A 125,929-nucleotide genomic window follows, 5' to 3' on the forward strand; every position below is an offset into this window, starting at 1 on the left:
TTTCTGGTTCCAACGACTGGTTTTTACACTTCGGTACTCTATATGGCAAATTTTTGAGGGTATCATGTACTTACAGGAAATTTGCATATTGACGTTTCATTCAGGTATTAAATGAATATTTATGAGCTATTCTTTCATATGCCACGTGTACAAATTGCATAACGAAGTTCAGAGAGTCAAGGCGCGGCGCGAGAGAGCAGTATTGAGATTCGCTTGCGCAAAGACCCATAGCATTGTGGGTTCTTTGTAAATGTGCATGTCAAACTTCAAACATACATGTACTAACACACGAAATAATTTTGATCAAGTGTAGTTTTGGATATCAAGTTTACAAACTGTTCCCAGTACTTCAAATGACCAGCAGATTGATTTCAATAATGACACGCCGTACTCGGCATCAAACTCCACACGCCTATCTCTGTTCTGTTGTTGGAGGCGCTATCAATGAGACGTTTTAACTCCATGTGCCGACTGACCGATTGACCGACCGACTGACCGCTGCATGACTGTCGTATAAGTGTGACTACTGCGTCATGCAAGATCGGCTCAATCGGTTTCTTGCGTAGACAAGATACAATAAAAGACATTCAAAGAAAAGCTATTTAAAATCAGTTTACGTTTCTACCCGCTCTCAGACCAGCATCTTACAGGGCCGTATCATAAGTCCGACGCCTCATAAGTCAAAAATTTGGACTCATGAGGCGTCGGACTTATGAGGCATAACATTTATTTATTCCGCCTCATAGGTCCGACGCCTCTTAAGTCCGACGCCTCATAAGTCCGACGCTGGGAAAACGAGGCGTTTAATTTGTCGGACCTACGAGGCGTCGGAGCTATGAGGCGTCGGAGCTATGAGGCGTCGGACTTATGAAGCGTTGGGCCTATGAGGCGTCGGACTTATGGGCCTTATTGGGATTGCGATTTTGTCGGACTAATGAGGCGTCGGACCTATGAGGCGTCGGACTTATGAGCGGACCCCCATCATACATGTACTACTAGGCGTGTAGTCTTGGCACATTGCCAAACGGCATGGTGATAAACGGTCCCTAACAGATTCCCAAGTGGGGCTAGCAAGAAAAATCCTCACTGAAAAGTTAGGGACAACGTGACAACCCATTTCATCTTTTTTTAAAACTATACCGCCCCTGCACGTAACAGGTCTTATTGTGTTTATAAGGGACTTCCCATGTACTGTGTACGTGTGATTTTGAGATCAGACAAATGTCGTGGGCGGTTGCTATGTAGCACATGCACGCAACAAAACGATTGCTCTCTCGGGTGACCCCTGCCAATAACGCAGAGCTCTTTTGTGTAGTTATTTTTTGTCAATTTTTAGGGCCTATTTACGGTTTCGAAATTCTGTTGAAAAAAAAAGTTCCGGAATCTGCGGCCTAACTGTAGATCTATTGTGGCCTATAAGGCATGTACATGATGTATTTGTTGAATGTCGGTTGGTGCATGGAGCGTTTTATAGCTGTATGCTAGGTACATGTGGAACACCAAATGTGTGTGCAAATTAGTGCCATCCCAATTAATGCAAAGTGTTTTAGTACAAATATGTGGTTGTTGACTCTTGTGACCCAATGATCCACAACTGCAATAAATTAATAGCTGGTTAGTGGAGACCTATACAACTGTCAAAATTCAGGGTCATGATACAGAGGCACGTGTTCATGCGAGGGCCTAAGGGACAAGGTGACTGATGGCCAAAAAAGTCATTTCGTGAAGTGTGTTACTAACAAACCAACCAGCCAACAAATACACCAACCAACAAACTGCAAGACATGAGTGCTTGTAGAGCTGCTCAGCAGCTGCTAAAAACTGGCTGTGATTTAGCTGGATTAATGGACTGCGGTGGACACGACTGAGTACATAAATTCATGCCACTGAGAGAAGAGCAAATAAGTTACTTTTACATTATGTAGGTATCAACTGAATATGTTTAGGGTTCAATACAATTCACTGCAATTGTAACCTAATCCACCAGCTCAAATGGTGAATTCTGTAAGTACATTTTTGAATCAAAGCCTTTATGAGAAATATTCCAATTGTGACTACGTTCCGATTGGAACAATTGCGGTGGTCCTAGACACAGACATGGATTTATTAAAAAATCTGAACCGGTTTTTGTTTGCACACTTGTTAACAATAATAATGTAGTCTGATGAATATTTACTCGAGTTGTAAGTACATGTATTGTAGATAAAATGTTGGTACTAATCCTGTCCAAAATGTCAATCCCATAACTTGCTATTGGCCTTGAATTGCTTTGGGGCAACACAGAAGAGCCGTGGCAAAATCAAAAAGCGGGGATGGGTCGAAGGGGGTGGGTTGGGGACGGGAACATCATTAGATGTTGACACATTAAAACTATTTATTTACGTGCTAATGTTCAATAAGTGATGTGTGTAATTTCTATGCACGTAGTGCATGTCTGTTTGTTGTTAAGTTGTTTGCTGGAGTGTTGGGGTTGTTTGTTAGTTTGTTGTGGGGGTTTTTTTGGGGGGGGGGTAGGGTCGTGTTGTGTAGGTGATCTAAATGGCTTGTGTTAACATTTTACCTATTTGTTATCTTTTAAAATCATATTTTTTCAAGAACTTTTTATGTGCATGAACTTTGAGCTTTTTTTTGTAAATATTGTAATTGTCACCATTTATGCTTTTTGTCTGCAATATATTTTGTTTGTAATAAACTAGTATAAGAATAAAGCCGCGTAAAATTAAGGTCATTTCCGAGCGTATCCAGTCCGATGTATACATGTATTTTATTTCCAGTCTCTATTTTTTTTCTTGTTTCCTCTTTCGTTCATCCAATTTTTGTTCTGTTTCGTTTAAGTTTCTTTGGGGAGAGGCAAACTAGAAGGGGGGAACAATGGAAGACTTTGGCAGGTTCTTTCAATTTAAACTAGTGTGCGCCATGCAAATATGGAAAAGGGACCGGTCTGTCTGCTGCCAACAACGTCTCAAAAGTATCCTAACTGTAGCTGGGATGTCTTGCCTAAACTAAATTCGCATGTATCATAGTCCATGACAACTATCGGATACAATAGGAGACTGAAGTAAGCTTCGGGAGTCCAAAGCTCTCTTTCTTCACATCCATATCGGAAATTAGGCACTCATTTAAGTTGCTTACTCTACATGATTAAACGATATCAATACATTTACTATATAAATGATACTTACCTTCATGATTATATGCATGATTTCAAACTCAAATACAAATAATAATAGGATAATACAATTCATACTTCCTAACACAATGCAACAATAATACCTATACACTGTATTCCATGTACATGAAGTACAGAACAGGTTCATTTTTAATTGTCATATTTCATTTTTGCTTATTTTGAGAAATTAAAGCTAAGTAATGGCAGTTTCAGCCAAAAAAATATGTTGCAAAATTGCTATATCAACCAAATTACTGCAAACTCGAGCAATCTTTTCATCATTTCAAATATTTTTTATTGATGCTCCATCCATCAAAATCACACATTGCATATAAGTTTTCAAACCTTAATACATGATATGCGTACCATTGATCCTATGAAACAAATAACAAATAAAAAAATTAAAAAGGAAGCTTCATATTACAAAAACCTGCTTGGTTGTGTGTTTTTCGGGTGACTTTAAGCAGCGTGTTTTTTTTTTTTACTTTCTAACCACTCGATTAATTCGTTACGTTGCTACAAAATCTCAAAATGTGAGGCTATATATTCATATTTTAAAATTTTAAAAAGAAGAGCATCAATATAGGATTTGCATGGCGTTCCATGTAAAAATCCTAAAACAACGCATAACATTATTACCTTCGATGAATTTTCTATAGTTGATGCTTACTTACAGATGTTTTTTTGCTTCCATTTCCCATTGCTCACTTTTGGAGCACTGATTACGACATTTGAGAAGATTAGTTCATATGGCACCATAAATGATGGATTTCTAAATATCACCGTTGTAAAATGTTCTATCCAAAACAGGTTGGTTGAGAAAGCTGAGGGATACAATGTTGTATTTATACAAATACTTGAATAATAATGCAGGAAAAAGATAATATTGATAATGATAATATTGCAGTTTCAGCCGGACCGAAATAAAGTACAGTTGTGTTGCGAATTGACCACGTTTCTATATAATCTCAATTTATGAATTATGCAATCAAATGAAATTCTCAATGTATGCAAACTTATTAAGGATATGATTTTCCGTCAAAATGTTACCGATTATATGTTTCAAAAACCTAACACTGAAGAATTTACAATCTTTAATCCAATGTGTTATGCATCTTTTTGTATTTTCTGGTGACAATGACTTGAAATTAAATTTTAATGCAACAATTTCAATTTGTTTTACCAACTTGAGGTGAGTTTTTCAGATAACTGGAAAAACATGCTCTGATTTTCAAAAATTATCGACATCTTTCAAAAAAGTACCCTAATATTCTATTTTTGTAAAGATTTTTTTTTATATTTTGAGAAATTATAGCTTAACAAAGTTCGTCAAAACGGCAATATTATAAGTAGTTATTTTCCACTTTGAGGTGATTTATGAAAAATGATAGTCAAAAATGAACCTGTTACAGATAATTAGATTTTTTGAGCATTACAATCTGATCTCGAAATGATGTCACTTAACACATACACAATGATCAAATTCACATTATAACTCAAACTTGTTTTTGCTTTAAACAAATACTAAAAAATACACGAAACTATTACTTCAACTCTTCTGAAAGAAGCCAATTGACAAGAATACAATGTAACCTAGGTACGGATGATGATAAAACAAATATCACAAAGTCCATCTGTCTACCACTTATCATTTACAGGTACGCATTGATGAAACCCTTTAAATACAATGAACTACATAATGTGTGGTTGCCTCCATGGTTGAACGGAAATTTGCAAAGGAAAAACAAACACAAATCGACCGACCGACCGACTGGCTGACTGACTGACTCCCCGACTGACCGACTGACTGACTGACCGACTCGCCGAATCCCTGACATACAGACTGGTATACAGACTGATACACGACTCCCTGACTGACAAGACTGACTGACCGACCGCTGCATGACTGTCGTATGTCAATATGACTTCGTATCCATCATGCAAAATTGGTTTAATGTTTGTGTAGACTTTAGCTTTTACCCGCTCTGAGACCAGCATCATACTAGACCCGTGAGTCTTGGCACATTGCCAAAGGTTATGTTGACAATAAACAGTCTCTAATTCCCAGGTGGGTCACTCAAGAAAAATCTTTATATTACTGAATAATTAGGAACAACGAGACAACATGTTTCTATTCGAACTACTGCACATGCATATACCAGTCTAATTTTTTTTTATTAGGGACTTTTACATGTGTACGTGCGATTTCGAAACCAGACAGGTTTCATGGGCGGTTGCTAAGGAGCGCCAAAGGTAACAATCCATACAAACAACAATTGCACTCTTGGTGACCCACGCACATAACCCAGAGCTGCTTTTGTGTAGCTATTTTGTCATGTTGGGCCCACTTGACGGTTTAGAATTTTTGTTGAAAAGAAAAAAACATTGGCTGTGAAGTAGGATTATTTCTCTTTGCGCTGTAAGAACTAAAAACCCTCGGGAAGGAGATCCAATTTTCTTTTACGTTATATAAGTACCAAATGAATATGCAATGCAATTCAACGCACTTGTAACCAAGGGGGAAAGGGTTAATTCTTCAATTATATTCTTCAATCATAGCCTTTTACGAGTCCAATTGTGACTATAGTTTAATTGGAATAGTGGTAGTCACAGACAAAGACATTGGATTTATTAACAAATCTGAAAGAAATTGTGTGGATTTGTTTTGTGTACACTTTAAAAATATTGAATGTAAGCTGATGAATATTTACTCGAGTTATAAGTACATGTACTGTGGATGTGATGTTGGTTTTAATCCTGTCCAAAATGTTCAATTGCATAACTTTGTTTTATCCTTTAAATTTGACGCATAAAGAAAAGTTGTCAAAAACAAACCGGTGTTACAATTTCTTAACACCTAAAACATGATTAGCAGAAAATGATAAAATACGGTTGTCCACTTTTGACGCTCCATATCTAATAATGCTTAGTCGGGACTTTCTGATGTGTGATTTCAAAATTAGACTATGTTGAGAAATAACAATGATCGATTGGTATGGACAGCTAATGCAAACAAAGAATGACTAAGCCTTTGTTGACCTTTGCAGCGAACCCAGCGCAAGGGCGGATCCAGAACACAATTTTGGGTGGGGCCAAAAAAAAATTTGGTCCCCCAAAAAGTGGGTCAAAAAAATTACGGCGTGGGGTACGGGGCCCGCTTAAGGGCCCCGAAAAAAAAAATTTGGATTCTAGATGCTCTGTGGTGCGATCTGAGGCAATTTCTGACCACTTTAACCAATGTTTTTTTAGGAAAAGATGGTGGTGTACTCATTGCCTGCCTTTATTGCTATGTCACATACAAACAAAAAATTGGTTTCGTTTTTTTTTGGGGGGGGGGGGGCATGGCCCCCTTTGGCCCCCCCTGGATCCGCCCTTGACCCAGCGTTACTTTTACGTAGGATTTCCAGTACAGCATGCCTATAGTTGGTGGTTTCATCAATCTTGATAATGTTTTTACTGAAATTTAAGTATTTAAGTTAAAAAAAAACACGTTCCATAGCATTACATGTCAGCTTATAATTAACATTTGAAAACATAAACAAATGAAATGATCAAATTATCACGAAATATCTCACTGAATTGTTGGGGAATGACAGCCTAAAGCATCCTTTAAGGTTCCGGCTTCTGGTGTGCTGACGACCAGCGTTGGAGAAAACTGGCTTTTTTCAAAAAGTGCTCCTATTTTTTTCATATTAAGTGCGTCTGTGTTTTCTCTGCAATTGTTTACACACCTGTGAAGACTGCAAGCCTGCTAGACTGATTCTCATGATCTAACAATTCCTCAAAGTCTATAAATTGCGCCGGTTCATCTTAAGTGGCGTCAGGGAGCCAGACTACAAGAATATGATTGGTTTTCTTGGTTTTTCCAGCATCTACGAGCCCAAAACATGAAACAAGTCAGTGTAACAATATTTGCTATACATACTCATCCTCCAAATCCATTTAATTCTGAAAATTGTAGCAAAAGCAAATGTTGTACATTCTCTTTAATATACCGCACTCAAACAAAGCTGGAAGTGGGTCACCAACAACTTTCTTAACTTTTCTGACGGAAATTCATCTCAAGAATTGATTAAGTTTTACCCAAATTAACCAACAATTAATGCATTTTTATATTAATGTTACATCACTGCCCAACAGTGTTTCACCCAACCACAGCGTGTAGGCCTATACTGCGTGCATGGCTACAATCACAGTCACCCGCATACATGACAACAATATAAAACAGAGTCAGTTTCTATGGGCCTTAAGAGGAAACCGTTTTGGTCGTGTTCCCTAAATGTATTATATTATTTGTGAACTGTTACATGGGGTGGTGCCCGACTCTTTATGCATTCTAGCCTCACCGTTGTTTTGTGTGTGTGTGTTAATGTGGCTTAAAAATAAGGACCTGATTAATCACAAATTGTAATTATTTATCAAAGCCATGGGTTTTGCGAGGGGGGGGGGAGGGGGTGCTACCCCCCCCCCAAAAAAAAAAATAGGTAAGGAAAAAATAGGAAAAAAAGAAAAGAAAAAGAGGTGCGAAGTCATAGTGGTGTAAATTTAATGGGTTGGCGGGGGCGGGGGGGGGGGCAAAATGTCCCCCCCCTCCTCTAAAACTGATACATCGAGAATATGTTACGAAATACAAAAATTGTTTGGAAAACAATATGTTTTGGCCCCTCTAGAATAATTCCTGGCGATGCCCATGATCAGAGCAGACTGGTATTTATTTTCAATTGTGGCATTGCTTTCATTTCTCTTCGCAAGTTCCAAACATGAAGATTTTAACTCGCTTTCAATTTAATATGGCTGACTCTTGGATAAAGCCCATAAACCGCAATAGATCAATTGTGCAATTGCACTTGGTAACTGTACATGATTTGATAATACAATTCGTGGTCGGTACTGAAATAAACCCCTAACTTTCCATGACTTCGTGATTGAAATACACAGGATCAAAGCTGATTAACACTGCCCATTAATTTCTACGAACTTACACACTGTCTAAATAGTACATGTAGGTCTACGCTCTCCTTTTATGAGTTTAAAATACTACATAGGATATAAGAACTCAAAAATAACATAAATTACCTTACATTCATTATTCTGTATTAGCATATGTAGGCCCTATCTACGCAAAATCAAAATTTCAAAGTGAATCGAAATATACAACAGCATTTTTAATCGTTATTTTCATTATCAATTTTAATCGAAAAATTACATTTCTAAAAGCAGCCAATTACAAACGAAATCACACAACGTAATCAATACCAGGAGGCATATCACGTTAGATTCACGGAGAAAACATATATGTATTTACTTTCAAAATGCTACAAAGTCGGAATTTGTTTCACACATTAAAGTGCATATATAAAAACAAATTGAAAATAACATAAACAAATAAAATGAAATAAAGAAAAAATGTGTTAGAAAAAATGTGTTGTCTCAAATGTTGTCAATTTGAATTTTTTCTTTTGTGCTGAAAAAAAAATCATCTGGTTCATATTTTGAACTCTCTGATTGACCTTTTTCCCCTTGAGACCCGATCACTTTTTGTTTATAATCTGATTATTTTAATTTCGTGTAAAATCCCTCCAAAAAAAAAAACCCGGATTGGTTTCTTAATCAGTTTCCCAATTTTGGGTGAAATGACAATTTGATTTCCTTGAGCCAGTCATAATCAACACGTGTTATGTTTTGCCACTATCAGGAAATAAAACGCATCATGACAATTCCAGTAGGCCTTCTTCAGTAAAAACCTACAGAGGCAACTATCTCAACACAAATGCATACTTGTTTGACGACCCTTGGCGAGCGTTTGGCTTTTTTGAAGGTTTGAAATGATAGAATGTAATGGCTATGAACAAAGTTATGTGTAAATTCAAACATTTTGCCCCCAAATTATTTAGTGCCACGACATACCACGCTGTTACATGACAATAATGTTTATGAATAAAACTTGACTTTTTTTATGTAAGTCAACTACATATCTTGCTGAAAGGCTGCCAAATAATCACTGCAGTATATTTGTCACAATTCAAACATTTCCACAACAACATTAAAAACAGATCTACCTTGCTCAGCAACACAAATAACAGCTTGATATTAGATTCATTTCTAAACAAAAATGTAATAACTTGGCAAAACAAAGGGGAACAAACATACCATCAGACAAAAGTGTTTTGACACCCAAGCCATCTTGTTACTTTCGTCTAATTTACCATGTGAGATTTCATATCATCAAGAATAGTGCGGAGCTCGCCTTCAGAGGGGGCTTTGATTGCTCCAGCGACGTTGCGAATTGCACCTACCACGTCTTGGAGCTTCTTACGCTGAAAGATGATGGCAGGGGAGATGACTTCCTCGAAATTTGGTGGGATCCCCACGACCGACAGCTCAACCCTAGGATCCCTCACGCGATGGCGAAGCTCGGGATCTGCTGCCACGTCAATTAAACGGTGTGACGTACGCTCGATTCTAAAGGCACTAGGACGGCTGACGTCACTTATGCCAAATGCCTTCATCTCCGACCAGGTGGAATTCAGTTCATCAAATGCACGTTGAAAGCTTTTGGTTGCAATGACATCTCTCTCTGAAATGATCTTGGCGTTTGTTTCTTCAAGCCACAGTTCTACAATCGGCATGATAAGATTGGATAAGCCCCAGACCCCAAAAGACACAAGACCAAGGGTTATACCAGCCTGAAGAAGACTCATTCCAAATGATGTCCCACCAGAAAAGGCAGCTATGCGATTCCAGCGACAATAGTACCACAGGCTATTAATCCTGCAGACACCTAAGAAATTGTAAAAATATTGCAAAATTAGCCAACGTTGTTGTTTGAGTTACACGATGAACGAATTTTCTGTCAACTAATAAATTTAGTTCAAGTTGGAATGAATTAAGCTTAAATAGGCTTACATGTTCAAATAAGCCTTAAATGTTTGGCTTCTTTTTATTTTTTAATTTAGTTATTTCTACTTATACTTGGTGTCCCATTCAGTAATTTTAAGTAGTCAGCTCCCATGTCAGGTTAGCTGCTGTATTTCCTCGTCCACACAACTGACAGCAACGCGAGGCCAGCGAACGAGGCCGTAAAAAGGGCTTCAGAAAATTCGCAAATTTCATGGCAAACCACGACCGATTCAAACAAAAGAAGAAAGTTGTTTTAGGTAGTGACAGACCTTATTCATACATCCATCAACGTATCTTTTTTTTTCTCAAAGAAAGGATTATGATGGATTTTGACAATATTGCTTTTGGCCTTTTTAGGAATGGAATTTTTCCCCTAAAAACTATAAACCCTCGATTTTGTTGATAAAAATATGATTTTGTTTGACAGGCCGTAACAACACTTTATATTTGTCAAAATCAGGTATTTTTGGTATCGAAATAAAGCACACGATTTCAACTTTTTACTTATTTAGTTATCTTTGCCAAACAGTGCAATGTATTAGGCACTTTTCATGTTTTCTGTAGTCTCAAATAAAACTCGTAAAATCTCGCGAACTTTTGGGCCATGCGTGCTTGACTTCGGTACAAGAAACGTCGGTCAAACAGGGCTGTGTGCATGACACAGCCACTGACTGTAAGTACAGTATGTATATTTTCATTCCACACTATGAAACAAACGTTATTTTAAAAATGGAGAGCATAAAAATTGCTTTAAATTTAGCTTTCGAAATTTAACATAACAATAAACATAAACATTAAAAGTCATTTCATCCAGCAAATAGTGCCCAACGATAGGCACATTATCCAATCCCTCAGAAATCATTATTGCATATATGATGATCAAAATTTAAGAAAATAAATCAGTTTAACAAAATCATCCATAGTCAAGAGTCAAAATGGTTGATAATGGTCTGCACAGTTGTTGGAAACGGGTCTTTTAACCCTGCTGGTAGGTTATTTCAGATATGAGAACTCCGATATTGGAAAGTTTTCCTACCAAATTCAGTTTTGGGTCGTGGCAGAATAACATTCCCCATAGTACTAGATCTTGTGCGATGTGAACGATGTTCATCGATTCTGGTTAATTTTTCAATAAGGTAACTAGGAACTAATCCGGCTAAACACTATTTCTTTAGAATCAGTGTCAAAAATATGTTACCTTTGCAGCATTTCCTCCTCTCTGAGCAGTTTCGACCTTGGTTTGCAATCTCTCCAGACACGATATCGTATCACTACGAGGACGAACATATTCCTCCGCTGCCTCTTCTAAAGCATCCCATTTCGGAGACAACTTTTCCAACAGTTTTGCTACATAAACTAATCAGGAAAATAATTCAAGTTAACCTCAGCCTGTAGATTATGTATCGTTATTTCTTTTTTTTTTTACTTTTCCAATGTTGATTCTCTCAATAGATTTCATCACGGTTGATGTCCAACTTTAATAATAAAAGGGTTACACTTTTAAGGCACTCCTTGTATGCACCCTTAAAAATACGGCGTCACGATGGTAATTTGTCACAGTTAGATTTCGTACCTTTTTGGCATTTTGCATCTTCAAGGACTCTATCCTTGACCTATTTTTCAGATAAAGCAATCTTTCAGGAAATTGGAACGTACAGGAGAAAGGCGTGTCAAATTTGCAGTTTCCCTGACGTGTGACTCTCTTATAATGAAACTTTAAGACATTATACATTTTTCAAATGAAAAAGCCGAAGGATAACCACTCATTTTTTTTCCCCACAGTAACTCGATTTGTGATAAAGTAACAGCATTAGGGGTGAATTTTTCTTACAAAAGTTTCCTTCAAGTGAGATGTGACTCAACTATACTTACTAAAGAGGCCGATAAAATAAACAAGGGGTCAAATTATTTACCTACAATCCATAATATGGATCCAAAACCATTAAAAAAAACATTATCCACCTTAAGGTGTCTTTCACTGGCACACCGTGATCAAGTGAAAGCTCCTGTAGTTCCCTTTAATTTAATACCACATTCAATTTGTGATGCTTACAGTTCTGAATATTTTGTATTTTTGCTATTTTCTGCTGTGTCCACTTTCTCATGGAATTACCCCTGTATTCAAATTCAAAAGCTATGTAAGCCTTGGCTTAAAATGAACATAAACACTGCAGTAAGTTGTTTTCTGTCGGGTGCGATACATGGCATTGCATGTAGTCCTACATGTTGTGCGGTATACTGTTTACACAATAGTGAAAGCACAAAGAACATGAAATGTTATGCTATCGGAGCGACAATTATCAGCATTCAATCATCAAAAAGAATAATCATTTAGTTCAAATACGTACCACTACCGCCAGAGGCCATTGTTGGCGACCTCGTAAGTCTTGAACTGTATAAGAAGATTTTAGCTAGCGGAAAGAATGATGCAAATTTGCGACGTATTTTGCAGTATGTGTACCAAGCATATGTGCCCAACTCTCAACTCTCCCTGGAGGCAGTACGACGTGCAATAATATATTTTTTTCAGCTCGATACCACGTGACATATAAGACTGTACCGAGAAAATTCATCAATAAAATTCTAACATTGCGCACTGATGCGGACACGTAAAAATGCGCCAGTTATTTGATTCTAACTGTGTTTGTTGTGTTCCAAGATCATGGAGATAACAAGAAAGTGCCTCGATTTGAACAGGTTAGCGGTTATTTGCAATACATTTCAAAGGGCCACTGATCGACTCCTGTCAAGTCTAATGACGCAGCAGCGCTATAAATAGTTCTGCAATATTATTAGTAGCACCGAAGGGGGATTTCAACACTAAACAATGACACTATATAGACTGACATCATGGCAATTCAAAAACATGTCCTTTCCAAAAAAAAATCTGATTTATCTATGTTTGAAACAGTGAACTAAAGCATTGCATTATTTATGATGGCACAGACTACAGGCAAATTATAAACAAAAATGGTGGGGGCAAACAACGCTTTTCATTAGTTAAGCTGAAACGTCTACTTGCATGGATACCTTTACGTTTGTATTCCGTTGAAAATGGACAATCTCGAAATTTTAAAACAGATACGCAATTAGATGATTGTCCATATAGGTGATGTTCTGAACCTCTTTGTTGTGATACTGAATTCCTTATGTAAAAATATCAACACAAAACGTAAGTAGTGTGTCGCAATCATTACTGGGGAATTACCTTTTTCATGCCCATTGTGTTGCAGGATGCCAGGGGGCGAATATTTTATTTACACAATAGTACAGGGTACCCATTTTTCAGGCGACTTGAATCACGGTTATAGGGGTTCCTTTTACCTACGCGCGCGTGCGTTTACTCTCTCCACATGTGTGAAAGAATATAATTTATGAATTGCAGAGTTTGATCGAGCACCACTGTTGCTTAGTGGTTAGGCATGCTAGCTAATGATCGGATGTCTCGAGTTCGATTCCTCGCTCTGCCCATTCAGAGTTTGCTTTTTTTTTCAATAATTTAAAGTTTTATCTTAACAAAGTTATTTTTTAGTTGGATACTACTTGTATAGCAGCAATTTCCTTTTTCTTTTCTGATCCGAGGTTCTGGAGGATTTTTTTAAAGGGAAATACAGTCCGAAATCCGTACCAAGTTGAAAAATAGTAGCCTCCACTCAAGGCTGGTTATAAATACCAAGCGCCATAGGAAAGCGCACAAAGTACCCCAGATAGTTGTGTGAAAAAATATCGCTGCCAGGGAATGGCACACGCTACAAATTGGTTGGGGACCGGTACTCGTACCATCGAATGCTCTTCAGATTTGCAACATAGAGGTCTTCCAAGGTTGGACATCTTGTCAAGTTCGGTTGGTACTGATCGTCCAGCAATTTGACCAGTTTGGCGTCCAGATTATAAACTGTTTCCTAAAGGCAAATATCAGGAAAATAACTGTCAACAGGAAAATAACTGTCCACAGAAAAAGCAGCACACTTTAATAAGAATCTTTTTCGACCATGGCCTATTGAATTCTATGGACTTCCATTTTAATTAAGTTGACACGATATAAAAAGCATGATGACATGGTGGAGGATAACACAACATAAAGTGTATGCTGTCTAAGTTACATGATCTGCAGAAATCTATACTTTTAACCACACGATGAGCGTTTACGTGCTTGACCCAGATCTTTTGCAGCCTAGTTGTACTATCCATATTTGAGTGTAATAATATTTCCCATTGTCATGTTGATGCACCGTACTTTATCCTACTTGTTTTGAATTTTGTCGGCTTCAAAAACGAGGAACAGATAAAGCTGGCTAGAAACATTTCTGCACATGAAATGAATATTGCTATGTAAATTACAACTTGGAATTTTCTAAATTACATTCAAGCTTTTGATGATGTCATTGTATTGGGTTGTACATAGTCCTGGCTATTTTTGCAATTTAATTTATTTTAAATTAAGCACAGAATACCTTTCTTATTAAAACAAATGGAAAAAGCAGGAAACATTAAATGACAAACTATAGCTATAGATTAACTGTTTACATTTGATAGTAACGGCTACTTCAAAAGTTCCTGGTTTTAGGGGGATTTAAGTTATAATTGTACATTTGTAAGATAACATAAACAATTTCAAAAAAATCTGTATGCCTCCCAATAATTTTGCTCCAAAATACAAAGAAAACTTGGTCGCCAATTTAGGGGCCAGAAGTATTTTTTCAATCTTTTTCCACAAGGATGGGTTTCGCACTGGCTTTTCGCCTTTTTAGGAGTAATAATAACTAATGTGTTTTGTTCATGTTGGTGATACTCACAATAGGAGGTTGATACGTTGGGAATAGTTTCCCTTACTGATTTAGCTAAGATGTACCCAAGGGCAAATTCTACAGCAATATTTCAAAGAGGCAGATTGTTTGGTTTAGGAAAAGTGCCAAAGACTTGTGGCAAGCATGCAGATGATGTTTACAACATTAATGATGTTTGCAACATTAACTTTTTATTTAAAAAAAAAAGAATAGTTCGCACTCTATCCTCAGTGGGTAATAGTTATTTATACACAACTCCAGTTAAACGCTGGCGCCAGTACTTGTTTCAATTCACTCCTCTTTTGGGGTTCTACTTTTCGGGGTAAAGGTGAGTAATGCCTGTCGTCCCATGGGGCGCGCGTTGTGCGTTTGGCGAAATCGGCTGGGAGCCACTGGCAGTGCCTCAATTCAAACTAAATAAACAAGTTGGGTAAATAGTTCTTAAGTAAGACTTTGAATTTGGACGTTAAACATTTAACAAGTTGTGTTTAATCTTTGTAAAAAAGTACGCCAAGTACCCATTTGTACTGATGGGGCATGCCAACCGTATCTATGAGCGGTGGACCAAATCGATGTGCTTTAACTACAAATAAATTCTTGAGTAATATAGGCATATAAATACCAAAGTCACGTGACAAATACTTAAGTCACGTGACAAAACACTTTGGCTAGCATCCACTTGTTCTGGTGGGGCTAGTGAATGGTTGGCAAGTGTGCCAAAGTTTTGGGCCCAGTGATGCCAAGCATGGCAAGGATTTGGGGCAAGCGTGCCCCGTTTTTAGCTTGTTTAAAACGTTTTCAAGGCAAATATCTTTTAGCAAATAAAAAGGTAATTATTGTTATGTTTTAGCTTGTTAACGTATTTACGGACATTTAATACAGTTAAACATTGACAGAGGAGAAATAAATTAGCGGCTCACAAAATCTATGCCAAAAAAGTCAAATCAACTCTCACTGTGTGGTTTTGTGTGTTGTATGAGAAAAAGTTAAATTATTGACTTAATAATAAGTCATAATTAGGAGATATAACTCATAATTTTGACTTAATAATAAGTCATAATTATGTCCCTTTAACGCTTCCATAACAGTGTATTACCCAAACTGGGTTTTTTTTCACAGCTATTAGGCCTATAGTGCCTGCATGGCTACAAGCACACTCGTATGCATGACAACAGTTTAAAACAGGAGTCAGTTTCTATACACAGAAACAAATCAATTCTGCAATTGCAGTGCCTAAAACTGTCCACGATTTCGTGCATTATTGAAATACACACGATCAAAGCTGATTAAAACTGCCCATTAATTTCTACTTCCTTTCACACCGTCTTAATATTACATGTAGGTCTACGCGGCTGTTCTGTAATGATATTTTGCTTTTACAATACACAGTATACATACATTGGATTCACGAACTTCACATTACAAAATACACATGATCGAAACCACAATTACCTTACTTCGTTATTCTGTACTAACATAATTATATATCTACGCGAAATCTAAATTTCAAATTGAATCGAAACATAAAACAACATTTGTAATCGTTATTCATAAAAACCTAAGACAGTTTATCCATTTCCATTGGTCGATAGCCCGTCAAGTGGCTCAAACGGATGATAAGGACACGGCTGGCTGGCCTTAAACAATTTTCCAGTGTCACATGAAATTTGGACTTCCATAAAATCCAGTGCCTTTTCCGTTTTATTGGTTGAAGGTTCACAATCCTCACGTAGGCGTGGCAATACTACCAGTGAATCAGTATTTCATAGTCCGAAATGCACTACACAGGCCCAGCTGTGTTTTGCGCGACATCACCAATTTCCATATAGGCCTAAAGTAAGGAGATGTAGAGGGACATCCATAATATAGCCAGAGGGGTGCTTCATAAAACATGAAGTAAAAATGTTGTACAATTTCGTTGGAAACTTACAGTTTTGATTTGTTTTGATTTTTGAACCGAAAAGATTTTTTTTTTTTACCAAAAAGGATGCTCATGCTGATGCAGATAATAACCCTCGGCTTCGCCTCGGGTAATTATTACCCATCCAGACTCCAACCAGTCTTTAACACCTACGAAGCACACATTTATTCCCTTATTATCGAAGCCAATTTTAATCGTGATTATCATTGAAAGATGACAGTTCTAAAAGCAGCCAATTTTCAAACGAAATCACACAAAGTAATCTATACCAGAAGGTATATCACATTAGATGAACTGAGAAAACATATATATTTATTTACTTTCCAAAATAAAAAACAACACCAGTATCTGTCATTTGTTTCACGCATTAAAAAGCATATCAATCAAAAGAAAATTAATAAAATAAAAACTAAAATTAAATATATTAAAACGTGTTTTACAAATATGTTGTGTCAAATTTTGTAAACTTTGATTGTTCTTCTTGCTGAAAAAAAAATCATCTCGTTTATGCTTTCAAATCTTTGTTTCCGGATTGAGTTTTTTCCCCTTGAGAACTGATAACTTTTTGTTTTCATTTATTATCTGATTGTTTTAATTTCGTGTAAAATCCCTTGTGGAATAAGCCGATTGGTTTCTTAACCAGTTTCCTAATTTGTCGTGAAATGATTATTTGATTTTCTTCAGCCATTCATAATCATGTATCTGTCAAAAAGAAATGCATCATGACAATTCCAGTGCTTAAGTAAAAACCTACAGAGGCAACTATATGAACACAACAGAATATCTGTCTGATGACACCGTGATTAGGCGATTATTTGGCTTTCTTATGTTTGAAAATGATAAAATGTAATGGCTATGAACAAACGTATGTGTAAATTTAAACATTTTTGCCCCCAAATTAATTTAAGTAGTTTTTATTTGCTGCCACAACACACCATGCTTTCACATGAAACTAATTTTATGAAATAAAACTTGACATATTTTTTTAAGTAGGGCAACTACATCTTGTTGAAAAGGCTGACAATGTTTCATCATTGCACTATATTGGTCAGAATTCCATCATTTCTTTCAACATTTCCATCAATAATTGTTGTACCCTTTACTTCAAAAGTTCACCTCTACCTTGCTTAACAACACAAAGAGCAGCCTGCAATTTGATTAATTCCTGAAACATTGAAAAACTTTGCAAAACAAAGGGGATCATCAGACAAAAGTGTTTTGACGCCCAAGCCATTTTGTCGCTACTTTCGTCTAATTTACCATGTGAGATTTCATATCATCAAGAATAGTGCGGAGCTCGCCTTCAGAGGGGGCTTTGATTGCTCCAGCGACGTTGCGAATTGCACCTACCACGTCTTGGAGCTCCTTACGCTGAAAGATGATGGCAGGTGTGATGACTTCCCCGAAATTTGGAGGGATCTCCGCGACCGACAACTCAGCCCTAGGATCCCTCACGCGATGGCGAAGCTCGGGATCTGCTGCCACGTCGAACAAACGGTGCGACGTACGCTCGATTATGAAGGCACTAGGACCGCTGCCTTCACTTGTGCCAAATGCCTTCAGCTCTGACCAGGCGGAATTCAGCTCATTAAATGCACGTTGAAAGCTTTGGGTTGCAATGACATCTCTCTCTGAAATGATCTTGGCGTTTGTTTCTGCAAGCCACAGTTCTACAATCGGCATGATAAGATTGGCTAAGCCCCAGACCCCAAAAGACACAAGACCAAGGGTTATACCAGCCTGAAAAAGACCCATTCCAAGTGATGTCCCACCAGAAAAGGGCGCTGATGCGATTCCAGCGGCAATAGCACCAAAGGCTATTAATCCTGCAGACACCTAAGAAATTGAAAAAAATTGCAAAATTAGCCAACGTTGTTGTTTGAGTTACACAATGAACGAATTTTCTGTCAACAAATAAATTGATTTTACTCACTGAAATGAACGAGTTATGTTAGTCTAAGTTGGAATGAATTAAGCTTAAATAGGCCTACATGTTCAAATAGGCCTTAAATGCTTGGCATCTTTTTATTTATTGATTTATTGATTTCTACTTTGTACTTGGTGGCCAATTCAGTCATTTTATCAAGACTGATCTCCCATGGGTCCCAGTAGGAGTAATAATACAATTAAACACGATTTGAACATGAAATTGATAACATCACATTTTAAGTACATGTTTTTATATTCTCATTGCACAGTATGAAACAAACGTTATATTAAAAATAGAGAGCATGAAAATTGCTTTAAATTTAGCGTTCAAACTAAACAATAAAATAAACAAATAATAACAATAAACATAAACATTAAAAGTCATTTCATCCAGCAGCTAGTGCCCAACGATAGGCACATTATCCAATCCCTCAGAAATCATTATTGCATTGGTTGATCAAAATTGAAGAAATATATCAATTTAACAAAATCATCAATAACCCAGCTAGTCAAGAGTCAAAATGGTTGATAATGGTTTGTACAGTTGTTGGAAATAATCCTTTTAACTTGCTGGTAGGTCATTCCAGGCTTGGGCACACTGATATTGGAAAGTTTTCCTGCAAGATTCGGTTTTGGGACGTGGCAGATTAGCATTCCCCATAGTACTAGATCTTGTGCGATGTGAATGATGGTCATTGATTCTGGAGCATTTTTCAAAGCGGTAACTAGGAACTAATCCGGCTAAACACTATTTCTTTGGAATCAGTGTCAAAAATATGTTACCTTTGCAGCATTTCCTCCTCTTTGAGCAGTTTCGACCTTGGTTTGCAATCTCTCCAGACACGATATCGTATCACTACGATCACGAACATATTCCTTCGCTGCCTTTTCAAAAGCATCCCATTTCTGAGACAACTTTTCCCGCAGTTGTGCTACATAAAATCATCAGAAAAAAATAATTCAAGTTAACCTTAGCCTGTAGATTATGAATCGTTATTTCTTTTCTTTTTTCATTTCCAATGTTGATTCTCTCAATAGATTTTATCACGGTTGATGTCTAACTTTAATAATAAAAGGGTTACACTTTTAAGGCACTCCTTGTATGCACCCTTAAACATACGGTGTCACGATGGTAATTTGTCAAAATAAGATTTCGTACCTTCTTCGCGTTTTGCATCTTCAAGGACTTTTAGAGCGCTGCGGTAATCCTCTTCTGAAATCTTAATGTCATCTATCTTCAATTCCCTGCCAAGACAACTTTGAAGTTCTCCGCTGGAGTATATGCCCCAGAACTTCTTCAGGCCTTCGACGCTTCTGAAAGCCAAGAGGAGCTTTATACATCCTTGCACCACACCAGAAATGTAGCAACCACAAGATCTGAGTAACTGCACTACTTTTTCAGGCAGGCTTTCCTCTGTCACCATTGTATCTATTTCTTCAAGAAGAAGTTCCCCCGAAGAATACCTTCTGCACTTAGCCGGTAAAACTGTTTAAGGAAGGGGGAGGGGGGAGGGATGAGAAATTTTTAATTGAAATTCTCAAGTTTGCAAAGATTGCACATAAAATGGTAATGATTTGTGATATCATTCATGTAAATCTGGAAATTTACTAAAAACTAAAATTGCTTTACAAACCAGTTTATGAAACAGGAAATCAACCAACTTACTTGCTATGTTTGTGTCTCTTGAGTCCTGAACGACGATGCAGTTTTTGTAATAATTTTCGGCCTGCACTTCCGCTTTTTTTCCTGCCGTTTTCTGCTCCTCTGTGAGACCTATTTTTTTCAGATTTATGAAATCGGAACGTATAAGAGAAACTTGTGTCAACCCTGCAGTGTCCCTAACGTGTGACTCTCTTATAATGAAACTTTAAACATACATTTTTCAAATGAAAAAGCGGTGAGATAATCATCCCCCCCCCCCCACAGTAAGTCGATTTGTGATCCTATCCTATAAAGTAAAACCATAATATGGGATTCAACAAGGGGTCAAATTATTTACCTACAATTCATAATTTGGACCCAAAATCATTTAAACAAATAACCAACTTGAGTTGTCTTTCAAATGAAAGCCCCTGTAGTTCCCTTTAACTTGATACTACATTTAATTTGTAATGCTGGTAGTTCGGAAGATTTGGTAAATTTTCCTATTTTCTGCTGTTTCCGATTTCACATGGAATGGCCCCTGTATTAAAATTAAAAAGCTATGTAGGCCTAGGCTGAAAAGGAACGTGAACACTGCAGTATTTTTTTTTCTCTGTCAGATGCGATTTCTGACATTGCACGTAGGCCTACATGTTATGCGGTATATTGTTTACATGTACACAATAGTGAAAGCACAAAGAACATAAAATGTTATGCTATCGAAACGACAATTATCAGTATTCAATCATCAAAAAAGATCATCATTCAGTTCATATACGTACCACTACCGCCAGAGGCCATTGTTGGCGACCTCGTAAGTCTTGAACTGTATGAGAGGACTTCAGCTAACGGAAAGAATGATGCAAAGTTGCGACGTATTTTGCTGTATGTGTACCAAGCCTGTCCCCAACTCTCAACTCTCCCTGGAGGTAGTGCGACGTGCAATTATGTATTTTTTTTCCAGCTGGATACCACAATTTTGGCCAAAGTCCATAGAGCAGACACGTAAAATGCGCGGGTTATTTGCAGTGACGTAGCCACGAATTTTTCAGGGGGGGGGGGGAGGCGCTGGGGGGGGGGGGTCTGGAACATTTCATGGGGGGGGGCGTCATGTTACTATCTAAGCGGAGCATAGGGGTTCTTGTACACACATGACCTGGGGTTCTTGTACACACATGACCTGTTAAGTCTTTAGGAGTTACCTGGTGGTGCTGTGAATTGCTGGGCTTGCGCTCTCAATGTTGGACAAGGTTGTTGGGACACTTAAGCTGGCGTTTTGCCAAACGACTGTAGACAACGATTTGCATGACCATACGACCAGGAAAATTTTGATCTACAGATACCCCCATACCCCCCCCCCCACCTGTCAATGTTGCATTCATGCTAATTTTCGGACTAGACACCAACATTGTGAGAGGGAGCTTTGTGCAATAATAATAACAATACCTTAAATACCTAATTATACGAAAAAAACAGCGCATGCACTCACTTGAATTAAAAGCAACTAGTTCTAACCAACCACAGAAGTCAATGTGGTGTCTACACAAGTTTGATCCTTCTGTTCTTATAGGATGCTGCAAACTTGTCAACGAACTCATCCATGTTCAGCTTTTCAGTGCGCCTCCTCTCAATGGACAACATGCCAAGGTCGCTCAGGCGTTCATTCTCCATGGAATTCCTAAGATATGTCTTGATATAGGCCCAAAAAAAATAAGTCGGTCTCTGGTCAGCGCGCGCGTCGATTTTAATCATGCGCGTCAATCTTTTTTTTTTCCAAAATTGAAAGAAAGTGCATGACAGGAGACTGGTGACGAGTCTATGATTGGTTGATGTGCTCTCCTTTAATTACTGATTGTTCTCACATTACAATGATGAAGATAGTAGCTGAGCTGATTAGGTTAATTCACTGATGAAGACTTTAAGCCGTGGAATGGGAGCCGTGAACTGCAATGGAGGTTGTGTAAGCCGTGTGGTAGGCCGTGGTTCTACAAGAAAACCAAATTAATACAATAATAAATATTGGAACCTACATTTATGAGGTGACATGAAAAACACATGAAAATGGACTAAGATTCATGTAATAATTTCCCCAAGTATCAACTAAATTATCTAACAAACCAAGGGATTAGATAAGCTATTATAAGCCCCAAATTACACTAAATTAACCAGCAATAATGATTAAATATGAGGGCATAATCCTGAGTCAAAAGATCAATAAAATGTACGTACATGTACCCATAAAACAACATGTGATGAAACCCACGTTATTTATCCATTACAAACCCCCCCCCCAAAAAAAATATATCCCTTAAAATCATCTATAAATCTACTCACTGTTAGCTTCTACGCACAGCCGCTGATGGACGGCATACAGATGATTAGGAACATTTTGGTTAACCTGGGATTTTACGTTTGATTGAAGGAATAATTGCGAGGTTTATCGGAATGATTTCAGGACAAATGTGACTAAAATTGGAATCACGTTGGAATTTTCTAGATTCAAAATCACGAGAGGGCGCTATACCAATTTAACGCTTAGACACTTTCGTACAGCCGCCCCTAAATTTGAGCATAAAATTTACTAGATCTGAAAGTGTCCCTAAGAATCACAAGAGTAATGATACAGGTTAACAGTTTAGGTGTTGTCGGGTTCACCATCGGGTAGGTTGTCGTCACTGACCTCCGGAAGCCTGATCAGTCGTGCCACTGGGCGAGTGTAGGTTTTACCTCGAACGCTCACGCTGGCAGTGCGGACACGACCGTCGGAACCCGGAAAGGTCTCTGCAACTCTTCCGATGGGCCACTGAGCTCTGCTGAGTGCTGGGTCGACAATCATAACGACATCATTGGTGGTCAGGTTCGGACGGTCTGTACGCCACTTCTGGCGCTCCTGGAGAGTCGGCAAGTAGGATTTGACGAACCCGGACCAAAAGTGATCAGCGAGGACCTGGCTGTGCTTCCAGCGTCGTCTGCCAAGTAGATCCCTTGCAGGATAGACAACCTGAGGGAGAGTCGCATCATGCCGCCCCATCAGCAGAAGGTTTGGAGTGACTGGATCGGGATCTGCAACATTAGATGAGACATACCCCAGAGGCTTGGAATTTAAGATTCCCTCGACTTCAATGAGCACGGTGCGAAGTACTGACTCAGGGACGGACTGCTCATTCAGGGCAACTCTCAGGCCATCTTTCACGGACTTGATCTTTCTCAAACTTGACCTGGTGCTTGGCAAGCTCCTGCTGTAAGATGGGATCCATGGCAGCAAAGGCGTCTCGTAGCTCATTATCCCCTCCTTTGAAATTAGTGCCACAGTCGCACAGGATCTCAAATGGTTTCCCTCTTCTGGAGATGAACCGTCTAAAGGCCATCAAGAACGCGTCAGTATCGAGGCTGTCTAGTAGGTCAAGGTGAATGGCCCTGGTGGTCATACATTTAAATATGATCCCCCAACGCTTCTCGCTCCTTCTCCCAATCTTGCACGTCATTGGACCGAAACAGTCTACCCCTGTTGAGTAGAAGGGAGGCTTGAAGAGGCGGAGGCGTGCTGGAGGCAAGTCTCCCATCGTCGGAACTTGAGGGCTAGCTCTCCACTTCTGGCATTCGAAGCACTGGCGTTGATGCTTTCGGATTGCTTCTCTTCCACGTAGTATCCAAAACTTACGTCGGATCTCTGCCAGGATGCGCTCGGGTCCGTAGTGGAGCAACTTCTCATCGTAGTCACGGATGATAAGCTTTGTTATGGGATGAGCTGGATTCATCACGATGGGATGCTTGGTGTCTTTGGGTAGATCTTGGGTACGACGAAGACGTCCTCCCACTCGGATGAGGCCGCAAGATTCGTCATACTCTGGAGCAAGCTGCAGGAGTCTGCTACCACGGGGGAGCTCTTTGCCTGCTTGGATGCAAGCAATCTCCTCTGGGAAGGAATCTTGTTGAGCACACTGATAAAGAAACATCTCGGCTTCTACCCGTTGTTCAACCAACTTGGTAGGATCAGCATCCTCGGCCGCCCCATGAAGATGCTGCATGGTAGCTGCAACAAGGTCACTCCAGGTGTCATGTTCGGATGGATCAGGTAAGTTGGGCTGAATGACGACCACAGCACCGCAGAAGGTTGACTTCTTGAACTCAGATGGGTCTTCTGTCTGTGTAGACGGGTGAGCTGGCCATGTGTCGGGAGACGACCGGAGAAAGGAAGGACCATCTCTCCATCTGTTGGCTTGGCTGAGGTCAACCAGGGTTTTGCCTCTCGTAAGGTCATCTGTGGGGTTGTTCTTGGTGTCGACATACCGCCACTTGTCAACATCGGTCAGGGTCTGTATTTCTGCGACACGGGTGCCAACGAACACTTTATACCGGCAGGATTCTGATTGCAGCCAGGTGAGCACAGTAGTCGAGTCACTCCACAGGATGACTTCATCAAGAGGAAGAGTCAACTCTTTCTGGACAAGATCAGCTAGTTGGGCACCGGCTAAGGCTGCAGAGAGCTCTAGACGAGGCATTGAGAGTTGCCGTTTGGGGGCAACACGGGACCTGGCTATGATGAAGCTAACATGGACGTTGTGATCTTCATCTTCTGTTCGGATGTAAGCCACAGCTCCGTAAACTCTCTACGATGCATCACAGAAAATGTGAAGTTGGCGATGGGCAGCCTCTGTCTTGACATTTGGTGGTGTGTAGCATCTGTTAAGCTTCACTCCAGTCAGGTGGGGAAGTTCACTCTCCCAGGCTTGCCACTGGTCTCTGATATCACCCGGCTCAAGTGGATCATCCCAGTTGCGCTTCGTCTTCCACAGGTCTTGGACAATGACTCTCGCTCGGGCTGTAAATGGGGTTAGGTACCCTATAGGGTCGTACTGGCTCGCAAGGATCTTATACATATTCCTCATGTTGAGGCAGTCATAGCTGATGGGTCTGTGGCGGTACAGCAGGGCATCTGAACTGCATTCCCACAACATTCCAAGAGGGGCTTCAGTGGAATTGGTCTCCCCGAAGGTTAACCACAGCTCACAGCCATCAGAACGGGCATCTGGTGGGAGATCTTCTACTACAGCAGGAACGTTGCTGGCCCACTGTCGTATTTCAAACCCACCGTCAGAAAGCAGGTTTCGCATCTTCTGGACAAGGGCTTTGGCATCTGTCTCGACTGGTAGACTCTGCAAGCAGTTGTCAACGTAGAAGGACTTGTCGACTGCCTTTGCAACTTCTGGATAGTCCTTCTCATGGTCAAAGGCGTGCTTTCTCAGAGCATAGGTAGCACAGCAGGGACTACAAGTCGAGCCAAAGGGAAGCACCTGCCATTCGTAGATGTCTGGCTCTTTGTCGACTTGTAGGTTGCGCCACAGGAATCGGAAGAGGCATCGGTCTTCTGGTAGGAGGCGTACTTGATGAAACATCGCTTTGATGTCTCCTGAGATCGCTACTGCGTGTTGTCTGAAGCGGAGTAGTACACCTATGAGTGATGCACCGAGTGTTGGCCCTGGCAGAAGGTGCTCATTAAGGATCTGGTTGTTGTACCGAAAGGAGCAGTTGAATACTAGTCGATACGGTATGGTGTGGGATGAACCAGGATTCTTCGGACTTGTCTGCCTCATCCTTTGGCAAGATCCTCACGTGACCCGCATCGTTGTGTTTCTCAGCAAGCTGTGGGTATTTGTCGAGTCTCTTCTCGGTCCCCTTCAGAGTCGGTAGCACTGCCTCTTTCGGGGCATGGAATTTCGTCTCGTCCCTTTGCCTCAGGAGCGGTGTGGCGTAGCGCCGTATCCCGTTGACTTCAACGCGTTGAGGTCTCAAGCATCTGGACTGCCTGCTGATCATGCTTAGAGCGGGTAGCTTGCTTGTCATTCAGGTACGGTAGCACATCAGCCTGCCACAACCTCTCCACGTGCTGCATGATGTCGGTAGTTTGTGGAAACAGAGAAGTTTTGAAAACCTTCTGTTCTTTCAGCTGCTTCTGGTTCCCAGCAGGTCCCTGGAGGGTCCAACCCAGCTTAGTGTTGATGGCAACTGGAGCTCCACGTGTGCCAGATTTGATTGGATGTCTTGCCACGATGAGATCCGCCTGATCAGATCCAATGAGGACCTGTGGAGAAGCATTATTGATTACGGGCAACTGAAGGTGACGGAGATGGGAGTAGCGGTGTTGCAGATCTTCAACAGGACATGTGTACTGGGATAGGCACAAGTTACTGGCCGAGAAGGCTCCAGTTACAGTGTACATCACTTCAGGTTGGTCTCTAGCTGTCATCTGGAAGGTACAAGACTGGCCTTGACATTCAACAATGTCTTCACGAACAGTCCTGAGCAACATAGTCTCTGGGTTGCCATGAAGCTTAAGTCTGGCAGCTGCTGACTGGAGTAGCATGGTTCTTTCAGAACCGTCATCCAGTATGGCATATGTGTCGATGGATCCCCCTGGACCATGGAGGGTAACTGGGAGAATCTTGAGCATGACGTTGTGGGGGCGAGTTGGTTTGTCCACGAAGACTGCTTGGTTGGAAGTCTGGAGCCTATACACATGACTGGTTGCCTTCTTGGCGGCATCATGTAGTACAGTGAGGTGGATTTCCTTGCAGGTATGACAAGGCTTTTTCAATGTGCAGTCCTCTGGCTTATGAGTTCGCCCACATTTCCAACAACGTCCCTTGTCTTTGATCCATTGGATGATCTGGTCGGTGCTCAACTTCTTGATCTCTGGGCAGCCACCGAGGAAGTGCTCCTTGTTGTCGCAGTAGGGACAGTATGGTTTAGGCTTGAACTTGGGTTTGTCCTTTGTGTTCGGTGAGGCCATGAACACAGTTGGGGAAACCTCCTTCTTTGGGGCTCGGTGCTGGCTTTGTTGGTGGGTTGGTTTAGAGCCTGCTGAGATGTGTTTTGATACAGCTCTACTTGCGAAGCTCTGGGACTGTGACTTTGTGCGAAGCCACTCTGCAAACTGGGGCAAGGTGTATGTCTTGCTGCAGTTCGGTTCCAGTATGCCCTTCTTCAGGCAATGCTCCATGAAACTGTTTCGGTGAGACGGGGCCAGTTTTCCCAGCAGACGATCGACATGTGATCCACATCGAAGTTCAACTCCCTCCGCGCCCTCCAAGGCTTGAAGCATTCCAACGAGTGACAGAACATCAAGAGAAAAGTCATCAAATGCATCTGTATCTCCATACTTGATTGAAGGAGTGGACATGATGGCTCCAATTTCACTCTGCACAAGTTGTCTGGGTTGTCCATACTTGCCAGTGAGGGCTTGGAGGGCCTGGGTGTATGGTTGACTGGCGTACAGGAATGACTTGGCAAGCTTTAATGCTCGGCCACCAAGTCTGTCGATCAGTATTTGGAACTTATACTGTTCGGAAAGATGGGGATGCACATCAATGAGGTTCACCAAAGCCAGCTTGAGGAGGGCGAATTCTTTCTCTTTCCCATCAGAAAACTTTGGCAGGGTAGGTTTGGGGATCCCGTGTGATGATGCAACAAGGAGATCCATAACGGTTGGTGTTGATGACCCCGTTAAGGAGGGTACAGAAGCCATTGGGTATGGCAAGTGCGGAGGACAAGTCCCTGGAGTAGGTATGCCTTGTCTTGGAGTGACATCACTGGTTACCACTGATGCGGGTAAGGTCGCACTCACTGGGGCACCATGACAAACAGAGGTCGAAACACAGGGTAGTGTTTGCTGAATGTCCGGTGGTGAGGTCGAGGATGGGGCACCAGATGGAGTCGGATGACAGACAGAGGAGGAAACACATGGGGGTGCTTGCTGAATGTCTGGGTGAGATGTCACAAGTGGAGCACTTGGATTACCATGACAAACAGCGGATGAAACACTTGTGGATGTTTGCTGCATGTCTGGTTGTGGAGTTGAGGATGCACTCTGTGGGGGTGACTGATCGTCTGTACCCATTAAAGGATGTGATGGTGATGATTCGTTATTCAACATGGCGCTGATGGCTTCAGCCTCGCAGAGTTCCTGACGAGCAATCCGCACTCTGCGTTGACGGGATAATTTGGAGGTGAGGGCCTCACGCTCTCGCAATGCCTGTCGCTCCACTTCTTCAGCTTTAAGTCGGGCAGAGCGGGCCTGCTCGTCAAGTTTACGAAGTTGCTCATCAGCGGTCTGATCTTCCTGGAGTTGGCACTCCAGCTCGTTAAGACGAATTCTTCTTCTGAGTGTTCGCATCTTAGCTGCATCCTTATCACTAAGACCGGATAGGTGTGAGTTACGGGAACTTGATGAGCTATTAGTACGTTGGCTGCCGGAGTGCTTTGAGGCAACAGACTCATCACGGTTCTCCTTGGCCAGAACATCATCGGCATGGTGTTCAGACATTGTGGTAAAATCCGCAGGTCGCTGGTTCGAATCCGGCTCGAAGGACCATGAAAGAAAGGGCAGGACAGGAGACTGGTGACGAGTCTATGATTGGTTGATGTGCTCTCCTTTAATTACTGATTGTTCTCACATTACAATGACGAAGTAGCTGAGCTGATTAGGTTAATTCACTGATGTAAACTTTAAGCCGTGGAATGGGAGCCGTGAACTGCAATGGAGGTTGTGTAAGCCGTGTGGTAGGCCGTGGTTCTACAGGAAAACCAAATTAATACAATAATAAATATTGGAACCTACATTTATGAGGTGACATGAAAAACACATGAAAATGGACTAAGATTCATGTAATAATTTCCCCAAGTATCAACTAAATTATCTAACAAACCAAGGGATTAGATAAGCTTTTATAAGCCCCAAATTACACTAAATTAACCAGCAATAATGATTAAATATGAGGGCATAATCCTGAGTCAAAAGATCAATAAAATGTACGTACATGTACCCATAAAACAACATGTGATGAAACCCACGTTATTTATCCATTACAAACCCCCCCCCCCCAAAAAAATATCCCTTAAAATCATCTATAAATCTACTCACTGTTAGCTTCTACGCACAGCCGCCGATGGACGGCATACAGATGATTAGGAACATTTGGGTTAACCTGGGATTTTACGTTTGATTGAAGGAATAATTGCGAGGTTTATCGGAATGATTTCAGGACAAATGTGACTAAAATTGGAATCACGTTGGAATTTTCTAGATTCATAATCACGAGAGGGCGCTATACCAATTTAACGCTTAGACACTTTCGTACAAAAATGTTCCGCGGTAGCTCAAACCGCGCCCTCTATTGCCGCAACTCCTCAAATTTTTTTTACCAAAGAGCACCAAGGAATGGCAAATTGCACCAAGGCAAATGATCGAGAGCACCCAGGCAAATTATGGAGGACACCAATGTACATGAGGACACCAAAAAAGCAAAATAGTACCCCACCTTGTCTGTACAATCGAAGCTTTAAGGAAAAAAAAAAAAAAAAAAAAGCCGCGTCCCCGTGTCAATTCCGGAACTTTGGTCTGACCAGAGACCGAATATTTTTTTTTTTGCCTTAGCTTCATTGCGGAGAAGCTTCTCTCACATGAGGCTAAGCCACTAGGCCATACGTTTAGTCGATCATGCGTCATTGTAATGTTGCGTGTCTCATTACTTATAAAGAACTGACTTACTCACCTTGAATTTCAGTAAGACTGGTGGTTCTTTCTCTGGGAATTATCAAAAAATAGGAATGGAATGCTGAAACTGAAAGCACCCCGAAGCTGCTCAACGCTGAAATCCATATCTCGCGGACCCGATGATGACCATGGCATGCACGTCGTACTCATCAGACAACAGTCAGTTTTCCACTTTGTTTATCGGCAACATTTGGCTGTAGGCCTAAGGGCTCCTTTCAATATAAAATTTCAAATGGTCTAGTAGACCTACACTTTGGTGGTTTATTGATCGTAATCTCCTCGTAAAAGTACAATAAAAGCATTTACATTATTTTGTATTTTTTCTAAACAAGAAGTAAAAAACCTCGCAAAGACAGCCTAAAATTCAGCGAAATTTCTGTAATCAGGAGAAAAAAAATCTGCCAGTTGACAACCCTTTGAAAGGTCAGACCAGCTTGCCGTATTTTTATTCCAATATTGAAAGGCCATCTTAGATTTTTCAAGAATGTTAAAACTCATTTATCAAAATCATAATAATTAGAGTTTAGGAAATTAAGGAAAATTAGTAATAGTTCGTCCATCGTCCTTCGGGAGTTTTGGTCATGTCTTGTAAACCCCTTTCATTACCCGGCATCAGAATTAGCCAAAAAAAGAACTTTTGTTGAGGCGTGGTCTATTAATTTCAAGGAATTTTAATTGGTCGATTATTATTATTTAGCTTATATGAATGGAGGAAAAGTTTGTGCGTGGACGATTCGCGTGATATCGCTGACTGAAACTGTGTGATCCACGGACCACCTGTCTATAATACGTGTTCCATGGTGTGAGCGAGCAGTGCAGTGGGTGTTAATACGCATTTTAGATTATCATTATGCGCTATGTCACGCCGGTTGTCAGCTTACTGGTCCGCGGTCGCCGGTAGAAGGGTCGTTTCTAAGTGGTCATCATGTGGATCATTTGCGACTATTTAGATTTAGATCAATGATAATTTTTTTAGAAACTCAAAATCTCAGTGAGGGGGGTGGGGGGGGATGGGGACGACGGGGGGGGGGGGGGGCGACAAGGTTTCATAGGGGGGGGGCGGTCGCCCCCCCCCACGCACCCCCGGTGGCTACGCCACTGGTTATTTGATTCTAACTGTGTTTGTAGTGTTCCAAGATCATGGAGATCACAACAAAGTTCATCTAGTTCAATAGGTCAGCGGTTTATTTGCCATACTTTTTTCCGTGCATTTATTCGAATATAAATCATGTCTAATATAGTCAAGTCTAATGGCGTAGTTGCGCTACTAATTTTGCACTATATTAGTACCTACAAAGGGGAATTCCGAGACCAAACAATGACATTAATATAATTGTAAAACATGTCCCTCCGTATACACTCTGATATATCTGTGTTTGAAACAGTGAATTAAAGCGTTTGCATTATTATACTAACTACTAGCGGCGCCATGGTGGCACAACCTCAGAAGCAGATCCAGTGGGGATGGGGGTGATTCTGCTCTGACACCAAAAAATAAAAAAAAATAGATGTGGCAATTTTAATAATAATAATTACCTATATGGCCGCCTGTCCGCAACACTCGGTCACAGAGGCGTAGCCAGCAAGGGTAAGGGTGGTATTTGCATACAATTGTGTGATAGTGTGCATGACCATCGGATATCCGACCCCTCCCCCCCCCCCCTTCCCACCCCCACCTCCCCGCTTTTCGATTTTACGGAGGCTTGCTTTCCACTTTTCAGCGTTGATTTGCTGATAAGGAAAATCTAACGGGCCTGACCCCCTGCAAAAAGTACCTGATCCTCTCGAGCCTTAATATGACTACACGTAACCTAACACAAATGGTGGGAGGCAAACAACGCTTTTCATACATTTCACTGAAACTTCATCTTGTATGCACGTCTTTAAGTTTGCATTCCACTGAACTTGAATCTCGAAATTTTAAAACAGCAACCAAATGATTGTCCCGATAATTGCTGGATTGAACCTGTTTGTCATACTAAATCTCCCATGTAGGAATATCAACACGGAACGTAAGTGTTGTGTCGCAATCATCACTGCACAGGGAATTTACCTGTGTCATGCCTAATTGTCTATTGTATATGTAGCATATATCGATCACAATATTAAAGGGGTTATTCACTCTGAGTAATAGAATTACAAGTAGCATGTTGCCTGACAGTCGCAGTACAATGGTGCACAAATAACGAATGTTTGTGAGACTAACTGCATGATGTGATGGATGAAAATGTTCCATTCCACAAGACGAAGCCGAGTGGCATGGAACATTTCATTTATCATCGAATATTTTTTTCATTGCATGAACGTGAAGCATTCGTCATATATTGTATAAACCGTTTAAAACATCAATCCTCGTCATCTGATTGGTCAGAGCCGTCAAAAGTGTGACCGTGCGACATTCTCAATAAACATGTATGTCATAGATGGAGGGCAGGGTTTCAAATTTTGAGGGAAATTTGGGGGTAAAATGACGATGACACAGCGCGGTCACAACACACGACCCGAAAATATAAAGATGGCGATCATCGCGCGGTGTGCCGTGAGCACGCACGGCGCGCTAAATCGCAAGGCACAAACCGCGCAGAAAAAACGTGGTTTTTTTTCTACCCCAAGAATCTGTTCAAAATTGCATAACGGGTATCATTAGAATTGAGAAAAGTCTCCTTTTGATTGTAAAGGTGATTTTTGAACAATAAAAATTATTTTTGACTCTAATTTGATCAAAACAAAACAGGGGCCCTACACGTCACGATCGCGTACGGCCGCACCGTGCGTTGGGACGAGTCACTACCAACGTCCCACCAATCAGATGCTGGGGATATATTGAGGTGTTGTACTGTATATCAGGCCAGGATTCACATATCCGAACACAGGGTCAGCACACATCATATCTCCCTTATGTGTTACAGGTATCTCAGAGAGCATTTAGTGTTAATTTGGTTTGGTTGTAATGCATGAACGAACATCAGGTTTACTCGGGTCTATCCCAGCAATGCAAAACCATTTCCCTCTGACTCGCCTGATTTGATGTTGAAGTCAAATGGACCTTATGCGTAGCGGCCATCTTTAAAGACATACTCTGTCACTGTCAGTCATTACCAACCGCATACATACAAAGATTCGCTAATGCATTTCGCAGCAAAACAAAGGCATTGCCGTCTAAGATGGCTGATACGCATAAGGTCTAATGTCGAGAATCTTGTAAATTAAGCAATGTTCAGAGCTAACAAATATATGGCACATTAAAGTGTGTGGGGAAACGGTGCACTGCAAAAAAAGTAAAGTCTAAGATCACAGCAGTGATATGACCACTGGTATCAAATATGCACACCAATGGTCTTATAGTGATTTAAGCGCAAAAAATACAATCCCAATCAATTTTCATGGAACCCAAGTAACACATTCTGAAAAAAAATATACCTGTTTTACTGAATAGAAAGTTCGTTCGTTTCAAGGGCATAACTACAAACAAAATCACCTGCACACTTTAATCAACTAAAAATGTATGTTAAACATGGACAGAGGGCGCTCCACATAACTAGTGGTTACCACCACTGACAAAGCTTCAACCGGATGTTTCCTCACTACGGAACAAAAGGCACAACCTCGTTTTTCGAGAAATAACCGAAGAAATACAACATGTATTAAATTAAGATTTCTCCCTTTTATTTGTGATGATGTGTAATATTTATAGGAAATAACTTCATGCGAAACCGTCATTGATAAATAGACCAATACAAGTATATACCGCTGGTGTTATATTTAACCTATAGTTTTTGTAGTGTTGAACCACCCTTACTCTAACCCAGGGAGTTAATGTTGTGATACGAATAGAAATTAAGACAGTACACTTTGATTGAAATGGCATCCGATAGCTTTATTCAAGTCTAACGATGGGAATTGTAAGCGAAAATAATATCCCATTTCTGTCCACCTTTTTTACACCATCTTTTACAATCTAAGAAAGTATTTAAAACTTTAATTTTACACCTTTTTTTACAATCCAAGAAAGTATTTTGAAAAAATATAATTTTACACCTTTTTTTACAATCCAAGAAAGTATTGTATAATTGTCGCATCATTCTGTGTAAGTAGCACTTTCGCATTCTATCAGCTAACGTTTTATTTGATTTCAAAGGTAAGCTTTCTCATTGATGTCCCCGTTTTTGGCAGACGATTGAGCTACACATCTAAAATAAGCTTATTAGTTGCGTTTTATTCAAGTTCTATTGAGTTGTTGTTTCAAAAGACTTAAATGCCTGTGATTGGTATTTCTGAAATTTCTCATTGCTAACTAAGCGTTTACAATAGTGCAGTGTCAGGTATATTATACAGTATCCTAAAACCCCAAAAATAAGTAAATATCATGCGAACCAGTCAAGGTAATCCCCGTATAGCCGGTGCTAGCAAGCCAGCCAGCTCGCCAGCTAGCCAGCCAGCCATCCATTCTCAAGCCGGCCACCTGAGGAGCCTGCCTGCCAGCCAGCAAATCTGCCTAAAGCCGGTCAGCCAGCCAACCAGTCAGCCAGCCAACCCAACTCCAGCCGGCCAGGTTATGCTTGGCCTGGTTATTTTCCAGGGTCTAAATGACACTTCTGCCAAGGCTGCAGGGTCAACATATCTTGGACAAGTATCCACAAAAGTGTCGTTTTGACCCATCAAAGTGTCATTATTTGACCATGTAGTGTTAGTACAAATAGAACCCGGATAATTCCGACTCAAACTGACCAGGTATTTTTCAAGTGTGGGACCAGTTCGATTTATAACAATCAGGTGATTTGAACTTTCGATGCATATAGGACCTGGGATTTGTGGTTTCTCAGAGTTTTGTTGAGCAATCTGAGGTGGTTCCTGACCACTTCCTACTGAATTATTGGATTTTTTTTTTTTAATTATAAAGATTTTGATTTCATTTGTTAAAAATATTATTTCCTAATTACAAGTTTATATTATACTTCAAAGTGAGAACCATGTGTTTCGTCTGCATAGAGAGCCAGCTAGCAAACCAACCAGCCAACCAGCCAACCAGTCAAACCGCCAGACAGCCAGCCGTTCAGACAGCAAGCCAGTCCGGATAAATCCGGTATCTATTTAGCCTAATATTTTTTTCGGGGTCAATATTACACTTTGGCCAAGAAAGGGGGTCAGAAAGAGCCGGAAAATGATCCACAGAAGTGTCGTTTTGACCCGGAAAGTGTCAGATTTTTACCATGTAGATCCATTAGTTAAAAAGAACCCGGATGCATTCACTACGTACACTACACATTGCTACAATATCCTGACATAGATACGTCGTGTCCGATTAGTGAGTTCATACTCTGCCGGTTCAAATACAGAACCTGTACTCGGCTGTCAGTCCCCGCCCACTGCAGAGGCCCATTCCCACTTGTTTCCCCGCCAGCAATTTTCTCCAGGTTAGCCATCATTTGACTTTTGACGCAAAACACCCTGCCTCGCACGAAATGCTCCGAGGGGCATGTAAGTCTCTCGGCTCTGGCAAGAATATTTTGGGCGACTGCTGAAATATTTTCATTTATTTTTATGCATGACATTGTCACCATGTACATATTACAAAAAAACGTTAAATTACACAGTAAAAAAATACCCCACAATTTACGAAACAGAAATGCATTAACAATTGCGAATAACTTCCCCCAAAATGTGCCATACTTTGCTTGCACCGCCCCTTCTTTTACGGCATATTTGTAGTAAAAGTGAACATCGGAAGGTCCTTCCCCAAAGAGATCATTGACAGAGTCCACCTCCGTGTATATGTTCGTGCCTGAGGGAGCCATCACTTCGAAGACTCCCATTGCCCTGGTGATGTCTCTCCAAGCGTCAATCACTCGTCTGGTTGCATATCTGAGCTCTTTGCGTGATTGTCTTTCTTCAGAGATTATTATGTTGGCGCGCTCTGTTATTTTCTTGCAATGACACGAAAAGATGCGAAAAGCTATTATGACAGCCAGGTCACCAATAGTAGCGAGGATAGCACTCACACCTGCTGAAAGGTGAGAGTTGACGAACTGTCGAGTTGTGATGTGTTCCAGGTAGACGATGAAGATAATGAGCCATGCTAGCAATCCAACGATACTTCCAAAAACCTGTTCGATAAATCAACACATTATGAAATGGAGCTAACGCGTTGAACTCAATTGCATGATATCCACCAACCTGAAAGGTACGTGGTACCTGTATGATCTGACCTGCACAACCACACAGAACATAATGACATTCACTAAATGTAGGCATCTGACCTAAAGGTTGTTTGCTAGTAAATATGCCACGAATTGTCAACGCGGTACAACTCAAGGTTTGCATGCCCTAACATTTTCTGCTATTAGAATATTTTGTGGGTCATCAACTTGAGAGTTTTTGAAAAAGGCTGGAAGCCGTGCACAGGACTACGAGCTCGTATTTGTGTGAACTATGGATGAAATTGGGCGTTAAAATTGCTCTATTTTGTAATAGAGCTGAGGATTATTTTTTTATGAAGATGGGCTTCAGGAATACCATTCGGCAACAGCTTACACGAATTTGTCGTGTAATGACGAATATTCTGTACCCGGTGATTAAGAGGGTGACCAAACTCTTAATTTTAACGGTAAATGACTACATTGATTTGTTAAAAGCATATGATATTTTACTTAGACGAAATTGAATGATAAAGTTGGTGAATTTGAATACAAAATATTTTAAGATAGTCGGGAAAACCTATAGTGTAACAAGTCCCATATTCATTCATTATTCCTATTGAAATTTAACTTTTGACAAAAAAAAAAAAAAAAAATGGTCCGAAAATGTAACAACTCGTAAGAAAAGAAAACTCTGAATCGTGTGGAGAGATGGGGGAGAGGGATGATGAAGATCAAGGGGGATAAGGGTATAAATGAGTTTGAGTGTAAAAGGGAAAGAATGGGTAGGGAGGAAAGAATGATGCAGGGGGAACAAAGGAGAGTACAAATGAATAACGCAAAAAATAAATCGACCAGAAAATGAAAGATGAAAAAAGCTTTAATTGATGTTCCCAAACAGACAGAGAATGATGATTAACTCTTCTGATTTTTGAAAGTGATGGTAATTATCACTAGGGTCTATGGCAATTTATGTACCGATCTGCAAGCATAAACTGGACTGCCTGTTACACGCCGATTGGCCAATACGCCTTGAGGCAACCGACTCACCATCTTTGATCTTTAAATCATATTCTGTATTGTTTTTAGTAGTGTAACATTTCCCCTATTCATTCATTATTCCTTTGGAAGTTTGATGTTTGACGATTTTTTTTTTAAACGGTCAGAATATGTAACCGTCGGTTCAACCACCTCAACTCTGAAGAAAAAAAATCTAATACCAACTTTCCTTAAAAATAATCTTGCTTCCTGCGCGTGAATGAAGGGTTACCAAAAATGGAAGACTCACAAATCGCCAAAAGTTAAAATTCCAAAAATTATAGCGGCCTGGTATTTCAGCCTTAAATGACAGAGAAACAATAAAACCATTATGCAGGGGAAACACAGGGTTGGGTGGAGAAACACAAAGGATAGGGAGGGCAGAGAGTGTTGACGAAGATCAAAGGGGTATTAGGGCAACAAATGAGTTGAGTGTAAAAGGAAAAGGATGGGTATAGGAAGGCAGGAATGATGCAAGGGGAACAAAAAGTGTAGAAATGCGGTATAATTAGTGTGAATGGGGAAGAGAGGGTTATAATAGGGAAGGGGGCACAAGTAGATAGGAAACCGGGTAAGACAGACGGGGGAGGGTAATTAATATGGTATAAGTGTGAAGGGAGGGGGGAGGGGTAAAAAGACCAAAAAAGGAGGAGTGAAACTTAAGACGGTTGGACTGGATGGGAATCAAATGACACAAGGAGAACACATAGATTAATCGTTGCCTTGTTGGATGGTGAGACCATGTGGTTTAACAAAAGGATAACATTCAAAACAAAACAAAATAATTACAAACTAGAAACAACGTATCACATTTTAGATCACCTTAAGCTTATGTGACAGTCGATACTTAACAGAAATACCCGACGCCAGTGCTCTCAGCGTAGTTGCAGTTGACTGTCTCTGGTGGATCATGTTTAGAGCAGCTTCCTCCAATTTTCCCAGATCTCCTTCTAGCTGCTGCAGCCACCATTCTGAGGTATAAAGTGTAATGAAAAATCTCAAAGTAAAGTTTCCCCGTCCTTCTAACTAATGTAATATACAACTAGTGATTTTACAGTAATTTTCAGACATGGATTGACTTTGAGATTGGTATTTTGTAGCTGATATTAATACACTGACCTGTTTAAAGTTTTGTGTTCATGGATGCTGGGCAACAGGGAAAATACTGTTCCTGTAGTCTGGTTCCCCTGACCTACTTTAGACGAAACCGAACAAATTATAGACGTCAGGGAATTTCGGGTAATGGAACCAGACTAGCTGCATGCTTGCACCTGTTCACAGAACGTGAACTAATTACATTTGGTGAATCAGGGGCAGTGGTTTGGGAAAACAAGTAATTTTTGCCCAACGATGGTTGGCCAACCATCGTTTTCTTAAAAATAACAGCATGTCAGGTGACATAATTTTACAGTTAAGTAGTTTGTTGATGTTGGCAAATGTTGTACATTAACTTCAAGAATGACGTTAAGTGATAATATTCAAGGTAAATCGAAGAAGGGACGTATTAGAAAAAGCCGTATAACTGGAACGTATCAGATTATTTTAAAGTCAGTGTGACGCATTTGAGGAACTTAAAACACCTCATCGTTGTTTTTTTTATTAATTCAAGTAACAAATGCATTACAATGAGCAATTAAGCAAAGATTTCTGTTTAACTTACCATTCAAATAAACAGTGGTCATTGTGGTCATCTCATTGAGTTACTTGTTTCTCTCATCAAAAAGCTCGTAAGTCTACTCGTTCAGTCAATCGATGCCAGAATACAGTCTTGGGACTAAGAGATCGTACTGATGAGTCGTTCGAGTATCAAACGAAACTCTGCTCTAAAAAATCTGCTCCAGCATTCGGATTGCAACCATAATACGCTGACGAAGTTGCAACGTTACTTGGAGGATTAAACTCAATGTAACCATAGTTTTGTTTACGCGCACTACAACGGGCCAAACGTCGTGAACACACGTTTTGGTTTGCCAATTGTAAACCAACGGTTTCTCTTTGTTTGGAATGTAGTCTACGAAAGCCCAACTGATTTTAACTGGTGCGGTGACAAGCACATTGCAATTTCACCAAGAAATGATTTGTGAACTGTTCTATTGAGTATGATGAAACATTTCTTTCTACTGTGGCCATGGGTGTGAAATGCCTGAAATGAAGTGAGCTGATGGAGCAGCGTCTGCACAGTGCAACAGCATCAGAGATGATGTCATGCATCCAAAAATAGCCCGCCTAAACTTGAAGCAGTTCTTCGTTACTCACTGGGGCAGATAGAGCAACGAATAACGCAGGCCCTGTAGTTAGGATTGCCCGGATGACTTCACTGGTAGATCTTTGACGAGTCTAAACGTGTTGCTCACTTGCCATGGGGAAAACCTGGATTTATTGCGAAACACGGAAGCATTGTGAACCCGCAGTAAACGTCAACACAAAGGGTTTATTGTCAATCAGAGCTACACGGTATAGCTGAATGCGTTCATCATTATGACCAAAACTACATAATACAAAAACAGTGTTTGGAGCTAGAAAGCATCCCGTCATGTTCTAAAATTACCCTATACGCAAATCTCTGACGTCACCTCACTTTTGGTTCCCCTGCGAATTTGGAAAGATTCAAAACACGCTTCATCAACTCCTGCGAATTCTGCAGCAAGTTTCCTGACGTCAGATCGGATATTCGCATTTATCTTCGCGTCGCGAAACATTCGATGCGAAATTTTCCGGAGTTAAAATACACTTATGCAACCACCATGCCAAGTCAGAAGTCACGGGGAGTCTGTCATTCAGTCTGTCAGACAGTCAGTCTTGGAGTTAGTCTTGGAGTAAGCAGTCGGTTTGTCGGTCGGTCGTTCGGTCGTAGGGTCGGTGGGTGGGTCTGTCGGTGGGTTGGTGGGTGATGGGTGGGTTGGTCGGTCGGTCGGTCAAAAAGTCAGTGAACTGTTGTACATAACTGTACTGCCTCGTGACGCATTATATATACAGTAGCTAGCACAATAATTTAAGGGGGCCTTCGTCATAGAATTGCTAGCTGTGCCCGGATGCATCTGAAATGGACACTTTTTGGAGCCTTTTATAATCATCCAGTCATGATCTAGTCTATGTAATAGACCGTGGCGAAAGCTAAGACCTGTTATTTTTAAGCATAATCCTTGAATAAATATGCAAGACAACCACATATTGACTTCTAGGTTTTGACCAATCAGTGGGCGCTCTCTATGTTGGGTTTTGGTCATTCGCCAGTTGTTGCTTCATAGACTAGTCCGAGTATCACCCGTTATCCAGGGAGCCAAGTCCTGTATAACGTCAGATATGTCTAAACATGCAGATATATGCAAGCCACGCGCCAGCCAATCAGAGTCGACTTTACTAAATCGTGACGTCATTTCATTCCTAAATTAGGACAAAATGGTTTGATCAGTCAAATCGAATGCAGTTTTTTGTAATACAACAACAACCAGGCGCGATATCGCGTAACAATATACAGAGCGCGTGACACGTTTTTTTTTATACATTGTCCATGACGTGAAACGGGTGAATGACAGAAACCCGATATAGAAAGCGGCCCTGATTGGTCAAAATCTAGGAGGTCAAGAGGCAGGGTCTTGATTAATTAATCAGCGAATCTGTTGACGCATAATCGACAAAAGGATTAAAAAAGAGCCTAGATAAAGCGAAAAAAGGCTGCGTCACGTGCTTTGTATTAAGTTCCGCGATTCGTGCTCAGCTGTTGTTGTATTACAAAATTACTGCATTCGAATTAATCAATCAAATAACTGTTAGTCCTGATTTGGGAATGAAATGACTTCACGATTTAGTAAAGTCGACTCCGATTGTCCGAGTCCAAAGATCACATAATTTTGAATGCTTTCATATATTGGACATGAAACGGAGACTGTCTCAGTGGATAAGGGGTGATACTCAGACTATTCATACTCAGACTATTTGTTTCCAGGGAACGCGAACATATAGCTCTTTGTGTCAGACTAATAGCGTGCGATCCGGATATAGGCTCTATATAAACATACTGCTTATTTAGTTCAGTTTTTATTCAGTTAGCGGGAAGGTTCGACCATGTTATACATTGTATAAATTGTTACATGCGCTGTATTAACGATTACAGCCCTATAGTCCGAAGGTTCGATAGTCCGAAGGTTCTTGAGTCCAAATGGTCATTAGTCCGAAGGTTCGATAGTCCAAAGGGCCCATTAGTCCGAAAATAGAACAAGGTTAATTAATCCGAAAGTCCGATAGTCCGAATAGACGATAGGGTTCGAAAGTCCGAATCGACAATAAGGTTCGATAGTCCGAAAAGAAGGTTCGATAGTCCGAAAATACGGTAGGGCTCGATAGTCCGAATTGACAATAGGAAAAATAAACCTTCGGACTATTGAACCTTATTTTCGTTTCGGACTATTGAACCTTCGGACTGATTAATCTTCTTCTAAATTTGGACTATCGAACCTTCGGGCAAATGAACATTTGGACTGATGAACCTTCGGATTAATGAACCTTCGGACTATTGCATCAAATGTTCGGATTAATGAACCTTCGGACCATTGCATCAAATGTTCGGATTAACAAACCTTATTTCATTTTCGGACTAACGAACCCCCTCTTATGGAAATTCTGTGCATTCGGACTATGGAACCTTCGGACTAAAGAAACTATCGGACCTATAGACTATCGGGCGGCCCCCGTATAAACGTTGTTGACACTATTTTAAGTTGTCTAGACAGTGACAGAGGAAAGACTGAAGTCTGCGAGTGAGCATCAAAAAGTTTAATTCTGATGTTGAAGCTAAATAAATCAGTGTGTTTCATATTGCATGAAAATGGGTTCTTTGCGAATAATGTTTGGAGCAAACAAGGACCGACATAGGCGTGCGGACAACCCAGCCAGACGGAATAGTGGGGTGATAGCATTCTGTTCCCATTATCCCATTTTCTAAAGATTCTTTTCTGGGATGATGTTTTTTTTATTGTAGCTATAGTGGGATGATATGTTCTGAAAGGAACATCACCCCACAAGTAGGGTATGGTTAGAACGTTAATACTGGTCTGCAAACTGCCCCCTGTGAAACTAAAAAACAAACATCAACAACAATATATAGTTTTTGTGGCAGTATGCGTTTCTCTGGGTCCACCTGTATGTGGTGGCACTACCAAAATATCAAACGAACAAAATAAAATACATTTCAATTAGTCGGTACAAACATTATTGCATGTATAATAAGACACATAAAATCAATATTTGGATACAATGTTTGGATACGAACAAGTCACGATAAACCTTTTGTATTTTGTATTGTTTTAAATGATTGCCAGTGCAAATTTGACAATTTCAGCTAATATAATTCCTGTTCAATTTCCTGTATCTGCGCTGTACCGTGTGTATATAGAGCTCAAGCATTATATGATGAATTTTAGTGGATGTATCTCATTCGTTTGTTTTTTTAAGAATGTACATCTGATTAAAATCAAGTGTTACAAAGTGAAACATGAAATACTATTGTTCTACGAAGTTATTCAATATACAAGACATCATCAGTTGAAACTTAAAATGCACTTTCCAGTATAATTATTTGCTTTACAATAACTTTTTTAAAACTTAAAAAAGTACTTTCCGATAGATTTATTTTCTTTGAAATAACTGTTAAATGTTAACCGTTAAATGACTACTTCTAATTGTGTTCATAGACTATTCACTGTTTGCTCGATTTAACGTTTTTAATGTGACTTTGCGTTAAATGTGATTGCGTTTTACAGCGAAAAACAGGGCGAGTGCAAAACATGTACTTCTCTAAAAAAAAGAAAATTTAATTTCCATTTTTTGAATAAGCAAACTACAGGATCAGTCACAAAAAGCGGAACCCAAACCCCCAAAATTATATTTCATATTTAAAAAAAAATGTAGCACCAAACATAACAATGACTGGAAAACCAAATTCATAAACTACTTTTAGATTTAAAAAAAAAGCTGAAATTGCCCCTTCCGTTCAAAGAATATCACCATTAAACACAATGAGTTTCTTCTGTCCAAATATGCGATTTCAAGAATTCTCGTCACAACAAACATCACCAACTTTAAAATCTCGATTTAAAAGTAAAAAATATTGAATACTTTTTAAGGGTTTGGGTTTAGCTTTTGTTTATACCCTGTCGCTTTATTTATTAATTATATTGCATTCCCACCTCAGTGATTGCACGCAATCCCACTGGAATTCATTACTGAATCATTTGGGGTCACAAACAAATTCCGTTTTATACCTTTTTGCTCAGAGCCATTTCATGTAACAGTCTTAGTTATCAAGACCATCAATCGTGGCTGGAATTGAGTCTATCACCATCTTCCATCACGCTTACTCTGTCGCTTATACCACGCGGTTCTTAGCAAGCTGCTTCCTGTATATCCTAACGATGGAGTGATCGAACAACGCTAGTCTCTCTCCAGACGCGAACATGCACATCCCCTGAATACCCAGCCAGGGTTTGACAAACGGCCGCAAGAAATTGCCCTTGTTGTCATACTGCAGGATCTCCATCTGCCCGTTGACTTTAGTATCACTGACGATGAACACATGCGAATTGTCTACAAGAACATTGACTGGATTTACAGGCGAGTTTTTTACGTCTAGAAAAACCGTTTCTACGTTTTTATCATTGACCTTTATGCGTTTGATCGGGCTTCCATGGTCACCGTTATGCGCAAATATCTCTCCCTCCGAGCCCCCAGCTAGTATTTTAGGGGGAAAATCTAACTCGAAGGATCGCTTTGAGCAACCCTTTTGGCCTGGGGTGAAAATGGTGACAGTGTGGTTGCTGTTGTCTCCTGCATACACGTCGCCGTTTGCATCTACAGCGAGGTCAGTGAGCTCGTGCGATACCATGGTTAAAGCAGCACTCTCACTACTAGTACCTTTTGGTTCTTTGATGGAATCAGAGTCTTCGTTTTTCTCGTCTGGGTCAGTTTTTTCTTCCGACAGCGAACAGAACAGCTTTTCACTGAAAGGTTTGAAACTCACGCTGGTGACGTCTCCGTTTTTGGCGCCCAAAAGCAGAAGAAGACCGTCAGTGTGGGTAACCATGGTGACGTAGTTTTCAGGCGAAGCTTTCAGCTTGGTCACGTGATCCAGGCGAGTGAGGTCAGGTGAGAATGTATGCAAACCGTTGTCATCAAGAACCGCGAGGAACGACTTGTTAAAACTGGCGACACTCTTCAGGGACGAAAATTTACCTCCAAAGTTGTTTCCCTTTGGGCCCAAGTAGGTTTCGAGCGTCCATTCGTCTTGGTTTCCTGCGTTGTATAAAACAGAAACGAATAAAATAAAACAATATCCTAATAACTTAAAGGGAAGTTACAACATTTGCAAACATCAAAAACGAAATGATTAAATATCACAAAATACCTCACTGGATTGTAAGGAATGACAGACTAAAGCATCCTGTAACATCGTGACTCCTGGTGTGCTGACATTTACAAGAACAGTTGAAATTTTCCAACGCTGGTCGGCTGACCAGCGTTGGAAAAAACTGGCCTTTTAGAAAAACTGAGCCAAATTATCCATATTTACACACCTGTGGCGGGAAACAAGCTAGCCAGAATGATTCTCTGACCTCTCTATTCTCAAAAGTCTATAAATTGCTGTGTTTCATCTTAAATGGGGTCAGGGAACCGGACTACAGGAACATGATTTGTTTTCTTGGTTTTTCCAGCATCTCAGAGCCCAAAACGTGAAACAAGTCAGTTTAACAATATGTGCTAAAACCTCCCAGTTCATTTATTACCAAACAAATTGCAGCGAGCAATGTTGTTTATTCCCTTTAACAGAAATTTGTTGGGGATTTCGGGTTGGAAGAGCGGCTCCTCGCCTTCCACCGCTGTGACTGTGGTTTGGTTCCGGTCCTGGTATATATGTGGATTGGGTTTTCAGTCTCTGTCCTCGAAATATTGTTCTGCTTTACTTCCATTCCAAATTCGCCAACTGTAACTTTTTCACGTTGCCATCTCTTTATTAGGCCCCACCGGAGACTCCTGGGCTTCCCAATTAAGTGGGTTAACCAGTAATGAATTAAAAAAAAGTAAAACTACCCAAGCAAAACCAACCATTTTGAAGGGTTGGGATTCCTACTCACCGGATGAAATCGATGGTCCCTGAAGGTGAACATCTTCTTTAAAGAATGTTCTTTTTACTCTATCACGCTTCCAGCACACCAGGAAAACGAGAATTATCAAGACCACGGTGACGGCCACTAAAACACCGACGATTAGCCCCACGTAACTCTCATCTGTAAAGGTAAATTAAACATTTCAATACAAAAGGCAGGAACGTTTACAAGATATAACATTTTAAGCTGATAAAACCTGCGTGAGCTGTTCCAAAAGGAGCCATCCTGTATTGTTCTTTGCTCCCAACTGGCCGACTGACTGACTGACTGACTGACTGACTGACTAGACAGACCGACCTACGGACCGACCGACCGACCGACCGACCGACCGACCGACCGACCGACCGACCGACCGACCGACCGACCGACCGACCGACCGACCGACCGACCGACTGACCGACTGACTGACTGACCGACTGACCGATTGACTGACTGACCGACTGACTGACCGACTCCCCGACTCCCCCCCGACTGACTGACTCCCCGACTGACTGACTGACTGACTGACTGACTGACTCCCCGACTGACTGTCAACATTAAGACTCTCAAAAATCGAGCTGTTGGGTGCTAGTCGTGAATCCTGCCGCTCGAGTTCCACGAGTGCATTGCATTCTGTGGACGTTTGAGAAACATCATTTGTATATTGGTGCTGCGTATACTATGTATCACACACACAATGCAACATTCGGTTAAGGAATCGTACTTCTGTGTAGTCTTGTTTAAAGACGGCATTTTGATTTAAATGTCCCTACCCTGCAGCCAGACCCGTGACAAACACGGTTCGGTTGCCGCGGCGGTGGAGGACTCTATCAACAAGACGAATCAAATCCAGCCTTGGCAATAGTGGCAGCGCATCCCAGAAAATTCCTGGCACATCTTGCGCGCGTGCGCGCACACACTTGAATACAGCGCGTGTGCGATATCTTGCCAAGAATGGATAAAAGTCACTTACTGACAGAGACCCACCTAGCTGTCACGGACCGGATGTAAAGGGTAAGAAAAATCAAAAATCCAGTTTTGGAACAAGACTAACTTCTGTGCAACCACTCACCTTGGATGTTCACAGAAACCCTCGCACTCTGAAGGAACAAATGATCCAGAGATGACGACACGTGGCACCAGAGTCCCACAGAATTTTCCGAATTTACCGCCGGCAGGATCAAGTTATTACTGGAAGCAAACCTGTAGTCATTGGTAGTGTAGGTCTCTTCGTCAGAAAACATCTGTGCGACAATCTCCGTTGGTTCATCCAGCCCACTCGTTTCCGTCGACCAGTACACAGTTGGCTGGCGAAGGTTCGATACTTCTTCGATAGGGCACGATATTTCGAATTCTTGTTGGTTTCGTTTTATCGTGATGTTTCTTCCCTCCCTGACTACACCCCTTGCAGCTGGAAATTCTTCATCTGTGGGCGAACAAAGAACAAATCCTGTTTTGGATCAAGACTATTTCTTGACAGCCTTAATACGTCAAAGTATCAACTATTGCAGGTTAAATAATTATTTACACCTTTTGCTAGCACCATTGGCGAATGGCAATTACAAAACCGCATGACGTACAAGTATGTACATATTAAAATAGGGTTAAGCAGAAAGCAAATCAATAAAACAAAAAGCCCAACAATATCTTTATCATTACACCCGACAACGACACGCGAAGCTGGCCACATCAATATCAATGACAGTAGGTTGCGGTAGGACTATGTGGCAGTCTCCTAATGACGAGCAGAGCATTGTAACGTAGAGTTTCCCGGTTCTTTTCAAAACCTAAGACACAAAGTCCCAAAATAATTTGCCATATGACTTAACCGTAAACCAACTGTTATTGTTCACTGCACCATGCAAGCATTCATATCTTTTCCAACCTTCAAGCAGCAGAAAATGCAACATCAGCAGCAGCAGCAGCAGCAGCAACAACAACAACAACAACAACAACAACAACAACAACAACAACAACAACAACAGCAACAGCAGCAACAACAGCAGCAGCAACAATAAGAACAACAGCAACAGCAGCAACAGCAGCAACAGCAGCAGCAGCAGCAGCAACAACAACAAAAACAGCAACAGCAGCAGCAACACCACACCATGCAAACCTTCAAATCTTATCTGATGTTCAAACAACAGCAGCAGCAGCAACAACAACAACAACAACAAAAACAGCAGCAACAACAACAACCTCACGGCCAAGGACTTCTGCCAAAACCCTCAATAATTTAAACAAACAAAAGGAAACAAAAAACACCACCAGTAAAAAGTTTATGTCAGTTGTTTAGAGGGTGAGAACTGTCCAGCTTTCTTACCTAACACGACAACTTCAACTTCGTTCTCCCTGTTATCAGCTTGTGTCGACGACACCTTCTGACACTGGTACCTCCCTGCGTCCTCACCAACCACCGATTTGATAATGAGGCTCATGTCCGGCGCCAGCTGATACCGAGGCCCCGCGCTATAGTTCCCGCCGTGGAGATCCAGGGTGAATCGAACCAGCAGGTCAGGCTCGAAGTCTCCATCGGGAACTTGGGGGAGCTTGTACCAAAAGACTACCACAACATCGCTGGTATCATTGAGGCTGGTGCATGAAATGCGTTGAGATCTCCCCTGCTGAAGGTAGAACCTCGAATCGGTGACCAAAACGCCATCTTTGAATCTATCAGCACCTGCAAAGTAAATACACATTGTCCCCGTATAACAACTATTGCCACTATTCTCATTGCAAAGAGCGCCCTCACCGGTAAAATGCACAAGGTATGTTGCAATTAAATAAGGGAATAAATGTGTGCTTAGCCGGATTTAAACGCTATTTTAGGACCGGTTGGAGTCTTGATGCTAATTATTACCCGAGCCGAAGGCGAGGGTCATCATCAGCATCAAGACTTTAACAGGTCATAAACATAGTGTTTAATACCGGCCAACCACATATTCATTCCCATTCATAACTTCGTTCAACAAACCCAAACATTTCGGTTCAAAAGTCAAAACGAGTCAAACAAATTCAAAATGCTAACAATTTGTTCAGCAGTTTTACTTCATTTTTTTCGAAACACCCTTTTATAGCTATGTCACGGTTTGATATTTTCGCAAGTACAAGTCGTAAATACGCAGTACGCAAGTCACTTGAACTACATGATGAGGCGCAGATCGCAGCTGTACCAGTGTAGTATGAATTTAGGACTATGAAATACTGACTCATTCGTAGTATTGCGCATGTGCACGTGACGATTGTGAACATTCAACAAATAACACGGTACTTGAAGCGGATTTCACAGAAGTTCAAATATCATGTGAAACTGAAAAAGTGTTTATAAGACCATGACAGCCAGCCGGTCTTTATCAACAGTTTGAAACGGGTCACGTGAATAAACCTGCACGCAAGAAACTCGGTATGATTCCCAGCACAAGAACCTACTGATTTATTGTGATTCGTTTGGAATCTTCCTCAAAATGAAGAAAAAAACTGTTATCAGATACCTTGGGAACGTACCTATTCCAGACTGCAAACACACATTTATCGTTTGTTGAAATTAAACGACTGTGGTACGTACACATTTTTAATTAAATTTAATACCAATATTCGATCAATTCAACGAAAAAGTACACATCCAGTTTGACATCGACGTCAAATTACGTCCCAAGTACTAATTTAGGGATTGGAAACGGAAAAGGACTGTTTGGAATCGGAGGCACTATACACGGTAACGGAAATCACTGCAGCATCGAACTGAACTTGAACTGACTTTTGCAGTTGTATGAACCATATGTGAAAGACATTGAACAATGCCACTGCTTCCAAAAACAATGATCATACTTTAAACAACAAAACATTTCCGGGTGAAGACCTTTAAGCAAAGGCTCTATATTCCCGCCTGATATGTGTGTCTATTGAACTGGTTTTCCCCATCTGTGTTCTTTATCTGTATTATATCAGTGGTGCAGCGGAGGTGAACACACTTTATAGGTCAGGACTAAAATACGTGCCCTGCAGCCTGCTCTGAAATAGAATAGGAGAAAATACTCTATTTTTTCTATGGCTCGATTTTGGGTTCTGCCCATAACCAACGTATTGTTTGAACCCTGGGTACTGAGTACCCCCTCCTCAAAATAAGGCTGTGAGTCATCATTCTCAAAATAAGGCTCCCTACGTATTATCCTGCGAACTGCACCCAGTGATCGACAAAAACAATGAATTACAAGTATAAAATTTCAGTTTGTAAGCAGCACGAATTCCATATGCTACACCCTGACATTTCATGGGCAATATTGACACCATGGCAACTCATTATAATTTACCCAAAATTCAATTTAACCCTTCATGGAACAATTTGGAAAGTGCCTTAAATTGAATATTTTCTACAGGGCATTTTTTTCTCTCGAGTCAGTGACTGCGGAGAATTAGTTCACTTCCATGTGTTGTACATGCAGTGCATGCCATCTGAGCAACTCATCATTACAATTAGCATATCAACATCGGAGCGATCGCTTTGTATCACCTGTTGATGAGTCATACATATTGTTTAATGCAAAAATGCCAACGGCAGAAATATTTACATCTAACATTGAGCATAGGTATATTTACGCGTATAGATCTATGGACCGTATATTCTGCTGTGGGACCATAGAATCTATACGCTTGCCAAAGGTTTAAAGTTCACGCCTATTGTATTCAAGGCAAAAATCCCTCATTATGCACAGACGCCATGGTTGAGTAAATATTATACGTGACGAAGTTCAATTCCAAATACATGTACATGCTGGTGGTTTGAACGTGTGTGTGGAGTAGCATGGATAAGTGACACACTATAGTCCTGTACACGTTCGTGTCAGCCACTCCCTGTTTGCACGTTTGATTATCGATCAACCATATTGATACGGCGAATGCAATGCAGTATACATACCGTTGATGATGCGTGGACTACAAACCAGAAGAGTCACGATTAGGCAGTGGGAAATAATGGAGGATACAGAAACCGGCAAATTTCTGAGGGAAAAAATGCACAAACATTCCATTTTCCATGAGTTCATTCTAGCTGGATGTTGTACGCTATTTAAGCTACTGATCTTCTACTACACTAACATTCAACATGTCATGAGAAATGATTGCAACTCGGGAATTTCTTTTCGAGCGTTGATATCTTTTTCAAGAAGAGATTGCCTATTCAACGGGTTTTCCTGTTTTTGTAATTCTATCCAGTAATGCATTGCAGCAGTGTAGGCGCATATATCATGCACAAGGAAATAACAACATCATGTGATACAAGCGGAAATATGAAACAGCAATATAAACTCAGTGGTTTAATAATAGATGTTCAACCCTACAAACATATTGGGGGCATAGCTCGTATTCTTGCCAGCAATGACTGCAATCTCAACAACCCAAAGCAACACTGCCATTCCATGACTTGATATAAGATTTGTTAAACAGATTTCCACAACATACGGTATATGATGTTGCTTTGCTTTCAAAACTATTGAAATAAATATAGCGCAGAGCTGTAAACCCGAAACAAGCATAACTCGTTCGATTCTGAAATTGCATGCTAGCCTGACAAGGTAAACAACCAGTACTTTATTGTATTCTCTAGTGGATAAAAAGCACAGTACCGGCAAATTAATCTTATACACTACAAGTATGGGCGTCAATCCTGGGGGACAGGGGGACATGTCCCCCCCCCCCCCCACACACACACACTTTTTGAAGGAAGGGGGACACAATATCAAATCCCCCTCCCCCCCCCAGAATTTTGAACTCGTGTTCATTTACAGGGCCATATATGTACTACAATGTATCTTTTGCTTAGAAAATATTGGTTAAAGTGGTCAGAAATTGCCTCAGATCGCACATAGAGCATCTAGGATCACATTTTTTCCCCACATTTGAACCCCACGCCTATAGCTCAGAAAGCTGATTCAATGACTCCAACCTCGATAAATGATGTTCAAATGATTATCTTTTGCTAAAAAAGGGTTAAAGTGCGGGGCTTTTTGCGGGGCCCTTAAGCGGGCCCCAAACCCCACCGCGCCGAAAGGGCTTCGCGTTTTGCACTCGCATTAGTTCTGATTAAGGTATATGTCCCGCTCGCCCCTTTTGAGAAGCGATTGACGCCCCTGACTACAATGCAAGCTCCGGTAGTGTTCAACACAGAACGATGGGTGGTGAGGTTAACAGACAACGACGCAACCTTCAGATCCAATCTATTTCGCAACATAGCCAGTTCCCATGATTGATTGTGAAACATCGGTTTGGTTGGCCATTCTTGTGAAGCTACCAAACTGAAGAAAAATTCATATTTTATCTAGATAGAAAATACAGAGTGACTGACCTTTTGTCCTCGGTGCGTTGTTGTTGTTTATGCTCCATTGCTGATTTTTACTAGTACTTTTTTGAAGTGATATGGTACAAACCTACAGTACGGCTCACGCAATTGTACTCGCGAACTATGGCACTAGACTTGATGACAAGTCGTTAGACAGTCGTGTTTTGTCCGCCTGCGCTGCAGAGAAATAGCATGGAGCCATTTCCCGCCTTCAACGTTCCAACGTTGGAATCGAAAAACACGTACCTATCATGGGCATCGCATGGAGTCCCCCCCCCCCCCTGCAAAAGCCAAAAGAGAGAGAGAGAGAGAACAAAAAGGAAAAAAGGAAAGAAAGAGAGGCGCGGAGTCACATTGTCATTAATTTAATGGGTGTTGGGGACAAATGTCCCTGCCCTCCTTGAAAAATGAAAAATCGAGAATACGCTAGTACAGATCAAAATGTACAGAGATTTGGAGGAGGGATGTGCTTTGCCCCCTCTAGAAACAAATCCTGGCGACGCCCATGGCACCTAATAGAATCGAAAACCCACGTATCGTTCCTGCTCAAAGGAACGATATAACCCTATGTCCGTTTCGTCGGCGTGGCCGCACCTGGCGGGCGACTAAATCTGGCCAATTGCCGACTTGATTCAAGTCTTACTAACGAGGGCGTTGAAGAACTTTGAACTACGCCGGCAGTGCAATTACCGTAGGTGTATAAAGATAAAAATATGGATTGACCATTTTCTTGAACAATATAGTATTTTCAAGCAAATCACAGGAAGGCATTCAGATTTTCCAACTCTAACCGTTTGATTAAAGCTATCCTAACTATAATTTGGTGAATGGCATCAAATTTGCCCTGGTGTCAAAAATCCAAAACCTGGGAAACAAGTGGTTAACACCATCTGAGAATAGGGGCAGGGTTGGGAGGGGAGGGGCTATTCAAAAGAAACCGGACTGGACACTATCAGACTATAGGTGGCACTTTCTCCAACAATTCCGATCTTGCCAACAGGAGTTAATACGAACATAGATACACGAGTATCTATCTACCAACATAGAAACAAATAGGGCGTGTCATCCCACTAGCAACCGCTTTAAGCTCCAATTTTTAATCGATGATTATCTCAATCTGTTAAATGAACACTGTAAAAAATAATGGGTAAAACACTGTTGGGCAATATAATTTTACCTAACACCGGTTTGAAATTGCCCAATTTGGGTAAAAACATTCCAACAGTTGGGAAGAATTTGCCCAAGAGTTTAACCTGTTGACATGTTGACCAACGTTGGTCTTCATATCAACCCATTTTACCCAACGTGTACACAGTGAAGTCATTAATGTAAAGTATAGACATTAATGTATAGTTATCCCACTTCTGTGCAGTGTTATCACTGTGTGTTGGATCATACACTTTAGGTGCATCCTACACTTAAGTTGGATTATGCACTTGGACAAAACGCTTATTATTAGATTACTGACATAAATCAGTACATGGGATCTCAGATGAATTACTCAACATGTAATTAATTACAAACCACAGCTTAGAAAGCAAAGCGTACAAAATGTCGTTTTAAGGTACATTTAAAGAAGTGGGGTAAAATCCCAAGAGTGGTTCTAAGATATTCTTCGTATATGTCTTTCAATCATTTCTTTGACTATGTAGTGAACTACGTTTTTTATTTCTAATTTACACAATTATTTCCCTTTAAACAACTCTACAATTGTTTCCCCAAGCGTTCAGAAATCAGTGCATGGGATCTCAGATGAATTACTCAAAATTTAATTAATTACAAACCACAGCTTAGAAAGCAAAGCGTATAAAATGACGTGAAACCAAACCGTGACACAAAGCGAGAACACAACTTAAAATAACAATGTGAAATGCTCACAAAGACCCACCAATAGCATCTACGTAATATGGTTATATAGTCGAGGGTTAGCAAATGATTCACCGTCATCTCAAAAGCGTAGCGATAGGTCGGTGGTAAATTGTTTCTACAATCAATATCCGCATAAAATTATGGGTGTACGCCCTGGCATTTTGGACTTTACTTCTCTAAAAACATGAGAGGAAAAAAAAGGAGAAAATCTGAAGGAAAAAAATGAATTTGAACGTAATGAAATTTGGACTTTATTTCCCTTTAAAAAAAATCCTCTGAAGCCTCAGATAAGAAAAAAAAATCGAACCCTCAACCTCGCGGTGCAAAATCACGACCCTATCGACTGCGCTATAGCACTAAAAGCAATTTGTTTTGGGGGGAGGGGAATAATTATATACGCGCGTACGTATCATAAAAGTATTATAGAGAGTGCTAAACAACCATGCATGTGGATGTATTTTGGGAAAGGAAAATTCGCAGGCCGGCGAGAGGCCAGTCATATCGAAGCTTTATGGCGACCCACCGCATGAGATCGACCAAAGTATGTTCACGTAGAGCGGAAACACATAGCGACAAGATCCAAAGCCTTCGGAAATGGGTCTTAATGTAACCACGCCCAGTTCGATAACTTCGAACTTCGATAAGTTCGATAAGTTCGATGATTAAGTTCATTATACCCTATTAAACTATATATATTCTTTGATCCATTTTCAGAAGCGATCAAAAAGCAATTGCTATGTGAATATAATAATAGAATGTTAAGATTATTTGGGCACTAAGTCACCAGCGGATAAATAAACTCAGCACTCTGTTGGGGTCACATGCAAATAAGGGCATAATTATGCTAAGTACCCCTAATAGGGACAACCTCTCCCCCTACATTACTAAATTAATAAAGCAAGAATATTTTAACTGTATAATAATAATATTTGTTTTTTATAATATCTTAACACTAAATCTACAATTTATTTTATAACAGTATAATTTAGTTTTTACAAAAAATTACACTTTTTGACGGTTGTAGAAACGAGGGAGGGGATACGCTCTGTTGTACACTCCGATTCAATATTGATCTAAAAGTATAATGGTTCTATACATTTCATTCATAACTAAGCTTATATAATGTATATCAAGCATAACATGCAATAACCAGAGATGTCACCAATAATCCTGCATCACTACTAAAAACATAACCCTGAAACTACCCTTACCCCTCTCAAAAATGTGTTTTCTGCATGTTTCAGACTAGATCCAGGCTTATTTATTTAGTTTGGTGGGGAAAAAATGAATTTAGGTTAAAAGCCGAAAAGTGGCATCTCTAAATAATACCACGATAGTTATTTTTACTATGCATAAATGTGATTCGAATTGCGTGTGAAGCCCGGTTCATACTCGGCGCTTAAGCGAACACGAACGCGAATTTGTGTCGCCAAGGCGATTTTTCGCGCTGCGAATTCGCAAAAGTTGAACACATTTCAACTCTGGCGAATTTCGCAGCGAATGCTTCGTGACGTCAAATTCGCATCGCATTTGCATTAGTATGAAGTATGAAGCCCGGTTCATACTTGGCGCGAAAGCGAATGCGAAGCGAATTTGACGTTATGAAACATTTGCTGCGAAATTCGCCCGAGTTGAAATATGTTCAACATTTACGAATTCCCAGCGCAAATACTTGCCATGACGTCACGAACTCGCGTTCGCTTTTGCTTTCGCGCCGAGTATGAGCCGGGCTTATATAGGACATGCTGCGAAAAACGACACCATTACATTTAGGCGAACATTGCCTGTTTTGCACAATACATAAAACCCCAAGAGTGTATACGGGATGCCATGACTGTATTCGTATCATACATTACTCACAACAAATTAATTAATAAGCTGTTCTGTAGGAACCCTTTCCGCTTTACAACTATCACTTCACTTTAGATAAGTTTAAAGGATAATTTACAACACCTGTCAGATATGGATGAAACGAGGTTGTGGGAAGCGCCATAATTATATTGGATAATGGATGGTGTAGTAATTAACCCACAACCACACACACGTTGAGTGCGTTCGATTACTTCCCCCGCGCTTACTCGTGCACATGTGACAGCGTTCGATTTACCTCTCACGTCACTTCTCGCGCTTACTCGAGCCTGGCCCAAGTAACCGACTCGCCGAGCCGGTTACTTAGGTAAGTATCCCATAAGGCCATGCAATAAACATGGCTGCCAACGTGACGTCCGGCGGGCGCCTCATCAGTGTCAAGTCAAAGTTAAACTTTCCTGTTCTTGCAAACGAACCGTTACCCGAAACCGTTCGTTGACTTAGCTCCACTGCGCATGTCTGTCATCACGCGAGGAGCCAGGCGCGAGTAAGTTGCGGGAAGTAATCGAACGGACTCCCAATGTATGAGCCAATATAACTAAAGGACGCCCTCTATACATGGGTTTAAATATCTGTAGCTCGTTACAACGACCGTATCCAAGTAGCTGTTGACTACTTTATTTAGATGAGAAAACAAAGAAATCAGCTGTCTCCAGCGCCGTTGGATCGTATTGTTGATACCAGCACATCCAGTCGCACATGACTAGTAAACACGTGGGAGGCTAAGGCGTGGTCGCCTTGAAATATCCCGCGATTCCTTGGGTTGACTTGGACGTTCAACCTATTAAATAAATAACAATAACGTGTATCACACCAATATCCCTCATACAAAATGGCCATGAAAAGACTAATCCGCTAAAAAGCCCCACCCAATGACGTTTTGACCAATCACGTCCGTGATTAATGTCCGACATGCGTGTATTTGCATATGATGCGTGCGTCTAGCTCTTGACACTCGAGAAGTTCACGTGTAGCCCACATGTACAGCGAGCGGGCCTTGATTAATCGTTCTGCTGCCTTCGTAGCATGGTAGTCCACTTTAATTTCTTCCATTTTTTTTTATTTGTATTTGACTTTGCAGCTTCTTAAGGCCTATCAAAATACATGTATAATAATTTGTCTCCTCGTTCTTTCACCCTTTCAATAATTACTTCACTTTAAAACTATTCACTGATTAAATTGGAATTGTGAGCCAAAGAAAACTTAAAGGAAATAAAGTCTTAAATTGACATAACGAACCTTTATATTCGGCTACAACCAACTCAACACAAGTGTTCCATGATCATGTAACAATAAAATGCTTTAAACAGTGAAGTATTTCGAACTTGAAGTAAAAGCGAACCTTGGAGGTTCTTGATGACACAGAAGAAAGCCATCTGGTGAGACCATGTGATCCTTCCGGGTTGGTGGTGGAATAGGTAGGGTCCTCTCCATCTTCTGCTAACCAAACGAAATAAACGCACAGCCCATTCAACCCAAGTAGCTAATACGAAGACAGCGTTTCTCGGCACATTACTTACGGCAAAATGTCAGTTGAAAAATGGTCCGTCTTGTAAATTGAGTCATTTGCAGTTTTGTTTACACGACAAATTGGTTGATAACCAATTTTCATTAGTTTAGAGACAAAATAAGATTTGATTTGCACACAATGGCCGACCTTGAAAACTTCGTTGACGGGCAGTCATGCGCATGTGCTGTGTGCTGTGCTCTTTGACCCCTGTATGTTTGCTGCCACCATTTGTTTTAAAAGTGTAACAAAAAAATATTGCTTGCTTACCTTCCTTTTCCCCCTTGCTTTGCTTTTTGCGTGTGTAACAGATGGCCGCTATGGTTAGCCATGTGCAACCAATACTGACAATTAACAGCGGTATGCCGATCATGAAGAACAATTCTGGGAAAACAAAAAAAAAATGTATTATTGAACTTGGGTAATATGTTGTGTTTAAGATGAGCTCTGGAGTGAATAAAAGTTTGAAAATGTTTTGAAATAACTCATCTACATCAAAGGCGCTTGACCACTTTTACATGGACTATAGTGTCAACAATCTCGATAATCCTGACGGACTCGATGGTGTCGTATAAGCTACAGTTGACTTTTCACAGCGCTTTGGCACTGACGCAGGGTCGTTCGTTTAAGCCTCTATATACTAATCGAACAGAAACACCTGTTGAAGTTAACTACTGCAAAGTAAGTTCGTCCGGCTCAATCAGCCCGTATCGACCACGTGGTGGCTTGGCGATCGGGCAGGGAAACGTCGACAGTCAGAGGGGAGCCGCAACGACTGGTGCTGGAGTCTACGGCTCTGATCTTCTGCAGAAAGGAGCTGGTCTTCCCCCACCTAGTACGCAGACGTTCAGCCTGACCAAAGCTTGGATCGGGAGCAGGGGCCATATTCATGAAACCTTACTAACTTAGCAGCCAACTTAGCCTTAGTAGTCTACTTAAATGCCTAGTGGTCTACTATGGAGTTGACAGCTAAATTGTTATTCATGAAACCTTACCAAGAACCTTGCTAACTAGTTACATACTAGGAGAATTTAGTTGTAAACGTGAGTACCTAGAATTGGGTACTTTTTGGTTGAGTAGGCATGTATATGAAATGTGATGTGATAAGGATGCAAACACAAACAAGGAAAAAGAAAGATGCATGGGCAGCTATACTCATATCCAACAACGTTCAAGATTTTCACAGGATGAAAGATCATTGGATATTTAAAAAATTAGATTATCCAAATTAAAAATTGAGTCAAGAGAAGGCCTGTCAAGAATAAGAATTAAGTCCAAGAAGGCAACCGGAGAGGGAAAACCACCTAACGAGCCAAGTCTGACAACTATAGTAAGAAACTTAAAATTTAACTATCGCCAGTAATGTTTCATGAATATTAGTTACCAACTAGGCTAAGTAAACAACTACATGCCCTTTTAGTAAACAACTAGGCTTAGTAAGGTTTCATGAATATTGCCCCTGGTATCCAGGCGGGTCGTTTTCGACGCAAAACTAATCAGCGATTGAATGAAAACCTCAGCTAAGCCTCCTGCTCTATAAAACAAGTGTGTTTCTCCCCTTAGATTTGAATACTTACGTTTTCCATTCGACTCAAACAATTCGATCGAAGCCTCCACCATGCCGAACTCGTTCAACGCTTTGCACTTATAAGCACCCCCGTTGCTTGCATTGGTCTTGTCCAGTGTCAGTTCGCTCCGTGTTACGTTGCCATACCCTTGGGTGATCCCATCCTTCTGAAAGGTAACTGTGTGGATGCGATCGCCTGTAGGTATTTGGGTGCCCTGTGGGTCGAACCAAATGACTTTGGAAGGCGGGTTGGAGTCGGCTTCGCACCAAAGTGTTGTGTTCTGCTGGTTCGTAGATTTTCCGGAGACTAGGGTTGGTGGATCTTTAAAAACAAATGTGGACAGAAAAAGAGAGTTTCCGAATGAGGTCAGTGTCACCGTTGCTTGTTATTAATTGGACCACACTTCATTATGACATGATCCGGACAGGGTATAGTTCTCCACAAATTCAAGTCAAGGCCAGCTGAGTAAGTGTAAACATTTTGTCGCATTACTAAAGTATTTTAGTGCATAGCATTTTCATCCGTGACATTAATTAATACGAACGCAGAACTTGCACTCGCAATTGTGTTTTGTCAAAAAAAATCAACACAATCAAAACAAACAATTTCATTAAAAACAAAAACAAAAACAATTGACTTGTTTGCAGACAGTGGTTATTTGTTTAGAGTGTAGACGAAAGAAATATAGCTGATCAATATAAAATACAAATTTGAATTTGTAATCGCACTGGTATTTGTGCTCAAGCCGCCACATCATTATTACCCTAATCATTGAGCAAATCAAATATTTTGAAGACGATATTAGCTCATTGGGAGCATATAGCTTGATGCTGCCATTTCGGCGCCAAACAGCTTAAATCAATAACAATAACCATAATCTTCCCTCACAGGTAACCATTCACTCCTGGGTTGAGAGAAACAATGAGTAACAAAGTGCCTTATCCAGGAGAACACCCAAAGTATTCCCATAGGCTGGACTTGAACCCACAACCTGCATGCAGAATGACCTGCAGACCACGAATCAATGTTCTAGACCACGAGGCCAAATGATGCATGAAAATTCAGGTTTTGTCGTCACCGAAAGATGTCGTCACCGAAAGTTGCGACATTTGTGGTCTACTGTGTAGCATGTTTACTTACATAAAACATTCAGTATTATCTGCTGTTGTGGAGTCTCTGTGAGATCAGGATATATTGACTTGCATCTCACAATGCGACGGTGATGCCATCTACTCGTTATAAAATACAAAACACTGGTTGCTCCGCTTGTAGATGATGTCGAAGTGACGCCATCTTGTTGTCTTTTGTCATCGATGTACCATGCCAAGTCGGTGTTGTCGTTTACTCTGCATGTCAAAGTGCAATTTCTGCCCTCAATGACCGGCTGACTACATTCAGATTCGTTGATAGAGGGCGATCTTGCTTCTAAGGGTTGAGGAGAAAACAACACGATTCGCGTAGAAGACATGCAGTAAGTGACTCATTCATTAGTTTTAAATGGCAAACATGCATACTTTGCAAATCTTCTCTTACTTTACTTTTCAGGACCTGTATAGATGCTTCCTACAGTTTGGACTTATTCTTCACATATTTGTGAGATTATACACGAAATCTTCTAAGGACTCAGGTCATCGGGGTTATTGTTATCTCAGGTAAACCTCTGTTTCAAGTCCTCGGTCCTAAATTTCAGAATAACCTGGGTCATGATAAGACTACATACGCTAAAAAATAATCCGGATTAGAAGTTAACCCGGAGTCCGGATTGAAATTGAACTGACCCTTTCCGGGTCAAAACGACACTTTTTCAAATTGACTCTCACGTGCACAAAAAAAACTTGTTATTTGCCGGGTCATTTGAGACTTTTTTCATAATCAAAATAACACTTTTCCAGGTTGTCTCTCACGTGCAAACGATGGTATCCAGGTCAAATGACAATTTTCCGGGTCAAAATGACACCTTTTTGAGTTGACTCTCGAGTACACAAACGATAATTTCCCGATCAAAATGAACATTTTAGGGCCAAAATTGCACAATTCCAGGCCAAAATCTCACTTTTCGGATCAAAATGACAATTTTTTTCTGGTACTTAAATTTAGAAAAAAATGGCTTTATGTCCCAGAAAAAGGATCAGGCCAACACAATCCGGATTCCAGTGAAATGTTACCCGTGATTTTTAGTGTCAGGGTCTAAAGGTTTTTTTTTTTTTTTTTTTTTGGTCCTGACATAGTTGATTGTTTGGCAAAGTTTGACAGACTCACCAATGACTGTAAGCATCCACTCTTCGTCTCTGTGCTTCCCATTGACAATAATTCTACAGGCAAGCAAAGAGCCATTGAAGCTTTTTTGAGGGCTGATCTGGACTACACTGGACTTGACTCTTGACCCAGTTGGACCAATAGCCACTGGTGGGTACGGCATATACCACGACTGGTGGACACGAATAGCTTCGCGGTCCAGATACCACACAAATGTAGGGTGGTCACTCTCGGATTGCTGACAGGTAAAGTTGACAGGAACACCAACAAAAACAGTTTTCTGTACTGGCTGTGCTGAGGCTGAAATAAGAGAGGCCCTTTTGAAGTGAGTTCACTGACAAAGCAGAATGCGGAGTTGGAGGAGTAATGTTGATCAACGAAAAACAAAAATTCAGAAAGAACATTCAGAGGCAGACATTAAGAGCTTGCGTGCATAGACCACAATCACAGGTTTTTGATCATTAAATGATGAAAAAGAAATAGTAATTATAAAACGTTGCACCTGCGCCTATATATATACCGGACCCATTGAACCCAGCCTATATTCCTCTTCGTACCACAATGACTGACTGAGTGAGTCACTGACGGAATGACCGACTGACCTACGTATGACTTAATGTCTAAGTGTCCGAGTGACCGAATGACCGACCGACCAACCAACAGACTCACTGACTGACTGACTGACTGTCACTTGTGAATGAGACTGGCTATCTATTTTACTGCTTTGCTGCTGCTTGTTTTATTTCATTATGCATCTTTCTTTTTTTCTTCAGGGGATCAGGGGACTTAATGGAATAAAGTAACCTAACTGCGTAATAATTATTTTGTCTTGTTAATGACTTTTGTTTGTTTTTTGAGAGAATATTTTAAGGGGGAATTAGTTTAATTATGTGTTAGTTTAATGTTTGTAATATAAAGTTTTAATGTATTTTAATGTTTTTGTGCACGAAAACCACTACACTTTCTATTATATACATTTGTATATAACTAGCAATAAACCAAATCTATCTATGATGCATGTCAGTGTTGTAGGAATCGAGCCCAGGACTCGGACTCGAGTCAGACTCGAGTCAAATGTTTCGTGACTCGGATTCCACTCAAGTCATATTGGTTGTTGGTGACTACAACACTGATCCATGTATCAACACGCTGTGCGAAAGACGAAAGCGGATTTTTTTTTTCATTTTCCATAACGTTACCACCACAGATTATTCCACAATTTTTCCACATCGTAAATCAATTGACTGGAATGTTTTTATGCTCATAAACAGCACACTTTTAAAACATTTTGTTAGAAAACATCAATAGTCAGTATGCACCATTAAACAATTAACATTTCCTGATCTATAGCTGTTATTATTATTATCATTATTCTACTTAATTAAAAATCCAATGTCTTGCAGCCTTGCGGCTGAAATACATGGTTACAAAATAAAATATCAACAAGCAAAGGACAGTAATACATTTAAAAATGGGCACAATCTGACATATTAACTTCAACATTAAAGTTAAAATGTAAACAACACTTTATAAAAATTGGCAACAGAAAATCTAGCGACAATGAATTACTCGGTGAAATCACTCTGAAACATACTACACAGGTTAAATTGGCCAGTATTACTGAGAATTTAAAACGTTGATGTAGGAAGGGATGGGGCTATTATTAAAACAATGAGTTTTTGTCCAAAGAGTAGTAATGCTCTTAGAATTCCGTAGATTCCTACCATGGCTTTCAAATCTGGAAGGACGGAATAAAGACTCGGTGCAAGGTTTGCACTGAAAGTTTTTGCAAAGTTAACACAATGATCTTCTCACCTACGAACTAAAGTTTCTAGCTAATGGACAGAACTAATGTATCAAATCTGTCTTTAGATAAAACAAAAGTCAGGATGAGCGTTGGTTATGTAAATTAGGCCTACACACATGTCAGCTCCCATTACAATATAAAAAAAATGTATTAGCTGTAGCTTGCTACACAGAAGTATTTTCATTTCTCGAATCCTGCTGGGTGAAACTGAAATAGTATCATGTGATTGCATTGATTGACCCTTGACCAACTGCATTGATTGACCCTTGACCAACTAAGATGTTCCGTTTCATACTGCAGATCCCTTCATAGGTAAATCAAAAGTTTGTTTTGATGGGAAACACTGCTGTTTACTGTTTGACACTTTTCGATACCGAATAAACCCACAACCCTTTTCATTTATTGTTTATTTATGTATGCATTTTATGCATATAAAAGAAAATTGCGTAGTTCTAAAAGGAAATCTTTCTGATCGATTGTTATCAACGCATATCTATAATCATTATTATACCAATGTTCACTACGGCACCTATGGCCCAATGTGAATTATATCACTTTTCACTTTCACAAAATTGAATTTTCACAAATTTGTATTTGTTGTTTTAAGATGTTTCTGGTAACATCAGTATTGTGTTTCAAGGCTTGCTTTCGGAAACAAGTCACTTAATTTTTGTTTATATCTTGTATTAATCATTATATTAACTTATTGACAGTGTGTTCCAGAAAAATTGTGGGCCTTGACACATCAGCGGTCATAGCTAAACAAATTTTCGTGTGAAACTATTTTGTGTGTGTGTTCTTATGCAGTTTTGTTTGTTTATTGCCTGAGAAAAAAAATATCTTGAATTGTTTAAAACTTAAAAAAACATGACTAGAAACGTAAGAGCTCCATAAAATCAAAATTTACACTGTTTGCAGCATTAGCTGGTTCTAGTAAATTATTGGAGAGAGAGAACACGAACCTATATCTCACACGAACACTTTTCACATGCAGTTTTTATTTACGTCATCTTTAGTGAGGGTAGCTCCGATCAGTGCAGGGCACTGCTTTCCATGGAGGCCCTCAATATGAGAAATATAAGACCCATTAAGTAGCACCTTTAAGGATTGACAAGGTGCTTGCAAACAAGAAGTAACTATGCAACTTGCAAACAAGAAGAAACTATGTGTTTATTTCACAACACATATATTTGTCATGTTCATAAATTAAATCTGTTTCTGGTAAATTAAACATTACCCCTTGAATATATGAAGTATGTTCTTGTTCGCATCTGAAATGTGTTCGTGGTTACAGGTTCGTGGTCTTCCTCTCTCCACTAATGCCACAAAGAGTATAAATTTTGATTTTATGGAGCTCTTAATTTTCTAGTCATAACTGTCATAGTCATCTTCAATGTTTTTTCGACAGCGTGAAGAAAAAAACTTTTAGTCTCACATGAATATTTGCTTAGATATGGCCGCTGATTTGTCTGGGCCTGCTTTTTCAGGAACACACTGAACAAACAAACAAACTTCAAACATTTAATGAAATTATTTAAAAATAAAATTCAACAGACTTATGAACAGAAATGGGCAGAGTACTCCTAAAATAACCGTACAAAAACCTCACCTTGTATTATCCAGTTCAATTTAACTTAAGATTTATGTGTGGAACAGCAACACGTAACTTCATGATTATTGGGCATTCTGGTGATGTAGTAATTACAATATGAAAGTCATTCACACAACAAATAATTTGGGTCGATTGTCTTTGACAACCTGGCAGTTAAAATATTATTTAAAATCACGCTGATTAATCGACTTACCAATGCTGCTCATCCAGAAGCACAGACAGAGCAAAATTACCACAAATAACTTCATCATGGAGATGTCAACAAGACAAACGAAGATCCCAAAGTCTTCTTTTTCTGCGTGCTTCGTATTTGCTCGAGGCAAACAAGGAAGTGATTTAGTTTACACACGCATTCTGATAAGGACACTCACTGCTTCGAAAGTGAAACAAAAAGCGATTGAATGACTGTACTTTTCAACGTTTTGAAGACAAAAGGAAATTCCATGTAGAAAGGGAACTGGCGAACCTGCATTGTTTTACCTTGTAAACGATATGCACTCGAAATGTACGAGCGTTTCGAAAGTTATCAGGGATCTGGGAAAACATTGATTCCTCACGACGTGATAGAGGGCGCTATGTGATCTAGCAAAGAAAGGCTTCGGAAGGACATGGTTTTTGGTCGGTTCACGTCCGTCGTTGTTGACGGGACGTGGGGTGCGGCGTGATATCACGCAAGCTGACTTGATTTCACGGAGACTCGACGTGACGTGACGTGACTCGATGTGGCTTGACGTGACGGTACTTGACGTGACCGTGACGTGACTCGACCGTGACGTACAATAAAGTGACTTGAAGGGACAGAGGTGACTTTACGTGACTGGACGTGACATGCACGATGTATCATGACTTAACCTGACTCGACCTGACCTAAACCAGGCCTGGAATGACTGGACTTGCACACTGCATGACTTATGGACCTAATGCCTGGCCCGCACCTTACCGATTGTACCGTTCCACAAGATCTTCGGGCCATCGTGCAGATGTGCGCGGTGAAACTTCGGACCGATCTGACCGTACACCGGGCGACCGGATGAAATCAAATAAGTTTGATTTTGTTTGCATCCGATTGCATCGGACCTGATTTCACCGGATGCAATGTTTATGTTAACCAATCAGATTCACAAAGGAAGTCACATGCTTGTCAGCATGTGACTGGTCATACCGTGACTGATCATCATGTATGCGGGTAACGGAGCGGTCTAACCGCAACGGTGAACTAATAGGCCCACCTTTTCTCAGACTATATATCAAGACAAAATAGGCTTTAAAGCCTACGCATTCCCATAACTATTTTAAAGGATCGAATAATATGATTCAAGATTATACCTTATTTTACGCCGAAGATGTAACGCGTGTTTAAATATTGATTTAACCCTTCCAGAATTATTTGGTGCACACATAATTTGTTATAAGTGAACGCTTAATATACCTCAATCCTCCCCGTTTGCATGACAAAATATTTCCTCCCTTTCAGTTAGCGGCGTAGCCAGGATTGTCGGGGGGGGGGGTGAGTGGGGAGGGGGCTGGATGTTACAGATGGGGGCGTCCAATTGTATCCGTGCTGAAAAGTAGACAGGTTTATTTTCCCTGACACTGAACCTTCGTCTTTCAATAGCGGCGCTGTTCAAAACCAAATTCATGGTCATCGTCACACAATATATAGGCATCGTTATAATGCACGGGACGCTAAAGTTAAAATCCAATTGCGAAAGAAAAAGAAATTGTCGCCAAAATTATAAAAATAAGACACACCTTATTTTAAACCCGATAATCATGTTTTTCTTATTTTCTCCGATCATATTGCCAAATGTGCACTGGAAAAGACTGGGGGCGGATTTTTATGAGAGACGCCCCTCCCCTCCCCTAGCTACACCGCTGCTTTCAGGATTTTAAGGTTTTTTTAATTCAACCAATTTGTTTTTGAAAAAAACTATTTTGAAATTTAGAGAGGCCCTAAATTACAAAAGTAGCTACACAAAAGCTGCTACCCTTGATTATTTGCATCGTCACCAAGAGTGCAATATGTCCTTGTTTGCATTGTTATCTTAGACGCTCCATAGCAACCGCCTCAAGTTGTGATTCATCGTCGGTCTGATTTCGAAAAACAGCTCCGGGTTAGGCCACACAAAAAAAGGCTCGCGCGTCGCCGGAGCCATGCGCGTCGGCAAAATGAAAAAGGTTTTTTTTTTCAATAAAAGATGATGTCTCAAAACCGCCAAACTCACTGGTTTGACTGGAATCCTGCTGCTGCACAATTTTAATGTGTTTTTAGATGGGTTTATGATCGAGAATAAGCTTTATGTGGCCTATCTGGACTCCCATATATTTGCACTTGGTTTAGTCGGGCACTATTTGCAGTCATCAGCCGACATTTGAAGCAAAAAAAAACGGGAGGGGGGAAGCCGCGTCGCCTCACCACTTTTTGGGCAAGCTCCATACCAGAAACCGGAGACTTTTTTGTTGGCCTTATTTGCAGGGTCACCGAGCGTGCAATATGTCCTTGTTTGCACTGTCACCTTAGGTGCTCCATAGCATGGAGCGTGTTAGTATGGGATCAGCTATCCAGTCTAATATTGATCAGTGAACTGCAACGGTTGACCGACAAAACTAACACCGTACAAGTGTTTGTGTGTGTTTGTTTCCGGGTAGTTTGCTGAAATTTGTAGTCATTTTATAGCATGAGGATATACCATTATTGTCAGTTGACATGTACTTAGGGTGTTCTTTGATAGTGGTATAACCTCACCGTTCTTCTACTTCACGTACACATCGTAGAACAAGGAACCGTTGCATACACAGGCAACCAGGCTAAACCTCTACAGAAAAGTGAAGCCACGAGATAGAAACTACAATAATCATGGGTCAAGTCGTGGCATACCTCCGACGATTGATATTTCAAGGTATGTACAAACTGTCGGTATTGCCTATGCCAGATAGTTATGTTGCTTTGTTATGTCATTTCCAAAGATTTTAACAGAAGAAATACGGTGTTGATTTTATGCGTGTGTGTGCTTAGGTGTGTGTGTGTGTGTTTCAATCGCTCGTACCCACCGCCATGCAAACAGGGCCCTGTGAAAGGCTGATGAGCTACACAGAATCTTGTGAAGAAAATGACCTATGACCTATCATAGGTCACGGCTGCAGCTTTTCGAAAACGCAGTTAGACAATGCACGCAAATGCTATCCGAAAACTTCCTTTAGAAATGCACACATTCCATACCGGAAGTGATTTCTTTTTCATTACGGACTATGTGGACAAATTTTAAATTTTGAGCGTCGCATATAATGCAATCATTGACGCTTCGGGAATTCGAAACGGAGCCTGTGCAAGTGACGGGAATCACAAATTTACAACACAATTAAGTTTTACAGATTTACAGACATTTTAAAGCTTTTTAAAAGAAAGCATTTATGCAGAGTAATGAATCAGTCCTAACGGCCGTTTAAAACCTTGCAGTGTCGTGGTCGTAATGACCTCAGGTCACAGATTACGCAAAATCTATCCAATCAGAGCGTGAATTCATCAGCCCTTTCCAGTGTCCTGTTTGCAGGGCGGTACGATCGACCGAAGTGTTTCAACTGAGCACAGTTACATGACGTACGCATGCGCAAACTTCACCGTTCTTTCCTAAAAAGTGAAATGAGTATAGTCATTATACACTTTCCGCTAACAAAAATAGTAAGGTATTGTAGGGACAGGAAGCTAGCAATTAATCCTGAATACGTTAGGAGGTTTTCCTCCTAATGTAAGCAATTTCTATACAGGACTGACCTACGTCTGGACACACCCCCCCCATTCAAAATCACAGCAATATTTTGTTTCCCGGAACCCTGCAGGGAACCAGCAAAATGGTAACAGGTTTACCACTATTATGTGCAAGTTGTGGGATGGCAAGCCTCATTTTGGGGGGGAAAGTATCTCTGGCAACTATCAATTTAGAAAGAGGCACCAATTTTCAGTATTTGAAACTTATCATGCTTTTGTAGTTCAAATGGTTGAGCGTTGCCTACGTTGAAACACTGACGATCTCGATTGACTGGTCCATTCGTTAAACTATCAGTAAGTAGGAACTGGAGTGCGTCTAGCCACAAATTACATAACTTGTTATAACAGGGGAATATGAACAAAGAAGTGAAGCAAATGAGCCATGTCGAAAGCGAGCCTGTTCTGACGACTTGAGGGGAGACTACGGTCAGGAAACCAGTGACAAAAGTAGGGGAGACTACGGTCAGGAAACCAGCGACAAAAGTAGTGATCAACTCCCAGGCTCACCCAGGGTAAGTTGATACTTGAGATTTGCCATGCCCGTATATGGTAACCCAAATTGTTCTGTGGGCGTATGCAATGAAAGATATGGACCAGGATTTGAAAAGAGTGCCTCAGTGCATTCTGAGGATAGACCAGCACTGTACTGAACAACAAACCATGTAACGTTACATTTGTAGTTTACAAATTAAGTTGGTGGCGCCACTTGAACCCCTACATACATATCCACATACATATCACCAGGTCAAATCGTGGGACAAAAAGAAATTACTAAAATAAAAATGACAACCGGGGGGGGGGTTCATGCCCCCGAGGGCCCCCCCCCCCCCCCCCCCATGGGTGCGCTACAGGATCTTCACGCATAATAATATGATTACAAGAAGGGACTTTCCATTCCGCTCTTTGTTTTGATGTGCTTTCATTCACAGGTGCCCTACAACAAGAAAGCAAAGCACGATGCCCCTGCCGGACAAGACCAAGATAGTTCATCTGATACATCTGATAGTTCATCTGATACACCCCAACAGTCAGGTACATGATTCTTGTTAATACTAAAGGGCCTGTCTCATAAGCCTTTTGCGGTGTGTCATATATCTTCCATGACTTACCTGAGCGGAGACTTGCAGACGCGTAGTAAAATCATTTTAATTGGGGTGCAAGTAGACGTTAAAAAGGGCAAATTGAGCGTCGCTAGATTACATGTGCTAACACGTACTCACTTTTCCCACTCATTGCAAGGCCTCTGTAAAATAAAAAGGGGGGGGGGGTGGACATCATCTTCCTATGGGGCACTGTTCAAAGCGGACACTCATGGGCACTATGCGGAAAATAGGTGGTTCTCTCTTCATGGCAGCACATATATATTAATGGCCGATTTTCGCGGTAAACGTTACACACAAGAAAATACTCGTCAAAAAGGGCACTCTACTCGTAAAAATAGGCACTCGTGAAAACACCGCCCTCATAAAAATTGACTCTCGTTAGAAATATTGGGGGGCGGTAAATAACCCCCTCCCCTCCCAGATGCTACGCCACTGCCTTGGATATTATTCGCGCACCATGATATTAGCAGATAGTATTGTTATAAAGTCGTGATTTAAAATGCAGGAAACGAGAGAGGAGAAGCCTCCAAAATCCGAAATGAGGACAATCCAAGGAGGACAGCAGGAAAGAGGAGTTCGAAACGATCCAGATTGAGGAATCCAGAGAGAGGTACGTCTACCGAAATACAAGAGCCAGGAGATACTGAAACAATCATTCACTACAAGTGCAACAACTTCTACTTAATCCAAAGCCCTTTGACTTTGGGTGACAGTACGGGAAACGCATATAACTACGGTAAGTGTAGCGGCTGTGTAGCTGAATTGGTTTTTTTTTTTTCATCAAAAGAAAAAGTTGCTGAGATGTGCTCTGAACATAAATTCCACGTTGCTAGACCCGAAAGGCCAGCGTATGTTCCTCTAACTGACTGACAGTTATTTACCGAGTCGTTGAATGAGTGTGTATAAAATATGTCTTAGGTCAAGCACAAATAGACAATTTAAGACGTCAACACGCTTTACCTGACCGATTTTTTTTTCTCGTGCTTTCACCAATCTTTTAATTTGCAAAGACGTGTCAGCCAAATTTTACGGAATAAAAGAAGGGAGAAGAGACGAAGGTCAAACACGGAGTTTGCTAGAAATAATCCGAAAGCTTGTTGAGGCAAACGAGCCTGAAGTGACGTCTCTAAAAGATATCTGCAGAGAGTGTGATGCAGCGACTATTGGCGTCGAGAAGGGATGCGTTAAGGTCACCTTCCGTTTCAATAGTAAGGAAGGCCTGCAGAGATTCTGGGCCAAGTACTCAAGCGGGGAGCTTCAGCAACGTCTCAAGGCGGACTTGCCCATCGGAAAGGTGGAGATGTCGGCAGATGATTATGCGAGAGGCTGTGAATTCTTTGAAGGGTCAGGAAGGAGGAGTCGAAAAGGTAAAATTACAATAGTTGATTTCAGTTTTTAAAAAGGGGGGGAATTGTGAGAAATGCCTCATGAAAGAGATCTTGTGATTTAATTTTTAGTCGTAAATGCGTATTGGGGTCTTGAAACTATTTCAAATAGAGTGAGACTGTTGTATTGGCAATTCGTCCTATGCTGTCATCTCTTAATTTCTGCATTCACTTTGATAGTACCAGAAAGTAGAGACCCTGACTTGACTGCCAGTTTGGATACTGTGGAGTATTATATAGCTGAATATGTTCGTCATCGGAACGCAACATTGAAGCTGCTCCGTGCCTGGACACAGGACTATGCAAATCCCTGGAAAAGAATTACCAAGGTAAGAATATGTGACGATACTTCCGAGTCATACCTAGGCTAAAAACAAATCGAGTCTCCGTCCTCACTCAGATCTCTGCAAGTACATTGTAGCTAATGACATTGTTTTGACATTTAGAACGTTCAAAGCTATCCAAACAACCGACGAGGGCGCTCTTGCTGTAATATAAGTTAAATCAAACATTTGTTTTTTCTGTGGAGGCTTTTCTGTTCAAATTGTGAAATAAAAATGTGATCATTGAAAACGTTTGTTCATTAAGTGTGCTCATGGATTTAATATCATACGCTCAAAGAATTAATTTACTGAAAATATCAAATTACCCGACCATAAAATTTAATATCCAAAATGCTTGTTCTGAAGCAGCTGCGACGCTAACTTTTGTGCCTTGAATGTGAAAATTGCCATCTGCATAAAAAAAAACAAAAAGGCTTCCAAACACCCTTGAAAATGACACTACCAGGGTTGAGAAAACAGATAAATAAGAAACAACATTTTTCAACGATTACATTCTATTTTATGAGCCTTTAATGTATACCATTTTTGTTTTCCGAATTCTAAGGTGATTGGAGCACTCGTCGTTTATGTTGTGTTGGTTAGTCTAATCGCGTATTCATGGATGGATTCAAGGACATCCAACACACCTACAACTTCTGAACCTAATGACGAGGAAACATTCATTGCGGATGTCCGCGGGGTACCTCTGTTTCTCTGCATTGTTTCGTTAATAGTGGCTTTCGGCATATTGGATTCGTCACCCGGCAACAAAAGCTTCGCTGTCGCATTTAGTGTCTTCAGTGTGGCTATGGGAATTGCCTTTTGGGCATTAACTTTGTCCTTCATGGTAAGAAAGTTATTCTCCATGTTAATGTCTCCAGATATTCAGCCTCACGAGTGCGGCATTGTACGTAATGCACGTTGAAAATAAAGCTGCATCCAAATCAACTGTCTAGCCCTAAAGGGGCCGGGGGCGAAATCCGCCCCCCCCCCCTCGACTTTTTCCGCGATATCCTTTAATTTTTTTTCGCTACCCGAGCTTTTATGACTTTTTAGCCTCGAGCCTTGCGCATCTTTTGACACCAAAAACATAAATATCGGACAAGGGGTTGTCGCGCAGCGAAAATTTTTCAGGCGCTACGCGCCGTGAAAACTGAATTTTCCCAAATATACATATGAATAATTAATACATATAAATAATTAATTAGCCATAATTCCAAAACCCTTCGACCATTAGTCATGAAATTTCGTGGGTATGTTAATGAAGAGTTGCTCTATGCATATACTGAGTTTCAAAATGTTTCGTTACTCGATGGCCGAGATCTTAGGGGGGGGCGGAATCCCCCCCCCCCCCCCCCCGGCTGAGAGATGGTCAAAATAACCCGGCCCCTTTAGGGCTAAAGCGAGGTCTAGGTCCACGCCCATTGAAAATACGCGGGGCGCGCTGACGATAGACGTAGCCGTAGCTCTGGAAGTCCGTTTTGGACACGGTCTTAACTAAAGTAGGCCTACATGATATTAATTCATTGCTTGCTATAACAGGATCGAATCAGAATACAGGAAGGTTGTTTCCCACAAATAAAGCCTTCCTGTTGTGACCAAACTCTTCAAGAAGCCTCAAATAATATTTCGTGGCAAATGCTGCTATTATTCATCCATTTTGTTATTACTCACAGGCATGGATAAAGTTTCTTGTGTGCATGACCATCCTTTCCATTGTGGGGCTTTTCGTCACTGGGTTTTTCAATGCACAAGATGATGATGGCAATGGATTGACATCGGGACTGAGCAATTTACCGACAAAACAAAACTCTGTACTGAAGGTCAGTCTCTACCTCATTTTAATTGTATTGATTTTTATGTATTGCTTCGTTAATGCCTTGTTTGGACACTTGCCACTGGAATCAACCACGCAGAAGGCAGACAGTTAAAAGGAACAGGGAAAACATTGTGCTTAATTGATAACGCGATGATGGTTTGAACAAGAAAACAACAAGAGCATAACAGAATGATTCAAGTACGCTCATTGAAGTCAAGATAATTAGACACTAAGGTTCCTAACCCATTAACTTTCCATGTAGTAACAGCGTCGTATTGTTTGTTATCACTCACAGGTGTTTTTTCGACTGTGGTCGCTGATAATTGCTTACAGTGTTGGATATTTTGTAAGTGTTACAATGTATCTATGTCTCGTCGGTGTGGTAGCTCTCACGTGGTTCAGTTATCGCGTAGCCGGACAGCCTTTTACAGATGCAAGAACCGTCGTGATGCAAGACATTAAAGCTACCTTAGAACTGCAGTCTGCTTTACATAATGTTAAACGTAAAACGCCACTGACGTGGCAAGGGAGATTGCGCAGTGCAAAGCATGGAGCGAAGAGGAGATTCGTGGATACCACAGTACTGAAAACTGTGGTCGAGGAGAAATCACTGCAGTTATCAGGCAAAAGGGCATCAGGCATATCGGTCTTGGAATCCGTGGTCAGTACGAGCAAGAAGAAATCAAATTTTCTGTTCAGCATCATCCAACTTCCAGAAGACATTTTGAAATCGATATCGTTTGCCATACGCATCCACAAGATACCCAACTCACAAGTGGGGAAGTTCGTTGAAGACGTTGCTAACAATCTTGAATGTCTGAATGAAAAAGAAATGAAGATTCAAATCGACAGGTTGAGAGAGAAGGTTGGAGTCTTGTAACTCATATCAATAGATGAGGCAGCTCCTATGCACATAAAGTATGGTTTGAGGGTTTTAACCCGATATTATTACATTACACCCACATGTTCTGTATCTAGATTGGCCGAGAGCAAGTCACGTGAAATTGTGTGTTTGCCTATCGTGCTGCGCGTGACCAAAAAGTACGGAGCTGTAGTACGGACATGGTGAATAGAAATTTCCTCTTGCTTCTACTTAACCGTACGTACGACTACTCGTAGTACGACTTATAAATCGTAGATCGGCTTGGCTACACAGAAGTATTTTCATTTCTCGAACCCTGCTGGGTGAAACTGAAAAAGTATCATGTGATTGCATTGATTAACCCTTGACCAACAAAGATGTTCCGTTTCATACTGCAGAGCCCTTCATAGGTAAATCAAAAGTTTGTTTTGATGGGAAACACTGCTGTTTACTGTTGGACACTTTTCGATACCGAATAAACCCACAGCCCTTTTCATTTATGTATGCATTCTATGCATATCAAAAAAAATCTTGCATAGTTCTGAAAGGAAATCTTTCTGATCGATTGTTATCAATGCATTCTTATTCTAATTATTATTATGCCAATGTTCACAACGGCACCTATAGCCCAATGTGAACTATACAACTTTTTACTTTCACAAAATTGAATTTTCACAAATTTGTTTTTGTTATTTAAGATGTTTTTGGTAACACCAGCATTGTGTTACAAGGCTTGCTTTCAGAAACAAGTCCCTTACTTTTTTAATATCTTGTATTAATCATTATATTAACTTATTGACAGTGCGTTCCAGAAAAATTGTGGGCCTTGACACATCAGCGGTCATAGCTAAACAAAAATTCGTGTGAAACTATTTTGTGTGTGTGTTCTTATGCAGTTTTTGTTGTTTATTGCCTGAGGAAAAAAATCTTGAATTGATTAAAACTTTTTAAAAAAAAATGACTAGAAACGTAAGAGCTCCATAAAATCAAAATGTACAGTGTTTGCAGCATTAGCTGGTTCTAGTAAAATATTTGAGAGAGGGAGAGAGAACACGAACCTATATCACACATGAACACTTCTCACATGCAGTTTTTATTTACGTCATCTTTAGTGAGGGTAGCTCCGATCAGTGCAGGGCACTGCTTTCCATGGAGGCCCTCAATATGAGAAATATGAGACCCATTAAGTAGCACCTTTAAGGATTGACAAGGTGCTTGCAAACAAGAAGTAACTATGCAACTTGCAAACAAGAAGAAACTATGTGTTTATTTCACAATACATATATTTTTCATGTTCATAAATTAAATCTGTTTCTGGTAAATTAAACATTACCCCTTGAATATATGAAGTATGTTCTTGTTCGCATCTGAAATGTGTTCGTGGTTACAGGTTCGTGGTCTTCCTCTCTCCATTAATGCCGCAGAAAGTGTAAATTTTGATTTTATGAAGCTCTTAAATTTCTACTCATAACTGTCATAGTCATCTTCAATGTTTTTTTCGACAGCGTGAACAAAAAATCTTTTAGTCTCACATGAATATTTGCTTAGATATGGCCGCTGATTTGTCTGGGCCTGCTTTTTCAGGAACACACTGAACAAACAAACAAACTTCAAACATTTAATGAAATTATTTAAAAATAAAATTCAACAGACTTATTAACAGAAATGGGCAGAGTACTCCTAAAATAACCGTACAAAAACCTCACCTTGTATTATCCAGTTAAATTTAACTTAAGATTTATGTGCGGAACAGCAACATTTAACTTCATACTTATTGAGCATTCTGGTGATGTAGTAATTATAATATGAAAATCATTCACACAACAAATATTTTGGGTTGATTGTCTTTGACAACCTGGCAGTTAAAATATTAGTTAAAATCACGCTGATTATTTGACTTACCAATGCAGCTCATCCAGAAGCACAGACAGAGCAAAATTACCACAAATAACTTCATCATGGAGATGTCAACAAGACAAACGAAGATCCCAAAGTCTTCTTTTTCTGCGTGCTTTGTATTTGCTCGAGGCAAACGAGGAAGTGATTTAGTTTACACACGTATTCTGATAAGGACACTCACTGCTTCGAAAGTGAAACAAAAAGCGATTGAATGACTGTACTTTTGAACGTTTTGAAGACAAAAGGATATTCCATGTAGAAAGGGAACTGGCGAACCTGCATTGTTTTAACTTGTAAACGATATGCACTCGAAATGTACGAGCGTTTCGAAAGTTATCAGGGATCTGGGAAAACATTGATTCCTCACGACGTGATAGAGGGCGCTAAGTGATCTAGCAAAGAAAGGCGTCGGAAGGACATGGTTTTTGGTCGGTTCACGTCCGTCGTTGTTGACGGGACGTGGTGTGCGGTGTGATATCACGTAAGCTGACTTGATTTCACGGAGATTCGACGTGACGTGACGTGACTCAATGTGGCTTGACGTGACGGTACTTGACGTGACCGTGACGTGACTCGACCGTGACGTACAATAAAGTGACTTGAAGGGACAGAGGTGACTTTGCGTGACTGGACTTGACATGCACGACGTATCGTGACTTAACCTGACTCGACCTGACCTAAACCAGGCCTGGAATGACTGGACGTGCACACTGCATGACTTATGGACCTAATGCCTGGCCCACACCTTACCGATTGTACCGTTTCACAAGATTTTCGGACCATCGTTCAGATGTGCGCGGTGAAACTTCGGACCGATCTGACCGTACACCGGGCGACCGGATGAAATCAAACATGTTTGATTTTGTTTGCATCCGATTGCATCGGACCTGATTTCACCAGATGCAATGTTTATGTTAACCAATCAGATTCACAAAGGAAGTCACACGCTTGTCAGCATGTGACTGGTCATAATGTGACTGATCATCATGTATGCGGGTAACGGAGCGGTCTAACCGCAACGGTGAACTAATAGGCCCACCTTTTCTCAGACTCTATATTAAGACAAAATAGGCTTAAAAGCCCACGCATTCCCATAACTATTTTAAAGGATCGAATAATATGATTGAAGATTATACCTTATCTTACGCCGAGGATGTTACGCGTGTTTAATTGGATTTAACCTTTCCAGAATTATTTGGTGCACACATAATTTATTATAAGTGAACGCTTAATATACCTCAATCCTCCCCGTTTGCATGACAAAATATTTCCTCCCTTTCAGTTAGCGGCGTAGCCAGGATTGTCGGGGGGGGGGGGGTGAGTGGGATGTTACAGATGGGGGCGTCCAATTGTATCCGTGCTGAAAAGTAGACAGGTTTATTTTCCCTGACACTGAACCTTCGTCTTTCAATAGGGGCGCTGTTCAAAACCAAATTCATGGTCATCGTCACACAATATATAGGCATCGTTATAATGCACGGGACGCTAAAGTTAAAATCCAATTGCGAGAGAAAAAGAAATTGTCGCCAAAAGTATAAAAATAAGACACACCTTATTTTAAACCCGATAATCATGTTTTTCTTATTTTCTCCGATCATATTGCCAAATGTGAGAGACGCCCCTCCCCCTCCTCTAGCTACACCGCTGCTTCAGGATTTTAAGGTTTTTTTAATTCAACCAATCTATTTTTGAATAAAACTATTTTGAAATTTAGAAAGGCCCTAAATTACAAAAGTAGCTACACAAAAGCTGCTACCCTTGATTATTTGCATCGTCACCAAGAGTGCAATATGTCCTTGTTTGCATTGTTGCCTTAGGTGCTCCAACCGCCTCAAGTTGTGCTTCATCGTCGGTCTGATTACGAAAAAACAGCTCCGGGTTAGGCCCAGAAAAAAGGCTCGCGCGTCGCCGGAGCCATGCGCGTCGGCAAAATGAAAACGTTTTTTTTTTCAATAAAAGATGATGTCTCAAAACCACCAAACTCACTGGTTTGACTGGAATCCTGCTGCTGCACAATTTTAACGTGTTTTTAGATGGGGTTATGATCGAGAGTAAGCTTTATGTGGCCTATCTGGACTTGGTTTAGTCGGGCACCATTTGCAGTCATCGGCCGACATTTGAAGCAAAAAAAACGGGAGGGGGGAAGCCGCGTCGCCTCACCACTTTTTGGGCAAGCTCCATACCAGAAACCGGAGACTTTTTTGTTGGCCTTATTTGCAGGGTCACCGAGCGTGCAATATCTTTGTTTGCACTGTCACCTTAGGTGCTCCATAGCAACCGCACATTGTTGTGCTTCACCGTCGATCTGATTGCGAAAGCACACTTGGGAAAGTCCCTACTTAACATAATTAGACTGGTGATGTGCATGTGCGGCAGTTGAAGAGGAAACGTGGTGTCAGGTTGTCCCTTAATCAGGAAGGGTTTTCCTTCAGCAGTACACTTGAAAACCATGATATTATCATACTGCCTTTTTTCAATACTAGAAGCCTGTTAATCTAGTCATGCTGTTACCAAAGCACATACAAAAATCACATTTAATTCATTTCGAATACCTATTTTAAGTCTTTTCATGCATCTGATTTTCACAAGAGACCGGTTTCTTTTTCTTTCTTCTTTTAGAAAACTCTAACTCTTTTTTTCCACTCTTGGCAAAGGGCTAGGAAGAAGAAAACTATCCTGAAAAGTAAAATTATAATCAGGAAAGTTGGAGGTAGGAATTGATAATTCTCTTAAAGGAGACTAGATCATTGAATGGAAGGAAACAGCCTAGGCAAGGACTTACAATAAGATGCAGAACTTTGGACAAAAACTATTAGTCTAATGGTGTAGCGCCTTGAGCACCAGTCCTGGTGGATACGTGCGCTTTATAAATATCCACTATTAGTTATGCTCTTTAATTGTTCTACATCTCGGCACAGATAGCGTGTATGGGGAAAGGAAGCAGAGAGCCCATCTTGCATGAGGCGGTAATCCATCGGTCGCTTTCGGACAGTCAGTCAGTCCGTTAGTCAATTAAATTTAAAGGTTCACAGACAACACTGGGCTTTTCATGCTAAGGACCAGAACAAGAATACAGATTACTGCCTTCTATCATCTACTGAGAATCAGGCCAGCGTGTTAGTATTAGATCAGCTATCCAGTCTAATATTGATTAGCAACGGTAGAGCGATCAAGGTACAAAGTTTCTGTGTGTGTTCGTAATTACGGGTAGTTTGCTGAAATTTGCAGTCAACTTATATAAATGGGGATACTATTATTGTCAGTGGACATGTAACTTAGGGTGTTATAGTGGTATATAACCTCACCGTACTTCTTCTACACGTATCGTAGAACAAGGAACCGTTGCCTACACGCAGGCAACCAGGCTAAACCTTTACAGAAAAGTGAAGCCACGAGATAGAAACTGCAATAATCATGTATCAATTCATGGCATACCTCCGACGATTGATATTTCAAGGTATGTACAAACTGTCGGTATTGTCCCTGCCAGAAAGATATGTTGCCTTGTATGTATATGTCATTTCGAAAGATTTCAACCGAAGAAATACTTGTTGATTTAAAACATTTTGTGCTTGTTTGTGTGTGTTTCAATCGCTCGTACCCACCGCCCTGCAAACAGGGCTCTTGGAAGGGCTGATGAGCTGCACAGAATCTTGTGAAGGAAATGACATATGACCTACATATAAAGCAGCTGGCTGCAGCTGTTCAAGACTGCAGATAGACAATGCGCGTAAATGCTATCCGAAAACTTCCCATAGAAATGCTCAAACTCCATACCGGAAGTGATTTCTTTTTCATTGCGGACTATGTGGACACATTTTGAGCGTCGCATAATGCAATCATTGACCCTTCGGGAATTCGAAACGGAGCCTATGCAAATGACAGAAATCACAAATTTACAACACAGTTAAGTTTTTCCTACATTATAACGCTTTTCAACAAAAACAAAAGCATTTATGCAGAGTAATGAATCAGTCTTAACGGCCGTTTAAAACCTTGCAGGGTCATGGCCGTGTGCGTAATTTTTATTCCTAGGAGGGTTATGGGCAATGTCATGAATAATTTATGTTTATCCATGAGAACGGACAATGACATCAACAGCATTGTTGTTAGTTACTCAACTAGTTACAATACATTAAAGCATTTTAAAGAACGGTTGTCGTCGAGCTACCACACAGTAGCCTAGTGGATAGCGATATGAGCTATGGATACAAACAGTATCATACAAGATCCCTGGTTCGAATCCACGTCGTCGCTGCTCATTTTCATTAGCTATTTTTCTTCTCCAAATTTATCACTGAGATAATTTTAAATTAAGGGGAAAATAGAACGAGAACCTAAGTCTTGCAATGATTCCAAGGAAAAACTGAATTATTCATGAAATTGCCCCTAACCCTCCTTGGAAAAAAAAACGCTAACCGTGTTGACTTACAGGTCACAGGTCACGCAAAATCTATCCAATCAGAGCGTGAATTCAATAGCCATTTCCAGCATCCTGTTTGCAGGGCGGGGGTACGATCGAGGGAATTGTTTCAACTGAGCCCAGTTACATGACGTACGCATGCGCAAACTTCACCGTTCCAAAAAGTAAAATGATATAGTCATTATACACTTTCCGCTACCGAAAATAGCAATATTGTGCTTTTGATCAGCAAAACATAAATCATTTAATAGGGCCACGATCGTTAGAGACATTGTGATCGAATATAACTTTTTTTGCAGTTCCAGATAATGATGACACTCCGTGCTACTTTCGAGGTTGTTTCTTTAATAACAATACCAACGTTATTTACCTTTGAAGAAAACATCACATGAAAAAAAAACACCCCAAGTGCAGGTCTTGCCACATACACTTCGAATGTAGGGACAGGAAGCTAGCAATGAATCCTGAATACGTAAGGAGGTTTTCCTCCTAATGTAAGCAATTTCTATGCAGGACTGGCCTAGGTCTGGACACCCCCCCCCCCCATTCAAAATCTCTGGCAACTATCAATATAGAAAGGGGCACCAATTTTCAGTATTTGAAACCTATCATGCTTTTGTAGTTCAAATGGTTGAGCGTTGCCTTCGTTGAAATACTGACGATCTCGATTGACTGGTCCATTCGTTAAACTATCAATAAGTAGGAACTGGAGTGCGTCTAGCCACAAATTACATACCTCGTTATAACAGGGGAATATGAACAAAGAAGTGAAGCAAATGAGCCATGTAGAAAGCGTGCCTGTTCCGACGACTTGAGGGGAGACTACGGTCAGGAAACCAGCGACAAAAGTAGTGATCAACTCCCAGGCTCACCCGGGGTAAGTTGATACTTGAAATGTGCCATGCCCGTATGGTAACCCAGATTGTTCTGTGGGCGTATACAATGAAAGATATGGAAGGGTACCAGGATTTGAAAAGAGTGCCTCAGTGCATTCTGAGAATAGACCAGCTCTGTACTGAACAACAAACCATGTAACGTTACATGTGTAGTTTACAAATTAAGTTGAATATGGTGGTCACGTGATGGTGACTTTAAACAAACAGAAAAGATGGCGTTTGTTTTGCCAGTTAGCAACCGACAGGCATGCCATCACATGTACCGACATAATAAGAATGAGCCGAAATAACTAAGGCTTAAGTTATAGATTGATTGCTTCAGCAGCCATCTTGTCACATGAAATGATCATCACAACAATGAATGCACAAAATACTGTGTATCCCATTAGTTGACCAAAGCAAACGATCTTCATAGTGACGCACCCAGGATTGGTGGAGGGGGGGGGGCGCTCACATTTAAAAAAAAAAAAAAAGTTTTCTCTAGGGGGAGGACTATTTTGACGTTGGTGGCGCCACTTAACCCCATAGGTACGGGAAGCAGTCATGGCCGCGGCCGCTAATCCTCATTGGAATGCAGTTGCCAGCTGTGGTATGCTGTGGCACACGGCTAGTGGATAGTTCTACAGCTGCTGCTTTTGTGCAGTCCCGCTACCACACAAAGGCTGTGCAGTCATGCGGGCCACTTGCTCTATGTGTGGAGGAATGTCCCCATTACACCTCGTCCTTTGAAGGGGTTAAACCCCTATTGCGCCACTTACACCCCTGTTATACTACTCGAAAATAGGCCACATACATATCACCAGGTCAAATCGTGGGACAAAAAGAAATTACCAAAAGAAAAAAAATACAACCTCTTGGGGGGCTCAAGCCCCCGAGGGCCCTCCCATGGGTGCGCTATAGGATCTTCACGCATACTAATATGATTACAAGAAGGGACTTTCCATTCCGCTCTTTTATTCCATGTGCTTTCATTCACAGGTGCCTTGCAACAAGAAAACAAAGCACGATGCCCCTGCCGGACAAGACCAAGAGAGTTCATCTGATACATCTGATAGTTCATCTGATACACCCAAACAGTCAGGTACATGATTCTTGTTAATACTGTACCGCCTGTCTCATAAGCCTTTTGCGGTGTGTCATATATCTTCCATGACTTACCTGAGCGGAGACTTGCAGACGCGTAGTAAAATCATTTTAATTGGGGTGCAAGTAGACGTTCAAAAGGGCAAATTGAACGTCGCTAGATCATATACTAACACGTACTCACTTTTTTCCACTTATTGCCAGGTCTCCGTAAAATAAATGGGGGGCTGGACATCATCTTCCTATGGGGCACTGTTCAAAGCAGACACTCAGGGGCACTATCCGGACAATAGGTGGTTCTCTCTCCATGGCGGCACATATATTAATGGCCGATTTTCGCGGTAAACGTTAGAAACAAGAAAATACTCGTGAAAAAGGGCACGCGAAAAATAGGCACTCATGAAAAACCGCCCTCATAAAAATTGACTCTCGTTAGAAATATGGGGGGAGGCGTCAAATAACCCCCTCCCCTCCCAGATGCTAGGCCACTGCCTTGGATATAATACGCGCACCATGATGTTAGCAGATAGTATTGTTATAAAGTCGTGAATTAAAATGCAGGAAACAAGAAAAGGAGTAGAGCAGGACAGAGTAGTTTGAAACGATCCAGATTCAGGAGTCCAGAGATAGATACGTTGATCGAGATACAAGAGCCAGGAGATACTGAAACAATCATTCACTACAAGTGCAACAACTTCTACTTAATCCAAAGGCCTTTGACTTTGGGTGACAGTACGGGAAACGCATATAACTACGGTAAGTGTAGCGGCTGTGTAGCTGAATTGTTTTTTTTTTCAGAGGATTTTTTTTTCATCAAAAGAAAACGTTGCTGAGATGTGCTCTGAACATAACTTCCACGTTGCTAGACCCGAAAGGCCAGCGTATGTTCCTCTAACTGACTGACAGTTATTTACCCAGTCGTTGACTGAGTGTGTGTAAATAATGTCTTAAACTGGGATATTGGGGTCAAGCTCAACTAGACAAGTTAAGACGCCAACACGCTTTACCTGACAGATTTTTTTCCTTTTGCTTTCACCAATCTTTTAATTTCCAAAGACGTGTCAGCCAAATTCTACGGAATAAAAGAAGGGAGAAGAGACGAAGGTCAAACACGGAGTTTGCTAGAAATAATCCGAAAGCTTGTTGAGGCAAAGGAGCCTGAAGTGACGTCTCTAAAAGATATCTGCAGAGAGTGTGATGCAGCGACTATTGGCGTCGAGAAGGGATGCGTTAAGGTCACCTTCCGTTTCAACAGTAAGGAAGGCCTGCAGAGATTCTGGGCCAAGTACTCAAGCGGGGAGCTTCAGCAACGTCTCAAGGCGGACTTGCCCATCGGAAAGGTGGAGATGTCGGCAGATGATTATGCGAGCGGCTGTGAATTCTTTGAAGAGTCAGGGAATCGGAGTCAAAAAGGTAAAATTACAATAGCTGATTTCAGTAAATAAGGGAATTGTGAACAATGCCACTGAAAGATATTTCTTATGATTTAATGTTTAAGTCGTAAATTCTTATTTGGATCTTAATACGTTTCTGCAATGATTTTCCCACTTTAATTAAGTTCGACTGACGCATCGGCAATTTGTCCTATGCTGTCATCTCTAAATGTCTGCATTAACTTTGATAGCACAAGAAAGCAACGAGCCTGACTTGGCTGCCAGTTTGGATACTGTGGAGTATTACATAGCTGAATATGTTCGTCATCGGAAAGCAACATTAAAGCTTCTCCGTGCCTTTGGCAATCCCTGGAAAAAAATTGCAAAGGTAAGAATGTGTGACGAAACATCCAAGTCATGCATAGGCTTAAAACAAAGCGAGTCTCCGTCCTCAGTCAAAGCTCTGCAAATACGTTGTAGCTAATGATTGTGTAACAATCATTTTCAGTCATTCTCAGTTATTTAAAAGGATATGACATTATATTTCCCTGGAGCATATTTATCTGTAATTTTATATCCTCAAATGAATAAAAAAAAAATAGTATTTGCTGTGTAAAGTGCACCTTTTAAGACATTTACAATGTTCAAAGCTTTTCCAGACAATCGACGAGGGCGCTGTTGCTGTTGTATAATTTAAATCACACACTTTTCTGTGGAGGGTTTTCTGTTCAAATTGTGAAATGAAAATGTGATTGTCGAAAACGTTTGTGCATTAAGTGTCTCATGGATTTACTGTCATGTACTCTGTCATTTACTTTAACAATTTTAAATTTTACTAAAAAGAGAAAATTACCACAGCATATTCCAAAATGTTTGCAACCCTTAGTTCTGAAGCAGCTGAGACACTAATGTTTCTGCCTTGAATGTGAAAATTGCCATCAGCATCCGAGCCAAAAAGGCATGCAAACACCCTTGCAAATGACACTACCACGGTTGAGAGTACAGATGAATAGGAAACAGTATTTTTTTTAACGATTACATTCTATTTTGACGAGCCTTTCATGCGCGCTATTGTAAATGTGTACAAGCTGACCGCTCTTCTTTTTTTTTTGCCATTCTTAGGTGATTGGATCACTCGTCCTTGATGTTTTGTGGCTTAGTATTCTCACGATCACATGTGGGATTTGGTTACGGATGTACCTAGACAATGTCTTCCCGCACGCCAGTCCAATGACATCCCACACTCCCACAACTCCTGAACCTCGTGACGGTAAAATGTCCATTGCTGACTACGGGAAGCTTCTCTGCGTTGTTTTGTTAATAGCGACTTCCTACATATTTAATACGTCACACGGCTACATAAGCTCCGCCGTCGGGTATAGTGTCATCATTGCGACCACAATTGCCTTGTGGGCATTATCTTTGTCCTTTGTGGTAAGAAAGTAATTCCATGGACTCCATGTTAATCGTTTTCAGATATTCAGCCATATAAACGAGGGCGCTTTTGCACGGAATGCACGTTTAAAATAAACTAAAGCTTAGGCCTATGATATAAATCCAAAAACTTGCTGTAACAATGACACATGACGCCTTCATTTGTGACCACTTTCATCAAGAAGGCTTAAATAATATTTCATGGCAGCTGCTGCTATTATGCATCAATTTAATCATAACAAAAGATGTACAATGTGATTTAAAATATGTTTTATTACTCACAGGGATGGATAAAGGCTCTTGTCTGCGGGGCCATTCCTTTCATTGCGCGGATTTTCGTCTCTTTGTTTTCAACCACACAAACCTCTGTACTGAAGGTCAGTGTCTAGTTCATGTTTATATTGTATTCATTTGTTTGTATTGCTTTATTAATGACTACTTTGTGGCCACTTGTTATATGAATTATCCGCGTACGGCAGTTAGCAGACAATTTAAAAGAACAGTGAAGCACCAGGAGCATTACACAATGGTTCAATTAAGCTCATTAAAGTCGAGTTAATCACACACTAAGGTTTCCCGACCATTAACGTTCCACGTTGAAACAGCGTCGTATTGTTTATCATTCACAGGTGTTTCTTGGAATGTGGTCGACGATAATTGTTTTCAGTGTTGAATATTTTGAAAGTGTTACAATGTCTCTATATCTCGTCATTGTGGTAGCTCTCTCGTGGTTCAGTTATCGCGGAGCTGTGCAGCCTTTTACTGATGCAAGAATCGCTGTGATGCAAGACATTAAAGCTACCTTAGAACTGCAGTCTGCTTTACATAATCTTCAACGTAAAATGCGGAAATGGAGATTGCGCAGTGCCATACATGGAGAGAAGTGGAGATTCGTGGATACCACAGTACTGAAAACTGTGGTCGAGGAGAAATCACTGCAGTTATCAGGCAAAGGGGCATCAGGCATATCGGTCTTGGAATCCGTGGTCGGTACGAGCAAGAAGAAATCAAATTTTCTGTTCAGCATCATCCAACTTCCAGAAGACATTTTGGAATCGATATTGTCTGCCATACTCATCCGCAAGATACCCAACTCACAAGTGGGGAAGTTCGTTGAAGACGTTGCTGACAATCTTGAATGTCTGCACGAAAAAGAAATGAAGATTCAAATCGACAAGCTGAGAGAAGAGGTCGGAGTCTTGTAACTTACATAAAAAGATGAGGCAGCTACTATACAAATGGAACACGATATTCATAAATACCTAAGACAGTTTACGCATTCCTATTGGTCGAGAGCCCGTCAAGTGGCCGGTCTTAAACGGATGATAAAGGCATGGTGATTAGTTCTGCATAACAAGAATTCCTCTTGACCTGATATTCTGACCATTCAGCGGGCACCTTCATTTGAGTCTTGTATCACAAAAAAAACAGCAATATAAGTTTGGAAACATTTATTTCAATGATGTCATTCATTACAATTATGTACAATCATGTATAAATTAAGAAAGGTCAGTAGTAATATATATGACAGTTATGTACACAGTGATTACTAATAAGTGTAATATTAAATGACAACAGTTAGGTGTAAGGTTAAGCAGACGCTTTTGTGCCCTTACCTATGGACAGACATACAACCAAAGTACTGTAACAAGGGACAAACAAAAAACAACGGGAGACAGACAGGACAAGTGTGTGAGACAAGGCCTAAATATTAATGCACATATAACATTTCAATTTATGAATATGATTCGATAAAATGAGTTTTTGAATTGTTGACAAAGACAGATAGTGAGGGTAACAGTTTAAGAGAATCATTTAAACTGTTCCAGTACAAGGTGCCTTGATGAATCACACTGTTTTTTGACATTGACGTCCTGTTAAATTGGACAAACAGATTTCCCTTAGCACTACTTCGGGTGTTATATACATGAACATTAGATGCTAAGGTAAAACAAGAATCAAAACAGGACGGGAGTAGATTATGCTTAAATTTAAACATTAATTTTCCTAAATTAAGGTAATATAAGTCATTACATTGTAATATATTTAATTTAGCAAATAATGGAGCAGAATGATCACGATAGCCAGCATTTGAAATTACACGAACTGCTCGCTTCTGTAAAGTAAGTAATTTGTTTCACTTAGATGGCAAACTGCCCCAGGTCAAGATTGAGTAATTTAAGTATGGTAAAACAAATGAATTAAACAATGTTAATAAAATCTTACTCGGAAGATAATATTTCAAACGATTCATTATTCCAACGTTCTTTGAAATTTTTGTCGCTACTTCATCAATATGATGAAACAATCAACAGCGTTGATTGATAAAACAATCAACAGCGTTGCCCACCTTTCTGATCAAAATGACGTCACAATTTCAAAAGTCGACTCAGATTGGCTAGACACGGGTCGCATGAAATCTTCTTTGTTCAAACTATATCAGACGTTGGTTAAGGAGCTAGGGCTTCGTTGGGCAACGGGTGATACTCAGACTAGTTCCAATAAGACCAGGGCCCAATATCTGGCCTCTGCTAACCGTTTAATAGCAAAAAATCCCTGCTTACTATAATTCCATGATTACGGCAAGCGTATTTCACAGGTTAGCAAGGAATTGTGGCTTCTGCGCATGCGTACATCCGTAACTAAGGATTTTGTGCTTACGGGTTGGCGCATTTTTTTTCTGCTTGCGCCGTTAGCGCAGAATGGTGATCGTAAGCGCGGAATTCTGTGGGTAGCAGAGCCAAGAAATTGGGCCTAACTTTGTTCTTGTAAATACGGATGTGCATGTAATTGATAATATGCTTATTGTACAATACGCCATTAAAGAAGTTATTGATACGTTCGAGCGTGTTACTCTTGCTACTACCGAGTGCAGGAAAACGTTGTGTGTGCATTACTCTCGGTGCAGCAGTATACTCCCGGTGTGACGGAGAGCATACTCAATTTCAATTTCAAGAACATTTATTTCCATCTTTTCACAACATTTGATTATAATGCAAAATAATGCTAATCCGTGGGCTATGGGTCGTACTTCTGCCGTTCGTGCTGAGGAGTACACTCGCGTTAACAAGAGTAGCACGCTCGAACGCACCAAATATTTTGTGCTTTTAGTAAACATTGCGTAACTGAAATGTGGGTATAAAGCTGTGTTTAATATTATAAGCGATAACGAATGTGTCTTTTATTAGTGTCTTCAAGCAAACCTTACTCACAGCATATTAGATGGAACTAGCACGCACTACGCGAACCTTATAGCGGTTAAGCGCATGCAGCTGGAATTCGCTCGCATCAAAGTTGGAATAGCACGATACGCAGGGTGCAATATGGACCGTGCGATATCACGCTGTTGTTGCCATGGATCAACCCACCAGGATCGAGGATACAAGTTAGATTGAAGATAATGAGGTAAGTACACTGTTCTAACGCATGGTATTGTAGGGGTTTATTGTACAAAACGACTTTAGGAGCAACAGCTTGATCAGTGAGTAAAAAAGCGGAACCCTAACCCCCAAAAGTTTATTAAATATTTCAAAAAATGTGAAGCACCAAACAAGCCAATTTCATAAGCTATTTTTAGATGAAAAAAATACTGAAATTGCTCAATCCATTTCAAAGAATATCACCATTTAAACACAATGACCCTAAAACGTGTTTCGTCAAAAAAGCAGGTTATTGTTTATTCTGACTGGAACAACGTACTCTGAAATGACACAAAATACTTGTTCCAAAACTGTGAACAACTGTTATACACAATATCTTCATTAATTACCCTGGTAAGGCAAACAATATGATTCCTAAAATCCACTCTTTGTAAAAGACGGGCCTTTAAATGGATTTTGTTGATTATTTTACATAAAGTTTTATCACTGGTGATGTTTGTAGACAATTGCGACGACGTTTCTTGAAATCGCATTTCTGGCCGAAAGTTTCGGTGAAGTTTGAATAGATGGCACAGGGGCAGGAATCTTTCGTATGACGACAAAGTAACCACTGCAATGAATGAAAATTGTGGAAAGTGATGACAATTAGAAAAATGAGGCACTTGGCCGTATTCTGAAATGGCCGTTGAATAATACCGTGGGTGAGAACACTATCCACATTTGCCAAGATGCATGGAAAATGAGTGAAAGGAGATCTACTACTGCAAGGTGTGCCAAAAAGAGGTGTGAAATATCCTCTACGGAGCACAAATCACAAAAAAAATACACAGAAAACTGGAATTGTTGATGGCATCGAGGCACACAATGATCGGGATGAGGTCGGTGCAAACCACAGTTTGTGTTGGTGCGTACATTAATTCCGTAACCGAGTCCTCTTCTATGTAGATGCAATCATTGTGGCGTTGTTCTGGTGATTGCAAATATAAGTGCAGTATATAATTGTATAATTGTAAATATCAAAAGTTGTCCACACTCACCAAAATTTGGCAGTAAATTAATAGGCCTAACAGATTCCCACGGATTAGTTGTGTGTGTTTTTAAGAACGACGACTTCAAAAAAAAATTCAGAACGCAAAAAAAAAAAACGAAGAGAACGAAAATCAAGTGGAACAAAGTGCCGTCAAGCCATGGTGGTTGGTGCAGGAATGAGCCCACAACCACATGTGAATCCTTATATAGGGCACACCCTCAAGGGGCTCAGAACCACTGAGAATTTCTTTACACCGAACTATGTGATTATGTCACATAGCATGTTCTAATAACTGAAAGCTCTGCTTCAAGTAAATTGTCAACATCGGAATGTTATACACAAAGAGTAACACATGAACAATATGCAAAAGAAATACCGGAGTAATCCATCGACTACACCTGTAGGACGGTTGGTTACACAACTATAGAAGGTCCGCATAGCATAAGTAATGAATAGTCATAAAAATGTATCAAACAGGTCCTTGAATTGAAAAAAGACTTAATAAAAATGCCTCTTTCTTGCACAATAGATGGAGCGTTAGGCCTGGGGCCCACAATGTGTGCAATTATTGGCAAAATGTGTAGCCAACCTTGGCTTAAATAATGTGATTAGTCGACGCAAAATGGCGCTCAATGTTTACAAACCAAATAAAGGTCAATTTCTTGCTTGCGAAATTGAAATTTCTTCGAGCGGTCGCAAATACTGGTTTACCAGGCAAACACAGTGTTATTTGGTTGTGGCTGGCTGGTACTCGGCCGAGTTTGGCTTCGCACCGAAATAAGCTGATTTGTTTTGGTGCTACGAATCTCCTTCAGTTGTTGTCCTCATGTCCTTGAATCGTTGCATCTTTTGGTTGTAAGTCCTCACACGCAGGTCTCCATGTAAATTGGCAAGGGATTAGTGGCCGGAGCATTTCTGTCCGCTGCTCTGCTGATTGCAGGAGGAGGGTTGACGGGGTGTTGTCCACGACCTTTGCGTCTGCAGACTGCCAGCAAAGCTGCTCGGTATTGCCGGTTCATTGCGTTGTAGATTACCGGATTGACTGCTGAATTGATCATCAACAGAAGCGATGCAATCACTTGCAATTCGGAGCTGACCGACACTGGAGCACCGATCAAGTCACCGATCATTCTATATGTCCTCAAAACTTGATAGGGTACCTGGAGCACAACAAATACGACTCCATTAACAACCACCATCTTCGTCACTCGGTTTCCAATGTGCAAAGCATCTCGGCCAGTGTAGAGTCTCGGAGCAGCACGTCTTCGTTTGTTCAACTCCCAAACAATGTGGATAAACATGTAAGTGTTAATGAGAACATTCAAAAGTATAAGCATGTTGATATATAACTATACTGTAAATGTAGTATATCTTTCTATTTGCTTGTGGTACCTGACAGTATGAGAATTTCGATGGAAATCCTTGGTACTTGTCGTTATCAGGCCATGTAACACAATAAGAATTAATAATGTCCTGCCCAAAGATGATTTCAGTAACAGCTAGCAACCCAACCAACCAGCTGTGTAGTTTGAATGGATGGCACAGGGACAGAAATCTCTCGTATGACGACATAGTGACCAGTGCAAGGGATGATATGAATGGTGTCACACCATGGGTCTGTTTTTCCCATGGAGGACAGTAGTGGATATATTTGACAAATCAGCAGGACAGAAAATCAAACTCCGGACGGCAAAATGTGTATGATCAAGACAAAATACTATTTAATTACGACAAATAAATATATTAAACAAACGGAAATTTACTATGTACAAATTATTTCAATTGAATTATGCCACTATATGGATTACTTATACTTTGGGTGACGGATACTCAACTATATCATGGCATTATAAGGATCCTGCATTAAGTGTTATACGGCCGTTTCCAATACCCCAAAACAAATGTAATCAAACCCCTAAACAGTCACTGTTCAAACCCTTTTGAAGGACTTGCTGCGTTCAAAGTCCACACTTGTGACACGGGTGGTCGATTTGGAGTACCAGTCACACACAATATCCCTCCGGCGTTTTGACGGTCCCAATAAGGCGGAGAAACTCCGGGCTTGGGGAACTTGGGTGACTTCTCTGGGCCTTGGAATATGGCTTGATGCTTGACGGTCCACACAGGACTCGGTTCCGAATATTCCTCCGGACTCTCCCGGTAGACCGTGAGTCTTGGGAGTTGGTAAATCTTGTTCGCACAGAACTATCTGGTTCACCAAGAACCTAAGAATTCTCTATTCCCACAGGGAAAGCCCTTTAAAGAAAAAAAGTCAAACACTTTTCCACTTAAACCCATTCAATGTGAGTTGAATCGAATTACACTACATTTGTATTTCCCTCCCATGCATGTAGGGTATATATGCATCATAGGGTAATTTCTTTTGTCAAATTTTCCTTAACCAAACTCAAGTGTCTTGAGAAATCTACCTCCGAAAGAAATCACTTACAATTCTCTTATAATAAAAAAATAAGCCATTTATAATGAAAGTAAATATCACCTAATAAAATAAACTTACAGTTTTGGAGAACTGGCTCTGGCTTGCCTTGAGGGCCACGCCCTATGTACAATACACGCAGTATTATGAACAGCACCACACAGGTTGACTACCCATGCTTACACCACACAGGCTGAGATGGTAGTGCCTATCAGCACACATACCTGGGTATGCCTGGAAACCCAAAATCACTCAAGCATTGATTTAATTTACATAACACTACTCTCTGCATGCTTTCTTTGAATAACTTACTACACTCTCGGTGCTGTGGGGGTTTTATAATAAAAAAGCAAAAAAAAAAAGAAAGTCTATATATTACTCCTTGACTTGAACAAACCCAATGATGAATACAAAAATTGAAACATTATTTAAAAATATAAATCACACCTTGTGACAAATGGTAAGTTCACACCAATTTGAAAAATGAGACACCGAGCCGTATTCTGAAATGGCTCTTGAACAATCTCAGGTGATGAAAACGCTGTCCACATTTGCGGAGATGCCCAAAACATGAGGACAAAGAGGTCTGCTACTGCAAGGTGTGCCAAGTACAGAGTGGTGTGAGATATCCTCTGCGGAGCACGAATCACAACAAACAGAAAACTGGAGTTGGTGATGACACCGAGGCACAAAATGATCGGGAAGAGGACGGTGCAAACCACAATTTTCCGTCTGCCAGTCTAAAATAAATATCATTAAACTCCATCCAAGGCCTCTGACGGATCGCCAGTAGTTTCTTGAATATCTCAACAGCACTGGAAATAATTTAAAAGACTGCAATTATTTATCTTGCTGTTCCCCTCCAATCCAATTATTAATAACTTACGAACAATGCTGTTGTCACAGCTTCTCAGCTCCTCCTTGGTTCCTTAAACTCCTCCTCAGTTTTTCAAGCTTGTCCTTAGCTTTTCCTTAGCTCCTCCTCCGTTTTCAGACTAATTTCCCCCAATCCTGGGCACTTAAACGCTTCCCCAAGGCTCCTCCTCAGCTCCTCTTCAGCTCCTCAAACTCAGTGACAAACATTACAAGATAACCCAACCAACCAAAGAATACCAACCAAGCAAACCAACCAAGCAAACCAACCAAAGCAAACCAACAAAATGCAAACCAACCCCAAAATCACCAAAAATCGGCCATATTTATACCATTGAATTGCGCGCCCTACGCGCGGGCTCTCCATACACCGTAGTAAATAAGCCACGCCCACACGTTGTAAAGTAGCGAAAATTACTATGCACAACAAAGTCTTCATTCATCTGAGAAATCAATAATTTATACTGAAAATGCATCAATCAAAGTACACAATAATCTCCAAATTCTACACTTTCAGTTAAACAGAAGAATGAACTCAGAAATTCCTTAAATACACCGAGAAAACCCAAGAATAAAGTTATAATTAATTAAATGTAAACAAACTTAATCCCATTCAAGAAAATACAGTGACGTCATCTCGTAAATATGCATGCCTGTACTAACAGACGGAAAGCATCAGAAATCTGTAAAGAAAGCCTTATTCTAAAATACTCTTCCAAAAAGTTACTCAAAGGATTGAACTAGATAAAAGTCAAACCAAAGCAATTTTCTAGTGTCTTATTCCTAAGTTTTAAAGACTAAAGCAAGAAATAATCTTATAAAACTTCAGACCAATCCGAACTGATTTGAGAGGTCTAGAAGGCGGCCATATTGAATTTAAGCAAATCTTATTGATACCACACACAAACACATGTGCACTGCATGAAAACAGCTGACATTGTGACAATTGGTGAAATACTAGCGATGAAATAAGTCAAATAACATTCATGAAAGTGAATGGAATCTATTCTTAGTGGATGGAAGTTAATTTAAGGCTATTCTAGGCATAAAGTTAGTCGAAAGAAAATTGGGGCATTTTCGTCACACATTAATGAAATCAAAAACATTATCTGCATGAGTGATCTATCAAAACATGGTTATGGCAATGGCTCCAGATATTTTTGTCAGCATTTATTAAGGTTTCCCTACATTTCATTCAGACGCCGATGGGAAATGTGTGCTCCATATTCTACTCCATTATCCAATAATTGCTTTTCTTTTTGAAGAGCGGACGTCCAATTAGATGTGATTGCTTGTGTTAATAATAGGTTCAACGCCAGCAACTAGTAATGTTTTACTCAAACCAGAAAGGATCCATCAGTTGAAAGTGCTTTGTCAACTCTATGCTTTTAATCAATTATCTACATTAGTGATCTACCAAGACATGGTTTGTATTTAAAGTGAGGATGTTAAAGGAACATATAACTCAAAGCTTGTCGTCTTTGGTGCCTGTTTCCTGTCCAACAAATGAGATATCCGATTCATTTAATTGAAAACTGGTGATCCTTGAATAAACGAGGCATCATTTACTGCTGTTTGTTTTAAGCAAGGGCGAATCTACCTTTCATGAAACGGTGAGAGAGGAGGGGTGATATAAGAAGGGGGAATTGAGTCCGGGGAATCAACAATGACATCTGTTTATATTTATTGTACTTTTCTTTATGATTATGTGGAAATATACGTTACTTTGAATTGAATTGAATTGAATTTCTCTAGCAGTCTATAAGGCATTTCAAACATAATTTTCGGAACGTAAGCATTGAATATATTAATTAATTGGCCTCATTTACCAGGGTTGTAACCAAGTAATTTTTTTTTCCAAGTCAAGTCAAGTCTCGATTCAATTTTTTACTAGTCAAATCAAGTCCCGAGTCATTTTTTTTCAAGTCAAGTCTCCAGTCACTTTTTTTTAATAAAAGTTGCACATACTACGTACGGAAACCAGTTTATGTGTTCGACAACGGATCCGGGGAGAGATGGGAATGGGGTTTATCAAAGCGTGCATCATGTAAGGAGATTAACAAACAATATCATACTTTTAAACACCCTCTCTCAAACACCTTATTTTTATCTAAAGAGTCTAAAAAGGCATTTTGATGTAATATTTTCAAACTTGTTCCATCATGTTGAGTGTTTGAAGGACGTCTGACAAAATGTCCTTCCGAACGTTTTCGTTTAATGTGTGATGTGAATTCTTTTTGCTTTATGGCGGATTGGGAGTAGCAGCCGTTTTCCAGTCAATTTAAGCCCTATTAGTTGCATTTAACACGCTTACGGTAAACCGTGGAATGACCGCTCTATAACAACGGATGGTACTCAGACTACGCACGGCACAAACTTCACCTCGCATGCACGAGGTCGAGTATGATATGTTGTCCATAACTCACGCATAGTGCTAGTCAAGTACATGACGTGTGGCAGGCTCAGGATGCCCAGCTATCGCATGCTGGTTGCTAAATTCGCTTAGTATGTGTCTGCATTCTTTTCAACCGACTATGCTAGTGCGCACGAACGCCCAGAGGTTTGTGGGTTTTTTTTACTTTAAGAAACGTGTTAGTGTCAGCAAGTCAGATTTATTCGAGTCAAGGCATGTCCCAAGTCATATGTTATTTTTTCAAGTCAAGTCAAGTCTCAAGTGAAAAAATAGCGACTCTAGTCCGACTCGAGTCCGAGTCAGCGAATCGAGACAACAACACTGCATTTTTTTCTCGTTTGATACATGTAACACTAGTCAGCGACTGGGTCAAACAAAAACACCAATAGAAAATATACCATCATCTATATGGCTTTGAGCAACTTATGAGCAACAAACGACGTTGCTGGTTCATTTGATCGCTCTCTCTGAAACCGAATTGCGTGTCGGTGAAAAGGTTATTTGTTATAAAAGTTATAAGATGGCATAATATATTATTTGTTCAAAAACTTTTGAGAATGTAGATAACACTGTAATATGTCTATAATTACCTCTATATGTTTGTCGCCATTCTTATATCTTAGTGTGACCTTTCCTATATTAAAACCACGTGGGAAAACACCTCTAACGAGAGATTAATTTAAGAAACAAGTGGCTTTTAAATTTGGAAAATTTAGAGTTTTAAATTGCGATCTTTTCTCTAACTTCTTCTCCATTAGCTTTATCTTAAACATGTTTCATTTTAGTAACACCTGCTTTTGTACGCACCAAAAAGTTATCAATATGGTTATTTTGTGGCTGCAAAACTTGACGGAGTGCTGTCAAGCCATGGTGTTTGGTGCAGGAATGAGCCAACAACCACGTGAGAATCCTTATATGGGGCACGCCCTCAAGGGGCTCACAACCACTGAGAATTACTTTACATCGAACTATGTGATTATGTCACAAGGCACGTTCTAACCGAGAGCTCTGCTACAAGTAAATTGTCAACATCGGAATGTTATACACAAAGAGTAACACATGAACACTGTATGCAAAAGAAATACCTATAAAAGTAATCCATCGACTACACCTGTAGGACGGTTGGTTACACAACTATAGAAGGTCCGCATAGCATAAGTAGTGAATAGTCATAAAAACGTATCAAACAGGTCATTGAATTGTAAAAAGACTTAATAAAATGTCTCTTTCTTACATTCTAGATGGAACATTAGGCCTGGAGCCCACAATGTGGCAATTATTGGCAAAATGTGTAGCCAACCTTGGCTTAAATAATGTGATTAGTCGACGCAAAATGGCGCTCAATGTTTACAAACCAAATAAAGGTCAATTTCTTGCTTGCGAAATCGAAATTTCTTCGAGCGGTCGCAAGTAATGGTTTACCAGGCAAACACAGTGTTATTTGGTTGTGGCTGGCTGGTACTCGGCCGAGTTTGGCTTCGCACCGAAATAAGCTGATATGTGTTTGCGCTAGGAATCTCCATCAGTTGTTGCCCTAATGTCCTTGAATCGTTGCATCTTTTGTTTGTAAGTCTCACACGCAGGTGTCCATGTAAATTGGCATGCGGTTAGTGGCCGGAGCATTTCTGTCCGCTGCTCTGCTGATTGCAGGAAGAGGGTTGGCGGGGTGTTGTCCACGACCTTTGCGTCTGCAGACTGCCAGCAAAGCTGCTCGGTATTGGGGGTTCATTGCGTTGTAGATTACCGGATTGACTGCTGAATTGATCAACAACAGAAGTGATGCAATAACTCGCAATTCGGAGCTGACCGACACTGGAGCACCGATCAAGTAACCGATCATTCTATATGTCCTCAAAACTTGATAGGGTACCTGGAGCACAAAAAATACGACTCCATTAACAACCACCATCTTCGTCACTCGGTTTCCAATGTGCAAAGCATCTTGTCCAGTGTAGAGTCTCGGAGCAGCACGTCTTCGTTTGTTCAACTCCCAAACAATGTGGATAAACATGTAAGTGTTAATGAGAACATTCAAAAGTATAAGCATGTTGATATATAACTATACTGTAAATGTAGTATATCTTTCTATTTGCTTGTGGTACCTGACAGTATGAGAATTTCGATGGAAATCCTTGGTACTTGTCGTTATCAGGCCATGTAACACAATAAGAATTAATAATGTCCTGCCCAAAGATGATTTCAGTAACAGCTAGCAACCAAACCAACCAGCTGTGTAGTTTGAATGGATGGCACAGGGACAGAAATCTCTCGTATGACGACATAGTGACCAGTGCAAGGGATGATATGAATGGTGTCACACCATGGGTCTGTTTTTCCCATGGAGGACAGTAGTGGATATATTTGACAAATCAGCAGGACAGAAAATCAAACTCCGGACGGCAAAATGTGTATGATCAAGACAAAATACTATTTAATTACGACAAATAAATATATTAAACAAAGGGAAATTTACTATGTACAAATTATTTCAATTGAATTATGCCACTATATGGATTACTTATACTTTGGGTGACGGATACTCAACTATATCATGGCATTATAAGGATCCTGCATTAAGTGTTATACGGCCGTTTCCAATACCCCAAAACAAATGTAATCAAACCCCTAAACAGTCACTGTTCAAACCCTTTTGAAGGACTTGCTGCGTTCAAAGTTCACACTTGTGACACGGGTGGTCGATTTGGAGTACCAGTCACACACAATATCCCTCCGGCGTTTTGACGGTCCCAATAAGGCGGAGAAACTCCGGGCTTGGGGAACTTGGGTGACTTCTCTGGGCCTTGCAATATGGCTTGATGCTTGACGGTCCACACAGGACTCGGTTCCGAATATTCCTCCGGACTCTCCCGGTAGACCGTGAGTCTTGCGAGTTGGTAAATCTTGTTCACACAGAACTATCTGGTTCACCAAGAACCTAAGAATTCTCTATTCCCACAGGGAAAGCCCTTTAAAGAAAACAAGTCAAACACTTTTCCACTTAAACCCATTCAATGTGAGTTGAATCGAATTACACTACATTTGTATTTCCCTCCCATGCATGTAGGGTATATATATGCATCATAGGGTAATTTCTTTTGTCAAATTTTCCTTAACCAAACTCAAGTGTCTTGAGAAATCTACCTCCGAAAGAAATCACTTACAATTCTCTTATAATAAAAAAATAAGCCATTTATAATGGAAGTAAATATCTCCTAATAAAATAAACTTACAGTTTTGGAGAACTGGCTCTGGCTTGGCTTGAGGGCCACGCCCTATGTACAATACACGCAGTATATGTACAGCACCACACAGGTTGACTACCCACGCATACACCACACAGGCTGAGATGGTAGTGCCTATCAGCACACATACCTGGGTATGCCTTGAAACCCAAAATCACTCAAGCATTGATTTAATTTACATAACACTACTCTCTGCATGCTTTCTTTGAATAACTTACTACACTCTCGCAGCTGTGGGGGTTTTATAATAAAAAAAGCCCAAAAAAAGAAAGTCTATATATTACTCCTTGACTTGAACAAACCCAATGATGAATACAAAAATTGAAACATTATTTAAAAATATAAATCACACCTTGTGACAAATGGTAAGTTCACACCAATTTGAAAAATGAGACACTGAGCCGTATTCTGAAATGGCTCTTGAACAATCTCAGGTGATGAAAACGCTGTCCACATTTTCTGAGATGCCCAAAACATGAGGACAAAGAGGTCTGCTACTGCAAGGTGTGCCAAGTACAGAGTGGTGTGAGATATCCTCTGCGGAGCACGAATCACAACAAACAGAAAACTGGAGTTGGTGATGACACCGAGGCACAAAATGATCGGGAAGAGGACGGTGTAAACCACAATTTTCCGTCTGCCAGTCTAAAATAAATATCATTAAACTCCATCCAAGGCCTCTGACGGATCGCCAGTAGTTTCTTGAATATCTCAACAGCACTGGAAATAGTTTAAAAGACTGCAATTATTTATCTTGCTGTTCCCCTCCAATCCAATTATTAATAACTTTTTTTTTTTTTTACGAACAATGCTGTTGTCACAGCTTCTCAGCTCCTCCTTGGCTCTTTAAACTCCTCCTCAATTTTTCAAGCTTGTCCTTAGCTTTTCCTTAGCTCCTCCTCCGTTTTCAGACTAATTTCCCCCAATCCTGGGCACTTAAACGCTTCCCCAAGGCTCCTCCTCAGATCCTCTTTAGCCATATTTATACCATTGAATTGCGCGCCTTACGCGCGGGCTCTCCATGCACCGTAGTAAATAAGCCACGCCCACACGTTGTAAAGTAGCGAAAATTACTATGCACAACAAACTCTTCATTCATCTGAGAAATCAATCATTTATACTGAAAATGCATCAATCAAAGTACACAATAATCTCCAAATTCTACACTTTCAGTTAAACAGAAGAATGAACTCAGAAATTCCTCAAATACATCGAGAAAACCCAAGAATAAAGTTATAATTAATTAAATGTAAACAAACTTAATCCCATTCAAGAAAATACAGTGACGTCATCTCGTAAATATGCATGCCTGTACTAACAGACGGAAAGCATCAGAAATCTGTAAAGAAAGCCTTATTCTAAAATACTCTTCCAAAAAGTTACTCAAAGGATTGAACTAGATAAAAGTCAAACCAAAGCAATTTTCTAGTGTCTTATTCCTAAGTTTTAAAGACTAAAGCAAGAAATAATCTTTTAAAACTTCAGACCAATCCGAACAGATTTGAGAGGTCTAGAAGGCGGCCATATTGAATTTAAGCAAATCTTATTGATACCACACACAAACACATGTGCACTGCATGAAAACAGCTGACATTGTGACAGTTGGTGAAATACTAGCGATGAAATAAGTCAAATAACATTCATGAAAGTGAATGGAATCTATTCTTAGTGGATGGAAGTTAATTTAAGGCTATTCTAGGCATAAAGTTAGTCGAAAGAAAATTGGGGGATTTTCGTCACACATTAATGAAATCAAAAACATTATCTGCATGGGAGATCTATCAAAACCTGGTTATGGCATTGGCTCCAGACATTTTTGTCAGCATTTATTAAGGTTTCCCTACATTTCATTCAGACGCCGATGGGAAATGTGTGCTCCAAATTCTACTCCATTATCCAATAATTGCTTTTCTTTTTGAAGAGCGGACGTCCAATTAGATGTGATTGCTTGTGTTAATAATAGGTTCAACGCCAGCAACTAGTAATGTTTTACTCAAACCAGAAAGGATCAATCAGTTGAAAGTGCTTCGTCAACTCCATGCTTTTAATCAATTATCTGCATTAGTGATCTACCAAGACATGGTTTGTATTTAAAGTGAGGATGTTAAAGGAACATATAACTCAAAGCTTGTCGTCTTTGGTGCCTGTTTCCTGTCCAACAAATGAGATATCCGATTCATTTAGTTGAAAGCTGGTGATCCTTGAACAAACGAGGCATCATTTACTGCTGTTTGTTTTATGCAAGGGCGAATCTACCATTCATGAAACGGTGAGAGAGGAGGGGTGATATAAGAAGGGGGAATTGAGTCCGGGGAATCTACAATGACATCTGTTTATATTTATTGTACTTTTCTTTATGATTATGTGGAAATATACGTTACTTTGAATTGAATTGAATTGAATTTCTCTAGCAGTCTATAAGGCAATTCAAACATAATTTTCGGAACGTAAGCATTGAATATATTAAGTTTGGCCTCATTTACCAGGGTTGTAACCAAGTCATTTTTTTCCTAGTCAAGTCAAGTCCCAAGTCAAATTCAAGCAATTTAAGTCAAGTCTCAAGTCAATTTTTTTCCAAGTCAAGTCAAGTCTCGATTCAATTTTTTACTAGTCAAATCAAGTCCCGAGTCATTTTTTTTCAAGTCAAGTCTCCAGTCACTTTTTTTAATAAAAGTTGCACATACTACGTACGGAAACCAGTTTATGTGTTCGACAACGGATCCGGGGAGAGATGGGAATGGGGTTTATCAAAGCGTGCATCATGTAAGGAGATTAACAAACAATATCATACTTTTAAACACCCTCTCTCAAACACCTTATTTTTATCTAAAGAGTCTAAAAAGGCATTTTGATGTAATATTTTCAAACTTGTTCCATCATGTTGAAGTGTTTGAAGGACGTCTGACAAAATGTCCTTCCGAACGTTTTCGTTTAATGTATGATGTGAATTCTTTTTGCTTTATGGCGGATTGGGAGTAGCAGCCGTTTTCCAGTCAATTTAAGCCCTAGTTGCATTTAGCACGCTTACGGTAAACCGTGGAATGACCGCTCTATAACAACGGATGGTACTCAGACTACGGACGGCACAAACTTCACCTCGCATGCACGAGGTCGAGTATGATACGTTGTCCATAACTCACGCATAGTGCTAGTCAAGTACATGACGTGTGGCAGGCTCGGGATGCCCAGCTATCGCATGCTGGTTGCTAAATTCGCTTAGTATGTGTCTGCATTCTTTTCAACCGACTATGCTAGTGCGCACGAACGCCCAGAGGTTTGTGGGGTTTTTTAACTTTAAGAAACGTGTTAGTGTCAGCAAGTCAGATTTATTCGAGTCAAGTCATGTCCCAAGTCATATATTTTTTTTCAAGTCAAGTCAAGTCTCAAGTGAAAAAATAGCGACTCTAGTCCGACTCGAGTCCGAGTCAGCGAATCGAGACAACAACACTGCATTTTTTTCTCGTTTGATACATGTAACACTAGTCAGCGACTGGGTCAAACAAAAACACCAATAGAAAATATACCATCATCTATATGGCTTTGAGCAACTTATGAGCAACAAACGACGTTGCTGGTTCATTTGATCGCTTTCTCTGAAACCGAATTGCGTGTCGGTGAAAAGGTTATTTGTTATAAAAGTTATAAGATGGCATAATATATTATTTGTTCAAAAACTTTTGAGAATGTAGATAACACTGTAATATGTCTATAATTACCTCTATATGTTTGTCGCCATTCTTATATCTTAGTGTGACCTTTCCTATATTAAGACCACTTGGGAAAACACCTCTAACGAGAGATTAATTTAACAAACAAGTGGCTTTTAAATTTGGAAACTTTAGAGTTTTAAATTGCGATCTTTTCTCTAACTTCTTCTCCATTAGCTTTATCTTAAACATGTTTCATTTTAGTAACACCTGCTTTTGTACGCACCAAAAAGTGATCGATATGGTTATTTTGTGGCTGCAAAACTTGACGAAGTGCCGTCAAGCCATGGTGGTTGGTGCAGGAATGAGCCAACAACCACGTGTGAATCCTTATATGGACGGGGCACGCCCTCAATGGGCTCACAACCACTGAGAATTACTTTACATCGAACTATGTGATTATGTCACAAGGCACGTTCTAACCGAGAGCTCTGCTTCAAGTAAATTGTCAACATCGGAATGTTATACACAAAGAGTAACGCATGAACACTGTATGCAAAAGAAATACCAGAGTAATCCATCGACTACACCTGTAGGACGGTTGGTTACACAACTATAGAAGGTCAGCATAGCATAAGTAATGAATAGTCATAAAAATGTATCAAACAGGTCCTTGAATTGAAAAAAGACTTAATAAAAATGCCTCTTTCTTGCACAATAGATGGAGCGTTAGGCCTGGGGCCCACAATGTGTGCAATTATTGGCAAAAATGTGTATCCAACCTCGGCTGAAATTGTGATTGTCGACGCAAAATGGCCCTCAATGTTTACAAACCAAATAAAGGTCAATTCCTTGCTTGCGAAATCGAAATTTCTTCGAGCGGTCGCAAGTAATGGTTTACCAGGCAAACACAGTGTTATTTGGTTGTGGCTGGCTGGTACTCGGCCGAGTTTGGCTTCGCACCGAAATAAGCTGATTTGTTTTGGTGCTACGAATCTCCTTCAGTTGTTGTCCTCATGTCCTTGAATCGTTGCATCTTTTGTTTGTAAGTCTCACACGCAGGTCTCCATGTAAATTGGCATGCGGTTAGTGGCCGGAGCATTTCTGTCCGCTGCTCTGCTGATTGCAGGAGGAGGGTTGACGGGGTGTTGTCCACGACCTTTGCGTCTGCAGACTGCCAGCAAAGCTGCTCGGTATTGGGGGTTCATTGCGTTGTAGATTACCGGATTGACTGCTGAATTGATCAACAACAGAAGTGATGCAATAACTCGCAATTCGGAGCTGACCGACACTGGAGCACCGATCAAGTAACCGATCATTCTATATGTCCTCAAAACTTGATAAGGTACCTGGAGCACAAAAAATACGACTCCATTTACAACCACCATCTTCGTCACTCGGTTTCCAATTTGCACAGCATCTTGGCCAGTGTAGAGTCTCGGAGCAGCACGTCTTCGTTTGTTTAATTCCCAAACGATGCGGATAAACATGTAAGTGTTAATGAGAACATTCAAAAGTATAAGCATGTTGATAACTACACTATAAATGTAGTATATCTTTCTATTTGCTTGTGGTACCTGACAGTATGAGAGCTTTGATGGAAATCCTTGGTACTTGTCGTTGTCAGGCCATTTAACACAATCAAAATTTATAATTTCCCGCCCAAAGATGATTTCAGTAACAGCTAGCAACCCAACCAGCCAGCAAAGAGCGATCACTTTGTAGGTTCGTCGCCGACTCCGGATGCTGTGTAGTTTGAATGGATGGCACAGGGACAGAAATCTCTCGTATGACGACATAGTGACCAGTGCAAGGGATGATATGAATGGTAAGTTCACACCAATATTAAAAATGAGACACTGATACGTATTCTGAAATGGATGTTGAACAATCTCAGGTGATGAAAACGCTGTCCACATTTGCTGAGATACCGAAAAAATGAGTGCAAGGAGGTCTGCTACTGCAAGGTGTGCCAAGTACAGAGTGGTGTGAGATATCCTCTGCGGAGCACGAATCACAACAAACAGAAAACTGGAGTTGGTGATGACACCGAGGCACAAAATGATCGGGAAGAGGACGGTGTAAACCACAATTTCTGTTGCCGTGTACCCTAATCCCGAGTCCTCATCGAAGTAGATATAATCAACGCAGTTGCCATCTGATGAGTTGTATTTAATCGCAAAAACTAAGGAAATATCACTGGAGTATTCTTCTGATGACAGGTTGGATTCCATCGTGTTTAAAAACAACCCTGTTCTGCCAAGTGCTGACTTTAATTAAGTGTTTATAATAGATGTTTCTAACTGTGCCAATGTCTTAAGGTTTATAAGCGGCAAACGTCTCGGGCGTGCAGTTTTCTAGAAGTCTGCACACATTTGGCAATGGGTCTGTGCTTTTTACTCACAATCAATCTATGCCTGAATTAATGTGTCCCGTTTTAATTTGTTCTAGACGATTCTTTCTGTCGTTTTGATGGTCCAGAGACACGACAATTCAGTTGTTCAGAAGTCGCCTCCAATACGAGTCACCTGATGTAATGGAGAGATGACGGTAGCTACCTCAATCGTAGTTGATATAAATTTAAAATCATGAACTGTCGGATGTTATGTTTAAACCAGCACTGCAATCAAACCGACACTTGTGTCTCTCCGAAGTTTAAGTCTGCTCTGTTGATTTCTCAGTTTAATAAGTATCAACACAGCATCACTGGATGAGACTGTGTCAAAATTAAGGCTTTGTTCACAAGATAACGTCGACCGCACGTGCGTTCATGATATACGCGGATGCTCTCAGCATCTGATGCGTGGCTGCAAATCCAACAATGGCTCCAGAAATTCTTGTCAGCATTTATTAAGGTTTTCCCTAGTGTTTATTTTTCTGAAGAGAGACCGATGGGAAATGTTTGCTCCATTATTACTACTTCATTATCCAATGATTGCTTTTCTTTGCGGAGAACGGACGTCCAATTAGAGTCAGATGGGAAGTGGTTTACTCTATACATGATTAGAATGGTGTTGAATTTGAAGTATATTGCTTTACGGCTGACTGATGGGATTGTCGCCTTAATAATGCATGCAACGCCAGGAACTGGTACTGTTTACTCATTATAGAAACCATATAGGGTATATCAGTTGAAAGCGTCTCATCAATGTCATGCATTAATGACATTGAAAACATTATCAGCATGAGTGATCTACCAAAACATGGTTTTATTTTAATTGATGATGGTGAACTAACATAACTCAAAGCCTGTCATATTTTGGTGCCTGCTTCCTGTCCAACAAATGAAACATCCAATTCATTTAGTTGAAAGCTGTCGATGATGAATAAACGACTCATCGTTTATTGCTGCATGTGATGATTTGAAAGCAGCACTGGGTTACCGAGGTTCATTCAAGGCGGATCTAGCTTCAGGAAGGGGGAGGGGTGTGATATAGTGGAGTTTTTCACTTGAATAGTAACTACAATTTTCTTTCATTCATACATCATGAACAAATCGGGCAAATATACTGTTGAGTTTTTGAAGAGACGATATGTTGGCAAATTTGTTGTCACCCCCTACCCCCACCCCCACTCCCATCAAATCAGCGTCGCGCCGCTCATGTGTGTTCCGCTTGTTTCACGCGGGCGCTGAATGTAGACTTGGCCCGAGTCGGTTGTTGTTCTTGGTATGTGCAGTGTGCGTACATGTACATGTACACACAATGCAGACTCTACGTGTGCATTTTGGGCACAGCGTTGATGATGCAATTCAGGGGTGGGCTGTTAAAGGATTTACTTTAAATGCAATGACTGCTACACAAATAATGATAACAGCTACATTGATGACCATAGGCATTCTAATGTTGTGGCGTCAACAAGCCGGAAGTAAGGCGCAATCAATACACATAATCATTTGTGTAATTGTTTCTTCCACTTGTGTCGTGCATAAGTCAATAAATCATGCTGCACTTTTAACTGACAACATCATCAATACCGGTAGTTATGTGCCAACGAAATATATGAAACCTAAAAGTATGTAGTTTAATCAAATAATGAGTTATTTCACTCATATAGACCTTTCTTTGTCATCCCGTGGTTGAACACTTTTTTTCCGAATCTTCCAATATGTCACTGAATAATTGTTAAAAGACTTAATGAAAATGCAGGCTCTTTCTTACATACCGGCAAAACCTGTTACCAACCACGGCTTAAATTGCGATAGTCGACACAAAATGGCGCTCAATGTTTACAAATCAAAATAAAGGTCAATTTCTTGCTTGCGAAATCGAAATTTCTTCGAGCGGGCGGAAGTAATGGTTTACCAGGCAAACACAGTGTCATTTGGTTGTGACTAGCTGGTACTCGGCCGACTTTGGCTTCGCACCGAAATAAGCTGATTTGTTTTTGCGCTACGAATCTCCATCAGTTGTTGCCCTCATGTCCTTGAATCGTTGCATCTTTTGTTTGTAAGTCTCACACGCAGGTCTCCATGTAAATTGGCATGGGGTTAGTGGCCGGAGCATTTCTGTCCGCTGCTCTGCTGATTGCAGGAAGAGGGTTGGCGGGGTGTTGTCCACGACCTTTGCGTCTGCAGACTGCCAGCAAAGCTGCTCGGTATTGCCGGTTCATTGCGTTGTAGATTACCGGATTGACTGCTGAATTGATCATCAACAGAAACCATGCAATAACTCGCAATTCGGAGCTGACCGACACAGGAACACCGATTAAGTAACCGATCATTCTATATGTCCTCAAAACTTGATAGGGTACCTGGAGCACAAAAAATACGACTCCATTAACAACCACCATCTTCGTCACTCGGTTTCCAATTTGCAAAGCATCTTGGCCAGTGTAGAGTCTCGGAGCAGCACGTCTTCGTTTGTTCAACTCCCTAACAATGCGGATAAACATGTAAGTGTTAATGAGAACATTCAAAAGTATAAGCATGTTGATAACTACACTATAAATGTAGTATATCTTTCTATTTGCTTGTGGTACCTGACAGTATGAGAGCTTTGATGGAAATCCTTGGTACTTGTCGTTGTCAGGCCATGTAACACAATCAGAATTTGTAATTTCCCACCCAAAGATGATTTCAGTAACAGCTAGCAACCCAACCAGCCAGCAAAGAGCGATTACTTTGTAGGTTCGTCGCCGACTCCGGATGCTGTGTAGTTTGAATGGATGGCACAGGGACAGAAATCTCTCGTATGACGACATAGTGACCAGTGCAAGGGATGATATGAATGGTAAGTTCACACCAATACGAAAAATGAGACACTGAGCCGTATTCTGAAATGGATGTTGAACAATCTCAGGTGATGAAAACGCTGTCCACATTTTCTGAGATGCCCTAAAAATGAGCACAAGGAGGTCTGCTACTGCAAGGTGTGCCAAGTACAGAGTGGTGTGAGATATCCTCTGCGGAGCACGAATCACAACAAACAGAAAACTGGAGTTGGTGATGACACCGAGGCACAAAATGATCGGTAAGAGGACGGTGTAAACCACAATTTCTGTTGGCGTGTACACTAATGCCGAGTCCTCATCTACGTAGATATAATCAACGCAGTTGCCATCTGATGAGTTGTATTTAATCGCAAAAATTAAGGAAATATCACTGGAGTATTCTTCTGATGACAGGTTGGATTCCATCGTGTTTAAACACAACCCTGTTCTGCCAAGTGCTGACTTTAATTAAGTGTTTATAATAGATGTTTCTAACTGTGCCAATGTCTTAAGGTTTATAAGCGGCAAACGTCTCGGGCGTGCAGTTTTCTAGAAGTCTGCACACATTTGGCAATGGGTCTGTGCTTTTTACTCACAATCAATCTATGCCTGAATTAATGTGTCCCGTTTTAAATTGTTCTAGACGATTCTTTCTGTCGTTTTGATGGTCCAGAGACACGACAATTCAGTTGTTCAGAAGTCGCCTCCAATACGAGTCACCTGATGTAATGGAGAGATGACGGTAGCTACCTCAATCGTAGTTGATATAAATTTAAAATCATGAACTGTCGGATGTTATGTTTAAACCAGCACTGCAATCAAACCGACACTTGTGTCTCTCCGAAGTTTAAGTCTGCTCTGTTGATTTCTCAGTTTAATAAGTATCAACACAGCATCACTGGATGAGACTGTGTCAAAATTAAGGCTTTGTTCACAAGATAACGTCGACCGCACGTGCGTTCATGATATACGCGGATGCTCTCAGCATCTGATGCGTGGCTGCAAATCCAACAATGGCTCCAGAAATTCTTGTCAGCATTTATTAAGGTTTTCCCTAGTGTTTATTTTTCTGAAGAGAGACCGATGGGAAATGTTTGCTCCATTATTACTACTTCATTATCCAATGATTGCTTTTCTTTGCGGAGAACGGACGTCCAATAAGAGTCAGATGGGAAGTGGTTTACTCTATACATGATTAGAACGGTGCTGAATTTGAAGTATATTGCTTTACGGCTGACTGATGGGATTGTCGCCTTAATAATGCATGCAACGCCAGGAACTGGTACTGTTTACTCATTATAGAAACCATATAGGGTCTATCAGTTGAAAGCGTCTCATCAATGTCATGCATTAATGACATTGAAAACATTATCAGCATGAGTGATCTACCAAAACATGGTTTTATTTTAATTGATGATGGTGAACTAACATAACTCAAAGCCTGTCATATTTTGGTGCCTGCTTCCTGTCCAACAAATGAAACATCCAATTAATTTAGTTGAAAGCTGTCGATGATGAATAAACGACTCATCGTTTATTGCTGCATGTGATGATTTGAAAGCAGCACTGGGTTACCGAGGTTCATTCAAGGCGGATCTAGCTTCAGGAAGGGGGAGGGGGTGTGATATAGTGGAGTTGAGGTGATATAGTGGGAGTTGAGTCTCGGGCGTGGCGAAGGCAAGCCCTGCAAGGGGTGTCCGGGGCAATCTACGATGATTCCTTCTGCAGTGGAAGGCAATTCAATAATACATTTTGGAACTTTAGCATTATCAAGAGAAATCGGAAAATATTTGTTTAAATAACATAACCAAAATAACGGAGTATGTTAAGCTCGAAAATGTAATTTTAAAAAAATGTCAAGTTTTATGGAACAAGAACAACATACTCGTTGTAGGGACAATAGCTCAAGCAAAACATTTTTTATTAAACTGAAATGTTATCGAATATTTAGTCGAAATAGATAAAACACTATATTTGAATAACAAGGCAAATTGTCAAATGTTTTTCAATGATAAACAGTTTTTCACTTGAATAGTAACTACAATTTTCTTTCATTCATACATCATGAACAAATCGGGCAAATATACTGTTGAGTTTTTGAAGAGACGATATGTTGGCAAATTTGTTGTCACCCCCCCCTCCCCCCCCCCCCCCCCCCCCCCCATCAAATCAGCCTAGCGCCGCTCATGTGTGTTCCGCTTGTTTCACGCGGGCGCTGAATGTAGACTAGGCCCGAGTCGGTTGTTGCTCTTGGTATGTGCAGCGTGCGTACATGTACACACAATGAAGACTCTACGTGTGCACTTTGGGCACAGCGTTGATGATGGAATTCAGGGGTGGGCTGTTAAAGGATTTACTTTAAATGCAATGACTGCTACACAAATAATGATAACAGCTACATTGTTGACGATAGGCATTCTAATGTTGTGACGTCAACAAGCCGGAAGTTAGGCGCATTTAATACAAATAATCATTTGTGTAATTGTTTCTTCCACTTTGTCGTACATACGTCAATAAATCATGCTGCACTTTTAACTGACGACATCATCAATACCGGTAGTTATGTGACAACGAAATCTATGAAACCTAAAAGAATGTAGTTAAATCAAAGAATGAGTTATTTCACTCATATAGACCTTTCTTTGTCATCCCGTGGTTGAACACTTTTTTCCGTCCACGGGTTGGAAAACTATGGAAAGTCAGCAGCGCAATAATAACGAATAGTCATAGAATCTTCCAATATGTCACTGAATAATTGTTAAAAGACTTAATGAAAATGCAGGCTCTTTCTTACATACTGGCAAAACCTGTTACCAACCACGGCTTAAATTGCGATAGTCGACACAAAATGGCCCTCAATGTTTACAAATCAAAATAAAGGTCAATTTCTTGCTTGCGAAATCGAAATTTCTTCGAGCGGGCGGAGGTAATGGTTTACCAGGCAAACACAGTGTTATTTGGTTGTGGCTAGCTGGTACTCGGCCGAGTTTGGCTTCGCACCGAAATAAGCTGATTTGTTTTTGTGCTTGGAATCTCCATCAGTTGATGTCTTCATGTCCTTGAATCGTTGCATCTTTTGGTTGTAAGTCCTCACACGCAGGTCTCCATGTAAATTGGCATGCGGTTAGTGGCCGGAGCATTTTTGTCCGATGCTCTGCTGATTGCAGGAAGAGGGTTGGCGGGGAGTTGTCCACGACCTTTGCGTCTGCAGACTGCCAGCAAAGCTGCTCGGTATAGCGGGTTCATTGCGTTGTAGATTAACGGATTGACTGCTGAATTGATCATCAACAGAAGCGATGCAATAACTAGCAATTCGGAGCTGACCGACACAGGAACACCGATCAAGTCACCGATCATTCTATATGTCCTCAAAACTTGATAAGGTACCTGGAGCACACAAAAATACGACTCCATTAACAACCACCATCTTCGTCACTCGGTTTCCAATTTGCAAAGCATCTTGGCCAGTGTAGAGTCTCGGAGCAGCACGTCTTCGTTTGTTCAACTCCCAAACAATGCGGATAAACATGTAAGTGTTAATGAGAACATTCAAAAGTATAAGCATGTTGATATATAACTATACTATAAATGTAGTATATCTTTCTATTTGCTTGTGGTACCTGACAGTATGAGAATTTCGATGGAAATCCTTGGTACTTGTCGTTATCAGGCCATGTAACACAATAAGAATTAATAATGTCCTGCCCAAAGATGATTTCAGTAACAGCTAGCAACCCAACCAGCCAGCAAAGAGCGATCACTTTGTAGGTTCGTCGCCGACTCCGGATGCTGTGTAGTTTGAATGGATGGCACAGGGACAGAAATCTCTCGTATGACGACATAGTGACCAGTGCAAGGGATGATATGAATGGTGTCACACCATGGGTCAGTTTTTCCCATGGAGGACAGTAGTGGATATATTTGACAAATCAGCAGGACAGAAAATCAAACTCCGGACGGCAAAATGTGTATGATCAAGACAAAATACTATTTAATTACGACAAATAAATATATTAAACAAAGGGAAATTTACTATGTACAAATTATTTCAATTGAATTATGCCACTATATGGATTACTTATACTTTGGGTGACGGATACTCAACTATATCATGGCATTATAAGGATCCTGCATTAAGTGTTATACGGCCGTTTCCAATACCCCAAAACGAATGTAATCAAACCCCTAAACAGTCACTGTTCAAACCCTTTTGAAGGACTTGCTGCGTTCAAAGTTCACACTTGTGACACGGGTGGTCGATTTGGAGTACCAGTCACACACAATATCCCTCCGGCGTTTTGACGGTCCCAATAAGGCGGAGAAACTCCGGGCTTGGGGAACTTGGGTGACTTCTCTGGGCCTTGGAATATGGCTTGTCGCTTGACGGTCCACACAGGACTCGGTTCCGAATATTCCTCCGGACTCTCTCGGTAGACCGTGAGTCTTGGGAGTTGGCTAAATGTTGTTCACACAGAACTATCTGGTTCACCAAGAACCTAAGAATTCTCTATTCCCACAGGGAAAGCCCTTTAAAGAAAAAAAGTCAAACACTTTTCCACTAAAACCCATTCAATGTGAGTTGAATCGAATTACACTACATTTGTATTTCCCTCCCATGCATGTACATCATAGGGTAATTTCTTTTGTCAAATTTTCCTTAACCAAACTCAAGTGTCTTGAGAAATCTACCTCCCAAAGAAATCACTTACAATTCTCTTATAATAAAAAAATAAGCCATTTATAATGAAAGTAAATATCACCTAATAAAATAAACTTACAGTTTTGGAGAACTGGCTCTGGCTTGCCTTGAGGGCCACGCCCTATGTACAATACACGCAGTATATGTACAGCACCACACAGGTTGACTACCCATGCATACACCACACAGGCTGTGATGGTAGTGCCTATCAGCACACATACCTGGGTATGCCTTGAAACCCAAAATCACTCAAGCATTGATTTAATTTACATAACACTACTCTCTGCATGCTTTCTTTGAATAACTTACTACACTCTCGGTGCTGTGGGGGTTTTATAATAAAAAAGCCCAAAAAAAGAAAGTCTATATATTACTCCTTGACTTGAACAAACCCAATGATGAATACAAAAATTGAAACATTATTTAAAAATATAAATCACACCTTGTGACAAATGGTAAGTTCACACCAATTTGAAAAATGAGACACTGAGCCGTATTCTGAAATGGCTGTTGAACAATCTCAGGTGATGAAAACACTGTCCACATTTTCTGAGATGCCCAAAACATGAGGACAAAGAGGTCTGCTACTGCAAGGTGTGCCAAGTACAGAGTGGTGTGAGATATCCTCTGCGGAGCACGAATCACAACAAACAGAAAACTGGAGTTGGTGATGACACCGAGGCACAAAATGATCAGGAAGAGGACGGTGTAAACCACAATTTTCCGTCTGCCAGTCTAAAATAAATATCATTAAACTCCATCCAAGGCCTCTGACGGATCGCCAGTAGTTTCTTGAATATCTCAACAGCACTGGAAATAGTTTAAAAGACTGCAATTATTTATCTTGCTGTTCCCCTCCAATCCAATTATTAATAACTTACGAACAATGCTGTTGTCACAGCTTCTCAGCTCCTCTTTGGTTCCTTAAACTCCTCCTCAGTTTTTCAAGCTTGTCCTTAGCTTTTCCTTAGCTCCTCCTCCGTTTTCAGACTAATTTCCCCCAATCCTGGGCACTTAAACGTTTCCTCAAGGCTCCTCCTCAGCTCCTCTTCAGCTCCTCAAACTCAGTGACAAACATTACAAGATAACCCAACCAACCAAAGAATACCAACCCAGCAAACCAACCAAGCAAACCAACCAAAGCAAACCAACAAAATGCAAACCAACCCCAAAATCACCAAAAATCGGCCATATTTATACCATTGAATTGAGCGCCCTACGCGCGGGCTCTCCATACACCGTAGTAAATAAGCCACGCCCACACGTTGTAAAGTAGCGAAAATTACTATGCACAACAAAGTCTTCATTCATCTGAGAAATCAATAATTTATACTGAAAATGCATCAATCAAAGTACACAATAATCTCCAAATTATACACTTTCAGTTAAACAGAAGAATGAACTCAGAAATTCCTCAAATACATCGAGAAAACCCAAGAATAAAGTTATAATCAACTAAATGTAAACAAACTTAATCCCATTCAAGAAAATACAGTGACGTCATCTCGTAAATATGCATGCCTGTACTAACAGACGGAAAGCATCAGAAATCTGTAAAGAAAGCCTTATTCTAAAATACTCTTCCCAAACAGTTACTCAAAGGATTGAACTAGATAAAAGTCAAACCAAAGCAATTTTCTAGTGTCTTATTCCTAAGTTTTAAAGACTAAAGCAAGAAATAATCTTATAAAACTTCAGACCAATCCGAACTGATTTGAGAGGTCTAGAAGGCGGCCATATTGAATTTAAGCAAACCCTATTGATACCACACACAAACACATGTGTACTGTATGAAAACAGCTGATATTGTGACAGTTGGTGAAATACTAGCGATGAAATAAGTCAATTAACCTTCATAAAAGTGAATGGAATCTATTCTTAGTGGATGGAAGTCTATTCTAGGCATAAAGTTAGTCGAAAGAAAATTGGGGCATTTTCGTCACACATTAATGAAATCAAAAACATTATCTGCATGAGTGATCTATCAAAACCTGGTTATGCCATTGGCTCCAGACATTTTTGTCAGCATTTATTAAGGTTTCCCTACATTTCATTCAGACGCCGATGGGAAATGTGTGCTCCATATTCTACTCCATTATCCAATAATTGCTTTTCTTTTTGAAGAGCGGACGTCCAATTAGATGTGATTGCTTGTGTTAATAATAGGTTCAACGCCAGCAACTAGTAATGTTTTACTCAAACCAGAAAGGATCAATCAGTTGAAAGTGCTTTGTCAACTCCATGCTTTTAATCAATTATCTGCATTAGTGATTTACCAAGACATGGTTTGTATTTAAAGTGAGGATGTTAAAGGAACATATAACTCAAAGCTTGTCGTCTTTGGTGCCTGTTTCCTGTCCAACAAATGAGATATCCGATTCATTTAATTGAAAACTGGTGATCCTTGAATAAACGAGGCATCATTTACTGCTGTTTGTTTTATGCAAGGGCGAATCTACCTTTCATGAAACGGTGAGAGACGAGGGGTGATATAAGAAGGGGGAATTGAGTCCGGGGGAATCAACAATGACATCTGTTTATATTTATTGTACTTTTCTTTATGAATATGTGGAAATATACGTTACTTTGAATTGAATTGAATTGAATTTCTCTAGCAGTCTATAAGGCATTTCAAACATAATTTTCGGAACGTAAGCATTGAATATATTAATTTTGGCCTCATTTACCAGGGTTGTAACCAAGTCATTTTTTTCCAAGTCAAGTCAAGTCTCGATTCAATGTTTTACTAGTCAAATCAAGTCCCGAGTCATTTTTTTTCATGTCAAGTCTCCAGTCACTTTTTTTGTAATAAAAGTTGCACATACTACGTACGGAAACCAGTTTATGTGTTCGACAACGGATCCGGGGAGAGATGGGAATGGGGTTTATCAAAGCGTGCATCATGTAAGGAGATTAACAAACAATATCATACTTTTAAACACCCTCTCTCAAACACCTTATTTTTATCTAAAGAGTCTAAAAGGGCATTTTGATGTAATATTTTCAAACTTGTTCCATCATGTTGAGTGTTTGAAGGACGTCTGACAAAATGTCCTTCCGAACGTTTTCGTTTAATGTATGATGTGAATTATTTTTGCTTTATGGCAGATTGGGAGTAGCAGCCGTTTTCCAGTCAATTTAAGCCCTAGTTGCATTTAGCACGCTTACGGTAAACCGTGGAATGACCGCTCTATAACAACGGATGGTACTCAGACTACGCACGGCACAAACTTCACCTCGCATGCACGAGGTCGAGTATGATACGTTGTCCATAACTCACGCATAGTGCTAGTCATGTACATGAGGTGTGGCAGGCTCAGGATGCCCAGCTATCACATGCTGGTTGCTAAATTCGCTTAGTATGTGTCTGCATTCTTTTCAACCGACTATGCTAGTGCGCACGAACGCCCAGAAGGTTTGTGGGTTTTTTTTAACTTTAAGAAACGTGTTAGTGTCAGTAAGTCAGATTTATTCGAGTCAAGGCATGTCCCAAGTCATATTTTTTTTTTCAAGTCAAGTCACGTCTCAAGTGAAAAAAATAGCGACTATAGCTCGACTCGAGTCCGAGTCAGCGAATCGAGACAACAACACTGCATTTTTTCTCGTTTGATACACGTAACACTAGTCAGCGAGTGGGTCAAACAAAAACACCAATAGAAAATATACCATCATCTATATGGCTTTGAGCAACTTATGAGCAACAAACGACGTTGCTGGTTCATTTGATCGCTTTCTCTGAAACCGAATTGCGTGTCGGTGAAAAGGTTATTTGTTATAAAAGTTATTAGATGGCATAATATAGTATTTGTTCAAAAACTTTTGAGAATGTAGATAACACTGTAATATGTCTATAATTACCTCTATATGTTTGTCGCCATTCTTATATCTTAGTGTGACCTTTCCTATATTAAGACCACTTGGGAAAACACCTCTAACGAGAGATTAATTTAAGAAACAAGTGGCTTTTAAATTTGGAAAACTTAGAGTTTTAAATTGCGATCTTTTCTCTAACTTCTTCTCCATTAGCTTTATCTTAAACATGTTTCATTTTAGTAACACCTGCTTTTGTACGCACCAAAAAGTTATCAATATGGTTATTTTGTGGCTGCAAAACTTGACGAAGTGCTGTCAAGCCATGGTGGTTGGTGCAGAAATGAGCCAACAACCACGTGTAAATCCTTATATGGGGCACGCCCTCAAGGGGCTCACAACCACTGAAAATTACTTTACATCGAACTATGTGATTATGTCACAAGGTACGTTCTAACCGATAGCTCTGCTTCAAGTAAATTGTCAACATCGGAATGTTATACACAAAGAGTAACGCATGAACACTGTATGCAAAAGAAATACCGGAGTAATCAATCGACTACACCTGTAGGACGGTTGGTTACACAACTATAGAAGGTCCGCATAGCATAAGTAGTGAATAGTCATAAAAACGTATCAAACAGGTCATTGAATTGTAAAAAGACTTAATAAAAATGCCTCTTTCTTGCACAATAGATGGAGCGTTAGGCCTGGGGCCCACAATGTGTGCAATTATTGACAAAAATGTGTATCCAACCTCGGCTGAAATTGTGATTGTCGACGCAAAATGGCGCTCAATGTTTACAAACCAAATAAAGGTCAATTTCTTGCTTGCGAAATCGAAATTTCTTCGAGCGGTCGCAAGTAATGGTTTACCAGGCAAGCACAGTGTTATTTGGTTGTGGTTGGCTGGTACTCGGCCGAGTTTGGCTTCGCACCGAAATAAGCTGATTTGTTTTTGTGCTAGGAATCTCCATCAGTTGTTGTCCTCATGTCCTCGAATCGTTGCATCTTTTGTTTGTAAGTCCTCACACGCAGGTCTCCATGTAAATTGGCATGGGGTTAGTGGCCGGAGCATTCCTGTCCGTTGCTCTGCTGATTGCAGGAGGAGGGTTGGCGGGGTGTTGTCCACGACCTTTGCGTCTGCAGACTGCCAGCAAAGCTGCTCGGTATTGCGGGTTCATTGCGTTGTAGATTACCGGATTGACTGCTGAATTGATCATCAACAGAAGTAATGCAATAACTCGCAATTCGGAGCTGACCGACACTGGAGCACCGATCAAGTCACCGATCATTCTATATGTCCTCAAGACTTGATAAGGTACCTGGAGCACAAAAAATACGACTCCATTTACAACCACCATCTTCGTCACTCGGTTTCCAATTTGCAAAGCATCTTGTCCAGTGTAGAGTCTCGGAGCAGCACGTCTTCGTTTGTTTAATTCCCAAACGATGCGGATAAACATGTAAGTGTTAATGAGAACATTCAAAAGTATAAGCATGTTGATAACTACACCATCAATGTAGTATATCTTTCTATTTGCTTGTGGTACCTGACAGTATGAGAGCTTTGATGGAAATCCTTGGTACTTGTCGTTATCAGGCCATTTAACACAATCAAAATTTATAATTTCCCACCCAAAGATGATTTCAGTAACAGCTAGCAACCCAACCAGCCAGCAAAGAGCGATCACTTTGTAGGTTCGTCGCCGACTCCGGATGCTGTGTAGTTTGAATGGATGGCACAGGGACAGAAATCTCTCGTATGACGACATAGTGACCAGTGCAAGGGATGAAAAGAATGGTAAGTTCACACCAATTTGGGAAATGAGACACTGAGCCGTATTCTGAAATGGCTGTTGAACAATCTCAGGTGATGAAAACACTGTCCACATTTGCTGAGATGCCCAAAACATGAGGAAAAAGAGGTCTGCTACTGCAAGGTGTGCCAAGTACAGAGTGGTGTGAGATATCCTCTGCGGAGCACGAATCACAACAAACAGAAAACTGGAGTTGGTGATGACACCGAGGCACAAAATGATCGGGAAGAGGACGGTGTAAACCACAATTTCTGTTGGCGTGTACCCTAATCCCGAGTCCTCATCTACGTAGATATAATCAACGCAGTTGCCATCTGATGAGTTGTATTTAATCGCAAAAACTAAGGAAATATCACTGGAGTATTCTTCTGATGACAGGTTGGATTCCATCGTGTTTAAAAACAACCCTGTACTGCGAAGTGCTGACTTTAATTAAGTGTTTACAATAGATGTTTCTAACTGTGCCAATGTCTTGAGGTTTATAAGCGGCAAACGTCTCCGGCGTGCAGTTTTCTAGAAGTCTGCACACATTTGGCAATGGGTCTGTGCTTTTTACTCACAATCAATCTATGCCTGAATTAATGTGTCCCGTTTTAATTTGTTCTAGACGATTCTTTCTGTCGTTTTGATGGTCCAGAGACACGACAATTCAGTTGTTCAGAAGTCGTCTCCAATACGAGTCACCTGATGTAATGGAGAGATGACGGTAGCTACCTCAATCGTAGTTGATAAAAATTTAAAATCATGAACTGTCGGATGTTATGTTTAAACCAGCACTGCAATCAAACCGACACTTGTGTCTCTCCGAAGTTTAAGTCTGCTCTGTTGATTTCTCAGTTTAATAAGTATCAACACAGCATCTCTGGATGAGACTGTGTCAAAATTAAGGCTTTGTTCACAAGATAACGTCGACCGCACGTGCGTTCATGATATACGCTGATGCTCTAAGCATCTGATTAGTGGCTGCAAATCCAACAATGGCTCAAGAAATTCTTGTCAGCATTTATCAAGGTTTTCCCTAGTGTTTATTTTTCTGAAGAGAGACCGATGGGAAATGTTTGCTCCATTATTACTACTTCATTATCCAATGATTGCTTTTCTTTGCGGAGAACGGACGTCCAATTAGAGTCAGATGGAAAGTGGTTTACTCTATACATGATTAGAATGGTGTTGAATTTGAAGTATATTGCTTTACGGCTGGCTGATGGGATTGTCGCGTTATTAATGCATGCAACGCCAGGAACTGGTACTGTTTACTCATTATAGAAACCATATAGGGTCTATCAGTTGAAAGCGTCTCATCAATGTCATGCATTAATGACATTGAAAACATTATCGGCATAAGTGATCTACCAAAACATGGTTGTATTTTAATTGATGACGGTGAACTAACATAACTCAAAGCCTGTCATATTTTGGTGCCTGCTTCCTGTCCAACAAATGAAACATCCAATTAATTTAGTTGAAAGCTGGCGATGATGAATAAACGACTCATCGTTTATTGCTGCATGTGATGATTTGAAAGCACTGGGTTACCGAGGTTCATTCAAGGCGGATCTAGCTTCAGGAAGGGGGAGGGGGTGTGATATAGTGGAGTTGAGGTGATATAGTGGGAGTTGAGTCTCGGGCTAGGCGAAGGCAAGCCCTGCAAGGGGTGTCCGGGGTAATCTACGATGATTCCTTCTGCAGTGGAAGGCAATTCAATAATACATTTTGGAACTTTAGCATTATCAAGAGAAATCGGAAAATATTTGTTTAAATAACATAACCAAAATAACGGAGTGTGTTAAGCTCGAAAATGCCATTTTAAAAATGTCAAGTTTCATGGAACAAGAACAACATACTCGTTGTGGTGACAATAACTCAAGCAATACCTTTTATATTAAACTGAAGTTTTATCTAATAATTGTAGTCGAAATAGATAAAACACTTTATGTGGGTAACAAGGCCAAATGTAATTGTTAAACGTGTTTAAATGATACAAAAACGTTTTTAAATAGTAACTACCATGTTTTATCATTCAAACATCATGAACAAATTGCGCAAATATCCAAAGTGAAGTCACGGTCTACAGAAAATGGCCTGGAAACAAAAAAATGGAAACGAACAAAAAATCACTCCAACGTTGACTTCCATTTGGGATTGTATAAGTCGCGCTTAAAACACTGTATTGTTACGGTCATAATAGCTTTATTGTTTAACAGTTTCTAATATTTTTTGAGTTTTTGTTCCCCAAAACGAGTTTGGTGGTGGAGATTGAGACCACTATTTATGTGACGTGCCCTCTGCGCAAATAAAATATTATTAAATTAGGCATTGGTGCGAGACCACTAGGGCTAGAAAAGTCATGGTTTACCTAAAATCGGCCTAACCATTAAACAGAGAAACAACCACACCCATGTCACATCATAACGCAAAAACTACTTATTTTATTGGATTGAAAAGTTGCCTAGATGTAAAGCAGTTGTATCCAATTGTACCCACTCAAATGAAGAATCAAGTGAAATATTCGAGCAGAGGAGAGTAAAAGGACTGGAGCGAGATCAAATACAGAGTTTGGACAACTTAATTCCCATGTAGTAAACTACGTAAAGTTCAGGATTCTCTGGGATTAACTGTGAGTGCACGTAAGTGTACATGTAACTAGGTAGAGATGGCGGATACAGTTACATCAACACCATCAGTAGAAAAGGCAATGTCATTTATTGTGGATCGGTGAAATCAACCCAATCGGACAAAGGTTCGAAGATGACAGATACGAGAGTCCACGTCCAACACAGGACGACAAAGTTAGTGAATGTGGATCAGTGAGATCGAACAGAGCAATGAGAAGTTCATGCAGTGTTGCGTCCATCGAAAAATATCGAGAGGCTAAGGCAATTCTCGAGATTATTAAGCTGAGGAAAGAGAAGCTCATGCGAAAGCAGCAACTGGAGCAACAGAAAATTATGTTGGAGATGAAATTACAACTTCAAAATGTGGAGGATGAAGAGGAGCAGGCAGAATTGGAGACACATGTTTGGGGAGAGGAAATGCAAGAGGACGATGCCACATGAAACAGACCAGATGTCACACAAGAGAATGACACTAGTGAAGAAGTCACAAGCAGTACTCATCAACCATGATCAAGCACAGGCCGACATGATAGATGAGAGTGGCATTATTGCATTTCCTTCAGATACATCGAAAAAAAAAACCTCGAAAACTGTATATTGATGGAACCGACAGTGGGCTACGAAACAGCACTTGAAATTTTGCTGGAGCAGTTCGGACAGCCACACTTAAAAATGCATGATTTGCTGCGCAAGGTTACCAACTGAGGGCAGCTACGACAAAACGATGGCATTGCCCTTTTGGATTTCGCAAGGGACATGAAGACGTGCCATATTACCTTGTTCCAACTTGGATACAACGCGGACATGAACAGCTAAGAGAACCTACTTAAGTTTCAGCGTCTCTTGCCCGTTCATCTACAAGCAGACTGGGCCAAGAAGGCACAGGTCACCATGACCATAGAGTCCAAACGAGAACCAAGCTTTGCACAGATGACGCAGATAATGGATTTGAAGGTAAAAACTGCCAGCAATATGTACGGACATAATATCGCTTTTAGTTCGACCAGCGAGAGTCATTCCTCACGCACCAACCGTAGGCTAACCTAAGGTGACTTCCCTCTTAACTAGTTTGGGTGGTGACTGTCTTCATGAAGGAAAGAGGGACAAGCAGGTCAAATGCCTGTGCTGTTCTCAGCCATACAAATTGGCAGAATGCAAGACCTTCACACGGACGTCATATGGTGAGCGTCGTCAGTTTATGTGGGATAATAAACTTTGTGACAACGGCTTCATTCAGTGGCTTGTCGCCAGACGTTGCAGACTGGATGCACGTGAGGGCATAATACTCTCCTTCACTAACCCCTTGCGCCTGTTGCCAATCATGAGGAGCAGAAGGGCTGCGAAATTCAAGCAAGTGTGAAACCTAAACCGGTACCTGAACTAGGGCTGGGGGACTGGTGATGGAAGGAGAACAAGATCAGCCGGAGAGTGTCATGTTGTGACATCAAGGCAAGTGGCCTTACGAGTGCTGCCAGTAAAGACAAACACAACGGCCATGAGCTAGAGACTTGTGCTCTACTGGACGAAGGCAGTGACGTTTCACTGTGTGATGAAAAGCTGGCTGAGCAGCTTGGCATCAAGGGTGAAAGGTTTAACTTCTCCTTGAATACAGTTGGAGGAACAAGCAAGTGTCACGGCATGGAGATACACCTAACAGTGAAGTCCATCCAAAATGATGAGGAGCTGGACTTACCGAGAGTGAGGACTGTCCAAACCTTGCCTATATATCTAGAAGCGTCTTCCCATATCAGAAAGATGTGAAGAAATCCTTACACCATTCATACCAGCCAAGATCTAACTTGTCTGCAACAAGGGGCTATGTTGGGAGGAAAAGGTTGAGGAGCGAGAATTGTTTAGATGGAAGCGCTGGTTGGATGACTTGCCATTATTGGAGGCTCTCACCATCGCCATGTGTTTGAGGCCAAGCGAGCGAGACGATACAGCAGTCAGTCAGCTGCACCTACAGACAGTGGATGGATCAGGAAGGATTAACTATGTTCTTTCATTTTTGGGAAGGCAAGGTTGTGTTCCAAGAAGTCCATATCCATAGAGGGGTTGGAGCTTACAGCAGCTGATTTATCAGTTGAGCTCAACAAAATGGTTTAAGAAGAGCTGAGACTGCCCATCGCCGACATCATATTCCGGACTGATTCAACTTTCGGTTCTGCAATACATACGAAACAAGAGTAGGCGCTTCTGCACTTTTGTGGCAAGTCGGGTCGCAAGGATCCCAGATGCCACCGGAGAGTCAAAGTGGCGATACGACCAATACAAATAATATGATCGTAACAATGTAGTTTTTTACAGGCGAAGAATCCACGTTGACTCTCATTCAGGCTGTACTGGTCGCGCTTAAAACACAGTATAGTTATGGTCATAATAGCTTCACTGTTGGTTGGTTTCTTATGAAATTAAATCTGGTAATTTTTATCATAACTACAAATCAGTGGTCAAAAAATCAATTTTTCACATCTTGTATTTCTTGAGTTGTTGCCCCCCAAACGAGTTTGGTGCACGGGAGATCGAGACCACTATTTATGTGGCGCGCCCTCTATTGAAAGAAAATAAAGTAGGCAATGGAGCGAGATCGAGACCACTAGGCCGGGTGTACCCGATCAAATAAATTATTCACGAGTTGATCATTTTGTCGAGTTCCCTGAATTCATTTCATTAACTGTTAACTGTCGAATGGGATGGCACCAGATTATTTATGCAGGCATCCTTCAGCCTTATTTTCCTTTTTTTTAATACGGCGTTAAACGTTAGGGAATGTTTACTTAAATTTTTTTAATATGATTCATTGAAGCATATTGGAATTCATTATAAATTAAATTTTTATTATCTTTGCAAGTTCCAAAATTGACCATTTCATCTCACTTTCAATTCAAGGTGGCCGACTCGTGAGTAAGGCCCATAGACAATCGCTTGTCTCGGAAACCGAATTGCGATTCGGTCAAAAGGTTATTTTTTTATAAAAAATTATAAAACGGCAACATATTATTTTTTCAAAACTTTTGAGAATGTAGATAATACTGTAATAGGTATATAATTACCAATATTATGTTTGTCGCCATTCTTATATATTATTGTGGCCTTTCCTCTATTAAGACCACTTGGAAAACACCTCTAACGAGAGATAAAGTTAAGAAACAAGGAAGTGGATTTTAAATTTTGAAAATTTAAAGTTTTAAATTGCGGTCTTTTTTCTAACTTCTCCATTAGCTTTATCTTAAACATGTTTCATTTCAAAAGCGCCTGCTTTAGTATGCACAAAAAAGTGATTTATATGGTTATTTTGTGGCTGCAACTTTGAGTCTGAATATTGTGGGAAACAGTACTGTTTTTTATGTATTCTCAAATTGTATCTAAGACACTTTATTAAATTCTGACGAACAAATTCATTACACGAACCGGTTTGTAATTCTTTTGCTCAGGTTTCACAAATGCTTGCTTGTTGTCGAATTTGAATTCCCAAATGGACACAACGTGAAGCTCCGGCTAATTTGAATGACCCAATGTGACATTTTTATATGAATGCCAAATTTTTGAAATTAAATAGGTTGAAAAGTGCAATCGCAATTCGCATACTTTTAAATTTAAATCGGTCTTCTTAGTAAATTGAATGCTGATCTAAACGTGCATCCGAATTTGTGCGAAAACGGGTTATTCGTCATCAATTTGGCTGCTAAATCTGTTACGCTGACGACCAAGAAACCTTTTTTTATAACGATTGTAAATCTTTAATGACTATGTTAAGCTATTGTAAAACTATTACAACGATTAAATAACATGTAACTATTGCATTAATGGTCGTAGTCAAAATTTGAAATAGCAAGGGTGAATAATAACTAACCTCTTGAAGTTGCACAACAACTTATACTTTAACAATTTCGTAAACATCAAGTAATTTTACATATGAAACAAGAAAATGAAGCGTTCTATATTCTAAAATTGACTAGAATTAAACATTTCCGAGAATTATAAAGCTCATAATTCAATTGATTTACCCTTTTTACGGACAAGAAGCGTTTTTGGAGTGCATTTAATTATTGAGAAATATAAAAACTAAGTCCTTTTTCAATACAAATGTGAAAATGTGAATCACCGCTAGATAACTAAAGAATTGACGCCAATTACAGATCGTATAGTTTAATTGATACAACCTGTTTAAAGGCAAAACATTGATTACTTTTAAAGTGCAATAAATATTTGTAAATGTTTAAAAGGCGACAACTGAGTACTTCTACAACGGGAATGTTTAAGATTGATTAAGTTCAAGATAAATTAATACATACAATTATCAGCAATTTTCCAAACGCACATGTTCGTGTAATAAGCAGGAGGTTTAAACCACAATCACCATTAAAATGTCTCAAATTTCATATAACTTCATCAAAGTGCGCATTGTTCTAACTTTGCATTCTTGTGTTGTATCTCAAAGGATTGGTATTGATGCAACGAATTGTGGATGACTCTACACAATGTGAAGCATTGACTTCACCCTGTGAAGAGAGTCACAACCTTGCGTGCCAACCAATCATGTAGCACTATTTTGACTCCTCCTGAGAGACGTCACACAGAAATTGGCCAATGAGAGCGCTAGGAAATATGACAGCTTGGCGGATAATGGGTACAAGGTATTAAGTCATTGTTATGTCTTAAGCCCGGTTCATACTTCATGCGAATGCGAAGAGAATTGGACGTCATGAAACATTCGCTGCGAAATTCGCCCGAGTTGAAATGTGTTCAACTTTTGCAAATTTGCAGCGCGAATGCTACATTCCCATGACGTCACTAATTAACGTTCGCTTTCGCTCCGAGAATGAACCGGGCTTTACATTAAAGCACGAACCTGCGAAGATTAGCCTTTTATATGATTGTGCATACGACACTTAACAGAAGTGCAAATGTGAACTATAAAGAAAAGTACCCCACATACGTCTACACGTCGCGACGAGTTTTCGTGCAAATGAACGGATGTCTGCCGTTCTCCCATTCCTCTCCACTTCCGTCAAAACTTCTGTGGTATTCTTGTCCAGTGTTGGCAACGAACAATCCTTAATAAGAATGAAAATAGAACCTTATTTGCAAGAAGTTCAGAATTAAAAGTTATCAATAATTTTTCCGTTTCGCGCTAAACAGCTTTTAAAAAGGGAAATTTACCTGCGTGTTCATGGCTACTGTACAAACCAATTGTTGCATCCTTTCCTAAAAGAAATACAGCAAAAAAAAAAAGTGTTAGGCATGTCACAATTCGAAGTCATTTTAACACTTTGACATTTTTTTTACTCATTACTTGATCCACACCAGATTGCATTTCCCATGTAAGGCACCCCCTTTTGATTCTCATTGGTTTGGTTGTGTTGTGTTTTATTTGTTTATTGTTTTTTTTCTTCGGATATACCTTGGCGGATAGATACAGAAGCATTCCTTGAGCCAGAGTTTGCTGTGCAGGTGATGATGTCGCCCTCAGCGATGGGTCCGTGTCCCTGATCGATGACCAGGGCAGACTGCACCACGCACGGTGAGAAACTGGTCGGGGTAACCTCACAGCCTTCCTCGGTGGAGTTTCGGCCCAGGTCCTGCCACTGCGCTCGCTCTTGGTGGTACACGCTCCAGTAAATAGTGGGTCCAGTAGAGGCGCTTGCCGTGCAAACATAGCGAAGACTTCCGCTGTTTTCGTAGGTGCTATCGATGTAGAGGCTGCGCATTTTTAGGCCCCAGTCTGTAGTGACGTATGTGAAAGAATAATACAGATAGAATAATGACAAGACTAGGCGATGTATAAGGTGAAGTTATGTAGGTCATGTTCCACGCTCCATGTACAGTACACTCAAATAACCATGGGAGGTATAGGTCAAAGGTTATATGAATATGCATGGTCCATTACATCCCCTTTTGAGAGCAAATCTATGAATGAAAGTGAGGGATAAAACTAGATTTTGTAGCAAAATTGGAAATACAATGAATTCTCCTCTATGTCTAAGGAATGAACTAATTGCCTAATTGTCACCTAATTTGCTGAGCCAAGTGGGACACTTTTCTACTTTGGTGTTTATCATCAACAACTTTTTTTAACTCTTTTTAGGAACTGCAGGAGTGCTGCTCCGAGTCCTTTCAGAGACGCGTCCACCTGTAGCACTGTGGGTTGTCGAGGGTCGAAGTGGGTGAGCGTACATTCTGTACCGATTAGCGACTTGACATTTTCGACTGCTTTCTGGTTCGATTCTGTCCTCTGCCACTCACTTTCGTTGCGTAGCAGTGCGCGGAGTGTGTCTGTATGATCAGCGAGTCTGGGGAGAACTGGCGCGAGGTATTGTATCAGACCCAGAAACTGCTGAAGTTCGTTGACA

General features: G+C 40.4%; 8 protein-coding genes and 2 long non-coding RNA genes across 11 annotated transcripts in view; 5 read left to right on the forward strand and 5 right to left on the reverse strand.

Moving 5' to 3' along the window:
• Positions 1–24,958: 24,958 nt before the first annotated feature.
• On the reverse strand, positions 24,959–25,942 carry LOC119725652. Its single transcript, XM_038197180.1, has one exon. The coding sequence runs from the start codon at positions 25,940–25,942 to the stop codon at positions 24,959–24,961; it is 984 nt and encodes a 327-aa protein (XP_038053108.1).
• Positions 25,943–43,006: 17,064 nt separating this feature from the next.
• On the reverse strand, positions 43,007–51,653 carry LOC119736606. 2 transcript variants are annotated; one of them, XM_038210719.1, is made up of 6 exons: positions 51,552–51,653; positions 50,127–50,209; positions 47,535–47,891; positions 46,284–46,637; positions 45,200–45,352; positions 43,007–44,360 (listed from the first exon to the last, which is right to left on the reverse strand). In XM_038210719.1, the coding sequence occupies exons 1-6, from the start codon at positions 51,587–51,589 to the stop codon at positions 43,438–43,440; spliced, it is 1,908 nt and encodes a 635-aa protein (XP_038066647.1). In that variant the 5' UTR covers positions 51,590–51,653; the 3' UTR covers positions 43,007–43,437. The 2 variants fall into 2 exon arrangements, with proteins under 2 accessions (XP_038066647.1, XP_038066582.1); XM_038210654.1 differs by lacking the exon at positions 51,552–51,653 and having other exon boundaries at positions 50,127–50,360.
• A 4,134-nt stretch (positions 51,654–55,787) lies between these two features.
• Positions 55,788–64,281, reverse strand: LOC119725721 (cell adhesion molecule 2-like). Its single transcript, XM_038197306.1, has 7 exons — positions 64,227–64,281; positions 60,618–60,914; positions 59,499–59,783; positions 58,368–58,679; positions 57,061–57,174; positions 56,626–56,723; positions 55,788–56,064 (listed from the first exon to the last, which is right to left on the reverse strand). Exons 1-7 carry the CDS (start codon positions 64,279–64,281, stop codon positions 55,987–55,989), a joined length of 1,239 nt encoding a protein of 412 aa, XP_038053234.1. The 3' UTR covers positions 55,788–55,986.
• A 2,339-nt stretch (positions 64,282–66,620) lies between these two features.
• On the forward strand, positions 66,621–71,566 carry LOC119725804. The gene is made up of 7 exons (XM_038197422.1): positions 66,621–66,933; positions 68,148–68,311; positions 68,729–68,831; positions 69,408–69,638; positions 69,913–70,269; positions 70,468–70,616; positions 71,492–71,566. The coding sequence occupies exons 1-7, from the start codon at positions 66,891–66,893 to the stop codon at positions 71,564–71,566; spliced, it is 1,122 nt and encodes a 373-aa protein (XP_038053350.1). The 5' UTR covers positions 66,621–66,890.
• Positions 71,567–72,215: 649 nt separating this feature from the next.
• On the forward strand, positions 72,216–74,175 carry LOC119736776. Its single transcript, XM_038210820.1, has 2 exons — positions 72,216–72,433; positions 72,725–74,175. The coding sequence occupies exons 1-2, from the start codon at positions 72,311–72,313 to the stop codon at positions 73,307–73,309; spliced, it is 708 nt and encodes a 235-aa protein (XP_038066748.1). The 5' UTR covers positions 72,216–72,310; the 3' UTR covers positions 73,310–74,175.
• Positions 74,176–80,721: 6,546 nt separating this feature from the next.
• Positions 80,722–83,449, forward strand: LOC119725897. The gene is made up of 5 exons (XM_038197533.1): positions 80,722–80,739; positions 81,488–81,590; positions 82,154–82,348; positions 82,649–83,005; positions 83,217–83,449. The coding sequence occupies exons 1-5, from the start codon at positions 80,722–80,724 to the stop codon at positions 83,447–83,449; spliced, it is 906 nt and encodes a 301-aa protein (XP_038053461.1).
• Positions 83,450–84,055: 606 nt separating this feature from the next.
• Positions 84,056–86,063, forward strand: LOC119736879. The gene is made up of 2 exons (XM_038210931.1): positions 84,056–84,776; positions 85,029–86,063. Exons 1-2 carry the CDS (start codon positions 84,666–84,668, stop codon positions 85,602–85,604), a joined length of 687 nt encoding a protein of 228 aa, XP_038066859.1. The 5' UTR covers positions 84,056–84,665; the 3' UTR covers positions 85,605–86,063.
• A 4,443-nt stretch (positions 86,064–90,506) lies between these two features.
• Positions 90,507–91,704, reverse strand: LOC119736960. The gene is made up of 2 exons (XR_005272332.1): positions 91,328–91,704; positions 90,507–91,065 (listed from the first exon to the last, which is right to left on the reverse strand). It is a non-coding gene; the product is annotated as an uncharacterized LOC119736960 (long non-coding RNA).
• An 11,126-nt stretch (positions 91,705–102,830) lies between these two features.
• LOC119718738 lies at positions 102,831–104,482 on the forward strand. The gene is made up of 3 exons (XR_005270162.1): positions 102,831–102,911; positions 103,090–103,249; positions 103,873–104,482. It is a non-coding gene; the product is annotated as an uncharacterized LOC119718738 (long non-coding RNA).
• A 20,472-nt stretch (positions 104,483–124,954) lies between these two features.
• LOC119725979 overlaps positions 124,955–125,929 on the reverse strand; it is a 3,856-nt gene continuing 2,881 nt past the window's right edge. The window contains exon 2 of the mRNA XM_038197629.1: positions 124,955–125,301. Coding sequence (XP_038053557.1) covers positions 124,955–125,301 — 347 coding nt within the window. The remainder of the gene's footprint in view (positions 125,302–125,929) is intronic.

This window comes from Patiria miniata, unplaced genomic scaffold, assembly GCF_015706575.1.
Source record: "Patiria miniata isolate m_02_andy unplaced genomic scaffold, ASM1570657v1 HiC_scaffold_1, whole genome shotgun sequence".
Taxonomy (NCBI): Eukaryota; Metazoa; Echinodermata; class Asteroidea; order Valvatida; family Asterinidae; genus Patiria; species Patiria miniata.

What these genes read in the sequence shown, in the direction of transcription:
- LOC119736606 (XM_038210654.1), bottom strand. Translation starts at nt 50,253, where the DNA reads ATGAACTCATGGAAAATGGAATGTTTGTGCATTTTTTCCCTCAGAAAT. An exon ending in GGTTTCTGTGAACATCCAAG is followed by an intron (nt 45,353 to 46,283) that starts GTGAGTGGTTGC and finishes TTACCTTTACAG; the next exon opens with ATGAGAGTTACGTGGGGCTA. An exon ending in GGGACCATCGATTTCATCCG is followed by an intron (nt 44,361 to 45,199) that starts GTGAGTAGGAAT and finishes TATACAACGCAG; the next exon opens with GAAACCAAGACGAATGGACG.
- LOC119725804 (XM_038197422.1), top strand. Translation starts at nt 66,891, where the DNA reads ATGGGTCAAGTCGTGGCATACCTCCGACGATTGATATTTCAAG. An exon ending in TGATACACCCCAACAGTCAG is followed by an intron (nt 68,832 to 69,407) that starts GTACATGATTCT and finishes TTTAAAATGCAG; the next exon opens with GAAACGAGAGAGGAGAAGCC. An exon ending in CCTGGAAAAGAATTACCAAG is followed by an intron (nt 70,617 to 71,491) that starts GTAAGAATATGT and finishes TAATGTCTCCAG; the next exon opens with ATATTCAGCCTCACGAGTGC.
- LOC119725652 (XM_038197180.1), bottom strand. Translation starts at nt 25,942, where the DNA reads ATGAGGCAGACAAGTCCGAAGAATCCTGGTTCATCCCACACCATACCG.
- LOC119725897 (XM_038197533.1), top strand. An exon ending in TGATACACCCAAACAGTCAG is followed by an intron (nt 81,591 to 82,153) that starts GTACATGATTCT and finishes ATTAAAATGCAG; the next exon opens with GAAACAAGAAAAGGAGTAGA. An exon ending in AGGGAATCGGAGTCAAAAAG is followed by an intron (nt 83,006 to 83,216) that starts GTAAAATTACAA and finishes TAACTTTGATAG; the next exon opens with CACAAGAAAGCAACGAGCCT.
- LOC119736776 (XM_038210820.1), top strand. Translation starts at nt 72,311, where the DNA reads ATGACCATCCTTTCCATTGTGGGGCTTTTCGTCACTGGGTTTTTCAAT. An exon ending in AACAAAACTCTGTACTGAAG is followed by an intron (nt 72,434 to 72,724) that starts GTCAGTCTCTAC and finishes TATCACTCACAG; the next exon opens with GTGTTTTTTCGACTGTGGTC.
- LOC119736879 (XM_038210931.1), top strand. Translation starts at nt 84,666, where the DNA reads ATGTTTTATTACTCACAGGGATGGATAAAGGCTCTTGTCTGCGGGGCC. An exon ending in CACAAACCTCTGTACTGAAG is followed by an intron (nt 84,777 to 85,028) that starts GTCAGTGTCTAG and finishes TATCATTCACAG; the next exon opens with GTGTTTCTTGGAATGTGGTC.
- LOC119725721 (XM_038197306.1), bottom strand. Translation starts at nt 64,281, where the DNA reads ATGAAGTTATTTGTGGTAATTTTGCTCTGTCTGTGCTTCTGGATGAGC. An exon ending in GTGGATGCTTACAGTCATTG is followed by an intron (nt 59,784 to 60,617) that starts GTGAGTCTGTCA and finishes CTCAACCCTTAG; the next exon opens with AAGCAAGATCGCCCTCTATC. An exon ending in GTTTGAGTCGAATGGAAAAC is followed by an intron (nt 57,175 to 58,367) that starts GTAAGTATTCAA and finishes TTGTTTTCCCAG; the next exon opens with AATTGTTCTTCATGATCGGC.